Here is a 116,751-nt window from a genome sequence, read left to right on the forward strand (position 1 = left end):
CAGGATAATGTATTATCTACATTATATAAAACGTTTTTGCTAACGACAGGTACACTTTAAAGGTATGTATACAAGTGCAATTGTGAATTTCATATAACTAATCAACACATTTCTATCTATTATGTACAATGTTGTTTTCACTCATAAGACCTGGGTTTTCCTTTTTCTTTTTTTTTTTTTCTTTTTTTTTATGCAGAGTGACAAAAGCGAAGATAAAGGAGGATATATCTGCCATGCCTGTACACAACATCGAGTCGGCCCAATAACACAACTGATGATCTCTCCGGAGGTTTTGAAAACTAATAAACTTAAGCTAGAGAACATTGTTCTTCCCAGGCACTATGAAGGACTGCTGCAAGTTATTTAAGTAAATTACTGGTACTGGCAATCATATTCTCATCTATTCATCGGGCTTAAAGACATGTAATGAGATTTATCAAAACCTGTCCACAGGAAAGTTTACCCAGTTGCCCATAGCAACCAATCAGCTCGCTTCTTTGATTTTGCAGAGGCCTTGTTAAAAATAAAAGAAGCGATCTGATTGGTTGCTATGGGCAACTGGCAACTTTTCCTGTGGACAGGTTTTGATAAATCTCCGCCATGGTTTCTATATATACTTTTTAACATTGCTCTTTTTAATTGACGTAACGAAAGACTTTGTTGATGTCAAAGCAAAAATTATGTGGATGGCTAAAAATATTTCAATAAATGTGTTTGAAGATCATTTTATTGTTTACTTATAGAATTAATCTGCATCAAAAGTTGTGTAACTTTGTAATGTGTGTAATATAATAGTGATCCTAAGCTATAGCTCTGGTATAGTGAAGCACTATAATCACAATTCTGCAAGCTTAGAACTGAAATCTTCCATAATTCTGTGGGTTAAATTTCTATGCAAGGTTTGCTCTAGTGGTCTGCATTCTAGTTAGGACCAGCCTGTTTTACTGAAGTACCGAACGGGAGACTGAACTAGGTAAGAGGTACACAGCACCATTATATCATCCTTGCTGAGTACACCGCAACCAGAGGATCCCATTTGGAGAGTTGTGCACAGCACATTCAGAACATTTGCTCCACAGGCTGTGTACTGATGCATGATATCAGGAAATGATGGGAGTAATGTTGTAGGATCACATGTGTAAGTTACTGGCATAGTGACTGTACTTTAGCCAACGGACATTATTTACCTATATCTAAAGGGCTATCAGCTAGTTTCACCTAATGGCTTACTATTTAGACTTACTGCTGGATATACTGATTAGTGGATTAGAATGTGGACTTAATCAGACAGCCTTACCGACTGCTGTCTATTATATGTTAAGATCAAGGAAATGGCCCGCTCACATAACCTCTACGCACGGCTGTATGCTCCAGCACAGTAAACACCAGGTCAGATGGTTAACCAGTCGGTTACAGGGCCCTTGTGAACCCACCTGGTGAAATAAAATGTTAGTGAAATATAATAATAAACGATAGTATAGATAAAAATATAATAGAAAACACCAAAACAGATGGTAATAAAAATCTTCCATTTATTAGAATACGAGGAGAAAAGTCACCAGCAAGTGACAACAGCAGACATGAGAAAATGCACAGATCAAAGCATGGACATGTTTCAGGTTAATGACCCTTCATCTTAGATAGTAGAAATTTTACAAAACCTGTCCAGAGGAAAAGCTTCTTAGTTTCCCATACCAACCAATCATATCACTTCTTTCATTTTTCAGAGGCCTTTTCAAAAATGAAAGAAGCGATCTGATTGGTTGCTATTGGCAACTCAGCAACTTTCCCTCTGGACAGGTTTTGATAAATCTCCCCCTATTCCTCGTACTCTAATAAATGGAAGATTTGTATTATGCTGGCTGATTAATCTGTCCTGGTGTTTTCTATTATATGTTGGTGTATTCTATGTTGTTCTTATCTATATTATCTTTTATTATATTTCACTAACATTTTATTTCACCAGGTGGGTTCACAAGGGCTCTGTGACCGATTTGGTCATTTATTTATATATGTTCCTTGTTTTAACTATATTGTTATATTAAACATATAAACATATATTATGAATAATCATCGGTGCAGTCCAGATATTATTGGCTTTGAGCACCAACAATTCGTACTAGTTTATTTTGGTTCCATTTACACCTTGGGTATAGGTGTTTGGTTGGCTTGCCTAGTCGTGGTTGGTTGGTTAGTAAGGAACGAGCCTAACAATAGTTTTTCTGTCCAAGGCTGAATGTTGTATACTGTATCTTTATTTTTTCAACACATTTTTTACTGTCCTCAGTCCTCAGTGTCCCACCCACGACTGTGAGTGTGTAGTGGATATCTGGTAAAGATACTAGTAAAGCCAGTTACAAATCAATGTATTGTTCAATGTACAATATTAAAATATCTCTAAAGTTCTGCCTCCGCAGGGCCCTTGCGGTATAAAGGCTCACTTAAGAGAATATACTAACACAATTCTTCACAAATTATAAAAATGGTAATCTAATATATTACTGCGGTTCACCCCTGTATAAATCGTTACATATAAAAATCATGTACAAAACCTGCAAAGAAACTGAATAGAAAAAAAAAAAGGTATAATAATGTTTCCAAAAAATGAAGTCCAATGGGTCTTTTCAATGATTCCTTATGAATAAATAATATGTCCGGTTTTGAGTCTCTAAATAATGGATACAATATAGTTATTCCCCAGCAGACACTGTATCTTTTAGTTGTAAGTATATCTGTGTAAATATCCTGTTGGAGAGAAATTTTGGCACACTGTGCCACTCACCTCCCTTTGGTCAGATGGTCACAGGCTCTCGATGTATAACTCCCCGGGATGGTGACTTTGTCATAAAGTCACCAGTCATAAAGTCACCATCCCGGGGAGTTATACACTGAGAACTGATCTCTCTGTTTTTGCAATTTTGTAACCAGGTCTGGGCTGATGTAGATCTGTTTTGGAAGGGTTTACAACTTTTAAGAAAAATTCCCAATGATAAATTCTACATCTGCAAAGAGAGTTTTGACTATCTTGAGTGGCGCTTGGGGTACAGGTTGGCCACTATCGACGTGGTCTCCCTGTACACCCGAATACACCATCAAGATGGAGTTAAGGCAATCCAGACTTTCTTAGAAAGGGCTGGAAAGGACCAGGCTTGTATAAGCATTGCCTGTGAGGCTCTTACGTATGTATTGGAACACAATGCGTTTAAGTTTGGTTGCCACTGGTTTGCCCAAAGCACGGGCACGGCGATGGGCACGCCAGTGGCACCAACTTATTCTATTTTGTTTTTGGCCCTTTGGGAAGAAGAATTTATTTACTCCAATCAGAATCCATTTAAATCTTACATAAAACACTGGTCGAGATATATCGACAACTGCTTGATTGTCTGGGACGGCCCTGAAAATACATTTGATGACTTTGTGTCATATATTAATAACAACAATGTAAACATGCAATTTACATCTAATTTTTCTGATACCGAGTTGCAATTCCTGGATGTCACTCTTCTCATTTCTCCTCAATGTATTTCAGTTAAAGGATATAGGAAAAAAACAGCCACAAACTCCTTATTGCACTTTAATAGTTTCCATCCCGCGCATGTCTCAAAATCTTTACCTTAGTCAGTTTCTCCGCCTCTGCCGTAATAATACAGATTATTCTAATTTTACTCAACAGTCATGTGAATTGATGCAAAGACTGAGAGACAAAGGTTATACTGAACAATTGAGACAGGATGTGTTTTTCCGGGCAAGCTCTAAAAGTAGGGAAGAACTAATTTTCAAGCGTGGAAATGGCCAGAAAGGTAATTTGACCCGAGCAGTCTTCTCGTTTGAATATAGCCCGATGGCCAATACCATAAAAAAAAATGGCATATTGTACAAGCTGACACTGACCTACGAGCCCTCACAGCAGAACTACCATTAATTTAGTTCCGCAGAACCCGTAATCTTAGGGATGAACTAATAAAAAGTTGTATCCCCCAGAGTCTATCGAATTGGATCCAACAGAGTCTGCCGAAAGGGAATTTTAAATGTAAACACTGCTCTTTTTGTAAGCAGTTTATTGACTCTGGTTCTATCCAATTGGGTTGTATTAATCATGTTATATCTGAATTCATTACATGCCTATCAGATTTTGTTGTGTATGCAGTGATCTGCCCGTGCCGGCTATTTTACATTGGTAAAACCATCCGCCCTCTTCCATAGATTTCATGAACATCTAGCCTCGATTAGGACAGGAAAGGGTTGCCCTCGCCTTATCTCCCACATGAAAGAAACACATAATGGTAACAGTAACATGCTCAGATTTATTGGTCTCCAGAGGATAATGCATATAGATGGAGGTCTGGATCGACACACGAGACTCTTGCAGACAGAAGTAAAATGGATCATACAGACCGGAGCAACGGGTGCTCTAGGTCTGAATGATCGAAATGATCTATCTTCTTTTCTCTGACTGAGAGGTGAATAATATTCTGTCTACTTTGGTGATAGTAGTATATGTTTTACGTATCATTTCTATGTATCACTATGTGCAATATTTTCAATTTTGTATTGTGTTGTATATGTTAATGAATGTAATTTCAATCAGCTATTGTGATTGGCTAAGGGGAGTATTTAGACGGGCTCCGTCTACTCCCAGCATGCCTTGACAAAGCGTGTTCGCACGCGAAACCAGCGCTCATCGGCATTCTGGTCCTACTCCCATATTGACCTGCTATGCTGCAATAAAGAAGAACTTTTAACTGCAAAATGTACCCAGTGCCGTGGTTTCCTTTCTTCAACTGCAAGAGTTTTGACTGTCCATAGTGTTTTCTCTCAAAGCTGCTGTGGTCCGAAAGTCACACAATGCGCATATGACTTTTTTTTTTTTGTGCCAAATCACAGTAAAAAAAAGTCTAAATCCTTTTTATAAATTTCCCCCATTGTGTACAGTTTTGGGGACCTGTGCATAAAAAAGACTTAGTAGAGCTTGAGTGGGTTCAAAAACTGGTAACCAGAGTACTAAATGAAGCCAGTGGACAGCAGTACCCAGAAAGATTATCAAAAATAGGTTTATTTAGTTTAAATATGGCAACGGTGTTACGTCTAGAGGAAAGAAGACTTCTATACCAACATACAAGGGGATTCTTTTCTGTTAGGCCCCTTTCACACTAAAGGTATCATCCTGTATCATCCAGGTTTTTGCCCTGCGATTTTTGTGGCATAAAAACGCCAGAAAAACTGCCACAGTTTTTCCCTGCGTTTTGGCGTTTTTTTTCTGGCATTTTTACCTTTGTGTGGAATTTGCCATTCTTGGCCCCTTTTGCTTCTTTTTTTCCCAAAATAGTTGGGTACCAAAAAAAATAAAATAAAAAAAAGGATGCAGTATGTATGTAAAAATGTATTTAACTAAATGTTTATATTTTATAACAAAATTGTATAACATTTTTTTTATAAAGTGTGTGTGTGTGTGTGTGTTTGTGTTTAACTTTTATTTCTCTTTTTTTTTCACATTTTTTATTTAGTACTACTACTCCCAGCATGGGACAAGACTGTTCCATGATGGGAGTAGTAGTACATGTACTTTAGACATATCGCCCCGGGTGTCAGTAGGACACCCGATGCGATCGTCCCTAATATAACGGTGCTGTGGCTCTATACAGCGCTCACATCTCTGCTCTATTCACATCACTCATTCATATTTCTCACCCAGAGCTGTGATTGGCCGGATGGTTGCAGCCAATCACAGCTCTGAGGAAAAGATGAATGAATGAGTGGCTGGCCCGGAGTACAGTGCAGAGCAGGGATGCGAGCGATGTATACAGCCGCTCTGCATCTCTGCTATAGACAGGATGATCACAGAGGGTGTCAGTAGTGACACCCGCTGTGATGTGTCCTTTAGCAGGCACTACTACTCCCAACATGGAGCACACTCTGCTCCATGCTGGGAGCTGTAGTACCTGCATTAATAGACAGATCGCAGCGAGTGTACGGTAACTTCTGACACCCGCTGCGATCTGTCTATTAAGAGTCGTAGTACTTGTAGTTAAGGAAAGATCACTGCGGGTATCACTCCTGACACCCGCTGTGATGCTCCTGTATAATGTATGGATGCAGCGGCCGGCGCTCTCCTTTGGTCCCCTGCAGGCCGTATATATACACATTCTGATTTCTCACAGAGAGCTGTGATTGGCTGGAACCATCTGACCAATCACAGCTCTCTTCGGGAAATATGAATATGTGTGTATATATACGTCAGTGCAGGGGACCAGAGAAGAGTGTCCGCCGCATCTATACTTTATACAAGAGGATCGCAACAGGTGATCTGTCAATAAGTACAGGTAACTACTACTCCCATCATGGAACAGTGTGTTCCATGCTGGGAGTAGTAGTACTACCTAAAAAATTAAAAAAGTTAAAAACACACACACTACATTTTTATTATTGTCGGCTACATTTTTAGCGCTTTACCCGCTCACATAAACTGATCCCTGTTTAAAAATTAATAAACATTTCATAATAAAAAAAGATACATTTCGTTAGATACAATTTTTTCCATCACTACTGTATCTTTTTTTTTTTTTTTTATGGTAACCTACGAAATTTTTATAAAAAAAGGTATCTCCATAATTTTTTTGGATCACTAAAGTCCAAAAAAGAATAAAAAACGCCTGCAAAAATGCAAAATTTTAAACCAACATGGCGTTTTTCTTGGCATTTTTGCTCTCCCATAGACTTCTATGGGAGGAAAACGCCACGATTTCAGGGCAAAAAACGCCAAACTAGGTTTTTGCAGGGCGTTTTGAAAATCCAGCCTCTGAGCCCGAAATTGCTGAAAAACGCCAAAAGGATAAAAAAAAAAAAAGCCAAACTGAAAAACGCCAAGTGAATCTGGCATTTTTCAGTTTACCATTGACTTGCAGCTAACATCTGGACGTGGCGTTTTTTCACTGAAAAAAAACACTGTTCGGGAAAATTGGCGTTTTTGATGGCGCTTTTGCAAAAAAAAACCTAAGTGGAGTTCCAGCCTTATTACTCCCGGCAAAAAGTCCTGGAAACGGTCATCAAAAAATCCCATTCATGTCAATGGGATTTTCTGACCATCCTTTTGCATCAGGCATGTCCGTTTTTACTAATGTCAGTTATTATTGCCGGCAAAAAAGTGCATGCACTAACTTTTGGTCCGGCAAAAAAAAATTGTGAAAAACCGGACGTTAATATTTAACATTGAAGTCTATGGGAACCGGATGTTCAAAAAAAATATCAGTTATTGTCAGGTTATTTAACATCCGTTTTTTGTACTGAGCATGCTCAGTACAGCTTTACAAAAAAGGGATGTAACTGGTAATAAGGAATGATAACGGGTGAACATCAGCTTTTTAAGAAAAAAAACATTAAAAATAACGGATAATGGTCATCAGTTATCATCCATTATTAGCAGTTATTGCGTCCAGGTTTTTTTTCATCCGTTATTGTAAAATAACGGCAGTAAAAAAGCAGGATGATACCTGATAGTGTGAAAGGGACCTAAGAGGTTACATGTTTGCTTCACATAACAGGTTACATATTTGCTTCGCATACATCACAAGTAATACAGTATAAACCAGACTAACAACTGGAGAAAATTGTATTTAATTTTTTTTTTTTTCTAGATAAGCTTTAACAAAAACATAAATATGAATATAAAATGTAAGTTTTTTTCTGAATAAAAATAATTTGTAATAAAAATGTAAATGCAAGTGCAGCTTTTACTGTGTTCAGAACAACATTCAATCAGGTAGAAAAAGAAATCAGACAAAACAAGCATAACATATATTGTATGAGTTTATACAAATGCTACATAGTTACTCAGTACGGTTGAAAAAAGACAAATGTCCATTAAAGGGGTACACCGCTGCGCAGCATTTGGAACAAACTGTTCCGAATGCTGGAGCCGGCGCTTGGAGCTCATGACGTCATAGCCCCGCCCCCTCATGACATCACGCCCCTTCAATGCAAGTCTATGGGAGGGGGCGTGACGGCCGTCACGCCCCCTACCGTAGACTTGCATTGAGGGGGCGTGACGTCATGAGCTGCAGGGCTATGACTCACAAGCTCCCGCTGCTGGTTCCAAACGCTGAGCAGCGGAGTACCCCTTTAAGTTCAAATTGTTATGATTGATAAAGTGCATGCTTTTTAATAACAAGCTTATATCAGGTTCTCCCCATGCTTGAGCATCATCTTCAATGTGAACATTTGGAATGTTCTGCCAAATGTGTGTGTGCCCCCCGACATCTCCATCTGTATATACAGACACACGTCTGCCATTGACTCCCATTAAAAAGAAAGTCACACTTTTTCAATACAGTTTTTTTAAACAATTAGTTGAATATGCATAGTTACCAATGTTTACCAAGCAAACCTATGCTGAACATCATGGCTAGTGGAATTCAATGGGCACATTACATATTTACACTGAATCTAATGCTCAATGTACAGTGAGATTTTATATCAATTGTAATATTATTAAAAACAAGTCAATCTTCTGCACCTGCATACGCCTGTTTTCTACCTGACCAGCCATCCCTACATGGTGCTGTATATGGGAAAGACATATCAGGTTTGTCAGTTATTTTAGGCTTTCTTTTTCCAGTTATGCTTTCTTTATTTGCATACTTTGTGTGGGTACACCATGGAATTCTGGAAAATAGACGTCTTATATTTTGATGTAATTCGGAAAGCAGAAATCCTGCGGCAGAATGCCCGCCACAGAAATTCTACTGTCTAAATGAGACTGCGGAATCCCATTCAAATTAATTTGAAGTAAATTCTGTCTGAATTTCCATCGGAATTCTGCCAAATTCCACGCAGAAATTCCATCGTGTTACTATACCCTTAGGCCATGTTCACACGTCAGAATTTCTGCGCTTTGGAATTCTGCTGAATTAAACAGGATTCTGCTGCTCTGTGCACACGGCGGAATTTCTGCGCCAGATGTTTCTGGCATTGAATTTCCAATTTCCGTGTCCAGAGAGAAAATGAACCTGTCCATTCTTTCTGCGGACTCCGAACTGAATGCTTAGCCATCTATGAGATGCATATTCCTGTGCGGTACTAGCGCCGGTGCCTGCAGTCTGCGGAATGTCCGGACAGATTTACCGTGTGGACATTCCGATGTGTGAACATAGCCTTATAGTTGTGGACTAGTTGTGTTTTCTTGGACTATATGATTGATGGTCTGACCAAGGGGTACTCCGGTGAAAAACTATTTTTTTTTTTAAATCAACTCAGGTGAAAAACTTTTTTTTTTTTTTTAAATCAACTGGTGCCAGAACATTAAACAGATTTGAAAATTACTTCTGTTTTAAAAATCTTAACCCTTCAAGTACTTATCAGCTGCTGTATGCTCCACAAGAAGTTATTTTCTTTTTAAATTTCCTTTGTGTCTGACCACTGCTCTCTGCCGACACCTCTGTTTGTCTCAGGAACTGTTAAGAGCATGAGATGTTTGCTATGGGGATTTGTTCCTCCTCTGGACAGTTCCTGATACAGGCATCAGATATCATTAGAGAGCACTGTGGTCAGACTGAAAAGAAATTCAAAAAGAAAAGAACTTCCTGTGGCACATACAGCAGCTGATAAGTACTGGAAGGATTACGATTTTAAATAGAAGTAATTTACAAATCTTTTTAACGTTCTGGCACCAGTTTATTAAAAAATATATTTTTTTTCCCCCCACCAGAGTACCCCTTTAATTGCTAATTGTCGATCAATTGGAGCTGAACTGCATTTACCCAGTGCCACCACTCAGGACTTTCCAGCCATGTTCACTGTGTAGTCAAGGGTAACGAACAGTTGATCATTGGGGATCTGGATAAAGGCATCCAGCCAATCAGCAGTTAATGGCCTATCCTTTGACGAGAGAACACAAAGGAAGAATATTGTGTAAGGCTAATATCACATCTATACTAAGATTCTATGTCCTTCCAGTCCACACCTTAGAACATTTTTGTACACTTTCTTAATTGTACTCTGTCTTTTCAGTTGTTTTATATATGATAAGACAATTTTACAATATCCCTTATCTTTGTCTTTTGGGTGAAATTTTTTTTACCCTGTAACCCACATAGGGGGAGATTTATCAAAACCTGTGCAGAGGAAGAGTGGTGCAGTTGCCCATAGCAACCAATCAGATTGCTTCTTTCATTTTCCACAGGCCTCTAAAGAGGCCTGTGCAAAATGAAAGAAGCAATCTGATTGGTTGCTATGGGCAACTGCACCACTCTTCCTCTGCACAGGTTTTGATAAATCTCCCCCATAGTGATTAGGGTTATTTCAGGCCAGCATAAGATTTCCACTAGTTTTACTATAATCTACTGAATCTCCTATCTGTTAGACCTCGTCCATAACATTCAGCACAGATCTGCCTTCTGTAATTTGCCCCACTCCTAGTTTTGGTAGGAAATACAAAATACTAAACCAAAAAAGAAAACTGCTTTTTGAAAGTGGACGAAAGTGGCTCTCTATCTCTATAAAGCTCAATGGGGGAGATTTATCAAAACCTGCCCAGAGGAAAAGTTGCCCAGTTGCCCATAGCAACCAGCTTGCTTCTTTCATTTTTAACAAGGCCTCTGCAAAATGAAAGAAGTGATCTGATTGGTTGCTATGGGCAACTTTTCCTCTGGGCAGGTTTTTATAAATCTCCAATGTGTGTGTGTGTATATATATTTATGTTCCAGCATCACGTCCAAACCGTATGTAACATGAAATATTAACATGAAATTTGGCACATACTTTACTTATATGTCAACAACAAACATAGGATAGGTAATTTAACCCTTATTCACCCCCATTTGCTAGATTTGGGGTTTTTGTTTAAAGTCCCTTACAAGTCTATGGGAAATGTATGTTACTGGATAACTTCCAAACGGCTGGAGATATTTTGATAATACTTGGTCACATGTCCACTTTAAATATAGGATAGTTAATTCAACCCTTAACTACCCCCATTTGTGAGGCTCAGGGTTTTTGTTTAAACGGGAAATGTGTGTTTCGGCATAACTTCTGTACAGCAGGAGAAATTTCAATAATACCTGGTACACATATTACTTATATGTCAAATAAAAATATATAATAGTTAATTTAACCATTACCTACACACTTATATAAAAGATGGGTTTTTGTTTCAAGTCCTATGCAAGTATATGGGACTTCCAGAATGTGCCACTCCGGCTTGCAAGCCACACCCCATCTCACAAATGCATGCCCACTGTTTAAGCCACACCCCTTTTATTCTCTACCCTTTTTGTGCATCGGTCTGGCTTAAAATCACGCCCAGTCCCACAAAGCCACATCCCCTTCTATTTTCAGCTCACAATATCTTCATCACAAATCAGTCCCACCTGAGGACAGGATATGAGGATGGGATATGAAGTCGGGATAGGAGGACCGGATATGGGGACGGGCTATGAGGTCGAGATATGAGGACGAGATAGGAGGTCGGGATATGGGGACGGGCTATGAGGTCGAGATAGGAGATCGGGATATGAGGACGGATAAGAGGACGGGATATGGGGTTGGGATATGACAACAATATATGAGGATGGGATATGAAGTCAAAAGCTTCCTCCTTTGTTGATTTTCCTCCCCAACAAAGATTAAGCAGGAAAAACTGGGCAATGCCGGGTGCTCAGCTAGTGCAGAATAAAACATCTTCCAGAGACAGGTTGAGACTTTCTTCCCAAAGTCCAGATTTTCTTTATGGCCGTAATGTCTATAGCCATAACATACTGTCACTTAAAAAACAGTTAACATCACACATGTCTGTGTAAGACTGGGTTCCCATTATGATTTCCCCCATACGGGAGCGCATACGGCAGGGGAGAGCTAAAAATTTGCGCTCCCGTATGCCTTTCTATGCGCTCCCATATGTAATTAATTTCAATGAGCCGACCGCAGTGAAACGTTTGGTCGGCTCATTTTTGCCCCGTATGTGCTTTTACAACCGGACCTAAAACCGTGGACGACCACTGTTTTAGGTGTGGGGAAAAAGCGCATATGGGGCAAAAATGAGCCGACCGGACCGAACGTTTCACTGCGGTCGGCTCATTAAAATGAATTACATATGGAAATGCATAGAAAGGCATACGGGAGCGCAAGTTTTTAGCTCTCCCCTGCCGTATGCGCTCCCATATGGGGGAAAACGTAATGGGAACCCAGCCTAACAAGTCAAAATAAGTGATTTTTATTTTTCTATTTCTACAGCGCAAAATACAGCCTGAATTAAAAAAAAAAAAAAAATTCCAGGCTATAGCGTTTTCTTTGGCCAAAAAAACTGCTACAAAAAAAGTGTGTTAAATGTCTGAACAGGACCAAAAAATGTCCCAAAAGGATTTTTTTATTTATTTACTTTTGAACCTCTTAAAGGAGTACTCTAGTGCAGAGTATTCCTGCTCCGTCCTGCCCGGGCTGCAAAATTAATGAAAATGAGCCATCACTCACCTCCCTGGGTTCCCGCGGAGCACCACTACAGCTGATCGGTCCTCCGGTCCATCTCCTTCATACTTCCGGGTGCCGGCCGAGGCAGAAGATCACGGCGGCCGGCGATAGGCTGAGCGCCATGTGACGCTTCGTTATACCCGGAAGTATGAAGGAGATGGACCGGAGGACCGATCAGCTGTAGTGGCGCTCCGCGGGAACCCAGGGAGGTGAGTGATGGCTCATTTTCATTTATTTTGCAGCCCGGGGAGGACGGAGCAGGAATACTCTGCACTAGAGTACTCCTTTAAGTTTTAGCGCATATATATATATATATATATATATATATATATATAGCATGCACAATCCAAGAAGAGCAGAAAATAAGGAGGCACTCACGTTTTTGTTGGGATGACAGCAGACTGAAGAAATGCCCAGAAAGGGCGTGAAACATTTGTCACTACCTGTCTGCACTGCTCTGGCGTCCCACACCGATGATCGCACGCCGCACCTGAAATAAAGAAGTTTGCTGTCACCCCGACAAAAACGTGAGTGCCTCCTTATTTTCTGCTCTTCTTGGATTGTGCATTGTGTATTCGCTAAAAGGATTGAGCACCCAGGTCGGTATGGACGGCATTACCGCACTGCTCGCTGTATCACCAGCACATGGTTCCGTTATAGCTCATAGAACATAAGGGGATAGTAACAGCTGTGCCGGTGCTGTTTCTTCATTGTGAATATATATATATATATATATATATATATATATATATATATATATAGCTTTGGCAAAAAAAAAAAAAGCCATGTCTGACAGCACCTTCAGGCTAGGTTTCCACACAGGTTTTTTTCTGGCATTTTCAGGAATACTGCCACTGCAGCTTTTGAGACAGACTTTGACAGAACTGCAGTGGCAGGTTTCCACAAAAAAAAGAAGAAAAAACCTGTGTGGAAACCAAGCCTCATGGTCATTCAATGGGTTTAGGAATGGTAATTAAACATTATATATCATTTTTTTTTTGTTTTTTGTATTCAAGTTTTGCACATTGTATGTTATATAAAAGAATAGGTAGCTCAACAAACTGGTCCCACCAATCTTCTCAAATTTTTCCCAAAAATGGGGTATTATTGCCAGCTATAATATAATATGCTCACAGGAGTGACTGCAATCATACATGCTGCTTCCAAGGCACCCCTTGGAAAAAAAAAAAAAAGCGGGACACCCTTACCGAATAATTTTTTTTATATGTTGGCTATATATAGGACCCCCTGTAGGTAGGTAGCTTGGCCCTGGTTTCACCCCTTTTACAGGTGTAGAGGAGTACAGGGGTGAATAGGTGTAGAGAAATTACAGAGGGGTGTACATGGGTGTCAGTGAGGTGAACAGGAGTGACAGGGTGTATATGGGGGACAGAGGGGAAACAGATGGGATGCACATGGGTGTCAGAGGGGTGTACATGGGGGACAAAGGGGCATACAGGGGTAACAGGGGTGTAAAGGTATGACAGGGGTGACAAAGGGGTGTAGAGGGGTGACAGAGGGATTTACAGGGGTGTAGAGGGGTGACAGAAGGGAGGGAGTTCAGTACCTGAAGCTGAGTAGGCCTCTGTCAGAGCCGCCCCTGCTCCTTCCCTCCATCCCAATCATTCTGCTGAGGGACCAGGGAGATCCAGAGTCCAGTGCTGCTCCACAGGAGATGGAGGATACACGAGGATTGTGCTGCAGCATCACCCGTCCCCGCACTGCACACAGACTTCCCTCCTGCCTGGCCTGCACGCCTGTGACTCACAGGTGCGCAGGCCTGGACAGGAAAATAAAGAATATTTCCCATCAGAGTGTCCTGGCACCCAGGTTGGGAATCAACGCCTCAGTGTAATGTGTGCTGAACTCCTTGTGCAAGCAGGTGCAGCGGCCAGGGCCAATGCAGCCCTGGCCGCTGCGCCCCCTTGCAACAGCACACCTGAGGCGATCACCTCACCCGCCTCTTGGGAGCTACAGCCCTAGTGCCATATAAAAGGCTGGTACATAAAATGAAAAGGATTGGGCTGGGGGGAAATGTGTGCAAGTAACTGCGTGCGCATCTAGGAACAATGTCTGCTACTCTGCCACTGCGGGGGGGCGCACTGCTGGCACTCAGAATTTGGATCGACTAAGCGTACTCTGGAAGGGATCATGTCTCTCTATGACTTCAGAGGTAGCCAGATCTACTGACCAGATCTAACCGACTGTTTGCAACACCTGCAATGTGGGAATGAGTGCAAAAATTGTCTTAGGTATTTTTCTGGGACACCCGGTGCTGACTGATGATGTCACCCTTACAGGTGACAGAAACGCATTGGGAGGGCACTAGTTAAGAATACTGAGAACTGTCCCTTGGAGCTGGCACAGATGGTGCATGATGCTCAGGGACATGTAATTACTGTATTTCTTAGCAGTTATTTTGTATTTGCTTCCACGTAGTAGGGTGAACACCTGAGACCTATCTGGCGGTTTGCCCCATCTGGTCAATTAATACGTCACTATATTTTGCACTGTTATAGTTGATGTGGGCTTTAATTGCAGTGAAATAAAAGTGAAGTTTTTTAAGTAACTTTTGTCATGGGCATTCTTAGCCCTGTATTTTTCACTTTTGACCAATAGAAGACAACAAACTGTTACAAATCTGGATAGGTTGGAGGCTTAGGCAGTAGCAGATCAGGTTCAACACAGATAAATGTAAGGTTATGCACATGGGGAGGAAAAAGGAAAAATACTGGCTGGGAATCACTAAATGGGAAAATACTGGGGACGTCAGACATGGAAAAAGACTTAGGACAGTACATTTAACTGCACCAACCAGTGCCAGGCAGCTGCTGCCAAGGCAAATAAAATCATGGGGTGCATCAAAAGGGGCCTAGATGCCCATGACAAGGAAATAATTCTACCGCTGTACAAATCGCTAGTCAGACCACACATAGAATACTGTGTACAGTACTGGGCACCAGTGTACAAGAAAGATATAGTGGAGCTGGAGAGGGTTATTTAGTTCAGAATTAGGATAATTTAGTTTAGAAAAAAGACTGCTTAGGGGCGACCCAATAGCTACATTTAAATATATTGGGGACAGTACAAAGATCTCTCCCACTAGTTAACCCGATGCCTGTATCTAAAACATCTAAACCTGGGTCAATTTCTCTCCGTTGCAGAGAGAAATGCTTCATAACCCATCACACACGTCACTAAGCTTGCAGGATGTATGTTAGTACTGCCTTGGTTCAATATCCCACTGTTACACAGGCTTCAATCACTAGTGACCAACTTAATGAAACCTCTTTTTTTAAAGTTCCCTAACCCTAATATTAGTTCATTGTTGGGGTAGGACCAGCCCCTGCCTAAGCAGCTCAAAAAACACAATAAGGGTATGTTCACACATGCGTATTTCTGCTGTAGATTTGCTCCTGCAGATTTTGCTGCCCATTGACTTCAATGGGTAGCAAAATCGGCTACAGCAAATCTACAGCAGAAAATATGCATGTGTGAACGTACCCAAAGGGATCGTTCAAACAAGCGTATTTTGTTTCAAACTTGCAGTGGATTTCCAGCTGCGAGTTTGAAAGGGGCGGGCTCTCCACCTGCTGTAGCAGATTTTGAAACATAAACGAGCCCTAAGAAGGTAAGTTTGGATGTAAAAACCCCACAACAAATAGAACTAAGAGTACAGGGTATAGAAGATTCAAAGGGGAACAGACAGAACATCAAGAAGAGGGTTTGGTAAAAAAAAACTAAAAACTTTTGTCTGAAAATTAACAAAATAGATGCTTTTTAAATATTAAAGAAACAGAGAAATAACAAAATACAAATATGAAATAAAAGAAAAACAAGACATCTTCCATAGAAGTAAGGGCCTTTTTATATCAGGATGTTAAAGGTAGGTCCAGATTCAACCTGCAAGACCATAAGGGTCACCAACTCCAGGAATTAGAAAATATGGTCCTTGGAGATTTTAAGAAGATTTTGAGACTGAACTCAAAATATGAATGTAAACAAAAGAGAAGGTAAAGCTTTTTGACAACCTTCGAGATAACCAAAACGCTGTAAAATGGGCAGAATTTAGCAGTAGGAACATGTTCACACAATGGAATTTCTTGTCCATTCTTTCTGCGGACACTGCATGGAATGCATTAGCTGTCTATGCCAGCACCCGCAGTTTGCAGAATGTCTACATGGAGATTTTCCGTGGGGACATTCTGGCATGTAAACATAGCCTAACACTCCTGTTTTTGAAAGGAAAGGATCCTTACTTTTCAGCATTTTTCACCACACCTATTTAAAACTTTTGCACAGTACTGTATAATATATAGAGTGTGAGTGTGTTTACACCCCTCACATTTTTGTAAATATTTTATAATATCCTTTCATGTGACAACACTGAAGAAATAACACTGCTACAATTTAAAGTAGTGAGTACCCAGCCTGTATAACGATATTAAAAGGGGTACTTCGCTGTGAACATCTTATCCCCTATCCATTCGGTGCACCCTTGTCATTCGGTGCACGGAGCGAACTCCGCTCTGTGGCCGATGACTGGCAATGCTGACTGCCATGCCCCCTCCATTCACATCTATGGGAGGAGGCATGTTGGCTATGTACTAGCCGTCACGCCCCCGTCCCATAGACATGAATGGAGGTGGAGTGGCATGATGTCACTAACAAGGAAGCTGCAAGATGTCCCCTCAAAATTACTCATCACACAGCCATTAATGTCTAAACCTTGGCAACAAAAGTGAGTGCACCCCTAAGTTGAAGTGTACAAAATGGGCCCAGAGTGTCAATATTTTGTGTGGCCACCATTATTTTTTTAGCACTGCCTTAAGCCTCTTGGACATGGAGATCACCAGAGCTTTACAGGTTGCCACTGGAATCCTGTTCCACTCCTCCATGATGACATCACGGAGCTGGTGGATGTTAGAGACTTTGTGCCCTTCACCATCCTTTTGAGGATGCCACACAGATGCTCAGTAGGGTTTAGATCTTGTGACTTGCTTGGCCAGTCCATCACATTTACCCTCAGCTTCTTTAGAAAGGCAGTGGTTGTCTTGTAGATGTGTTTGGGGTTATGTTGAAATACTGCCCTGCAGCCCAGTCTCCGAGGGGAGGGGATCATGCTCTGCTTCAGTATGTCACAGTACATGTTGCCATTCATGGCAGTCTTGTCTTTGTACTCCTCACATTACATAGTTACATAGTTACATAGTTAGTACGGTCGAAAAAAGACATATGTCCATCAAGTTCAACCAGGGAATTAAGGGGCAGGGGTGTGGCGCGATATTGGGGAAAGGATGGGATTTTATATTTCTTCATAAGCATTAATGTTATTTTGTTCCAGGAATGTATCTAATCCTGTTTTAAAGCTGTTAATTTTTCCTGCTGTGACCAGTTCCTGAGGTAGACTGTTCCATAATTTCACAGTTCTCATGGTAAAGAAGGCGTGTCGCCCCTTGAGACTAAACTTTTTCTTCTCCAGACGGAGGGAGTGCCCCCTCATCCTTTGGGGGGGGGGGGGGTCTTCAGCAAACTGCTTGTCTTCAGCAAACTGTTTTTGGGTTTCCTGTGTTTCATCTTTATAAAAGGGCTTCTGTCTGGGACAACAGCCATGCAGACCAATTTGATGCAGCATATGGTGTGAAAACAGGCTGACCTCCACCCCTTCAACCTCTGCAGCAATACTTGCAGTACCAATACAGCTATTTCCTAAAGGCAACCTTTGGATATGACGTTGAGCATGTGTACCCGACCCCTTTGGTCAACCATGGTGAGGCCTGTTCTGAGAGGATCCTGTGAAACCGCTATATGGTCTTGTCCACCATGCTGCAGCTCAGTTTCAGGGTCTTAGCAATCTTCCTATAGCCAAGACCATCTGCATGTAGAGCAACAATTCTATTTTTCAGATCCTCAGAAAGTTCTTTGTGCCATGTTGAACTTTGAGTGACCAGTATTAGAGAGAGTGAGAATGATAACACCAAATTTAATACAACTGATCCCCATTCACACCTGAGACCTTGTAACACTAAAGAGTCACATGACATTGGGTAGGGGAAGTGGTTATTTGGACCCAATTTGGACATTTCCATTTAGGGATGTACTCACTTTTGTTGCCAAAGTTTAGCCATTGATGGCTGTGTGTTGAGGGTGTACTGGCACTTATGTGAGATATTGTATATAATTTTTTTTTCTTCTGACAACTCTCTAATTAGATTATGGATACTTTATAGTATTTTATCTATAATGTATTTATTGTTTTTATATAGCCTCTAACATTCTAATATTAAAAAAGAAATATAAATTGAGGAATATAAGATAAGCAATAAGTTACATATAAATGGCATAATAATAGATTGGCAGAGAAACAATTAACAAGCATGGATTTTATGACAAACAGTGGCTGAGGCCCTTTGCTTACTGTTTTTTTTTACTCGCGCATGCTCGCACATACTCCATTTTTAGTTTTAAGGCTTTTAAAAATTCAAAAGACATGTAGACCTTGTTGTATGCCTATCTTGCTCCATCTGCTCTTATACTGATAGGTAGTTGTATATGTTTTTAATATACCTGATTGCTTTATGTGAAATATTAGAAACAGGTTGCATAAATAATTCAAAATTAAGAAGAGGAATCTGGCTAGGTTTACCATGTCTCCAGGAGCTATAGAGGGAGGTTATGATTTTGTATATACATTTTGCCTGGAGCCTTGAGTTTTGATACTGGATGGCTACCACTGATATTGACGGGTATATAGAGGTGGTTGTATATGTTTCCTAAAATGCCTGATGATGGCTTTATGGGCTGAAACATGTTGCATGATCAGACGAACAATAAGGAAAGGACTCTCATTGCAGGATCTTCTTTTCAGCTCCTAGGCGACCCACATCTCTCATGGATTCCTAAGTTATTCTTGCTCTAGCCTTGTCCTGTCTATACAATACTGCTATTGTCCATCTCATTCCCTGGCCTGGAAGATTGTGAATGCCATCAGGACGTGCTGCAGTGGATCTTGCTATTCTACTACAGTGATCAGTAGAGTTGTGTCTATACTGGTAAAACTCTAGAAGTAAGTGCATATTTCTCACAATCCTGCTGGAAGACCATTGCAAACCCCACCACTATTGCACTAGGCTGCATCACTCTTGTTTTGTGTATTTTTTCTTAAATAAAAAAATTTAAAAAAAGGAAAAATCTTGAATTACAATTTCTCACTGTTTTATGTATTAGGCTCCTATGCAGACATACAGTATTTTATTCCACGTTTACAGAGTGAAACAAACACTGTTCTAGCTCAAGAGGAAGTAAAAGGCAACACAGTCTATAGGGAATGAATATAACACTATTCTCTGAAACAGTAGAGACACAAAACAGCCATATGTTTTTAATCGAAAATAGTTGCTTTTTTTATGCATTCTTGATTGCTTGCAAAAGAGACTATACCCTTTAAAGACATACAGAATTTACTTTACCTATGCCTTAACAGTTTCAATGCCTTAAGTTAATAATTTAGGTGCCAAAAAAATACCATCAGGAAAGCTTGTCATTTTTTGTAGGCATTTTAAAGGGGCAGATTTATCAAAACGAATGCAAAGTAAAAGTTGTCCAGTTGCCCATAGCAGCCAATCAGATCACTTCTTTCATTTTGCAGAGGCCTTGTTAAAAATGAAAGAAGCAAGTTAATTGGTTGCTATGGGCAACTGGGCAACTTTTCTTTTGGAGAGGTTTTGATAAATCTTCCCCTTCATGTTCTCAGAATGAACAGGTTTCTGTAGAAACATACATAAAAACATAGACTGTGTCGACAGATAAGAACCATTTGGCCCATCTAGTCTGCCCAATATTCTGAATCCTATCAATAGTCCCTGGCCCTATCTTATATGAAGGATAGCCTTATGTATATCCCATGCATGCTTAAACTCCTTCACTGTATTTGGAGCTACCACTTCTGTAGGAAGGCTATTCCATGCATCCACTACTCTCTCAGTAAAGTAATACTTCCCAATCAGAGTACTGGCTCTTTTGCATCCATATCCCATGTGGACGTTTCTGGGAGGGGTTAGAACTCTGTAATGTTATTATGGCTATTTATACTTGTTTGCTGTCACCACTGCACTGATGTCCACAGTTCTGACACTGGTGTGTTTATTCAGATATACAGTATATCATTTATCGTTTCTTATATGCATTGGGATGACCTGGAACTTAGTATTTTAGAGAAAAATTTCATTTGCCCATACACACTACCATCTACTGCTTGTTGCAGAGCTATACCTGTGGGTCAGAGGCTGATTCACATTTTCTGAGAAATACCGAATGGGCATGGCCAGCCCGAATGCCCTAATCTATGCAGTCACACATAGTCAAACAATATCTAGATTACATACTTAGACTTTTTTGGTTGTCTTCACCACAACACTATCTATAAAGTACCCGCACTTTGTGGACAGTATCAGGAATCAATATGACCACAAGTGATCTTGTTAATGTTCTGTGTGTCTGGAAAATCAGCATATTACAAAAATGTTTCTTCCTCCCCAGCGGGTGTGCCCGAACCAGGAAAGTTGTCCGTGGGATTAGTAGCCTGTACATACATCTGGATATCCTCAGGGTTTCGAGGGGGTGTTTGTTGTCTGCAACAAGAAACAAGTAATATGTTAGATATTATTGCATCACATTATGTGTAGTAGTTTGCTATGGAGACCCAAGCTTACAGGAATTAATTAACCTCTAACATACTTAAACTGGTTCTGTTAGCTCAATGTCTCATACTAAAGAAGTATCATGCCCAAAAACTTATTCCCTATCAGCAGCATATGGGAAAGTTTTAGATTGCGGGGTGTTTGACCTCTGGGACCCCCCTGTGATCTTCTGTACGGGGCCCCGGCTCTACCTGGGAACGGAGCATCACAACCCCTACACAAACCAGCACCCAAGCCACCCCGCGAAAATAGCCGGATGGCTCTCCCATAGAGATATATGCCCCATTCCTGGAGAGAGCTGGAGCCCCACGCAGGAGATCGCAGGGGGATCCCAGCGGTCGCACCCACCACGATCTAAAACGTTTTTGGACATGATATATCTTTTTAAGCTGCAGACTGTGTTGGATAGATCAACCTACAATCCAGCAACACTATGGCCTTCATTTACTAAGTTAAAACCAACCAGTTTTTGTGCACCAGGAAAATCCGACAAACTCGACATTGCACTATGAAAAGCTAAAAAAAAGGACATGGTCTGTAGCAAAGGGGGCATGGCTGGTACAAAAAGGGGTGTGGTTTCTCAACCTGACCTATTTACTATTGAATTCACAGAAAATCCTGTGGATAAATGGCTGGAAATTTCCACCTAGAAAAAGCTGGTCAGAAAATGTTCCCGACTTTTCCTCATAGTAAATAGAGAGGAATCCTGCAAGTCTGAAACAACATTTCCCACTAGTAAAAACCCTACACTCTTAGTAAATGAGGCCCAATATTTTAATCAAATAACAACACCTAACCTACAAAAGATTGACATTGCAATATTGTCAATATCAAACCTTTATTGAAAAATGGTACAAGACAAATGGTGACGGCCGTCAAGGCCCCTCCCATAGACCTGAATGGAGGGGGTGTAGCGAGACGTCATGTCTTCAGTCCCGGAAACACAGAGGTTTCTGAGACTAGAGCAGCAGCTCCACATAGAATACGGGGTCCTAGCGGCGCCCCCCCCCCACAATCAGACATCTTATCCGCAATCCTTTGGATAGGAGATAAGATGTCTTTGGCCGGAATACCCCTTTAAGGTCAGTGCCAAGGCATCTTCCTGGACACTCTTAGCCATGGATAAAAGATGATCTTTTAAGGCATCCAATTGCAACATACTACAACAGTTGTATGTTTAGTCATCTGTCCAACACTGCCTTAGCTTAATAGGTGAAACTGACCTAGCACACCTTATAAGAGTATGTCCACATGGGCATGTTACCCGCAGGTTTCCTGTGGCGTGTTTTCAATTACGGAATATCCAATTGAGGTCAAAGTAATCTGCTATAGATTTCAGTTAGTGGAGATTCCACTGTGCAAAATCTGCAGTGGGAAACTTGTGGGGAACACGCCCATGTGAGCGTACCCTTAAGGAGTCTGATTCATTAGAAACGAAACAAGTAGGTAAATGTTGTATACAAGAAAAATATTGGTATATCAATATGCAAACAAAAAGAAATACATAATAATGTATTACAATATATAATAAATAACTTAAAGGAAATCGGTCATCAATGTCACCTGCACTAACCTGTATATACAGACAGGTAGTGCAGGTGACACTGATGTCCGATTTCCTTTAAATGGGCACTGTCAGATACAAAAACTTTTGATATGTTGTAAAGCATGTATAACCAATAGGTTTTGCAATTGCTTTCATTAGAAAATTTTCAGTATTTCATACTGAAAAAGCCAGTCAAACAACTTCCCCCCTGCCTGCTTGGACACATACTAGTCCTGCTGTGTCCATGCATCATCACCTATGTCATGGACACACTTCCTTGATTAACAGCTGGGAGCGCAGGGCTCACAGCTGGAGGAAAAATCTTCTCACTGTCAGCTTGTGTCCCGCTACTGTCAGTGAGGACAAGCTGGGAGATGTAGTTTTGCTAATGCTAGGGGAGATGTGAGCAGACAGCATACAGAGGGAGGGGGCGGAGACCTGCACAATATAAGGTGCATACAGTGAGGCGCCATTTATAAAAGAAAAAAGAGCGCTAAAACCAAACTCAGTTCTGCCCACAAAGGGGCATTGCAGATAAAATAACATATCATTTTAGAATTGCATATCAAGATCTCTTTCCAAAAAAGACATATAAAACAATGCGGTTTAAAATTAATTAAAGAATGATATATAAAGTGTGTAGGTTTGTATAGTCTTTTAAGCGTTTATATATTACAGTGTAATAGCTCAAGAATCGGGGCTGGACTATGTATTGACCAAGACGAGGCTTGGAGTCGGATGTGTACGTCGTAAGTTGTACTGACACGCTTGTTCATTCACAAATTAGGGCGACCAATCAGCAAGAAGCTGCTCCTGACGTCACTAGTGCCAGCAGCCATTGGGAGGTGCTCCCGGCTGGCGAACGTGCGTCGTAATACTAGCTATTTTCTTTGTAGGTACGGCGATCAATCACTATGAAGTTCGGGGCAAGGCGACCAATCGGAATCACTTCCATAATGTCTGTAGAGAATAATGCGAACAGTGATGAAAATGTTGGCATATAGTCTCCTAAGTGGTGCGTAGTTCAAAAATATCCAGAGAAGGGTTGTTAAGCCGATCAAATTTACACCGGATTTTCAGGCTCTTTTCTGTGTAGAGCTCGTATGTATATGCAGCCAACCAAATCCACTCATGTCGTAGTGCGGCGTGGCGGGAGACGCTATGTTGTTGATAACTTTTTTTCACGTTAGATCGGTGGTTATTAAGTTTCGTACTGAGCATTTGCGTAGTCCTACCGACATATTGAGTGCCGCAGGTGCATTCCAATAGGTATATGACAAATTCAGTCTTGCATGTCATTAAGGTTTTGATTTTATATGTTTCACCTGTGGTCTTGGAGGTGAACACTTTGCAGCGATTTTTTATGCTAAGGCAGAATTTACAGTTTGCAGTGCCGCATCGGAAGGAACCTGTAATAGTATTGGTTGTTAGTGTAGATTTCTTTGTATTCCTTAGCTTACTCAGGGCCAACATATTCTTCAGAGATTTATTTCTTCTGAAGGTTATTTGTGGGCGTGTAGGTAAGATATCTTTTAGGAATGGATCTAAAAGTAGTACATTCCAATGTGATTGTAATATCTGTTTAATGCTCCTGTGGTCAGTAGAGTAGGTAGTTAAATTTTATTGCAGCTAGTATGAACTCCTGTTGTTCAATGGGCAACCAACAGATGTCCATTGAACAACAGGAGTTCATACTAGCTGCAATAAAATTCATACTGGAACATAATTTCTTCAAATTTAACGGGACTATTTACCAACAAAACTGTAGTACAGCGATGGGCTCGAGATTCGCACCCAGTCTAGCAAATCTTTTTATGGGGCCATTCGAGGAGAAATACATCTATGAGCACCCCCTTTTCCAACATTGCATAGTTTACAAGAGATAGATTGATGATATATTCATCGTGTGGGACAGCAATTCAACTGAGCTCACAGAATTCATCTCCTGCTTAAACCAGAATCCTTGCAATGTTCATTTCACTTACACACATTACGCAAATAATGCGGAATTTCTCGATGTAATTGTCTCACATGACAATCGGGGACACATCAAGACAAAAAGCCGTTTTTTTTAAAGCCGTGGACGGAAACAGTTATCTCAATTTCAAAAGCTACCATTCGGATAAGTGGACAAAGAACATTCCCTTCGGGCAATATAAAAGAATTCGCCGGAACTGTACAACGGACAAGGATTTCAGGGAACAAAGTAAAATCTTGGATAATAGGTTTAAGGAAAGGGCTATCCAAAATCTCTGATCAAGAATAGCAAGCTGCGAGCAAGTCGCCTGGACCAGAAAACCTGCCTTCAGCCTAAAGCCACCAATCCAACGAATATAACTGAAAATAAAACCTACTCATACAATTTTTTAACTACCTACTCTACTGATCACAGGAGCATTAAACAGATATTACAATCACATTGGAATGTACTACTTTTAGATCCATTCCTAAAAGATATCTTACCTACACGCCCACAAATAACCTTCAGAAGAAATCAATCTCTGAAGAATATGTTGGCCCAGAGTAAGCTAAGCAATACAAAGAAATTTACACTAACAACCGATACTATTACAGGTTCCTTCCGATGCGGCACTGCAAACTGTAAATGCTGCCTTAGCATAAAAAAATCGCTGCAAAGTGTTCACCTCCAAGACCACAGGTGAAACATATAAAATCAAAACCTTAATGACATGCAAGACTGAATTTGTCATATACCTATTTGAATGCATCTACGGCACTCCATATGTTGGTAGGACTACGCTAATGCTCAGTACGAGACTTAATAACCACCGTGAAAAAAGGTTATCAACAACATAGTGTCTCCCGCCATGCCGCACTACGACATGAATGCAAGTTTTCCGATTTTTCAGTAGTTCCTATTGAGCATATTCCTGTGACCAGCCATCGTCGCTACATGCAGCTATGTAGAAGGGAGAATATTAAATCCATTAGGTTTAAATGACTATATTGAGCATATTGAGATTTAATCTACCTAAGAGAGAATAAATATCCTCAACCCACAATTCCCTGAAGAACTCCGGCCAGTGATTGAATGTCACTTAAAAGAGCTGTGGTTTGATTGGGCTAAATAGCCTCTGAAGTATTGGACATGTACGTCGGTATTTTTTCATCAGCTGGCTGTAGCATTTTTCCATCTATGTATTTCCTTTTTATAAGGTTCAATCAAATCGATTCTGATTGGTCACCATATTGAGAGTGGCACAGTGATTGGTCGCCGGACTTACAAAATACCCAGCGGGAACTACTATTACTATATAAAACCATGTATTCTCCCATTAAAAAAGTGATACAGATACCGGCTTTCCACAGATTGGCCATTGGCCTGAACCAATGACATATACTTAGGATTTGATTGGCTGCGTATACATACGAGCTCTACACAGAAAAGAGCCTGAAAATCCGGCGTAAATATGATTGGCTTAACAACCCTTCTCTGGATATTTTTGAACTACGCACCACTTAGGAGACTATATGCCGACATTTCCATCACTGCTCGCGTTATTCTCTATAGACATTATAGAAGTGATTCCGATTGGTCGCCTTGCCCCGAACTTCATAGTGATTGGTCGCTGTACCTACAAAGAAAATAGCTACTATTGCGAAGCACATTCGCCCAGCCAAGAGCACCTCCTATTGGCTGCTGGCACCAGTGACATCAGGAGCGGCTTCTAGCTGATTGGTCGCCGAAATTTGTGAATGAACAAGCGTGTCAGTACGAGTTACGACGTATACATCCGACTCCAAGCCTCGTCTTGGTCAATACATAGTCCAGCCCCGATTCTTGAGCTATTACACTGTAATACATAAACTCTTAAAAGACTATACAAACCTACACACTTTATATATCATTCTTTAATGAATTTTAAACCGCATTGTTTTATATGTCTTTTCTGGAAATATTTTCAAGAGATCTTGATATGCAATTCTAACATTATATGTTATTTTATCTGCAACACCCCTTTTGGTTTTAGCGCTCTTTTTTCTTTTATAAATGGCGCCTCACTGTATGCACCTTATATTGTAATTTCTGCAATTGAGAAAGGGGGAACTTACCCTCGAAACGCGTTTTGCATGTCTACATCTCAGTTTATGTAACAATAAATGAGATTTTATTTATAAGACCGAACCTTCATTCCGATCTCCACAAGGCAGCGCCACCGCAGACCATTTCTTTTTTTGCATGTTTTGCACTATTCTCAAGATTTCTGCCGGCCTCATACCGAGCATCTGGCTGGACCCTGCAGGCTGCAGCCCGAGATCATCTGACCCCATATGGAGGGGTGATATGCACATATCAAGCCATACCCCAGGTGAGTACCACTAGCATTGGGGTTGTGGACCGAGACTATCCCACTGAATCACGCGAGGCGCTATCCTCTCCCTTTCTTTTTCTCCTCTCTACATTCCATCTGACCGAGGTATGTGCTTTATTCATCTTGCTATATGGAATCACCTGCATCTTACACTATGAATGTCACGATGCCGGCTGGCAGGTAGTGGATCCTCTGTGCCAGAGAGGGATTGGCGTGGACCGTGCTAGTGGATCGGTTCTAAGTCACTACTGGTTTTCACCAGAGCCCGCCGCAAAGCGGGATGGTCTTGCTGCGGCGGTAGTGACCAGGTCGTATCCACTAGCAACGGCTCAACCTCTCTGGCTGCTGAAGATAGGCGCGGTACAAGGGAGTAGACAGAAGCAAGGTCGGACGTAGCAGAAGGTCGGGGCAGGCAGCAAGGATCGTAGTCAGGGGCAACGGCAGGAGGTCTGGAACACAGGCTAGGAACACACAAGGAAACGCTTTCACTGGCACGATGGCAACAAGATCCGGCGAGGGAGTGAAGGGGAAGTGAGGTGATATAGGGAAGTGCACAGGTGTTAACACTAATTGGAACCACTGCGCCAATCAGCAGCGCAGTGGCCCTTTAAATCGCAAAGACCCGGCGCGCGCGCGCCCTAGGGAGCGGGGCCGCGCGCGCCGGGACAGGACTGACGGAGAGCGAGTCAGGTACGGGAGCCGGGGTGCGCATCGCGAGCGGGCGCTACCCGCATCGCGAATCGCATCCCGGCTGGAGGCGGTATCGCAGCGCCCCGGGTCAGTGGAACTGACCGGAGCGCTGCAGTGAGGAGAGTGTAGCGAGCGCTCCGGGGAGGAGCGGGGACCCGGAGCGCTCGGCGTAACAATGAATATGTGAACTATGAAGTTTATAGAATTAATTAGATAACATTGGAAGTATCTCTCGAGTTATTGGTGTCAGAAGATCATTTCCATATATTTCCTTGTGTCTGCTGATTATATGCCTTGATAATTGTGTTGGATTATACTGCTGAGGGGGTCCGTAGAGCCCGACTATCAAGGACTTTTTTTCTACTATTGTTCATTTAGTGTGCGCGAATAGTAACTACTGTGGATGATACAGACAGAAAAGAACTATTTAACTTTAACTGTAAAGCATACAGCAACTTATAAGTACTGGAAGGATTAAGATTTTTAATAGAAGTAATTTACAAATCTGTTTAACTTTCTGGCACCAGTGTATTTGAAAAAAAAAATGTTTTCCACTGGAGTACCCCTATAAATCCAAATTTAGTTTACAGATAATACATATAATAAGTCCACCTACCTTCTTCGATTGCAACATACAACAAGGACGATTACTACAACCAGGGAGATTATGGTCACCAAGGTGCCTGTTGCTAACAAAAAAGAAGCACATATTATGAACTGTTTTTATAGTTTATCCTCTAACGGGTATACAGAAAGATCTGCTTTTCCTACCTATTGTCACCGTTTCATGTTTCTGCCAAGTACTTGGTTCTGTAGCTGCAAAATAAGATACAACAATATAGTGGTTTCTGATACAAGTGAACTGTCATTACATATAAATAAGAACCTTTAGTAAAAATAAAAAATAAAAAGCATGAACTACTATCTATATTAATGAGATCTTTATACATACAATTGAGTAAGTTTGGGTATCACATATAAAAGGGTTCTAACAAAAAGTGTCATTGTTAATAGCAGCCAGTCCGATCACATATTAATATATATATATATATAAATTAGGGGTGTGAATCGCCAAGAATTTGGCGATTCGGTTCGAATCGCGATACCAGTGTGGCGATTCGATATATCGCGATATATCGCGATACCGTCTAGGTGACGATACATCGCGATATATCGCCCACCTGGGAGCATTCATAGATTCTTACATCCCTAATATATATACACACACATACATATACATACAGTGGGGATCAAAAGTTTGGGCACCCCAGGTAAAAATTTGTATTAGTGTGCATAAAGAAGCCAAGGAAAGATGTCCAAAAGGCATCACATTACAGATTAGACATTCTTACAATATGTCAGCAAAAGTTAGATTTTATTTCCATCATTTACACTTTCAAAATAACAGAAAACAAAAAAATGGCGTCTGCAAAAGTTTGGGCACCCTGCAGAATTTATAGCATGCACTGCCCCCTTTGCAAAGCTGAGACCTGCCAGTGTCATGGATTGTTCTCAATCATCATCTGGGAAGACCAGGTGAGGTCAATCTCAAAGTTTTAAATGCCCAGACTCATCTGACCTTGCCCCAACAATCAGCACCATGGTTTCTTCTAAGCAGTTGTCTAGAAATCTGAAACTGAAAATAGTTGATGCTCACAAAGCTGGAGAAGGCTATAAGAAGATAGCAAAACGTTTTCAGATGTCAATATCCTCTGTTCGGAATGTAATTAAGAAATGGCATTCATCAGGAACAGCGGAAGTTAAAGCAAGATCTGGAAGACCAAGAAAAATATCAGACAGAACAGCTCGCAGGATTGTGAGAAAAACAATTCAAAAACCCCGTTTGACTGCATAATCCCTCCAGAAAGATCTGGCAGACACTGGAGTTGTGGTACACTATTCCACTATAAAGAGATACTTGTACAAATATGGTCTTCATGGAAGAGTCATCAGAAGAAAACCTCTTCTACGTTCTCACCACAAAAATCAGCGTTTTAACTTTGCAAATGAACATATAGACAAGCCTGATGCATTTTGGAAAGAAGTTCTGTGGACCGATGACGTTAAAATTTAACTTTTTGGCTGGAATGAGCAAAAGTACGTTTGGAGAAGAAGGGAACAGAATTTAATGAAAAGAACTTCTGTCCAACTGTTAAGCATGGGGGTGGATCAATCATGCTTTGGGGTTGTATTGCAGCCAGTGGCACAGGGAACATCTCACGAGTAGAAGAAAAAATGGATTCAATAACATTTCAGCAAATTTTGGATGCTAACTTGATGCCATCTGTGAAAAAGGTGAAGTTAAAGAGAGGATGGCTTCTACAAATGGATAATGATCCTAAACACACCTCGAAATCCATGGGGATTACATCAAGAGGCGTAAACTGATGGTTTTGCCATGGCCTTCAAAATCTCCTGACCTCAACATAATTGAAAATCTATGGATAGACCTTAAAAGAGCAGTGCGTGACAGACAGCCCAGAAATCTCAAAGAACTGGAAGACTTTTGTAAGGAAGAATGGGCAAAGATACCTCAAACAAGAATTGAAAGACTCTTGGCTGGCTACAAAAAAGCGTTTACAAGCTGTGATACTTGCCAAAGGGGGCAGTACAAGATATTAACTCTGCAGGGTGCCCACACTTTTGCAGACACCATTTTTTTGTTTTCTGTTATTTTGAAAGTGTAAATGATGGAAATAAAATCTAACTTTTGTTGGCATATTATAAGAATGTCTAATCTGTAATTTGATGCCTTTTGGAGATTTTTCCATCTTTCCTTGGCTTCTTTATGCACCTTAATATAAATTTTTACCTTGGGTACCCAAACTTTTGATCCCCACTGTATATATTATGTAATGTAATTGCTATAAGCATTATGGACACTATTTGTTATAACAGGTTTTACGCATAAGGGTCTTTGGTTCTGGTTACATGCACACAAGGCCTTTTTTTCTTGAATTTATGTGTTTATTAGAGCATGCAGTGCTTTAGTAGTGTTTGTGGCATATGTTTTATCTATTTACTTTAAAGGGGTACTCCGATGGAAAATATTATTATTTTTAATCAACTGGTGCCAGAAAGGTAAACAGATTTGTAAATTACTTCTATTTAAATATCAGCTGCTGTATACTACAAAGGAAGTTCTTTTCTTTTTGAATTTATTTTCTGTCTGACCACAGTGCTCTCTGCTGAAACCTCTGTCCATGTCAGGAACTGTCCAGAGCAAGAGCAAATCCCCATAGCAAACCTCTCTTGCTCTGGACAGTTCCTGACACAGACAGAGGTGTCAGCAGAGAGCACTGTGGTCAGACAGAAAGGAAATTCCCAAAGAAAATAACTTTCTAAAATCAACCATAGTTACGGTAGTTATCAGCATACAGCAGCTTATAAATACTGGAAGGATTAAGATTTTTAAATAGAAGTAATTTACAAAACTGCTTAACTTTCTGGTACCAGTTGATTTAAAAAAAAAAATTGTTTTCCACCAGAGTACCCCTTTGAGGACGAAACAACAATGTCTTCATGTACATAGCAGATTGATATGAGATCTGACATTAGATGTATTTAGGCTTTTTTTTTTTAAAAGAATTAAAACACATAAAAAAAAAGACTAAATCTAAAACCAACAACATCACTACTGCTCCTACTGGTCATTGCATTGTACTGTACTAGTTTAATTTCAAGTTTGTTTGTTTTTTGCTGACTCTCATTATGTCTGTGGCATTTTCTTCATTGCTGACTGCATCGGATGGCTTTCATAGTATAAGTGGATGGGCCCAGCCAATCAGTCTTCTGACATGTTCTATTGCCATCTCAAAAACACTATAGACCTTTTACATGGGCAGATTATGGCCCATTACTTGCAGTCACTGACTGTATATTTTCATTTGCTTGTGCGGTCATTTACTTCCATTACTGTTTACTGCTGACAAATGATTTTTTGTGGCTATAGAAACAATGAATGTCTGACTGCTGAATCTTATATACATGACAGTAATAAAGAATAAACTTTCTTAGGAATGTTAGTTCAGCTGATCATCTCTTTATAAATAAGGGGGGGGAGATTTATCAGAACCTGTTGAAAAGTTGCTGAGTTGCCCATAGCAACCAATCAGATCGCTTCTTTTTTATTTTTCAAAAATGAAAAGTGATCTGATTGGTTGCTATGGGCAACTCCGCAACTTTTCCTCTGGACGGGTTTTTATAAATCTTCTGCGAGTTCTATATTTATGGGATATCATAACACTATAAGATAACTGCCGAATATCAAGAATAGTCAGTTATTGTTGGGCAAAATTGAGATTATTGAGCAATATTTTTAATTTGTCCTTTTATAAACTAACCTGAATAGTTTATATCTTGCACAGAAGTTATGAAATTAGTGACAGTGCTTTGTTTCACTGTTACAGTATAACCAGTATATTCCTCTTGTTCAGTTGTCGCCCTCCTAGTCTCTTTAGGTAATATAGTTTGTGTAGAAAACTGCAGTCCTGAAAAAATATTAATAGATTTATATTTACACGTGTCATACCTGAAGCTGAAGGGTTGTAGGATTAAAGCACATATATTTTTTAACTTATTAACCTTATCAATTCCTTATGTGGTGAGCTGGGATGTTGCAATAGTGTAGCAGGGTCTGGTGGTATTAACCCTGTGGGGTAAGGTGTTATTAACCCCTTATTATTCGTGACGCCAGTATGTGGTTCTTCCGTTATGGTAACTGATGTCAACCAACCAAATAACTGTCTTCAATAAAGGAATGTCCACAGCAGGAGTTATGCAAGAACTGGATTTTTTTACTTGTAATTCTTAAGAAACAGTCTTTACAGTTATGCCGTTTCTCTAGAGGCAACCGAAACACAGGATACCTCGCAGGCTTGCTGGGACTTGTAGTATTGAGAATATATATGCAGGCCACTGTGCTACTAATATTATTCTTGAGTTGAGTAGTAGTCACTAGAATTGTAGATAGAGCTTGATAGCTCACGTTTTGAAGTGGCGGCAGGTTCTTTAGGCATTTGCCTAGCTCAGATGAATTTAGATAGTACAGGTATTGTGCTTTCTTATGAATCCAGTAATCAAGAGAGCAAGTTTAGAGACTACAGCCCCTTATATACTAAGAAGGCTGGACTAAAATCTATTGGTTGCTAAGCCTGTGGTTCCTGTGCCCATGGAACTCTGGGTATGTCACATGACAGTGTTTCACATGACTAACCTCTATACATTTGTACAACCATTATGTATAATGAACAATATTTACACAATATATACAATGCATTTATATGCGACAATAGAAGATGAGCAAGGGGGTGAACCCTGCAGGAGAGCCCTATGGACTGCAGGGACTCTTCCTGAGGGGACTTAGGGAGTGTACAGGACCATGTCCTATACCAGGACACCACACTTAGGTAAGCCCACATGGGAAGGAATTGCTTCAGGTTTAGGTGATGATTTGTGCATGTAAAATCTGCACCAGAATACAGTACTAAGCAGATAGACAAAATTTCACAAATATTATTCACATGCTGTGGAAATTGACAAAATGTCAATTTTTGTTGAGGATTTTACCATCCATACAAGAAAACAGTCTGTGAAACATAGATTTTGTAGCTGATTTGTCTGTGGCATAAAGAATATATATTCAAGTTTATAGTGTCCCACAATAACACACGTTTTGTATTAAGTTTGTTTAACACTTTTTATTATTTTACAGGAGTCAGGCTCTCTCTCACAGCCCATCATCGGCAGGTCGTTTTGCCGAAGCGATGACAGACCCTGGGGTTGATCCCGCTCTCGTATTTCATCGGTCTTCCCTGCAATATTTTATCCAGGTCAACCAGGTCATTTTTATTTTCTATTTTTCCTTTCATTATTTCCATTTTTCATTTTCTTTTAATTTATCATTATGTTCTCTTATTCCTATTCTTTTTACTTGATATCCAGGAATGTCACTGTCCAACATTAATGTATTGGTCATTGTATATGTTTTATTTAACAAATAATCATGTTTGTTTTATTGATGCCATTCCATGTTTTATATACTACTCTTTTTCCTCCCTCCTTTTTCACCATGATGACATCACTTTTTTTGTGGTTACAGTATATAACCTGGACTTTGGAGCTATCTTGTCGTTTCTATTAGGCTACTGAGGAAAAGGCCCATGGCCTTGAAAAGTGTCTTGCTTGATTTATTATTCCATAACCACCATTATAAATGACTTTTGCTTCAACTTAATTTTGAAAGTGCTGTAAACCCCTAAATTTGGTACCACTCAACTACACGCGCTTACGTCTTACCCCTGACACGAGGATGCCACCGCAGACCATCTCACCATCCTTATCAACGATTACTATCACCATCATCCTGCTTTCCATAGGTCAGATGCAGATCCGTGCCAGCCTGTATATCATCTGCCGGCCTGTGCACCATCTGCTATAATGTTCATCTTACAGCCCATCCATCCAAGTGCAGCAAGCGCAGAGAACAGCGATCCCGACGTGTGCTCACAGGCTAATCACATCAGAACATTTTAGGACTAACAGTTAACGCGACCACAACCCAAAGGCCGGATGCAGCCCCGTGCCAACCTGTGAGCACAAAGTCATCTTTAAAGGGGTACTCCGCTGCCACAGCGTTCGAAACATTAAGTTCCGAATGCTGGGTGCGGGCTGCGGGGTTCGTGACATCACAGTCAGACCCCCTCAATGCAAGTCTGCCCCCCCAAATAATTATCAGCCCAGCGCTGTGCTGTCCCCATCAGGGTAAATACTCACATATCACCCGCAAGCACTGCCCTCCTCGTCCTCCTGTTTGTTGCGGCCACCGGCACTGACACTCTATACTGTGCGGTATTCCTATGCCCGGGCTGCAAAAAATAAACAAAATAAACTTTAACTCACCTTCCCCCATTGGTCCGGTACCGGCCTCACCTGCTTCCTGGGGACGGGAACGTCGGACAGCCGGCAGCCTATCACCGGCCGAGGTGAAACATCACTGCTGCCGGTGAAAGGTGACGGCTGTCCGACGTTCCCGTCCCCAGCGTAAGGCTGACGTGCGTTAAAGTTTATTTTGTTTACCTTTTGCAGCCCGGGCATAGGGATACTGCACAGTATAGAGTGTCAGCGCTGGCGGCCGCAACAAACAGGAGGACGAGGAGGGAAGCGCTTGCGGGTGATATGTGAGTATTTACCCCCATGGGGACAGCGCAGCACTGGGCTGATGATTCATTTGGGGGGGGGGAGGAGGAAATACCGTTACAAAAAAAACGTATTACACACATTTGGTCATACCGCCCAGCCCTAACCCCAAAATACCACTTCACCAGCATAAAACATATGCCACAGAGCAGTACAAAATACCTCTCCAGCAGTTGCAAATACTATCATGCAGAATCACTGGAAACAGTAGTGTCTCCATTCCCACCCCTCTTAAATGAGTAGCTGTACTGTCTCCATTACCACCCATCCCCCTTGCAGCAGTATTGTCCCATTACCCACCCTCCCCTACTGGCAGCAACACTGTCCCCATTACCCACCCCTCCTTCATTGCCAGCAATACTGCCCCCCACTGGCAGCTGCACTTTTCCCATTTGAACCCTTCCCCCCTGGCAGAACCAGTGCACCATGTCATCACAGGTCATTTACCATTTCTAATCTTGGGAACTGCCCTGATAATGTAGAGCTATTATTATCAGAGTGGTTTCTGCTATGGTATCCCTGCTGTGTGCAGTAACAGTTGAAACTGGAGCTCCTCCATGGATCTGGTTCACCGGGCTAAAGTCCTGGATCCCTGATAATCTTCTTATTTTAGCTTCCACGTTTGATATATGAAACATTGTTTATAAACAGAGTTATGCTTTAAATACATACATGCATACAAGGCCAAGACAGTTAACAAAAAAACCCAAAAAATTATATATATATATATATATATATATATATATATATATATATATATATAAAAATAAATAAATATATATACACACACACACACACTACATTCGTAACCACCAGTTGTTTCCAATCACTTGGGCATAGTATATTAACAACTAACCTGGAGAGCGTGTTCTTCCTGGAGCAGTGCTATCATTTGTAGTGGAAAGCCAGATCCCAGGTGTATGGGCAGGAAGTTGTGTTGTTTGTGTAACTTTTTCTTGTATAGTATGCGGTTTCTCATGGATCCTTACTGTTGGTGTAGATGACAGCATATTAAATGTTTCTACGGTTGTGGAAGATGAAGTAGAAACATGACTTGAACTTGATACTAGAGAAAATGTTTTGAATATGAAATGATCAGACATGTACATCCTGACATCAATCCTTATTAATTGTGTCTACACCAATAGAACATGGTAGCTGATGCTAGTGCATTCGATACCATGCTTCTTCAGGAAACGCCAACTTGCATCTGAAGTACTTTATATTATGAATCCAAAATGGCTATTAACCCCTTAATGACCCGGGGTTTTTCCGTTTTTGCATTTTCGTTTTTTCCTCCTTACCTTTAAAAAATTATAACTCTTTAAATCTTTCACCTAAAAATCCATAGGATGGCTTATTTTTTGCGCCACCAATTCTACTTTGTAATGACGTCAGTCATTTTACCCAAAAATCTACGGCAAAACGGAAAAAAAAATCAATGTGAGACAAAATTGAAAAAAAAAACGTAACTTTTGGGGGCTTCCGTTTCTGCACAGTACATTTTTCGGTAAAAATTATACCTTCTTTTTATTCTGTAGGTTATAACAGTTAAAATGATACCCTACTTATGTAGGTTTGATTTTGTCGTACTTCTGGAAAAAATCGAAACTACATGCAGGAAAATGTATACGTTTAAAATTGTCATCTTCTGACCCCTATAACTTTTTTATTTTTCCTCGTATGGGGCGGTATGAGGGCTAATTTTTTGCACCGTGATCTGAAGTTTTTAGCGGTACCATTTTTGCATTGATAGGACTTATTGACCAAAAATGCACTATTCTGGACTTTGGAATTTTTTTAAATTAATGATATATTGTTATAATTCGGACATTTCCGCACGCGGCGATGCCACGTATGTTTATTTTTAATTACACAGTTTTTTTTATGGGAAAAGGGGGGTGATTCAAACTTTTAATAGGGGAGGGGTTAAATGATCTTTATTCACTTTTTTTTCACTTTTTTTTTTGCTGTGTTATAGCTCCCATAGGGACCCATAACACTACTCACACTGATCTTTTACATTAATCACTGGTTTCTCATAAGAAACCAGTGATCGATGATTCTGCCGCTTTACTGCTCATGCCTGGATCTCAGGCACTGAGCAGTCATTCGGCGATCGGACAGCGAGGAGGCAGGTAGGGACCCTCCAGCTGTCCTGTAAGCTGTTCTGGATGCCGCGATTTCACCGCGGCTATCCCGAACAGCTCCCTGAGCTAACCGGCATGGTTTCACTTTAATTTTAGACGCGGCGTTCAACTTTGAATGCCACGTCTAAAGGGTTAATAGCGCGCGGCAGCGCAATCAATGCCGCGCGCTATTAGCCACGGGTCCCGCCCGTTGTTAGAGGCCGGGCCCGCGTTATAGATCGGGAGCGTACTCAGGGTGTACAGGTACGTCCTGGGTCCTTAACAGGTTAATGTAATGCTGTTCAATCAAACAAATACTAAGGGAGATATATATGAAGGTTTGCTTGTATACCAATTTTTCCTATAGCGTGCAGCTATACCCTAAATCTTTTCTTAGTGGCCAGCTGTCATTTCAATAATTTTATAAAAAAAAAAAAAAAAAAAAAGGCCAAATGGGCAGTGCAAGTATCACATAAAAATAAAATGTAATATTTGCAGGACATTTACAAGTAATGTGATGTCTCAAACATTTAGGTCAGGGGTGTCAAACTCAAATTCATCAGGGGCCGCATCAGCAGTTTGGTCACCCTCAAAGGGCCGGTTGTATCTGTAGGACCCCTCCCCCCACATGCTGTATATGCCGGCGTATAAGACGACTGGGTGTATAAGACGACCCCCAACTTTTACAGTTAAAATGTAGTTTGGGATATACTCGCCATATAAGACTACCCCTCCTACCGCAATGTACAGTACCTTGTAGTTCCCCCCACATTAGGTAGGCAGCATGTTCCCCCACATTAGTAGGCAGCATGTTCCCCCACATTAGGTTGGCAGTATAGTTCCCCCACATTAGGTAGGCAGTATAGTTCCCCCCCACATTAGGTAGGCAGGATGTTCCCCCACATTAGTTGGCAGCATGTTCCCCCACATTAGGTTGGCAGTATAGTTCCCCCCACATTAGGTAGGCAGCATGTTCCCCCACATTAGTAGGCAGCATGTTCCCCCACATTAAGTTGGCAGTATAGTTCCCCCCACATTAGGTAGGCAGTATAGTTCCCCCCCACATTAGGTAGGCAGTATAGTTCCCCCCCACATTAGGTAGGCAGGATGTTCCCCCACATTAGTTGGCAGCATGTTCCCCCACATTAGGTTGGCAGTATAGTTCCCCCCACATTAGGTTGGCAGTATAGTTCCCCCACATTAGGTTGGCAGTATAGTTCCACCCACATTAGGTTGGCAGTATAGTTCCCCCCCCACATTAGGTTGGCAGTATAGTTCCCCCCACATTAGGTAGGCAGTATAGTTCCCCCCACATTAGGTAGGCAGTATAGTTCCCCCACATTAGGTAGGCAGCATGTTCCCCCACATTAGTAGGCAGCATGTTCCCCCCACATTAGTAGGCAGCATAGTTCCCCCACATTAGGTTGGCAGTATAGTTCCCCCCACATTTGGTAGGCAGTATAGTTCCCCCCACATTAGGTAGGCAGTATAGTTCCCCTCACATTAGGTAGGCAGCATGTTCCCCCACATTAGTAGGCAGCATGTTCCCCCCACATTAGGTTGGCAGTATAGTTCCCCCACATTAGGTAGGCAGTATAGTTCCCCCCACATTAGGTAGGCAGTATAGTTCCCCCCCCATTAGGTAGGCAGCATGTTCCCCCACATTAGTTGGCAGCATGTTCCCCCACATTAGTTGGCAGTATAGTTCCCCCCACATTAGGTTGGCAGCACCCCCCCCCTCCCTCTCTCCCCACAGACATACAGCCTCCAGCCATATACAGTGTATGGCTGGAGGCTGTATGTCTGTGTGCTGCCCCCACTGTGATCCGGTCACCGCTCCTCACATACCAGGTCCCGGCCGGAGAGCGTCCTCCTGCGATGATCCTGCCGTCCTCCTGGTCCTCCCACGTCTCTATGGTTGTACGCACGGGACGTCACTGACGTCCCGTGCGTACAACCATAGAGGCGGAGGACCAGGCGGACCGAAGGAGGATCGCTAGAGGGCAGACGTTGGTGAAGGCTGGTGGCCGGCGGCGGCTACGCGGGCCACACGATTCGGCCCGCGGGCCTTGTGTTTGACACCCGTGATTTAGGTGCTTTTTCTGCCATTCGGAACAATTTTAAACCTCTTTTGCAACTCTTTTTATTTAAACTTTCTATATTTATCTATTTTCTTAATTAATGTTCATAATAGTGCTGGGTGGTATATCGGTTCATACGAATACAGAAATTTTTGTGCTGCACGATATGAATTTTTCCCATACCACAATACCGGTTGGGCCCCTCCCCATCGAGAATTAATTAATTATCAGCCCAGCGCTGCGCTGTCCACACATCGGGGAATTAATCACATGTGACCCGCGAGCGCTGTTCTGCCCCCCCCCAATTAATTATCAGCCCAGCGCTGCGCTGTCCCCATCGGGGTAAATACTCACATGTCACTCGCAAGCACTGCCTTCCTCGTCCTCCTGTTTGATGCGGGCCGCCGGCGCTGACACTCTATACTATACGCTGTATCCCTATGCCCGGGATGCAAAAGATAAACAAAATAAACTTTAACTCACCTTCCTACGTTCCCCCGTCGGTCCGGACCTGCTTCGAGGGTACGGGAATGTTGGAGAGCTGTCAGCCTATCACTGGCCGCAGCGATGTTCTGCCTCGGCCGGTGATAGGTTGAGTCCACTGTCATGTAAGAACCCGGCTTCTTAGATGACAGTGGGCTCAGCCTATCACCGGCGGAACATTGCTGCGGCCGGTGATAGGCTGCCTGCTCTCCAACGTTCTCGTCCCCAAGAAGAGCTTGAAGCCGATGTAGGAAGGTACGTTAAAGTTTATTTTGTTTATCTTTTGCAGCCCGGGTATAGGGATACAGCGTATAGTATAGAGTGTCAGCACCGGCGGCCCGCAACAAACAGAAGAACGAGGAGGGCAGCCCTTGCAGGTGACAATGTGAGTAGTACCCCAATGGGGACAGCGGAGCGCTGGGCTGATAATTAAAGAGGAGGGGGGAGAAGTAGAACAGCGCTCGCGGATCACGCATGATTTGGGGGGGGGGGAGAAATACCGTTATATACCGTGGAACCGCCATAAGTTAAAAAAATACCGTGATACACATATTTGGTCATACCGCCCAGCTTTAGTTCATAATAATTACAAATTCAATATTAAACCATATGTAAATAATTTTCCTATTTTCATGTGTATACAGTCTGAAAAGTCTGAAAACATCCCTACATACGCTATATTTACACTACAGGAAAGATCTAACAAAAAGAAAAAAAAAAGTTTTTGTTGTCCATAGCCACCAATTATATAGAAGTTTTCCATTTTTAAAGACCTTAATACCGCATGAAAGCTGCAATGTGATTGGTTGCTATGGGCAACCAAGACCTTTTTCTTCTTTTAGCTAGAGCTTTCATATAGTGTAAATATAGTCTAAAACTATGTAGGGATGTTTTCAGACTTTTTGTATTAGCTAATGTGGCTGTATGATAAAGAAATATTTCCCTGAATAAAGTTTTGGTTCTTACCTGGAAATTGTGTACTGCTTGGAGTGATAATAGGGATTGATGGGTCTCCTAAATTGATAAAAGGAAGCACAGCAAAAAAAAAAAAAAAGATGGAATCAGAGGTGACTGCTTTCATACAAATCATTCATACATCATTCAAATAAGAACTTAAGTATTTCCAATAGAGCCTCTGTCACCACTAACTTCATACACATTAAAGAAAAGAGTATAGAGGCCTCATGACAGATTATGTTGGAGAGAAGGATTGAGTATGTTAAATTTAATTGTCTAATCCTTATGGTCTCTGTGGGGATAAACTACCGGCAGAAGTGTCTGGCAGTGACTTAAGGGCCTTTTAGAGGGGCCTAGGCTGCCACAATTTTGATCACTGATCGTGAAATCCATGCCCTTCACAAGGCTCGATCATGATAATGATAATTTAAAGGGGTACTCTGGTGAAAAAATTTTTTTATTTTATTTTAACCCTTCTAGTACTTATCAGCTGCTGTATGCTCCACAGGAAGTTCTTTTCTTTTTCAATTTATTTTCTGTCTTACCACAGTGCTCTCTGCTGACACCTCTGTCTGTATCAGCAATTGTCAAGAGCAGGATAGGATTGCTGTGGGGATTTTCTCCTGTTCTGGACAGTTCCTGACATGGACAGAGGTGTCAGCAGAGAGCATTGTGGTAAGGCAGAAAAAAAAAATTCCTGTGGAGCATACATCAGCTGGAAGGATTAAGATTTTTAAATAAAAGTAATTTACAAATCTGTTTAACTTTTTGGCACCAGTTGATTTAAAAAAAAAATGTTTATCACTGGAGTACCCCTTTAAAAGGGCACACAAGAAAATCCAATCTACCAATGAATACGCATTTTTCCGTTTGTCAGCTGATCTGTGGCCTTTTTACATGGGCCTCAACCTCCCCTCTTCCCTTTGAAAATGCATGCTCAACTGAACAGAGCGTGTATGCATATGGGGGAATCTGGAGGAATAGCCGTCAGGTGTGGGCACCTTACATAAGTATGATACAAGACCTGCAATGGTTCTCTGTCTGTGTACAGTAGATTGGCATATGATTGTTAATCCAAGACAGTATTATTTATTGTTGACTGTAGGTTTTGTGCTGGGCAAATCTAGTTCAGACAATATATACATAAGCTAATTTGTTTATGATTATGAGCATTAGGTGCTGCAGCATCAAGCAGTCAATGGTTCTCCAGAAGCATAATACAATATTTCAAATATTCTCTGTAAAGAGTCTGTTTTGTTGATCTTTGAGTTATACTTACGAATGCAGGAAATGTTTCCATATTTCCAGACAGCTTTTTGAGTCTTGTTATCAAATTTGCAAATAGCAATATTTGATGTGCCAGCTTGACGCTTGTAGCCATCTTCACATTTATACCGCATGTGACTATACAGCCTGTAGGGTTTTGAAGACGGGTTTATCTCTGTGTTCTTCACTGTCTTGGGGTCACCGCAGACTAAGCAAAGAGTAACAAAAATAAGATATCTTTAAATGTACACACAGTAAGCGTAGGTATGTGCATGCAGTGAATTTTTCAACATACAGCTTTTGCTGCAGATTTGTGGTGGATTTTTCTCCTCTAACATTGAGAAAGATGAAATCGGAAGTGACAATTTGCTAACATGCTGTGGATGAGATTTTTAAAATCTGATCAACATGCATGGTACTATAATCCAGATTAGATTTTCCAATACGTGTGAATGTATCCTTAGGCTTCACTCACATCTGCAATACTTTAAGCGTTTATTTAGACGTACGGTATCCAGCGCATATTTGATGTGCTGTATTTGAAGATTCAGTATATTTGAAGATTCAGATTTTATGCAGCAGATTTCCAATGTAAAAGGTAAACTAATTGACTTAACACAGCATCAAATCTGCAACTTTAAATCCTGCGCATCAAATATGTGTGTTGGTGGCTCACGGTTGGAAATGATCCTGTTCGTGACTCAGGGTGGTTAGATGTATCACTTTGTGATGCCAGGGCACCATTAACCAACACAGTCCAAGGGTACAACAGCTTCTCCTGGGCCATGCGCAGGATAATAAATACACCAATGCCAGGTTAAGGATAACTGTCTCTTTACTTTGCTGGAGTTAGCTGAACTCAAACAATACAGATTTTGATTGCAGAGGGATGGGCAGAGTGGAACTTTGGGAGCCTGTCGCCTTGTTGGCAGTTGTAGTGGCTGTTGAATGACTTAACTTAACTTGACTGATTGAAGTAGAGATTTTCCCCAAGAGCTTTGTTTACCACCAGGCTTTGACAACTCACCTGAGTGCCGGTGTGCCTGTGGAATTCCATGGCTTTTCTTCTCCCAAGGCTTCTTCTCAGCTTGCTATCTGGAACACACTCTCCTCCTCCTCCTCCTTCTTGCTGCAGCTCATACCCTAACTGAACTCCAAATCACAACTGAACTTTACCCCCCCCCCCCCACCCTACACTACATTAATGGCTAGGTTTTGGTGTCTCCCTTTGGGTGTCAGGGTCACCTGGTTCCTCCACCACAATCCCTTAAAGGTACAGAGCATTAATTAACACATAACATGACACCACAATAAATCACATCACAACAGGTTAGACAACGGAGCAGTGGGCCCAACACATAGAAGAGAGAAGGGATGCCGGAAGCTATCTATAGCCCACAGGACAGCCTTTGTTGCTAGGATACCACATATGCACAAGATACTATACGTGTAAATACACCCTTAGGGTAGGGTCACACATACTGTATTATGCTGCGTATTTTGCTGCATATTTTCTGCAGCTAAATTTGCTGCTCATTGGCTTTAACAAAATATGACACGTGTGACACAACCCTTAGGATGTTATTCTGATACAATCAGATTAGACAACTAGTGTCCAACTGTCCTGACATTATGTCTAATAACAGACAACTAATTCAACAAACTATTGAAAGAACTTTGTTTTAATAATTTTAGTTTAAAAAATGTAAACTACCGTAATTGAAAGCCATATTATTGTAAATTACTTATATACTATTATATTGATCATTAAGTCATAACTAATATTCTGCAATTATATTACAAGTCGTTACACAACTAAAGGGGTTCTTCTACAATTACAATTTATCCCCTACTTTCTTTTCAATAATGACATGCAACAGAAAAAGTTAAATACAATTGTGCGTATACAATTTCTACAGACATGGTGGATATCTCAAAAATCCTCATAAGTCCGAAATGAAAGGGCCTTGTGCACAGCAGTTCATAAAGACTATGGGTGAAAGTTATCATTGTTGTCTTTAGAAAGTGAGTTTTAAAGTAATTTTTTGCTTTGGTTTTGCTTTACTTTGCATTTATTTTACTATTAAGGATACGTTCACACGCGAGCGGAAATCTCTGTGAGACCCATTTACACTGCGGAATTTCAGCTGCAGACAATTCTGCTGCTAAAATTGTTCTGTGCAAAGAAAAAAATATGTTCATTCTTTGCGCGGATTCCGCGAGCACTGCATAGCCATCAATGGTGATGGCTTAGTGCTCCGCTGCCCTAGCGCCGAAGGATTTTTCAGCGGCGGCCACCAGACGGAATCTCCGCTCGCAGAGTTCAGCAAGCGGAGATTCCGCAGTGTGAACACACCCTAAGGGGGGGGGGTTGTTAAATCTGGCGCACATAAGTAAAAAATCTAAATCACTTCAGAACACCATTTTGTATGATTCCTCCTCTGCTCGTCCACTTTTCTGCACATCATTTGTTAGACTTTTTAAAAGTGCCCTCCAAAGCATTTTTGTAAGCCAAGTCTGACCAGGTTTTGACTTGCAACATTATGGAGGGGTTTGCGATTTTTTTTATGCCTATGTGCGACATTTGCACTTCATGAATTCGCAACCACCGCAAAGTGAAAACTTAAACTTGTTTAGGTAAGGCTGTTTGCTACTTTATGAGTACCCACAAAAGTCACAAAAAAGTGCTTAGGCACATGGTGACATTTTAACCCCTTAAGGATCGGGGGGGTTTCCGTTTTTGCACTTTCGTTTTTTGCTCCTTGCCTTTAAAAAATCATAACTCTTTCAATTTTGCACCTAAAAATCCATATGATTGCTTATTTTTTGCGCCACCAATTCTACTTTGTAATGACGTCAGTCATTTTGCCCAAAAATTTACTGTGAAACGGAAAAAAAATCATTGTGAGACAAAATTGAAAATAAACGCTGTTTTGTAACTTTTGGGGGCTTCTGTTTCTACGTAGAAAATTTTTCAGTAAAAATGACACCTTATCTTTGTTCTATAGGTTCATACGATTAAAATGATACCCTACTTATATAAGTTTGATTTTGTCGTACTTCTGGAAAAAATCATAACTTCATGCAGGAAAATTAATAAGTTTAAAATTGTCATCTTCTGACCCCTATAACTTTTTTTTATTTTTCTGCGTATGGGGCGGTATGGGGGCTAATTTTTTGCGCCGTGATCTGAAATTTTTAACGGTACCATTTTTGCATTGATAGGACTTATTGATCTTTTTATTAATTTTTTCATGGTATAAAAAGTGACCAAAAATGCACTATTTTGGACTTTGGAATTTTTTTGCGCGTACGCCATTGACCGTGCGGTTTAATTAACGATATATTTTTATAATTCGGACATTTCCACACGCGGCGATACCATATATGTTTATTTTTATTTACACTGTGTTTTTTTTTTTTTTATGGGAAAAGGGGGGTGATTCAAACTTTTAATAGGGGAGGGGTTAAATGATCCTTATTCTCTTTTTTTTCCACTTTTTATTTGCAGTGTTATAGCTCTGATAGGGACCTATAACACTGCACACACTGATCTTTTACATTGATCACTGGTTTCTCATAGGAAACCAGTGATCGATGATTCTGCCACTTGACTGCTCATGCCTGGATCTCAGGCACTGAGCAGTCATTCGGCAATCGGACAGCGAGGAGGCAGGTAGGGACCCTCCGGCTGTCCTGTAAGCTGTTCGGGATGCCGCGATTTCGCAGCGGCTATCCCAAACAGCCCACTGAGCTAACCGGCACTTTTTACTTTCACTTTTAGCCGCGTGGCTCAGCTTTGAGTGGCGGGTCCCGGCTTCACTATGACGCCGGGCCCCGTTGTGATATGATGCAGGGTCACCGTGGGACCCCGCGTTATATCAAGGGAGCGGGACCAAGGACGTACTCATACGTCCTTGGTCCTTAAGAGGTTAAGCCGCCGGAGAAAGGGAAACAAAAAGCTCTTAAAGGGGTATTCCAGACAAAATCTTATATATATATATATATATATATATATATATATATATATATATATCAACTGGCTCCGGAAAGTTAAACAGATTTGTAAATTACTTCTATTAAAAAATCTTAATCCTTCCAATAGTTATTAGCTTCTGAAGTTTTCTGTCTAACTGCTCAATGATGATGTCACTTCCCGGGAGCTGTGCATGAGGGGAGAATATCCCCATAGGAACTGCACAGCTCCCGGGACGTGAGTCATCAGAGAGCAGTTAGACAGAAAACAACAACTCAACTTCAGAAGCTAATAACTATTGGAAGGATTAAGATTTTTTAATAGAAGTAATTTACAAATCTGTTTAACTTTCCAGAGCCAGTTGATATATAAAAAAAAGTTTTGGCCTGGAATACCCCTTTAATGCAACGATACATCTCCCCCTATGTGGCATTGCATGGTGGTCTTTTATGCCCCAACCATTACTACCTGTTAAAAAAATATTTTTAGCTAGATGCAGTTTCATATTGGAGGCATATACTGTACAGAAGATATTTTTTTATTTTTGTGTTTAATAAATTATTGAATGAGGGGTCTCAGTGGGGGTTTATTTCACAAAAGTTCTTTTTTTTTTTAAACCTTAAACCACAGTTTTATTTTATACTACTTATTCGTGGCTTAGTAGTAGAGTCATCTAACAACTGTGTCCATTACTAAGTTGGAGCTTAGTGAGTGTTGCTAGTGCTACCCCTCCCCCCTCTTTATTACCACAGTACCCACCGCCACATAGCTATTGGGAAGAGCCAGGTACCATCAGGCCCAAACCGTTAAAAATAACAGTCCAAGAATGAGCAGTAGCCGGGTGGTATTTTTAAGCAGCCAAAATTGTTGGTCTTGCTCCACTGGTAGTGACAGGCGGCAGCTTAGCTTGTACCTGGCTGGTTATTAAAAAACGAGAGGCATTTTTTCATAAACAAAAATTGTTTAAAAAAATGTATAGGACCTCCCTATTTTCCCAGGTAATCTTTTTACAGTAAGCTGGGGGATGTATGAAGCATAAGTATAATGTTACAAAGTTTGTATACTTAAACTTAATGATTTTTCTGCCATCCTGCTCTGCACATCCTCTTAAGCTCTGTCAGGTTGAATGGGGGCCTCTACAGAGATGATCTAGTGGGCTCTGTTTGGGCCTCTCAAAGACATTGGGGGAGATTTATCAAACTTGCAGAAGAAAAGTTGACCAGTTGCCCATAGCAACTAATCAGATTGCTTCTTTTATTTTTAAAAAGGCCTCTGAAAAATGAAAGAAGCAATCGGATTGGTTGCTATGGACAACTGGGCAACTTTTCCTCAGCACAGGTCTCGAGAAATCTCCCCCATTGTCCTATTGGAAGGTGAACCTTTCGCCCAGTCTAAGGCACAGAGCACTCTGGATCAGGTCTTCATTAAGAACATTTCTGTACGTTGCTCCATTTAGCTTTCTCTCAACCCTGACCAGTCTGCTTGTCCCAGCTGCCAAAAAAAAATAAACATGTTCAATCCCCTAACGGAATACGATTCCACATTGGAATGGAACTGGAACTTTCAAGACAGAATTGGAGCGTAATCCTTGTGCGGAATTGCGCAAGTAAATTCCCTGTCAATTCCTCAGTGTGAACATACCCTTAGTGTTAAAGCGTTATTGCCTCAACCCTAATTTTTCCTATTTTCCCCTACATGGTAAATAAATAATAAATGCAAATGGATTCAAGAATGCTGGATGTCATTGTTGCACGTAGACTTAAATGGGCACTCTCATTAAAACAAATTTTTGCTATTGCACTCCTTATGGTAAATGAAAAATATCTCTAATATACCTTGTTTAAAAAAAATGAAGTTTTCTATGTTTTATTTGTGCTTAAAAAAGCTCAAGAGCACATTTTCCCCAACTCATACACAGACTTTGGACCAAAGTCCAAACACAGGAAGTGCCGCCTGGAGTGCTGAGGGGGGGGGGGGGGGGTCCAACCAACAGCATATGGCAGTTATGTGTAAGGGAGCTATGATTGGATGAGGCTGGACACCCCCCCCCCCCCAGCACTCCAGGCGGCACTTCCTGTGTTTGGACTTTGGTCCAAAGTCTGTGTATGAGTTGGGGGAAAATGTGCTCTTGAGCTTTTTTAAGCACAAATAAAACATAGAAAACTTCATTTTTTTAAACAAAGTATATTAGAAATATTTTTCATTTACCATAAGGAAATAGCAAAAATTTGTTTTAAGGAGAGTGACCCTTTAAATCCTGTGTAGCTTGCTTTTTCACAGGTCATCTGATGAAAATCTATAGAGCTTTTGGTGACTGCAGCCATGCTCCTAGTGTGATCAAGCATTTAATACAATATGGACAACAGCACATGTACCTCATATCTATGCACTCCTTGAGAAACAGAGGACTTTTCTAGTTGCGTTGAATCAAATTGTAAATAATTTCAACCCAGAGAATAATAACTATTGGAACCATTCACACAGCTAGCTAAATTCCTAGAAATGCACAACAAATTAAAGAAAAACATTGCAAAGATGAAGGCTAATAATCACTTAAAAACATTTTTTTTAGAAGAATTTAAATAACTCAATCGAATAAAGTGTATTAATAGAGAAAGTGGGTTGAGATAAGGGTGAATCAGTTTTACACGTTAATCTTTATATTAAGCTCATTGAAAACATTCTACAGAATGAAATCACATATTACAAAAGCAGACTTTACTTTTTTCTTAGCCGAAACTGTCTACATTTTTACAGGAAGATGGGTAGATGTGTTACTCCAGCCCAGTGTTTCCCAACCTTTTTTGGGTCGGGACACACCTAGGATTTTTTTTTTCCTCGGGGCACCCCTACCGAGGTTGACGAGCAAAAAAGGAAAAAACAGTAAAAAACGCAATGCACTAAATCTATTTATAAGTGGGTATGTAGTTTAAAGTGCTGCTTTATACAGCAACTCACAAATGACGTCTTCTCTAATTTGCATTGTTGCCTTCTATTCTGCATCTGGTCCGGGCGTAGAGGAGTGTACATGGGTGGCAGAGGGTTGTAGAGGAGTGTACATGGGTGACAGAGGGATGTAGAAGAGTGTACAGGAGTGTACATGGGGGACAGAGGGGTGTAGAAAAGTCTACATGGGTGACAGAAGGGTATAGAGGAGTGTACATTGGTGACAGATGGGTGTATATGGGTGACAGAGGGGCAGGGGCGTACCTAGAGCATTTGGCACCCGGGGCGGACCCTTTGTTGGGCACCCCCTCCACCCGCACCTCCCCCTTTAATTACACCCCCATCCCTCCCCCCCTTTAATTACACCCCCTCCACCCAGGAGCAGACTGACATCACTCGGGGCCCTCGGACCAAAAAAAAGCAAGGGCCCTTGCTTGGCTCTGCAGCTCGTCAATCTTCTGCCACACTCCTATTCCATCCAAATACCACACACACAATAAACTAAAATTTATATATGTAAGAAACACTTTAACGTAGGTACATTTCCATGACCAATAATACTGGTATACAAGGAGTAAATATATACCACCACTCAATAACTGGATAATACCGCCATACTGTACTGAATAAAACCACCATACACAGACCACTACACTATAAAAGATCTGTATACAATATAAGTAATTATATACAGGACCATTTGGTGGTAGATATCAGCTGTATACAGGATGTGTATACCATATAAGTGATTACAGTTACATTTTGGGACTCACAATTACTTATTTTCTGATCAGCGGCGTCCTCTTTCCTTTTCTTCTCCGTCTGGATAAGACCGCCATGGGAATCTCTTAACATCTGCAGGACAAACATGTCAGACTCTGCATTTTTCCAGTGCTCTCCCCTCCTCTTCAATCTTTCCATCTATAGACCCACAAACTGTAATAATGCCCTCCTTGGTGTCTTGCACAGTAAAAGGGCATGTAGGTAGGTAGCCAGGTAACTAGGTAGGTAAATCAGGAAGCCAGATATGTAGGTAGGTGATATGTTAGATAGGTAGGGGGCTGGCTAGGTAGTTAGGCAGCCATGTATGAAGGTCAGGTATGTACATAGTTAGGTAGCTGGGTATGTAGGTAAGTAGTTAGGCATACAGGTATAACATTAGGTAGCCCTCCATTCCTTGTAGGTATAGGCAGCAGAGTTAACCCCTCCCCTTCCCTGTAGGTATAGGCAGCAGAGTTAACCCCCCTACCCCAAAGGTATAGGCAGCAGAGTTAGCCCCCCCACCCTTCCCCATAGGTATAGGCAGCAGAGCTAAACCCCCTTCCCAATAGGTATAGGAACAGAGTTAACCCCCCTTTCTCTTTAGGTATAGGCAGCAGAGTCCCCCCACCCCCACCCCATTTCCCCGTACGTATAGGCAAAATTACACCCCCCCTCCTCCTTTCCCCATAGGTAAAGGAGGAGTCCCCCCCTCTTCCCCATTGGTATAGGCAGAGTTACCACCCCCCCATCTTCCCCATTGGTATAGGCAGGGTTACACCCCCCCTCTTCCCCATAGGTATATGCAGAGTAACCCCCCTCCCCCCTCTTTCCCATAGGTATATGTAGTTACACCTCCCCCTCTTTCCCATAGGTATATGCAGTTACCCCCCTTCTTTCCCATAGGTATATGCAGTTACATCCCCCGCTCTTTCTCATAGGTATATGCAGTTACATCCCCCCTCTTTTCCATAGGTATATGCAGTTACATCCCCCCCTCTTTCCCATAGGTATATGCAGTTACACCCCCCCTCTTTCCCATAGGTATATGCAGAGTTACACCCCCTCTTCCCCATAGGTATATGCAGAGTAACCCCCCTCCCCCCTCGGTATATGCAGAGTAACCCCCCCTTTCCCCATAGGTATATGCAGAGTAAACCCCCCTCCCCGATAGGTATATGCAGAGTAACCCCCCTCTTCACCATAGGTATATGCAGAGTAACCCCCCCTCTTCCCCATAGGTATATGCAGAGTAACACCCGCCTCCCTCTCTTCCCCATAGGTATATGCAGAGTAACCCCCCTCCCCCCATAGGTATATGCAGAGTAACCCCCCCTCTTCCCCATAGGTATACGCAGAGTAACTTTCTCCCCTCTTCCCCATAGGTATATGCAGAGTAACCCCCCCTTCCCCATAGGTATATGCAGAGTAAATCCCCCCTCTCCCATAGGTATATGCAGAGTAACCCCCCCTCTTTCCCATAGGTATATGCAGAATAAACCCCCTCTTCCCCATAGGTATATGCAGAGTAACCCCCCCTCTTCCCCATAGGTATATGCAGAGTAACACCCCCCTCCCCCTCTTTCCCATAGGTATATGCAGAGTAACACCCCCCTCCCCCTCTTCCCCATAGGTATATGCAGAGTAACACCCCCTCCCCCTCTTCCCCATAGGTATATGCAGAGTAACCCCCCCTCTTCCCCATAGGTATATGCAGAGTAGCACCCCCCTCCCCCTCTTCCCCATAGGTATATGCAGAGTAACCCCCCTCCCCCCCTCTTCCCCATAGGTATATGCAGAGCAACCCCCCTCCCCCCTCTTTCCCATAGGTATATGCAGAGCAACCCCCCTCCCCCTCTTCCCCATAGGTATATGTAGAGTAACCCTCCCTCTTCCCCATAGGTATATGCAGAGTAACTCCCCCCCTCTTCCCCATAGGTATATGCAGAGTAAACCCCCCCTCCCCCTGCTCCCCATAGGTATATGCAAAGTAACCCCCCATCCCCCCTGTTACCCATAGGTATATGCAAAGTAACCCCCCATCCCCCCTGTTCCCCATAGGTATATGCAGAGTAACCCCCCTCCCCCCATAGGTATATGCAGAGTAACACCCCCCTCCCCCCTGTTCCCCATAGGTATATGCAGAGTACCCCCCTTCCCCCCTCTTCCCCATAGGTATATGCAGAGTAACACCCCCCCTCTTCCCCATAGGTATATGCAGAGTAACACCCCCCTCTTCCCCATAGGTATATGCAGAGTAACCCCCTCCCCCTCTTCCCCATAGGTATATGCAGAGTAACACCCCCCCCTCTTCCCCATAGGTATATGCAGAGTAACTCCCCTGCCCCATAAGTATGTGCAGAGTATCCCCCCCTCCCCCATAGGTATATGCAGAGTTGAAGATGCTCACCTGATATCCCACGCAGCAATCTTCTCAGCAGCAGGGGCCTGCGTCTTCTCCCCTCCACAGTACGGGCGCCGGGTGAGTGACGTCACCGGCGCCTGTACTGCGTGCTGCATGGGGGTGGAGGTCACATCTCCTCTGTGTAAGCTGCAGATGCGGCTCACACAGAGGGGACGACTTCTCCTGTATGTGCGTGTATCGCGCATACGGGAGAAGTCACCGCTGTCTGCTGGGGATCTGGGACGAGTGTCCCGGACCTCAGTAGCGACGGCGGCGAGTCAGTCTGCCCCTGGCACCCCCCTTGTGAGTGGCACCCGGGGCAGGCCGCACCCCCCGCCCCCCCCTTGGTACGTCACTGCAGAGGGGTATAGATGAGTGTACATGGGTGACAGAGGGGTGTAGGGAGGTGTACAAGAGTGACAGAGGGGTGTAGAAGAGTGAACATGGGTGACTGGGGCATAGGGGGTGACAGAGGGGTGACTAGGGGGTGGACATGGGTGACAAGGATGTGGTCAGAGGGGTGGACAATGGAGGGTGAACATGGGTGACAGGGATGGACAGGGGTGACAGAGGGTTGGATGGTGGGGTGGACATGGATGACAGGAGGATGGACATGGGAGACAGGGGGTCAGAGGGGTGGACAAGGGTGACAAGAGGGTAAAAGAGGGACAGGAGTAACAGAGAGGGATGGACTGGGGTGACAAAAGGACAGATGGGTGAACAGGAGGGTGGACATGGATGACAGGGTAAATATGAGTGACAGGGATGGACAGGGGAGTGGACGAGGCGGACATGGATGACAAGAGGGTGAACATGAGTGATGGGGGGGTAGAGGGTGGACCTGGGTGACGGTGGTGGTGGGGGGTTTGGACAGGGTTGAGAAGGGGCAACAGAGGGGTGGAAAGGGTACTGTACCTTAAGCAAGCCGGCCCGCGCAGGTTGCAGTTCCACGGCAGACATGGGAGTCCGTGCAGATGATGCTTGTTCCGCCTCTGGGCACCATTTTCGGCTCACTGCTCCGCAAGGAAGAGGGGAACGCAGGGGGACTCTGTGTGCGCAGTGCGCACGCAGGCTTCCCTTCCCCCCTGTGCCATCAGTCATAAGCAGGCATAAGCCGCGGCACCGAGGTTGGGAATCACTGCTCCAGCCCATGGCTGTAACATGTCTGAGTTATTTACAAGATACCTGGCATATTTTATTTCTTCTGCAAGAGGTTAAATGGCAGGAAAATTATTCCTGATTGTGCTTCAACATCAAGTCACTATATACATGTATACCACATGATTTATTTTACCAGCAATATTGGGAATGATGAAAAAATATTCTACTTAAAGGGGGCTCTAAACATCTTATCCCCTATCCAAAGGATAGGGGATAAGATGTTAGTTCGCGGGGGTCCCGCCACTGGGGACCCCTGCCATTCGGTGTACGGAGCGAACTCCGCTCTGTGCCTGATGACTGGCGATGCTAGCCACCACGCCCCCTCCATTCGCATCTATGGGAGGAGGCGTGAAGGCTATGTACTAGCCGTCACTTCCCCTCCCATATACATGAATGGAGAGGGCGTGGTGTGTAGAGATGAGCGAATCGAAGTTGACAAACCTGAATTAGTTACGAATTTCATGAAAAATTCGATTTGCAACTAATACGAATATCGCCGCGATTCTATCGCGCGAATCGCTTCATTAAACTCCATTTTACAGCGTTCCAGGCTATTGGAGACCTAAGATGGTGGATCCACATGTGAGTACATGGGGCAGGGGATTATGGGAGGGCGGGAAACAGCGGCGGGAATTAAGGTAGGCGGGCTGACCCTGAATCACATGTGAGATGCAGCCTATCAGTGTTCACTGACCCCTGTGATGTCACAGCCCCTATATAATCGGCGGCCATCCTGCCTCTCTTCATTTAATCTATGCACTCAGATAGAGAGGACTGGACTGTGTGTGTGTGAATAGCTCATACCACAGCGTTACACTGCAACTGCTAGTCACATCAGCATTAGGGAAAGACAGGGGTGCAGAGTGCTGTGCTGTTACACTGAGAAGGATCATTGATAGCTAAACCTCCTATTCACGTTATTGAGCATTGCAGCAGAGAGGGGCAGATAGCTGTCAGCTGCCTCATACAGATCTCCAAGCTGCCTGAACTTTCTGAAGCATCTTATCTCCTCATTGTTCAGCCCAATTCAGTTTATTTTTGTTTGCTCCACAAAACTTCTGCTGCTCAGAATTGTGTGACAGAGTGCAATTTAGGGTTTAATCCCTGGATTTTCTTTTTGTGGTGCTGCACTGTTGGGTCCTGCTGCTGTTCAGAAATACGTGATTGTTCAGTGGACTGTAGTGCATTTGCACCATTTTGCACCTGTTAATCTGTCAAGGGGCTACATACTGTGCAAGTCCAAACAATACTATTCACCGGCTGTTCTTTTTTTTTTTAAACAGTTTTTTCTGCGTATAGTTACGCATATATAACTGCCCTCATCAGTGCATACCGCATAGGTACATGTAAGTATTGTACCATTTAGTACCTCTTATCCCGTCAAGGTGCTCCATACCGTCAAAGTCCAAACAATAGTATCCACCGGCTGGTGTATTACAAAAATACAGAGTTTTTTCTGCTAATAGTTAGGCATATTACTGCCCTCATCAGTGCATACCGCATAGGTACATCCAAGTATTGTACCATTTAGTAGCTGTCAAGGTGCTCCAAACCGTCAAAGTCCAAACAATAGTATCCACCGGCTGGTGTATTACAAAAATACAGAGTTTTTTCTGCTAATAGTTAGGCATATTACTGCCCTCATCAGTGCATACCGCATAGGTACATCCAAGTATTGTACCATTTAGTACCTGTTAAGCTGTCAAGGTGCTCCAAACCGTCAAAGTCCAAACAATAGTATCCACCGGCTGGTGTATTACAAAAATACAGAGTTTTTCTGCTAATAGTTAGGCATATTACTGCCCTCATAAGTGCATACCGCATAGGTACATCCAAGTATTGTACCATTTAGTAGCTGTAAAGGTGCTCCAAACCGTCAAAGTCCAAACAATAGTATCCACCGGCTGGTGTTTTACAAAAATACAGAGTTTCTTCTGCTAATAGTTAGGCATATTACTTCCCTCATCAGTGCATACCGCATATATACATCCAAGTATTGTACCATTTAGTAGCTGTCAAGGTGCTCCCAACCGTCAGTCCAAACAATAGTATCCACCGGCTGGTTTATTACAAAAATACAGAGTTTTTTCTGTTAATAGTTAGGCATATTGCTGCCCTCATCAGTGCATACCGCATAGGTACATCCAAGTATTGTACCATCTAGTACCTGTTAATCTGTCAAGGGCCTACATACTGTTCAAGGACAGCCGTAAGTAATCACCTGCTGCTGTTCTAGACAAATACTGTGTAAAGAGTAGTGTAGCGTATTGTAATACCCTCATAAACGCACTAAGTATGTCAGGCAGAGAAGTGCCAGGACGTGCACAGAGGAATGGCAGAGGTCTAAATACTTCAGGCAGAGTTGGCAGCAGACTTGGGGCGAGTGGCAGCAGGAGTCGCAGCGAGAGGCCTTAGCTCCCGTTATCAGCCAGCGGTCGTGTCTCCACCAGCAACCCATCTGCCGTCGTCGATTGGTTAACACGCTCATCCACATCATCACAAGTGACATCTGACACCCCCAGTCAACAGTCGGTGGGTTCCTCAGACACAACCATCAGTTGGCATGGCCCGGGAGCAGTCCGTGTCCTCCCATTGCCTTTGTCCTATGCTGTTCCCTCTCCTAAAGAAGTATCTTATGCTGTGGGTTCAGCTCCACTATTTACTGAGGACGATCCAATAGAGGACAGTCAGCAGCTACTGGACAGCCAAGAAGGGGAGGAGACATGCGCCGCTTGCTCCGCTAGGCGGTGCAAGTGTTCAGGGTCCTGAAGCAGACACTGTTGGGGAACCTGAGGAGGACATCAGTGACGTGCACACAACTGCTGATGATGATGAAGCCGATCGCAATTGGGAGCCGGGTGCAGAAGGGGCTTCATCATCATCAGGAGAAGAGAGTGCCCGGGGGAGACCACCTGCTTCGCGGCAGCCTACCTTTCCGGGAGGTAGTGGAACAGGGGTTCCTGGGGACGGCGCCAGTAGCAGTCAACTAGTGCGGACTGCGGGTGGGAAAATCAGCTACTCGGCGGTGTGGAAGTTTTTCATAAGGCATCCGGAGGAGGTTCACGTAGCCACATGCAAGATCTGTCGGCAGAAGGTAAAGCGTGGCCAGGGTCCCAATGTCGGCACCACAGCCCTGCGTCAACACATGCTTCGCCACCATAAAGCGACCTGGGAGAACCGTGGCTCTGATGTAGTGGTTCAGCCTGCTGCATCACCCAGTGGCCATCCGCTCCCTCCTTCATGCAGCCAAGGCTCCACCACCTCAGCCGAAGGGAGCTGTGTGTCAAACCCTCCTTCTGTCGCTCCTGCTTCTACCGCTTTTAGTCAGCCATTCCGCCAACAATCCATCGGTGCAGCCATGTCCAAGAGACAACAGTATGCGCCCACTCATCCAACGGCGCAGAAGTTGAATGTGCTCTTGTCCAAGTTGCTGGTGTTGCAGTCCCTCCCTTTTCAAGTGGTGGACTCTGCACCTTTCAGAGAATTGATGGCTTGTACCGAGCCGAGGTGGAGAGTCCCAAGCCGTCATTTCTATGCGAAGAAGGCAGTACCAGCCCTGCATAAGTTTGTACAAGAGAAGGTGGGCCAGTCCTTGAGCCTGTCGGTGTGTTCAAAGTGCACGGCAGCGCCGACGTGTGGAGCTGTAACTACGGGCAGGGACAATACTTGTCTTTTACAGCTCACTGGGTAAATGTGATTCCTGCACAGCCACAACAGCAACTTGGATAGGTCACACCGCTTCCTCCTCCACGCTCTTGCTCCCAGGCAGTTGGTCCTGTTACAGTGTGCGACGCTGCCTCCTCATGCTCCACCGTGTCCTCGGCCTCCACTGCACGTCCAAATCTCGGTGGCCATTCATCGTACCATGTGTGTAAGGCACGGCAGTGTCAAGCTTGTTCTTCACATGGTTTGCCTTGGCGAACGGAGTCACACAGGGGAGGAACTGCTAAAGTTCATTCGTAAAGAAATCCGAGTATGGCTTACTCCACGAAATCTGGAAATGGGAACCATGGTGACAGACAACGGGAAGAACATCGTGTCCGCGCTGCGACAAGAAAGTGTGAAACATGCGCCCTGCATGGCACACGTGGTGAATCTGGTTGTCAAGCACTTCCTCAAGTCTTCACCCCATTTGCAAAACATCCTGAAAATGGCAAGGAAACTGTGCATGCACTTCAGCCACTCGTACACCACCAAGCACACCTTCCTTGAGCTGCAGCGTCAGAACGGTATCCCTCGACATAGTCTTATTTGTGACGTTGCCACACATTGGAATTCCACCCTCCATATGTTGGACAGACTATACGAACAAAGAAAAGCCATCACCGATTTCTTGATGATCCAAGCAGATAGGAGTACTCCCCTGTGTAACTTCAATGTGAACCAGTGGCAGCTCATATGTGACACCTGCCATTTGCTGAGGCCCTTTGAGGAAGCCACATTATTTGTGAGTCGCCTGGATTACGCCTTGAACGACGTAATTCCACTCCTACATTTCCTACAACAAATGATTGAAACCATGGCTGGTCATGGCAATGGTGACGTTGCGCCTACATCTCAAGGCTACATGAGCCCTGTGGGGTCTAAACTGGAGAAGGATGATGAGGGGCAGAGCGGAGCACAGTTTAGGTTGGATGAGATGGCCGGTGTTTCTAGTCTCCAGACAGGAGAGGAGGAGCAGGAGCAGCCAGAGGAGCTTGAGGGTTATGTGGAAGTTGAGACAGAGGACCCAGACACACCGTGGCAGTATGCAGTAGAGATGGAGGCAGGTAGTCCCTCCAAGTCACTGGCGCAAATGGCACGATGCATGCTCAGTTGCTTGCGTAGTGACCCCCGAATTGTCAAAATTCGTTAGCGGGATGACTTCTGGATCTCCACCTTATTAGACCCTCGCTACCGTCCCAAAATGGGGGCCTTTTTTACACCCACTGAGAGGGAGGACAAACTGACCTACTACAAAGACATTCTACGTAGTCAGTTGGCTGATGCCTATCGGCCACATGGTCCATGCCCTCGCAGGTCTGACTCGGGGGGCCCTCTGTGCTCATCTTCCACTGCCATGGCTGCTGGGGAGGGGTGGGAGGAGCAGTACCAGCTCAATCAGCAGCAGCCTGAGTCTACAGTCGCTGATGAGTAGCTTTCTTCACCCGCAAAGTGAAGCAACTCATCAGCAGCAGGTAGACATGGAGCAGGACCTGAACCAGCAGGTGGTGGCATACCTTGACATGGCCATGCCAACAACCATTGAAGATCCGCTGGACTTCTGGACAGCCAAACTTGATTCATGGCCACAACTAGCAGAGTTTGCCCTGGAAAAGCTGTCCTGCCTGGCCAGTAGTCTGCCATCAGAGCGGGTGTTTAGTGCCGTCGGGGCCATAGTCACCCCAAGGCGAACTCGTTTGTCCACCAAAAATGTGGAGAGACTGACGTTTGTCAAGATGAATCAGGCATGGATCAGCCAGGATTTCCAGCCACCAATGCCAGATGCCTCAGAGTAGATTGACCAAGCTGCTACACCAACATTTCCCAATTATGGTTGGTTATGAAACCCTCTTGGGTTATTAATTAGGGTTATGGAACCCTCTTTGGTACTGTGATTGCCTGCTCCTGGCTCATCCTGTGTCTTTCAGGAACTATTTCCCTCACTGATGCTTCTTACCTTGGGCCTTTAATTTTTGGATGTTTAGCAGTAGCTAAATATATGCTTAATGCAAATGTCAACATTGATCTTTAAATGTAAGGGGTTATGAAACCCTCTTGGGTACTGCGAATGCCTGCTCCATACTCATTCTGCCTTCTTTACCGTGAGGACTGTGAATTTATGGAACGGTCTACCTCAGGAACAGGTCACAGCAGGAACAATTAACAGCTTTAAAACAGGGTTAGATACATTCCTGGAACAAAATAACATTAATTCTTATGCAGATTTATAAAACTACATCCCTTTCCCTTATCCCCTTACACCCTTCACTTCAATTCCCTGGTTGGACTTGATGGACGTATGTCTTTTTTCAACCATACTAACTATGTAACTATGCTTAATGCAAATTTCAACATTGACTTTTAAATGTAAGGGGTTGGTTATGAAACCCTCTTGGGTACTGCGAATGACTGCTCCTGACTCATTCTGTGTCTTTCAGGAAATAATTGCCTCCCTGATGCCTCAGGCCTTGGGCCTTAAATTTTTGGAAGTTTAGCAGTAGTGTTGAGCGGCATAGGCCATATTCGAATTTGCGATATTTCGCGAATATATGGACGAATATTCATCATATATTCGCTAAATTCGCATATTCCTAATATTCGTGTTTATTTTCGCATATGCGAAAAATTCGCGTATGCGAAAATTAGCATATGCGGAAATTAGCATATACGAAAATTAGCATAGCCGAAAATTCGCATATGCGAATGTTCGCATATGCGAAAATTCGTACGCCAGTCTCACACAGTAGTATTAGAGCCTTCTTTACACCACACAAGCTGGAAGCAGAGAGGGATGATCACTGTGATGTGTACTGTGAAAAAAAAAAAAAAAAGAATATTCGTAATTACGAATATATAGTGCTATATTCGCGAATAAAATTCCATTTGCGAATATTCGCGAGCAACACTATTTAGCAGTAGCTAATACATGCTTAATGCTAATTTCAACAATGATCTTTAAATTCTTGGCGGCCTGCTAGGGCCTTCTCCTACCCCGCCGGGGCCGATCCGAGGACCTCACTAAACCATCCAATCGGTAGTAGAGACATGCGGTGTGTACAAAGGGCAGGGACATAATGAACCCGAGCTGATGACCGGTGCTTAGTTGTGATTCTTCTTTCCTGGCAAATAATTGCAATCCCTGATCCCTATCGCGAAGGGGGTTCAGCGGGTTACTCGCACCTGTCTGTGAAAGATAGAAACATACTGGTCCATTCAGTGTAGCGCGCGTGCAGCCCCGGACATCTGAGGGCATAACACACCTGTTATTGCTCGATCTCGCGAGTGATCGTGCAATGTAAGGGGTTATTAAAGCCTCTTGGGTACTGCTGATGCCTACTCCTGACTGCTCCTGTGTCTTTCAGGAAGTACTTGACTTCCTGATGCTTCTGGGCTTGGGCCTTTAATTTTAGGATTTTTGAAATACATACATACATGCTTAATTAAAATTTCAACATTTATGGTGCAATGTATGGGGTTATTAAACACTCTTGGGTAGTGGTTTTTTCAAATTTTCTGATAATTATCACAGTAATAAACTTGAATTTTCCACAATAATAACCATTACACCATTGAACGATTGTTGCGATTGATTTTTTAAGTAAATTTTTTTTTTTAATACGCAGAGGGATGAACTCTGCTTCTTTATTTCATAAAAAAATCTTTTATAGAAGAATGGCTTTTGGTGGTCCACCGTCCTGCATTATAGAGTCTTCTGGACTCTTGGCTATGCGCTTGTTCTTAAACAAAGGTACAAAAAACAAAAATGGCCGGTCAGGGCTATGGAGACGTTGTGCCTACATCTTACGGCCACATGAGCCCTGTGGTTGCTTGTGAGATTAGGTCCTTTGTACCCACACGGCTGGGTCCGGGACACAAATTTTGATTAAAATTTCAAATAAAAAAATCACACATTTCATTGGTCTCTTCATGCTGCAGCCAACTCCAGGCTGCGTCATTCTGGTAATAAATAGAGAGCACTCGCTGTCCTAAATTTTCGTTAAAATTTTTCTTAAAAAATGTTTGTCTTTGTTATTAGGGATTGTGAAGCTTTGGTGCGTACTCATGCATCAGCCAACTCCAGCCTGCGTCATTCAGGCAATATATGGTTTACTGATGGCGCTGCTGGGCCTGGGTCTGGGAATTTCAAATTTTCTCATAGGTAGCACCCGCTATCCATTAGTCTTCTTCATAAATTTCTACAATTGTTTTTTTTTTTTTTTTGAGGGATTGTGAAGCCCTAGTGTGTACTCATGCATCAGCCAACTCCAGGGTGTGTCATTCATGCAACATATAGGTAGCACTCGCTGACCTAAATATTCTTAAAATTATTTTACAAATGGTTGTTTTTTCTTTGAGATTCTGAAGCCCTGGTGTGTACTCAATGCTGTTTCCTGCTATACTCTGTCAGCGCGTTGGTCCTGCGACAGTGTGCTACTCCGTCTCCACATCCTCCTCTGTGTCTTAAGCCTCCACTGCCCGGACAAGTCCCAGTGGCCCTTCCATGTGTGCAGGTCACGGCGGTGTCACGCTGTTCTTCACATGGTTTGCCTTGGCGAGACAATGGCCGGTCAGGGCAATGGAGACGTTTCGCCTAAATCTCATGGCCACATGAGCCCTTTGGGGGCTTTTTGGATTTGGTCCTTCGTACCCACACGCTGGGGTCCGGGACACGCAAAGGTTGTTTTAAATTTCAAATAAAAAAATGATTGTGCTGCTGGGCCTGGGTCTGTTAATTTAAAATTTTCTCATGGGTAGCACCCGCTATCCAAAATCTTTTTCAAAAATTTCTAAAATTGTGGTGTTTTTTGGGGGGGATTGTGAAGCCCTGGTGTGAACTCGTGCATCAGCCAACTCCAGGCTGTGTCATTCAGGCAATATATGGGTTACTGATGCCGCTGTGGGGCCTGGATCTGGTAATTTCGAATTTTCTCATAGGTAGCACTCGCTATCCAAATCTTCGGTTTAAATTTCTTAATTCATCTTTTAATCTTAGGGATTGTGAAGGCCAAGTGCCTACTCATGCTGCTGGCAACTCCGGGCTGTGCCATTCATCCACTATATGGTCTCCTCATGCTGCCAACACCTCCATGCTGTGTCATTCAGCCACTATATGGTGTCCTCATGCTGACAACATGTCCATGCTGTGTCATTAAGCCACTATATGGTCTCCTCATGTTGACAACACCTCCATGCTGTGTCATTCAGCCACTATATGGTGTCCTCATGCTTCAACTTCATCCAAGCTGTGTCATTCAGCCACTATATGGTGTCCTCATGCTGCCAAAACCTCCACACTGTGCCATTTAGCCACTATATGGTGTCCTCATGCTGCCAACACCTCCATGCTGTGTCATTCAGTCACTATATGGTGTCCTCATGCTTCAGCCTCATCCAAGCTGTGTCATTCAGCCACTATATGGTGTCCTCATGCTGCCAACACCTCCACACTGTGCCATTCAGCCACTATATGGTGTTCTCATGCTGCCAACACCTCCATTCTGTGTCATTGAGCCACTATATGGTGTCCTCATGCTTCAGCCTCATCCAAGCTGTGTCATTCAGCCACTATATGGTGTCCTCATGCTGCCAACATGTCCACGCTATTTCATTCAGTCACTATATGGTCTCCTGACACTGATGCCACCACCAGGCTCTGTCATTGTGCTGCTGTGCGGCAGTGATTCTAAAAGCGATGCCGGTAATCTGCATGTTATTCTGAATAACAGTATTATTTCACTAACCCAGCACACTCCATATGCGTTTTAGAACACAGCAAAGTGTTCTATATCCCTATGGAGGCTGTATGTAGGCTAGAAATAGCCTTTTTTAATAAAGATTTGCCGCGAAAAATTCGGATTGAAACAAACTTCTCCGGAAAATTCGGCGAATCGGCCAAATCGAATTTTTGAAAAGTTCGCTCATCTCTAGTGGTGTGATGTCACGAACGCGGAAGCTGCAAGCTTCCCTGTTCCACATGCCACTGCTGCCGGCCCAGAGATTGCGGGGATCCCAAGCGCCTGGACACCCGCGATCTAACATCTTATCTCCTATCCTATGTATAGGGGACAAGGTGTTTAGAGCGGAGTACCCCTTTAAGTGTCCACTTTAACTGCATTATTTGCTTGCATCAGGTTTGTGCATCAATGGGAGCCACGTTCTCCCAATCATTTGCCATCTTGTTAGGAGGACAAATTAGTGTGTGATGTGTTACTGTACAGCGCTTTGCCCAAAACATCAATAGTAATAGCGTTGGTCTTTATTATAAACAGTCTTGGCATCAGGAGGAAATTATGCTTTTGGGTTTAAAGTTACCATAGTTAAGAGTGGTGACAATATTTTCACAACTACTTATAGGAATACAATTCTCAAAGTAGATTCTTGTCATTCCAGTCACACTGTTAGAATGTACCTGTCGGTAACAAAAACTTTTTATACAATGTAGATAATACCATTATATGTATATTAGTAATATACATTGATGAAAAAATTGGTATATATAATACAGGAAGTGAGGGCGGGACAAGCAGGGCTCTGTGCAGGCTCCTGGCTTGTCGATCATCCTGCAGTGTGAGCCAGGCCTGTCACAGAGCCTCACTGCACAGAGCCTTGCTTGTCCTCAGTGTACAGAGCCCTACTTTTCCTCAGTGCACAGAGCCCTGCTTGTCCTCAGTGCACAGAGTCCTGCTTGTCCTCAGTGCACAGAGCCCTGCTTTCCCTGCCCTCACTTCCTGTATTTGGTCTCATCAGGCAATAGCTGTGTCACGATTCGGCTGGCTGGAGGTGGATCCTCTGTGCCAGAGAGGGATTGGCGTGGACCGTGTCGGTGGACCGGTTCAAAGTTGCTACTGGTATTCACCAGAGCCCGCCGCAAAGCGGGATGGTCTTGCAGCGGTAGTAGCAACCAGGTCGTATCCACCGGCAACGGCTCAACCTCTCTGACTGCTGAGATAAGCGCGGTACAAGGGAGTAGACAAGAGCAAGGTCGGACGTAGCAGAAGGTCAGGGCAGGCAGCAAGGATCGTAGTCAGGGGCAACGGCAGGAGGTCTGGAACACAGGCTAGGAACACACAAGGAAACGCTTTCACTGGCACAATGGCAACAAGATCCGGCGAGGGAGTGCAGGGGAAGTGAGGTATAAGTAGGGAGTGCACAGGTGATGACACTGATTAGGCCTGCTGTGCCAATCAGTGGCGCAGTGGCCCTTTAAATTGCAGAGACCCGGCGCGCGCACGCCCTAAGGAGCGGGGCCGCGCGCGCCGGGACAACACAGACGGGGAACGGGTCAGGTACGGGAGCCGGGATGCGCATCGCGAGCGGGCGCATCCCGCGTCGCGAATCGCATCCCGGCTGGGAGTAATATCGCAGCGCACCCGGTCAGCAGGTCTGAACGGGGCACTGCGAATGAGAGGACGCTGCGAGCGCTCCGGGGAGGAGCAGAGACCCGGAGCGCTCGGCGTAACAGTACCCCCCCCTTGGGTCTCCCCCTCTTCTTGGAGCCTGAGAACCTGAGGATAAGACTTTTGTCTAGGATGTTGTCCTCAGGTTCCCAAGATCTCTCCTCTGGGCCACAATTCTCCCAGTCAACCAAGAAGAATCTTTTACCTCTGACTGTCTTGGATGCTAGAATCTCTTTCACCGAGAAGACGTCAGACGAACCGGAAACAGGAGTGGGAGAAACAACTTTGGGAGAGAAGCGGTTATGGATGAGTGGTTTAAGGAGAGAGACATGGAAGGCATTAGGAATACGGAGAGAAGGAGGAAGAAGGAGTTTGTAAGAGACAGGGTTGATCTGGCACAAGATTTTGAAAGGACCAAGATAGCGTGGTCCCAGTTTATAACTGGGGACACGAAAGCGGACATACTTAGCGGAGAGCCATACCTTGTCTCCGGGAGCAAAAATGGGGGGAGTTCTTTTTTTATCAGCAAATTTTTTCATCCGGGATGAAGCCTGTAAAAGAGAATTTTGGGTTTCTTTCCATATGGTGGAAAGATCTCGAGTCACTTCATCAACAGCGGGCAAACCAGAGGGCATGGGAGTGGGGAGGGGAGGAAGAGGGTGACGGCCATACACCACGAAAAATGGGGATTTAGCAGAAGATTCGGAGACTCTGAAGTTGTATGAGATTTCGGCCCAGTCATCTGCCCAGTCATCCTGGCGGGAGGAAACAAAATGTCATTAATAGTCACCCAGGACCTGATTAATTCTTTCTACTTGCCCATTGGATTGGGGAGGATAAGAAGAAGAGAAGTTTAATTTGATCTTGAGCTGCTTACAGAGGGCCCTCCAGAATTTAGACACAAATTGGACGCCTCTATCCGAGACGATATGCGTGGGCAAACCATGAAGGCGAAAAATGTGTATAAAAAATTGCTTTGCCAACTGAGGCGCTGAAGGAAGGCCAGGAAGAGGGATAAAATGTGCCATCTTGGAAAATCGATCAACGACCACCCAAACAACTGTGTTGCCACGGGATAAGGGCAGGTCCGTAATAAAGTCCATACCAATCTGTGACCAATGTTGTTCAGGAACAGGCAGAGGATGAAGGAGACCAGCAGACTTATGGCGAGGAGTCTTATCCCGGGCACAGGCAGTATAGGCCCGCACGAAATCAACAACATCAGTCTCCAGAGTAGGCCACCAATAAAATCGAGAGATGAGTTGAAAGGATTTTTTGATGCCCGCATGGCCTGCGAGGTGGGAGGAGTGTCCCCACTTGAGAATCCCAAGGCGCTGGCGTGGAGAAACGAAGGTCTTCCCTGGAGGAGTTTGTCTGATGGAAGCTGGAGAATTGGAGATCAGACAGTCCGGAGGAATGATGTGTTGCGGAGAGGCTTCCGCTTCAGAGGCATCTGAAGAACGAGAGAGGGCATCGGCCCAAATGTTCTTGTCAGCAGGGCGAAAATGGATTTCAAAGTTAAAACGGGCAAAGAACAACGACCACCTAGCCTGGCGAGGGTTCAGTCATTGGGCAGACTGGAAATAAGAGAGATTCTTGTGATCAGTGTATATAATAACTGGATATTTGGATCCCTCCAGCAGGTGCCTCCATTCCTCAAGCGCCAATTTTATGGCCAGTAGTTCTCGATCACCAATGGAGTAGTTTTTCTCCGCCGGAGAGAAGGTCCTAGAAAAAAAACCACAAGTAACAGCATGCCCGGGAGAATTTTTTTGTAGAAGAACCGCTCCAGCTCCCACTGAGGAGGCGTCTACCTCCAATATGAAGGGTTTAGATGGGTCAGGTCTGGAGAGTACGGGAGCAGAAGAAAAGGCAGACTTGAGATGTTTAAATGCGTCTTCCGCTTGAGGAAACCAGGACTTAGGATTGGCATTTTTCTTGGTTAGAGCCACGATAGGAGCCACAATAGTGAAAAAGTGTGGAATAAATTGTCTGTAATAATTGGCGAACCCCAAAAAACGTTGGATAGCACGGAGTCCGGAGGGGCGTGGCCAATCAAATACGGCAGATAGTTTATCTGGGTCCATTTGTAGTCCCTGGCCAGAGACTAAGTATCCTAGGAAAGGAAGAGACTGACATTCAAAGAGACCTTTTTCCATTTTGGCATAAAGTTGATTGTCCCGAAGTCTCTGAAGAACCATGCGGACATGCTGGCGGTGTTCTTCTAAGTTGGCAGAAAAAATCTGAATATCGTCCAGGTAAACCACAACACAGGTATATAGAAAATCACGAAAAATTTCATTAACAAAGTCTTGGAAGACGGCAGGGGCGTTGCACAGGCCAAAGGGCATGACCAGATACTCAAAGTGTCCATCTCTGGTGTTAAATGCAGTCTTCCATTCGTCCCCCTCCCTGATGCGGATGAGATTATAAGCACCTCTTAAGTCCAGCTTGGTAAAGATGTGGGCGCCTCGTAGGCGGTCAAAGAGTTCCGAGATAAGAGGTGAGGGGTAGCGTTTTTTTACCGTGATTTTATTAAGTCCACGGTAATCAATGCAAGGGCGTAGGGAGCCATCTTTTTTGGAGACAAAAAGAAATCCAGCTCCGGCAGGAGAGGAGGACTTGCGGATAAACCCCTTTTTTAAATTCTCCTGAATGTACTCCGACATGGCTTGGGTTTCCGGAGCAGACAGAGGATAGATTCTGCCCCGGGGTGGAGTAGTGCCCGGGAGGAGGTCAATAGGACAGTCATAAGGCCTGTGAGGGGGCAAAGTCTCAGCTTGTTTTTTGCAAAAAACATCAGCATAGTCCAAATGGGCCTTAGGAAGACCAGATACCGGGGGAACAACAGGGTCACGACTGTGAGTACTGGGAGCCGGTTTAAGACAGTCCTTGTGGCAAGAAGTACCCCAGTTCTTGATTTCCCCTGTGGTCCAATCAAGGGTTGGGGAATGGCGTTGAAGCCACGGTAATCCAAGAAGAATTTCTGAAGTGCAGTTAGAGAGGTCCAAAAATTCAATTTTTTCGTGATGGGGTCCGATGCACATTAGGAGAGGTTCCGTGCGGTAACGCACGGTACAGTCCAATCTTTCATTGTTAACAGAGTTGATGTAGAGGGGTCTGGCGAGACTGGTCACCGGGATGTTGAACCTGTTGATGAGAGAGGCCAAAATAAAATTTCCTGCAGATCCGGAATCCAAGAAGGCCATAGCAGAGAAGGAGAAGGTAGAAGAAGACATCCGCACAGGCACAGTAAGGCGTGGAGAAGCAGAGTTCACATCAAGAGCTGTCTCACCTTTGTGCGGAGTCAGCCTGCGTCTTTCCTGGCGAGGAGGACGGATAGGACAATCCTTCAAGAAATGTTCGGTACCGGCACAGTACAGGCAAAGGTTCTCCATGCGGCGTTGTGTCCTCTCTTGAGGTGTCAAGCGAGACCGGTCAACTTGCATAGCCTCCACGGCGGGAGGCACAGCAACGGATTGCAGAGGACCAGGGGAGAGAGGAGCCGGGGCGGGAAACCACCTCGTGCGAACAAAGTCCATATCCTGGCGGAGCTCCTGACGCCTTTCGGAAAAACGCATGTCAATGCGGGTAGCAAGATGAATAAGTTCATGCAGGTTAGCAGGAATTTCTCGTGCGGCCAGCACATCTTTAATGTTACTGGATAGGCCTTTTTTAAAGGTCGCGCAGAGGGCCACGTTATTCCAGGATAATTCGGAGGCAAGAGTACGGAATTGGATGGCGTACTCGCCAACAGAAGAATTACCCTGGACCAGGTTCAGCAGGGCAGTCTCGGCAGAAGAGGCTCGGGCAGGTTCCTCAAAGACACTTCGAATCTCCGTGAAGAAGGAGTGTACAGAGGCAGTGACAGGGTCATTGCGGTCCCAGAGCGGTGTGGCCCATGACAGGGCTTTCCCAGACAGAAGGCTGACTACGAAAGCCACCTTAGACCTTTCAGTTGGAAACTGGTCCGACATCATCTCCAAATGCAGGGAACATTGCGAAAGAAAACCACGGCAAAACTTAGAGTCCCCATCAAATTTATCTAGCAAGGATAATCGGAGGCTGGAAGCGGCCACTCGCTGCGGAGGAGGTGCAGGAGCTGGCGGAGGAGATGATTGCTGAAGCTGTGGTAGTAGCTGCTGTAGCATCACGGTCAGTTGAGACAGCTGGTGGCCTTTTTGCGACTGCTGGGCGACCACCGTGGTGAGGTCGGCGACAACAGGCAGCGGGACCTCAGCGGGATCCATGGCCGGATCTACTGTCACGATTCGGCTGGCTGGAGGTGGATCCTCTGTGCCAGAGAGGGATTGGCGTGGACCTTGTCGGTGGACCGGTTCTAAGTTGCTACTGGAATTCACCAGAGCCCGCCGCAAAGCGGGATGGTCTTGCAGCGGCGGTAGCAACCAGGTCGTATCCACCGGCAACGGCTCAACCTCTCTGACTGCTGAGATAAGCGCGGTACAAGGGAGTAGACAAGAGCAAGGTCGGACGTAGCAGAAGGTCAGGGCAGGCAGCAAAGATCGTAGTCAGGGGCAACGGCAGGAGGTCTGGAACACAGGCTAGGAACACACAAGGAAACGCTTTCACTGGCACAATGGCAACAAGATCCGGCGAGGGAGTGCAGGGGAAGTGAGGTATAAGTAGGGAGTGCACAGGTGATGACACTGATTAGGCCTGCTGCGCCAATCAGTGGCGCAGTGGCCCTTTAAATTGCAGAGACCCGGCGCGCGCGCGCCCTAAGGAGCGGGGCCGCGCGCGCCGGGACAACACAGACGGGGAACGGGTCAGGTACGGGAGCCGGGATGCGCATCTCAAGCGGGCGCATCCCGCGTCGCGAATCGCATCCCGGCTGGGAGTAATATCGCAGCGCACCCGGTCAGTAGGTCTGACCGGGGCGCTGCGAATGAGAGGACGCTGCGAGCGCTCCGGGGAGGAGCAGGGACCCGGAGCGCTCGGCGTAACAAGCTGTAGGGACAAAAATATACAAATTTTATAACCAATGTATAGTACAAATATACATATAATGGTTTTATGTACATTAGGTTTTTGTTAACGACAGGTGGACTTTAAGGGTAATTCTATACAATACTTGTGCAAAATAAAATTATTCCTTTAGGGTAGGGTCACCCGTAAGGGATCTGCCGATGACTGACCCTAGTGTGCCTCCTGCTGTGCCTGCTTGTACCAGAAATCTGCCACTACGAGCAGACACACAAGACCTGCGAGTTGCTGCGAGCATCCACAGTGTACTCCGACATCGTTGCTGCTCCGTCTTAGCTCAGGGAGCAGGGGGAGCGACCGTGATTTCTGTGCATACACTGCGCATATGCAGTGACTCGCAGGTCCTGTGTGTCTGCTTGTAGCTGTGGATTGCTGCTACGAGCAGGCACAGCAGGAGGCACACTAGAGTCAGTCATTGGTGGATCCACAGTATAAAATACGCTGCAGATCCATTACATGTGACCCTACCCTAATGGTACAGCATCTGCTGCATATTTTGTGCAGCTAATTTTGCTACCAATTAACTTCAATGGGTAGCAAAATCAGCTGCACATTAACGATTAATTGGATATCCTAATTGTATGCTAAAGCGAGCAACTAAAAGCATGCATAACAGACAACAATCTGATGCATTAAAAAATGTCATAAGAGGGATACTGGATTTTGTGCCAGACCCACTTTTGTTACAAGGTACAATGTATAATCTCATCTGATTACACAAATAATATACATTGATATTTAAAAGTACCTATGTAAAGTGTTTAAAGAATGTAATTTGTCTTAGGAATATCTGCTACTTTTGGTGTCCCGGTACCGTACATTGTACTGTACCTTGTGTGCTAAGTCCCCAAAGTCAGAGTTCCTGCATATCGGTAGGATCCTCCTAGTGGGATAACCCCTTGTCGCCTCTTCCTTCTTTAATTTTATGTGTTTGGTGTATATAATTTGTAAATAATTTATATATGTATAGTACTTCCAGGACCTTAGGTCACATGACCACTAAGCCTACTGTTAGGTTAAGCTTAAGGACCTTCCAGGTCACGTGAGTGGGTCACATGATGTACCACAATGCTTTGTGAAAAGACTGACAGTTGGTGGGAACCAATAAGCCTTGAGCCTGTCCCTTGCCATATAAGGGCGCTATTATTCAATCCTCGCTCTTGTATCCTGGATCTGAAAACGAGCAGACCTGCCAATACAGCTACAAGACAAATCTAGGCCTGAAGCCTGCTAACTTCAGCCGAATACAAAACCGTGAGTTCAACTAAACTCAATCCTAAATCTACGTGACTACTGAACCTAAAACCAAACCCTAAATTCAGTGGAACAGCGTAAAGAAAGCCTCAGAGCTTATCCCCTACAAGGTCCCAACCAATGGTGAGGAACTTAAAGTGCGGTCCTCTGTAAAGACTGTTACTACTGTTAACCTGCATAAAAGTTGCAGTAAAGTTATTTCCAGTTTACTAAACCTCCGGTTGTGGACAATCCTTTTATTCCTCCCTATCGTTCCTGGGACGGGTGGCGGTAGGATATATATATAGTGGAAGAACCCGCACCCTGGCATCACGACAGTTAAGCATTAATCCAACACCCTTTCATCACTGCACAGCTACACTCTTCCTACCCTACATCCCCACAAGCTCACCACAACTTAATCTAAGTTATCTATTAATCTAGGGGTTTGTCAACACCTTGGAGACCGCTCCATCTGTGTACACACTAAAGAATTACATAAGTGAGGTGACAATGCATTTGCTGTAAATATGAAGTTACTACCAAAGAGTTTATGGATACTGTTATTAATAAAAAAAAACATATTGTTAAAAGGTAAAAAATCTTAATCCTTCCAGTACTTATCAGCTGCTGTATGCTCCAGAGGAAGTTGTGTAGTTCTTTTCAGTCTGACCACAGTGCTCTCTGCTGACACCTCTGTTCGTGCCAGGAACTGTCCAGAGTAGGAGCAAATCCCCATAGAATCATCTCCTGCTCTGGACAGTTCCTGACACAGACAGAGGTGTCGGCAGAGAGCACTGTGGTCAGATTGAAAAGAACTTCTTAACCCTTCCAGTACTTATCAGCTGCTGTATGCTCCAGAGGAAGTTGTGATTTTTTAATAGAAGTTATTTACATACTCTGTTTAACTTTCTAGCACCAATTGATTTGAAAAAATAGTTTTCCACTGGAGTACCACTTTAAAGGGAAACTGACAGCCGGTTCACCCAGTTCGCACTAAATGTAATAGACCTAGTTTGTGCTAAACGCAATACACAGGATTATAGTGTGGGTAAACCTGATAAAATTGACGTGTTACTTACTACGATTGGTGGTTCCATGCCAGAGTTATATATTCCTGTTGCTAACATGCTAATGCCATCTTTTGTGCAATAGAGGCAGCTATCCGATCTTCCCCTGCATTCTTCCTCCATGCTCAGATCAGCCCTCTAACCTCTTCAATATGTATAAGTCTTCACTCTTATGTCCTAATGACGTGAGAGCCTATTACCATGTCAGTGCTCTGCTAAAAAAGCAGAGCCTAGGTGCCGCTCCCTCCTCCTCACTCTCAACTTCTAATGATGTCAGAGCCTATCACCACACTACACCTAACTTGTAGCAAGGATGCAGCATATATGCTCTGCTAGCATAGCAGAGCGGTCATGTGCATATATGTTCTCATTTCAATAGGACATGAGAGTAAAACTTTTCATATTTAAGAGGTGGAAGGGCTGATCTGAGTGTAGAGGAAAGAGGCAGGGAAGCTCGGAAAGTTGTCTCCCACCTCCATTCAGCAAAGAATGGCATTAGCATATAAGCAATGGGGACTATAAAACAGCACCACCGATCGGGTTTAGTTAGGCATCATTTTAATCTGGTTCATCTGCTCTCTAACTGTGAATTGGGTTTAGAGTGGGTGAACCGGCTGTAAATTTAGAATCTGTAATAGAATGCATGTTGTATATAGAGCTTCTTGCACAAGATGCAATTTACACTATGTGGGTTGCTCCCAAGTTAATAATAACGTAATAATAGAGAATGCAAGAACACATTTAGGATGCCAATAATTCCATGGCCATTAACCCCTCCAATAGCTCACGTAATTTTAATTCAGTGACTTGACAAGTTTTCAGTTTTATGGCATCGTCAATAGACCACGTAGAGGAAAGGCTTGAGATGTGTTTTGTTAAATAGGACAACACATCAGATATTAATACACTGTTATATGGTTTAAATTTTAAAACAGATCTTGTTTTACATTATTAAAAGTATTCTAGATTGCCTCCCAATAAAATTGTACTTGTTTTTACATAAATTTTGCATTATGTGTTATTATTTTTTTTTATTATTGTAATTTTTTTTATTATGTGTGTTGGAGGGTAGAGCCTTTGTAGGTTTAACCCCCTAAGGACCAAGCCCATTTTGGCCTTAAGGACCAGGTCAATTTTCGTTTTTGCAATTTCAATTTCCTCATCTCCTTCTAAAAACCATAACGCTTAAAATTTTGCTCCTACAGACTCATATGTTTTTTGTGTCACCAATTGTACTTTGTAATGACATTGCTTATTTTATTACAAAATCTGCGGCAAAACAAAAAAAAATATTTGTGGGGTGAAATAAAAAAAAACTGCCATTTTTTAACTTTTGGTGGGTTCCGTTTCTACGCAATACATTTTTTGGTAAAAATGACACCTTATCTTTATTCTGTAGGTCCATTCAAAATAAAAAAATTTAACTACATGCACCAAAATTAGTATGCTGAATATTGTCCACTTTTTTCTGTATAGTGGTCTGTAGTTTTTATTGGTACCATTTTAGTTTTGATGGGACGTTTTGGTTGCTTTTTATTAGTTTTTTTATGGTATATGAAAGGACCAAAAAGGCACAATTTTGGACTTTAATATTTTTTACGTGTATGCCATCAACCGTGCAATTTAATTAACACTATATTTTAATAGTTTGGACATTTATGCACACGGTGGTATCACATATGTTATATTTATTTTTGATAACATTATTTTATTTAAAAAATGGGAAAAGGGGATTCAAACTTTTATTAGGAAGGGGTTAATTCACTTTTATTAAAGGGGTACTCCAGTGAAAAGCTTTTTTTTTTTTAAATCAACTGGTGCCAGAAAGTTAAAACAGATTTGTAAATTATTTCTATTAAAAAAATCTTTACATTTTATACTTATTTTGTTAGTCCCCATAGGGGGCTATAGCATGCAATCTTGCTTTGATTGTGGCATCTAAAAGGTTAATGCCGGGCATCGGCCTGATCAGCAATCTCCGGCATTAACCGTGGGTCCTGGCTGCTGATAGCAACCGAGACCCACTGGGTATGAAGCGTGCTCAGTTCATGAGCACGCTTCAAACTGCGGTACTGGGACCAAGTTGTACAGGTACACCCTTGGTCCTTATGATGCAAGGGGGTACCTGTGCTGTGCGCCCTTCATCCTTAAGGGGTTAAATATCTTCCATCAGTATTGGAAAATAGGTTATGACTAAGGGCCATACAGGCCAGAAATTTGTCAATCCATTGCATATTTCAAGTCTATTACTCCTAATGTTGCTGTGATGTACCAACTTTATATTTTGTGCTAAATAAATCAGAAGATTTTATTGGATTTAAAAGTGCTGGATGTCATTGTTGCACAAATAAATGCAAATACATTGCAAGTTGTATATATAAGAACATTGTATATCCATTGCAATTGCAACATCATTTTTTATTTTTGAACTTTGATAGTTATGTGTTGGCTACCATTGGTGACATTTTAGATGCTTTGAATAAAAGTTAGTGTTTAGTGTTTTAGAGTTTCAGAGTTGTTTCAGTTACACGATAGCAGTTTCATCCAATACAAACATAAATTCCTTGCACTTTCATCTATCTACTGTATGCCACTGTTTTACTCCTATTACTTAAAGTGTACCTGCCTCTTAAAAAACTTTTGATATTTCGTAGAGGTATGTCAAAAGTTTTAATCAGTGAAGGTCTGAGTACTTAGACCTCCATTGATCAGAAGAATGAGCCGGGAGAAGTCTTCATGGCCATGCCCTCCTCTAATTGCTCTGTGTCACATAATCCAGACGTGCTCCATAGACTTACACTGAGAGAGTTAATCGCTCACATGACACAGAGCCAGGAGAGAAAGCGATGAGCGCAGAATTCTTCCGGGTGGTTCTATTGATCGGTGAAGATCTGAACACTCAGACCTTCACCGATTACAACTTAAGACACGTTAAAAGTTTTTTCCAAGTGACAAAACCAATTTTATATTGGAACTGGAAAATAATGTATTAGGTTTACATTACTTATACATAATTATTCAGTAAATGTGAAATGTGTAATAATCTACTTACCACTATTTTCTTTACGTTCTATCATGGTAGTGCATGACATTTAGAAAATACTGTAGCTCATCCTCAGCAGTTTCACCTGGTAAAGTATAAAGACAACTCTCAGCACATTGCTCAGAGTACATTTACATAGCTGAAATACAAATATCTATAATAGCCAAACAATTCAAACAAGTGTGACAACTCCATGCACTGATCAGATAGGACTTAAAGAAAAAGGAACCCTGGCATGACAAACAATCCTAAAAAACTTATTTAAAGTGACTTTCTTTTTCTTTTAACTGTAACCAAAAGTTTATAGCATACTGGATTTGTCCAAAACATGTCTTTATAGATTGGAATGTCCAACCTTGTATTTTTTTTTTCTTTTCAGTTGCAAGAATAGATCAGCATATCATTGTATATGAAGGGAAGGGGTGTAGAACTCCCCAGGTTTATCTTAGGTGAGAGAATCAATTAAAAGGGGCTGACCCTTGAGGCCATCTGGACATAAAAGAGAGGGGTGGTAGCGGCAGATTTTTTTTTATTTTTTATTTATTTTTGACCAAACCTCATCGCTTCCCCCCCCCCTTCCACATGACTCCTGCTGTACTTGCTAGTAAATTTGCTAAATTAATTGGTTATCCAGATGCAAGGAGTGGGACTTGGGGTGATCAGGCTCTGATGTAATGACCCTTTGATGTTTTTTAATGTGTTCTCAAGTATTCAGGCAGTCTAAAGAGTAAAAAAGAAAAAAACTTTTGACACATCAAAAGTTTTGGTCAGGGTCTCAGTGCTGACCCCCACTGATTGCTAGCTTAGTTTACTCCCAGGCTCAACTCTCGCAGGAGGTGGGCTTCATTATAGTCTAGGGAGCCATTCACCTCAAAAGTGACAGAATGAGCACTTTTTACCTTGGCATGAAAAAAGGTGGTGAGAGTAATGCAAGTTTTTTTTTTCTTTAATTATATTACAACACTCATCCCAAGAGAAAAGGCAAGGATGGATACAGCTGTATAATATATATATATATTCATCCTTTTCAGTATTTATTTATTTAATTTTTTTGCCTAGGATAGCATGAGCTATACATACAGTGATCCCTCAACTTACAATGGACTCAACATACAATATTTTCAACACACAATAGTCTTTTCTAGACCATTGTAACTTCAAACCATACTCAACATACAATGCTGCAGACAGTCCGGATATGTCAAATGTATCAATGGCTGGAAAAACTGACCAATCAGAGTGGGAGTTTCACCGGTAAAACACCTGTATTACTTAAGTGCATGCACTGACTTACTGTTAAGTAGCACCTTCCTCCAATACAGAGAGGTACTACATGTTCAGTACTACTCTTTACCTGTGCCAGGGTTAGCAGCTCCTTAGGATACCAGGTGAGTGTGTGGTGTCCCAGCACCAAAGGCTGTCCTGTGGGCATCCCTGCTGGCTATATGTTGGGCCCACTGCTCCATTGTCTAACCTGTAATAATGTTGACTTATTGCTGTGTCATGTTATGTGTTTTATGTTCTGTACCTTTAAGGGATTGTGGCAGAGGGACCAGGTGACCTTGGCACCCAATGGGAGACCCCCAAGCCTAGCCCTTAATGTAGTGTAGTGGGAGGAGGCTTTCAGTTGATAAAGAGAATTGAAGAGTGCAGTGAGGAGAAGGAGAGTGTGTTCCAGCTAGCAGAAGAAGAAAGTCTACTAAATTCCACAGCCACGCCAAATCTCAGGAAAAGACCCCGACACTCAGGTAAATTGTCACAGCCTGGCGGTAAGCAAAGCTCTTGGGGAAAATCTGTACTTCAGTCAGTCAGTCAGTCAAGTTTAACAGTGCCTTGGTGTCACAAAGTGATATATCTAACCACCCCAAGTCACAAACCAGATCATTTCCAACCATGAGCCACCACCACAAGTGTGGCTCCATTTAACTTTTTTAGGACACTGTGTGTACTGTACAGCTTCCAACAGCTCTTTCTTACTTTTCTTACAGTTATCCTTAGCCTGGCATCAGTGTATTTATTATTCCAAATAATTCGATAGAGGCGAAAAACGGAGCAACACACCTGGATAACTTGCTGGTGAAGATTTAATCTTGTTTCATAACTGGCAGGTTACAACATCCCGACACCCCTACACCAAGCAGAGCTGGAGCGGCAGGAGCTACACACCTGGACGACCGCGCTGTTTCACGCTATAAAGGCGTTTCCTCAGGTCCCTGGTGAACGTATTTATTATTCCGTGCCCTGCCCAGGAGACCTCCAACCGTGTAGGTTAAAGGTGCCGTGGCATCACAAAGTGATACATCTAACCACCCTTAGTGAAGAACCGGATAATTTCCAACCGTGAGCTACCACAACAAGTGTGGCTCAGTTTACATTTTTTGGGACACTGTGTGCACTGTACATATTCCAGCTGCTCATACTTTTATATGTAAGGACTTGCTCTATCTGTATTAGTTATCTATTTAATCCTCTTTTTTCCTATTTTGGATGACATTTTGGGGACCAATTACCAGATTTCTATATTTCTCAATATACCTCAAGATTTCAGATTTCAGATTTCTCAATATACAATGCTTTCAACATATAATGGTGCTCCTGATCATAATAACAAATGTAATTAATCAGTACTCTAAAAAGTGTAACTTGAGTGCTGTCATTTCTCAGCACACAGATGCTATTTCTGTGTAATTAGTGAATTAGTGAGTAAGCCTCAGGATCAGGATGTTTCTTAAAGCTATTGCTCCAGAGCATATGTTCATGTCTTTATTTCTCTGAACAGACAACATACCGTATGAATCCACTGCTGCTGTTCTTAAAGAGAAACAGCCCAATGATTTTCGTTTTTAGGGGATGCAAATTATTAAGCACTTCCTACTTTTGTTTTTACTAATTGGTGTAAGATATTTCAGTCCCATTGACATAAACACAATATAATGGCTCAGACCCATTTACCAGAATTGGAATATTTTCTGGGGATTCTATGTGACCTATCCAGAGGTCATTCCTCGGGGAGGGGTAGACTTTACTGTAAGAAACAGCTATCGTGTTATCTGTCTACCATTGTCCCATTTCACTGTACTGGACCATAAGGAGGACAATACTGGAAAGTGATATTTACAAAACAGGAATCCTCATCTAAATATTAGGACTATTGACCAGAATTAAAACTTCAAGATTTCAGAAATATTTTTTTAATAAAGATTGTGAAATTGAAAATGAGAAAAACATGACCAAAAATTCTTACTAAACATGTTTAAAGTGTTACTCTTTACTGATAGGCCTTCCTTTGTCTAAATTTTCCCCTCTCCAGTCCATCTTAAATGGGCAGTCATTAAAACTAATTTTTGCTACTGCACTCCTTATGGTAAAGAAAGAAAATCTTACTAATACACTTTGTGTACGTTTTCTATGTTTTATTTGTGTTTAAAAAACGCTGCCACTAGGTGTCTCCCTACTTGTCCAGAGCACATTTCCCCCTATCTCTTGCACAGACTGTGGACTTCTGCTGGCCTGGCAGAAGTCCAAAATCAGGAAATGCAGTCTGGAGTGCTTGGGGGGGGGGGGGGGGGATGTGCAGCCTTAGCCTTTCATAGCTCATCTCACACTGAACTGTTCTGGGCTGTGTGTAGCAGAGTGAGGGAGGAAGTTCTCTCCTATATGGCTTCAGATGATGTCATGCCTGCTGGGTAACGCCCCTTCCCAGTCTGTGAATCTAACTGAGACTGAGCAGAAAATACAAAGCAATATCAAGGTAGAAAACTAAAAAATAATAAAATAAAGGCAGGGGGAGGTTTATCATGATGGGGGCGGTGAACTGGAAGGATTATAAAATTTAACAAGATCATGACAGGTACTCTTTAAATGCCGCAGCCATCATCTCTCCTACCAGTCACTACACTGGTCACCCACAAGCTCTCCACAGTGCTGCACATCCCTACATCCTCTCCCTCATCTCTGTCTATCATCCTACACCTGTTCTCAGCTCTGCTAATGATCTAACATTAACATCTTCTATAATCCAAACTTCCTGTCTCCAAGACTTTTCTCATGCTACACAAGTTCTCTGAAATGCAATACCTCAAACCCAGGGGCGTAGCTAGAAACCACAGGGCCCCAATTCCAAAAATTTTCCTGGGCCCCCCTACTCCCTGATGACCTACTTCCCTAATCCCTGATGGCCTCTTACTTGGCCGCACAAAGACATCAGTGACTACAGCACTGATAGGACACAGTCAGAAGAATTAGATCCAGACATTTTAGAATAAGCAGCTCATTTTTATAATGGGGGTCCAACTGATGGGACACCCACCAATCACCTTGGTTCAAGTGGCTCTCCAGATGTTGCAAAGCTACATGTGGTGTCCCGATACCGTATTGCATCCAGTACCTAGTGTAGAGGTCCCCAAAGTCAGAGTAACTACGTTCAGGTAGGGTTCCTCAGGTGGGACAGCCCCTAGTCGCCTCTCCTTAATTCTAACTTTAAAGGGGTACTCCGCCCCTAGACATCTTATCCCCTATCCAAAGGATAGGGGATAAGATGTCAGATCGCCGTGGTCCCGCTGCTGGGGACCCTGGGGATCGCCGCTGCGGCACCCCGCTGTCATTGCTGCACAGAGCGAGTTCGCTCTGTGCGTAATGATGGGCGATACAGGGGGCGGAGCAGCGTGACACCATGGCTCCGCCCCTCATGACATCACGACCCGTCCCCTAAATGCAAGTCTATGGCAGGGGGCGCGACGACCGCCACGCCTCCTCCCATAGACTTGTATTGACGGGGGCGGACCGTGACATCACGAGGGGCAGAGCCGTGACGTAACTATGCTCCGGCCCCTGTATTGCCCATCATTACGTGCAGAGCGAACTCGCTCTGCGCAGTAATGATACCTGGGTGCCGCAGCGGCGATCCCCGGGGTCCCCAGCAGCGGGACCCTGGTGATCTGACATCTTATCCCCTATCCTTTGGATAGGGGATAAGATGTCTAGGGGAGGAGTACCCCTTTAATGTTCATAAATGTATATATTAGTAATTATATCTATAATTGTATAGAAATGTATAGTACTTACCTTGTTCAGCGTCGCAGGACCTTCGGTCGTGTGACCATGCTAGTAACCCCTATGGTATGTTGCAGGACCTGGGTCACGTGTTACCCAGAAATCTCTGTAATGGTGATTGACATCCATTTGGACCAATTAGCGGTAGTCCAGCCCCTGCCCATATAAGGGTGCTGCGTCCAATTATCGCTCTCTTGGGTTGCTGCTCTCGTGGATACCGGTCTAACAGGACGGTGTGCTACGCAACTTTCAAAGACACGCTAGGCCTCAAAACCTACGCCCTCAGCAGAACCAAAAATCGTGAGTCTTACTCTAATTCCTGCTAATACTAGCCTGACTACTGGACCGCAACTAATTCCCCTAAATCCAGTGGAACAGCGCAATAGACTAGAGACTCTTAAAGCTAAAGTCCCGACCATTGTCAATCTCCAAAAGGAAGCTGTTGTATTGATGAAAGACGGTTATGTTAATGAAGTGTACAGAAAATCTTCAGTAAAGTTAACGCTGTTTGCAGAAGCTTTCCGGTTGTGGGCAATCCATTATTACTCTCTACTTAAACTCAGTATCATCTACATCCCTATCGTTCCTGGGAAGGGCGGCGGTAGGAAAAGCTTTATTGAGGAGCCCTCACCCTGGCATCACGAATAGCAAGGGTTAATAAGCACCCTTTAATACCAGCACAGCTACACTCCCCATACCCTACACCCCCCAAGCTACCACATACAACTACTATCATGTCTAGAGAGCCTCAGGCATTATGAAAGTTGCCGTTTTATAACAGCTTGAGAGCCACAGATTGGGTCAGACAGAACACACAATGATATCTGTGACCTGAGTGATGTCTTCTCTTCTCTCTACTTTCTTCCAGCTACATCTTCTCTGCAGAGTGTGATGCCAGAACATCATTGGTTTCTTAATTTGTCAGCAGATCCTCATCCTCTGTATAAAGACATTAATCATTATAATTCTGCCAAATACTGTACCCCCTGAATATAATACTGCCACACACTGTACCCCTTGAATACAATACTGCCAGCCACTGTACCCCTGAATATAATACTGCCACACACTGTACCCCCTTAATATAATACTGACAACCACTGTACCCCCTGAATATAATACTGCCACACACTGTACCCCTTGAATATAATACTGCCACACACTACCCCCTGAATATAATACTGCCACACACTGTACCTGTCATGATACGGCTGGCAGGAGGTGGATCCTCTGTGCCAGAGAGGGATTGGCGTGGACCGTGCTAGTGGACCGGTTCTAAGTTACTACTGGTATTCACCAGAGCCCGCCGCAAAGCGGGATGGTCTTGCAGCGGCGGTAGTAACCAGGTCGTATCCACTAGCAACGGCTCAACCTCTCTGACTGCTGAAGATAGGCGCGGTACAAGGGAGTAGACAAGAGCAAGGTCGGACGTAGCAGAAGGTCGGGGCAGGCAGCAAGGATCGTAGTCAGGGGCAACGGCAGGAGGTCTGGAACACAGGCTAGGAACACACAAGGAAACGCTTTCACTGGCACAATGGCAACAAGATCCGGCGAGGGAGTGCAGGGGAAGTGAGGTATAAATAGGGAGTGCACAGGTGAACACACTGATTGAACCAACTGCGCCAATCAGCGGCGCAGTGGCCCTTTAAATCGCAGAGACCCGGCGCGCGCGCGCCCTAGGGAGCGGGGCCGCGCGCGCCGGGACAGGACTGACGGAGAGCGAGTCAGGTACGGGAGCCGGGGTGCGCATCGCGAGCGGGCGCCACCCGCATCGCGAATCGCATCCCGGCTGGGAGAGGAATCGCAGCGCACCCGGTCAGCAGATCTGACCGGGGCGCTGCAGTTGCGAGGATGTTGCGAGCGCTCCGGGGAGGAGCGGGGACCCGGAGCGCTCGGCGTAACAGTACCCCCCCCCCTTGGGTCTCCCCCTCTTCTTGGAGCCTGAGAACCTGAGGACCAGACTTTTGTCTAGGATGTTGTCCTCAGGTTCCCAGGATCTCTCTTCTGGACCACAGCCCTCCCAATCAACCAAAAAATTTTTTTTCCCTCTGACCGTCTTGGAGGCCAGTATCTCCTTCACGGAGAAGATGTCAGAAGAGCCGGAAACAGGAGTGGGAGAAACAAGTTTGGGAGAGAAACGGTTGATGATGAGAGGTTTAAGGAGAGAGACATGGAAGGCATTGGGAATACGGAGAGAAGGAGGAAGAAGGAGTTTGTAAGAGACAGGATTAATCTGGCACAAGACTTTGAAAGGACCAAGATAGCGTGGTCCCAGTTTGTAACTGGGGACACGAAAGCGGACATATTTAGCGGAGAGCCATACCTTGTCTCCGGGAGCAAAAATGGGGGGAGTTCTTCTTTTCTTATCGGCAAACCTTTTCATGCGAGATGAAGCCTGTAGAAGAGAATTTTGGGTCTCTTTCCATATGGTGGAAAGATCACGAGTCACTTCATCCACAGCGGGCAAACCAGAGGGCAAGGGAGTAGGGAGGGGGGGGAAGAGGGTGACGGCCGTACACCACGAAAAATGGGGATTTAGCACAAGATTCAGAGACTCTGAAGTTGTATGAGAATTCGGCCCATGGTAGAAGATCTGCCCAGTCATCCTGGCGGGAGGAAACAAAATGCCGTAAATAGTCACCCAGAACCTGATTAATTCTTTCAACTTGCCCATTGGATTGAGGATGATAAGCAGAAGAGAAGTTTAACCCCTTAAGGACCGGAGGTTTTTCCGTTTTTGCATTTTCGTTTTTTGCTCCTTGCCTTTAAAAAATCATAACTCTTTCAAATTTACACCTAAAAATCCATATGATGGCTTATTTTTTGCGCCACCAATTCTACTTTGTAATGACGTCAGTCATTTTGCCCACAAATCTATGGTGAAGCGGGAAAAAAAATCATTGTGCGACAAAATTGAAAAAAAAAAACGCTGTTTTGTAAATTTTGGGGGCTTCCGTTTCTACGTAGTACATTTTTCGGTAAAAATGACACCTGATATGTATTCTGTAGGTCCATACGATTAAAATGATACCCTACTTATATAGGTTTGATTTTGTCGGACTTTTGGAAAAAATCATAACTACATGCAGGAAAATTAATACGTTTAAAATTGTCATCTTCTGACCCCTATAACTTTTTTATTTTTCCGTGTATGGGGCGGTATGAGGGCTCATTTTTTGCGCCGTGATCTGAAGTTTTTAACGGTACCATTTTTGCATTGATAGGACTTATTGATCACTTTTTATTCATTTTTAAATGATATAAAAAGTGACCAAAAATGCACTATTTTGGACTTTGGAATTTTTTTGCGCGCACGCCATTGACCGAGCGGTTTAATTAATGATATATTTTTATAATTCGGACATTTCCGCACGCGGTGATACCACATATGTTTATTTTTATTTTTATTTACACTGTGTTTTTTTTTTATTGGAAAAGGGGGGTGATTCAAACTTTTAATAGGGGAGGAGTTAAATGATCTTTATTCACTTTTTTTTTTCACTTTTTTTTTGCAGTGTTATAGGTCCCATAGGGACCTATAACACTGCACACACTGATCTTCATCATTGATCACTGGTTTCTCATAAGAAACCAGTGATCAACGATTCTGCCGCATGACTGCTCATGCCTGGATCTCAGGCACTGAGCAGTCATTCGGCGATCGGACAGCGAGGAGGTAGGAAGGGGCCCTCCCGCTGTCCTGTCAGCTGTTCGGGATGCCGCGATTAGCCGCGGCTATCCCGAACAGCCCGACTGAGCTAGCCGGGAACTTTCACTTTCACTTTTAGCCGCGCGGCTCAGCTTTGAGCGCGCGGCTAAAGGGTTAATAGCGCGCGGCGCCGCGATCGGCGCTGCGCGCTATTAGAGGCGGGTCCCGGCTTCACTATGACGCCGGGCCCGCCATGATATGACGCGGGGTTACTGTGTAACCCCGCGTTATATCAGAAGAGCAGGACCAATGACGTACCGGTACGTCCTTGGTCCTTAAGGGGTTAATTTAATCTTGAGTTGTTTACAAAGGGCCCTCCAGAATTTTGACACGAATTGGACGCCTCTATCCGAGACGATCTGCGTGGGCAAACCGTGAAGACGAAAAATGTGTACAAAAAATTTTTTGCCAACTGAGGCGCTGAAGGAAGACCAGGAAGAGGTATAAAATGTGCCATCTTGGAAAATCGATCAACGACCACCCAAACAACAGTGTTGCCACGGGATGGGGGTAGGTCTGTAATAAAGTCCATACCAATCAGAGACCAAGGCTGTTCGGGGACAGGCAGAGGATGAAGGAGACCAGCAGGCTTCTGGCGAGGAGTCTTATCCCGGGCACAGACAGTACAGGCCCGCACAAAATCAACAACATCCGTCTCCAGAGTCGGCCACCAATAGAAACGAGAGATGAGTTGCAAGGACTTTTTGATGCCCGCATGGCCTGCGAGGTGGGAGGAGTGACCCCATTTGAGAATCCCGAGACGTTGGCGTGGAGAAACGAAGGTCTTCCCTGGAGGAGTTTGCCTGATGGAGGCTGGAGAAGTGGAAATCAGACAGTCAGGAGGAATGATGTGTTGCGGAGAGACCTCTACTTCCGAGGCATCCGAGAAACGAGAGAGAGCATCGGCCCTAATGTTCTTGTCGGCAGGGCGAAAATGAATTTCAAAGTTAAAACGGGCAAAGAACAACGACCACCTGGCCTGGCGAGGATTCAGCCGTTGGGCAGACTGGAGATAGGAGAGATTCTTGTGATCGGTGTAAATGATAACTGGAAATTTTGATCCCTCCAGAAGATGCCTCCATTCCTCAAGTGCCAATTTAATGGCCAGTAGTTCTCGATCCCCGATGGAGTAGTTCCTCTCCGCCGGAGAAAAGGTCCTAGAAAAAAAAACACAAGTAACAGCATGCCCGGAAGAATTTTTTTGTAGAAGGACCGCTCCAGCTCCCACTGAGGAGGCATCAACCTCCAATAGGAAGGGTTTAGATGGGTCAGGTCTGGAGAGCACGGGAGCAGAAGAAAAGGCAGACTTGAGCCGTTTAAATGCGTCTTCCGCTTGGGGAGACCAGGACTTGGGATTGGCATTCTTCTTGGTTAAAGCCACGATAGGAGCCACAATAGTGGAAAAATGTGGAATGAATTGTCTGTAATAATTGGCGAACCCCAAAAAACTTTGGATAGCACGGAGTCCGGAGGGGCGTGGCCAATCTAAGACGGCAGAGAGTTTATCTGGGTCCATTTGAAGTCCCTGGCCAGAGACCAAGTATCCTAGGAAAGGAAGAGATTGACATTCAAACAGACATTTCTCCATTTTGGCATAAAGTTGATTGTCTCGAAGTCTCTGAAGAACCATGCGGACATGCTGGCGGTGTTCTTCTAAGTTGGCAGAAAAAATCAGATACACAACAACACAGGAATATAAAAGATCACGGAAAATTTCATTAACAAAGTCTTGGAAGACGGCAGGGGCGTTGCACAGGCCAAAGGGCATGACCAGATACTCAAAGTGTCCATCTCTGGTGTTAAATGCGGTTTTCCATTCGTCCCCCTCCCTGATGCGGATGAGATTATAAGCACCTCTTAAGTCCAGTTTGGTAAAGATGTGGGCACCTTGAAGGCGATCAAAGAGTTCTGAGATAAGAGGTAGGGGGTAGCGGTTCTTTACCGTGATTTTATTAAGTCCGCGGTAGTCAATGCAAGGACGTAGGGAGCCATCTTTTTTGGACACAAAGAAAAATCCAGCTCCGGCAGGAGAGGAGGATTTGCGGATAAACCCCTTTTTTAAATTCTCCTGGATTTATTCAGACATAGCAAGAGTCTCTGGAGCGGACAGAGGATAAATTCTGCCCCGGGGTGGAGTAGTGCCCGGGAGGAGGTCAATAGGACAGTCATAAGGCCTGTGAGGAGGTAAAGTCTCAGCTTGCTTTTTGCAAAATACGTCAGCATAGTCCATATAAGCCTTAGGGAGACCGGTTACAGGGGGAACCACAGGGTCACGGCAGGGGGTACTGGGAACCGGTTTAAGACAGTCCTTGAAACAAGAAGTACCCCAGCTCTTGATCTCTCCTGTGGACCAATCAAGGGTTGGGGAGTGGCGTTGAAGCCACGGTAGTCCAAGGAGAATTTCGGAAGTGCAATTGGAGAGGACCAAAAACTCAATTTTTTTCGTGATGAGGTCCGATGCACATTAGGAGGGGTTCCGTGCGGTAACGCACGGTACAGTCCAATCTTTCATTGTTAACACAATTGATGTAGAGGGGTCTGGCGAGACTGGTCACCGGGATGTTGAACCTGTTGATGAGAGAGGCCAAAATAAAATTTCCTGCAGATCCGGAATCCAAGAAGGCCATAGTAGAGAAGGAGAAGGTAGAGGCAGATATCCGCACAGGCATAGTAAGGCGTGGAGAAGCAGAGTTGACATCAAGAACTGTCTCACCTTTGTGCGGAGTCAGCGTACGTCTTTCCAGGCGGGGAGGACGGATAGGACAATCCTTCAGGAAGTGTTCGGTACCGGCACAGTACAGGCAAAGATTCTCCATGCGGCGTCGTGTCCTCTCTTGAGGTGTCAAGCGAGACCGGTCAACTTGCATAGCCTCCACGGCGGGAGGCACAGGAACGGATTGCAGAGGACCAGAGGAGAGTGGAGCCGGGGAGAAAAAACGCCTCGTGCGAACAAAGTCCATATCCTGGCGGAGCTCCTGACGCCTTTCTGAAAAACGCATGTCAATGCGAGTGGCTAGATGAATGAGTTCATGCAGGTTAGCAGGAATTTCTCGTGCGGCCAGAACATCTTTAATGTTGCTGGATAGGCCTTTTTTAAAGGTCGTGCAGAGGGCCTCATTATTCCAAGATAATTCGGAAGCAAGAGTACGGAATTGGATGGCGTACTCGCCAACGGAAGAATTACCCTGGACCAGGTTCAGCAGGGCAGTCTCAGCAGAAGAGGCTCGGGCAGGTTCCTCAAAGACACTTCGAATTTCCGAGAAGAAGGAGTGTACAGAGGCAGTGACGGGGTCATTGCGGTCCCAGAGCGGTGTGGCCCATGACAGAGCTTTCCCAGACAGAAGGCTGACTACGAAAGCCACCTTAGACCTTTCAGTAGGAAACTGGTCCGACATCATCTCCAAGTGCAGGGAACATTGTGAAAGAAAGCCATGGCAAAACTTAGAGTCCCCATCAAATTTATCCGGCAAGGATAGTCGTAGGCCGGAAGCGGCCACTCGCTGCGGAGGAGGTGCAGGAGCTGGCGGAGGAGATGATTGCTGAAGCTGTGGTAGTAGTTGCTGTAGCATCACGGTCAGTTGAGACAGCTGGTGGCATTGTTGCGCTATCTGTTGCGACTGCTGGGCAACCACCGTGGTGAGGTCGGCGACAGCTGGCAGTGGAACTTCAGCGGGATCCATGGCCGGATCTACTGTCACGATACGGCTGGCAGGAGGTGGATCCTCTGTGCCAGAGAGGGATTGGCGTGGACCGTGCTAGTGGACCGGTTCTAAGTTACTACTGGTATTCACCAGAGCCCGCCGCAAAGCGGGATGGTCTTGCAGCGGCGGTAGTAACCAGGTCGTATCCACTAGCAACGGCTCAACCTCTCTGACTGCTGAAGATAGGCGCGGTACAAGGGAGTAGACAAGAGCAAGGTCGGACGTAGCAGAAGGTCGGGGCAGGCAGCAAGGATCGTAGTCAGGGGCAACGGCAGGAGGTCTGGAACACAGGCTAGGAACACACAAGGAAACGCTTTCACTGGCACAATGGCAACAAGATCCGGCGAGGGAGTGCAGGGGAAGTGAGGTATAAATAGGGAGTGCACAGGTGAACACACTGATTGAACCAACTGCGCCAATCAGCGGCGCAGTGGCCCTTTAAATCGCAGAGACCCGGCGCGCGCGCGCCCTAGGGAGCGGGGCCGCGCGCGCCGGGACAGGACCGACGGGGAGCGAGTCAGGTACGGGAGCCGGGGTGCGCATCGCGAGCGGGCGCCACCCGCATCGCGAATCGCATCCCGGCTGGGAGAGGAATCGCAGCGCACCCAGTCAGCAGATCTGACCGGGGCGCTGCAGTTGCGAGGATGTTGCGAGCGCTCCGGGGAGGAGCGGGGACCCGGAGCGCTCGGCGTAACAGTACCCCCTGAATATAATACTGCCAACCACTGTTCCCCTGAATACTGCCACACACTGTACCCCTTGAATATATTATTGCCACCCACTGTACCCCCTGAATATAATACTGCCATACACTCACCCCACCCATCCTTGGTCTCCTCACCCCTGCACTCCATATACCTCCCACCCCACCCTCAGTCTCCTCATTATCCCGTTATTCCCCCCCTGGGACTCCATCCTCGGTCTCCACATCATTCCATCATTCCATCCTTCCCCCAGCACCCCATCCTCAGACTCCTCATCATTACACCCACTCTGATCCTTCCCCCATTCCCATCCTCGTTCTGCTCATCATTGCAATTCTTCTCCCCGAACCCCGTTCCTCATTATTGCAATCACCCCCCACCCCCCGGACCCCATGCTCATTACTGCAATCGCCACCACTGCAACCCCCCACCCCACAGACCCCGTCCTCATTCCCCTTTTAATTACACCACCCCCACACCAAATCCGCGGTCTCCTCACCTTCCCAGAGATCCGCAGTGAGGCTGAGGAGGCTGCTGATACTGTTCCACTGCCGGGCATAGCTATCGCGAGAGTCACGTCAGGGTCTTGGAGTGACATGCGTGCCTATGCTGGGCACGTCTACTCCCATCAGCCCCAGGCCTGTCCGACCACCGCTTGCCATTTTAGGGGTAATAAAAAAAAAAAAAGAACTGCTGGAAGCAGTGGGCCCAGGCCATCATGCTGCGCCCCCGGGGGCCCAACCACTGCAACATATAAGTATAGTATAGGGCAGTGGCAGGGGAGCCCTGCGGGCCCCCGGGCTGTGGAGCCAGGTCGCGACCTTTGCGACCTCTATAGCTACGCCACTGCACAAACCCTCAGACTTATACCCAACATTCACAGTTTTAAATGTACTCTAAAGACACATTTTTTCATGCAGGCCTATAAAGCTCCCTAACTGGTCCCCCATACTATCATTTTACCCCCTTTTGAGACCTCTGGGTCTTGGAGACATCAAAAGTGCCATATTCAGTGTTCACCCCCTACACCCTCTGCACTTTAACTATTTGTACATTAGCTTGTGACTAGTTCACCCTACTTTTTGTAATCTACTCCATTTTGTTCAGCCCCATAGTCTGTAAGCTCTTATGAGCAGGACCCTCACTCCTCCTGTTTTAATATGTAGTGTGTAATATTGTACTGTCTGATACTTGTCTTCCTTTAAACTGCCAAAACTGTAAAGTGCTGCAGAATCTGTTGGTGCTATATAAATAATATTTATTATTATACAAACTTTTTGCATGTTGTCCAGACATGTCTAAAGTTTAGATTGCAATTTAAAAAAGGGGTTTAACTGGTTGTTAACCATGTATGGCGTGGGCTGGAGTCGGGAGCCATACACGGTTAACGGCACAAGGACGTGCTCCCAGCTGATTCTTGTAGCTGAGGGCTGGCGTTAATAGTCAACATGTTGCCGCGGGCGCAGGGCCGTTTGAAGGAATTTGGGGGCCCCAAGCAAAATGGACATGGAGCCCCAAGCAAAATGGACATGGAGCGATGTTCATGCACGTCACACTCTAGGCCCGGTGTCAGGATGTAGTATCGCTGGCCCTTGAATGCTGGGAGCGCGACGTGAGCGAACGTCGATACAAGGCCCCCACATTAGGTGCAGCACAGTTCCCCCCACGTTAGGTGCGGCACAGTTCCCCCCACATTATGTGCAGCAGAGTTCCCCCACATTAGGTGCAGCAGAGTTCCCTCACATTAGGTGCAGCAGAGTTCTCCCCACATTAGGCTAGCAGTGTTCCCGCACATTAGGTGCAGAATAGTCCCCCACATTATGTGCAGTATAGCTCCCCACATTAGGTGCAGTATAGCTCCCCAAATTAGGTGCAGTATAGTTCCCCACATTAGGTGGTGTATAGTTCACATTAGGTGCAGTATAGTCCCCCACATTAGGCAGTACAGTTCCCCACATTAAGCAGTACAGTTCCCCAGATTAGGTGCTGTACAGTTCCCCCACATTAGGTGCATTATAGTTCCCCAACATTAGGTGCAGTATAGTTCCCCACATTAGGTTGGCAGTATAGTTTACCCCACATTAGGTGCAGTATAGTTCCCACACATTAGGTGCAGTATAGTTCACATTAGGTGCAGTATAGTTCCCCACATTAGGTGCAGTATAGTTCATATTAGGTGCAGTATAGTTCTCCCCACATTAGGTCCAGTATAGTTCCCCACATTAGGTGCAGTATAGTTCTCCACATTAGGTGCAGTATAGTTCTCCACATTAGGTTGGCAGTATAGTTTACCCCACATTAGGTGCAGTATAGTTCCCCACATTAGGTGCAGTATAGTTCTCCCCACATTAGGCTATGGTTCCCCCACATTAGGTGCAGTAAAGTCCCCCACATTATGTGCAATATAGTTCTCCCTACATTAGGCTATAGTTCCCCCACATTAGGTGCAGTATAGTTCTCCCTACATTAGGCTATAGTTCCCCCACATTAGGTGCAGTATAGTCCCCCCACATTAGGTGCAGTATGCTTCATACACACACAACATACTGTACACATTGCATACTGTACATGCATGCTTCATACACACACAACATACTGTACACATTACATACTGTACATGCATGCTTCATACATACAACACACTGTACACATTACATACTGTACATGCATGCTTCATACACAACACACTGTACACATTACATACTGTACATGCATGCTTCAAACACATCATACATACTGTACACATTACATACTGTACATGCATGCTTCATACACACACAACATACTGTACACATTACATACTGTACATGCATGCTTCATACAAACACAACATACATACTGTACAAATTACATACTGTACATGCATGCTTCATACACACACAACATACTTACACATTACATACTGTACATGCATGCTTCACACACACACACACACACACACACACACACACACACTGTACACATTACTTACTGTACATGCATGCATCATACACACAACATACTGTACACATTACATACTGTACATGCATGCTTCATACACACACAGCATACTGTACACATTGCATACTGTACATGCATGCTTCATACACACACAACATACTGTACACATTACATGCTGTACATGCATGCTTCACACACACTGTACACATTACATACTGTACATGCATGCTTCATACACACACACACAACATACTGTACACATTACATACTGTACATGCATCATACACACACACACTGTACACATTACATACTGTACATGCATCATACACACACATACTGTACACATTACATACTGTACATGCATCATACACACACACACTGTAAACATTACATACTATACATGCATCATACACACACACACTGTACACATTATATACTGTACATGCATCACACACACGCATACTGTACACATTACATACTGTACATGCATCATAGACACACACACACACTGTACACATTACATACTATACATGCTTCATACACACACACACAACATACTGTACACATTACATACTATACATGCATCATACACACACAACATACTGTAGACATTACATACTATACATGCTTCTTACACACAGATAGAATAGATCAGTGTTTCCCAACCAGGATGCCTACAGAGGTTGCAAAACTACAACTCCCAGCATGCCCAGACAGCCTTTAGCATATGTATACGCCCATGGGAATTCCGGTCCCCGCCGCTAGCTGGTTGGGGACCGGACCAGGATGCCTGCTGAAATCATTCAGCAGGCATCCCGGCACATCGCCAAGGGGGGTCCTGAGAGCCCGCCATGTCGGTGATTGGAGAAAATTTTCTACTATTCCGGGCTGATCGGGTCTCTGGTGACCTGATCGCCCGGAAAATAGGGATGATCGGAGCTGTCAGTGACAGCCCAGATCATCCTGAGGGATAGGAGCGAGGTTGCAGTGCTGCAACCTCCTCCTATCCCCTGCCATTAGTTAGGAATGAGTGCTGACCAATGGCACTTGAAGACGGGGGGTTGCCATGGAAACCCCTGGATGTCGGGCAGAACGGGGGGAGAAGATGGCGGCCGGTACCTGTGGAGAAGATGCCGTGGGGACCGCTGACATCAGCGGAGATCAGCGGCGCTGGTAGGGAGGCGACGGCGTGGAGCATGAAGGGAGGTGGCCGTAAAGCGATCTTTACTGCTGCCTTACTAGTGGAAGCCAAACTGCAACTCCCAGCATGCCCAGACAGCCAAAGGCTGTCTGGGCCTGCTGGGAGTTGTAGTTTTGCAACATCTGGAGGGTCACAGTTTACAGACCACTGTTACAGTGGTGCCCAAACGGTAGCCCTCCAGATGTTGCAAAACTACAACTCTCAGCATGCCTAGACGGCCCAGGCATGCTGGGAGTTGTAGTTCTGTAACATCTGTCCCTTCAGATTTTGCAATTTTCATGAACATTTTGAAAATTGCTGCTATACTTTGAAGCCCTCTAATTTTTTCAAAAAGTAAAAACATGTCCATTTTATGATGCCAACATAAAGTGGACATATTGTATTTGTGAAGCACTATAAAATTAATTTGAAATATCAATTTTCCTTACACACAGAGAGTTTCAAAGTTAGAAAAATGCTAAATTTTCAAAATTTTCATGAAATTTTGTGATTTTTCACCAAGAAAGGATGCGAAAAATAAGTAACGACGAAAAATTACCACTAAAATTAAGTAAAATATGTCACGAAAAAACTGTCTCAGAATCAGTATAATTGGTAAAAGCATCTTAGAGTTATTAAAGGGGTATTCCAGGCCAAAACTTTTTTATATATATCAACTGGCTCCTGGAAAGTTAAACAGATTTGTGAATTACTTCTATTAAAAAATCTTAATCCTTCCAATAGTTATTAGCTTCTGAAGTTCAGTTGTTGTTTTTTGTCTAACTGCTCTCTGATGACTCACGTCCCGGGAGCTGTGCAGCTCCTATGGGGATATTCTCCCATCATGCACAGCTCTCGGGACGTGACATCATCATTGAGCAGTTAGACAGAAAACCTCAGAAGCTAATAACTATTGGAAGATTTTTTAATAGAAGTAATTTACAAATCTGTTTAACTTTTTGGAGCCAGTTGATATATATAAAAAAAGATTTTGTCTGGAATACTCCTTTAATGCTTAAAGTGACAGTGGTCAGAATTTCAAAAAATGGCTCCGTCCTTAAAGGGGTTGTGCGCTGCCCTGCAGTTCGGAGCTCCGCTCACAGCGTCCGGAAGTTCATTACTCCGAAAGCTGTGTGCAGGCTTCCGTGTTCGCGGCCGCCGGGCGTGACGTCTCGCCCGCCCCCTCGTGACGTCACGCCCGCCCGCCCCCTCTAGCAAAGTCTATGGGAAGGGGGCGTGACAGCGGTCACGAGGGGGCGGGCGAGACGTCACGAGGGGGCGGGCAAGACGTCACAAAGGGGCCGGGTGTGACGTCACGCCCGGTGGCTGCGAACACGGAAGCCCGCACACAGCGTTCGGAGTAATGAAGTTACGGACACTGTGAGCGGAGCTCCGAACTGCAGGGCAGCGCACAACCCCTTTAAGGTGAAAATGAGTTGCGTCCTTAAGGGGTTAAAGTATTTATGCCAGATTTGGACTACATTTCGTGGGACTATTTTAAATATTTCTACAAGCGTATGCCCCAGGTATATGCCTATTTGCATAAGTCTGCCTTTAACACTTATGTGTACATTTTTTTCATTAATAACTACAAACTATCATCTCTTTTGTTCAAAGATAATTCCAGCTGGACACTTTGCCAAATACTTAAAGTAAAATTATGTATGCAGCCTGCAAATCTAGCAGGCCCAGCAGGTCTAGCAAATCTAACAGGTCTGCAGTATTGCAATCTGTGTGGTGTGCATCTGTGCAAGTACTGGGAATTAGAAGATTTGTAGATTAATAATTAAATTTGTATATTTGTGCAAGCCATGGCATGAATAGTTGAACTAAAGACAAGGACATTTTATACAGTGCCTTATGAAAGTATTCACCCCTATGGAGTTTCCCTGTTTTGTGGCATTGCAGCCTGGAATTGAAACAGATTTTAATTTACTTTATTAGATGTATATGACAAACCTGACAAAATACCTGTACTTGTCAGATCACAGAAAGATAATAATGATTATATATGTTACTCACTAGGTCATGCAGAAACATGTCTTTTTTATGTGTTTAGCTTCTGTATTTGGTTTACAAATCCCTCTGTTCTGCTGCTCACTTATTCTAAAATCCACTGCTCTGGAAGGGGCGTGTTCCAGGCAACACTGAGCCTGCTCTTACTCACCATGCATTCATTTCCTCCCTGAGTCTGCTGTTCATGCAGACAGATAGACTGAGGCTGATAGACAGGACAGGAGTGAGCACAGAGGAGTGCTAGTTCTGCCCCCACTTACTGGACTTTGTCCCAGCCTGTGTTTCGACTGGGACAAAGATGAAGCTACAGACAGACAGGATTATGTTCTGGATGATATGGGGACCCGTAACGGTCTTTTTTTATAGGCCATGAAAGTTGTTGAAAGTATGTTTAAAGTAAAGGATTTTTTAAGTAAAATTAGAAATGTAAATGTTTTGCAAAGATGTAAAACAAATAAAAAGGATTAGATAATGACAGTCCCCATTTACATTGTTACAGTGGAATGACAAAATATATTCTTTAAAATATATTTTATATTTTAAAACTCTGCTTTGCAATGAAACCCCTATATATAAGGTTTGGTCCAACCAATTCACTTGAGAAGTCACAACATTAGTAAAATGCAGCCTTCCTTTGTGAAAAAAGTCACATGATGTCTGTAGAAATACACCTGTTCTGGAAAAATTTTTAAAAAATCTGTGTCCAGGTGTTCTAATTAGAGATGGGTGAATCAAAGCTGACAAAGTCGAATTTGTTCTGAATTTCATGAAAAGTTTGATTCTGAACGAATCAATTTCCTCGCGCTTGGTGGTAATGAATCGCTTTATTCACTACATTTTGTGTGGGCCGGGGGGGCTAAAATGGCAGCTACACATGTGAGGACATGGGGCAAGGAAGTCTGGGAAGGCCGTTAGGCAGGATGACCCTGAATCACATGGCGGCATGCAGCCTATCAGCAGCCAGCCAGCCCTGTGATGTCACAGCCCTATATATTCAGCAGCCATTGCTGAAGACGGGCATTTCCCGGACATTTTGCAGAGAGAGCAGAGACCGTGTGTGCGCACTAATCACCGTTACTGACAATACAGATCTTTACAGCAGGGAATCCATTCATCTCAAGCCCGCATTCGTTCTGACTAGAGAGAGAGCAGACACTGTGTGGTCACTAATCAACGTTACTGACAATACAGATCAGCACAGGGGAAATTCATTGCCCTCAAGCCCGCATCACTGCAGGCAGGCAGGCAGGGAGAGTTTACAAGTCGTTTCATAGTCTGCCAATTGAGATCATCACAGGAAGCACTCCCCATTCAAAGACTGCAAGCAACCATAGTGCAGGCATGGACAGTTCAGAAGTTGTTTCAGAGTCTGCCAATTGAGATCAGAACTGGGAGCAATCCCCATTCAAAGACTGCAAGCAACCATAGTGCGGGCAGGGACAGTTCAGAGAGATAAAGTACGCTTTTTTCTGTTGCAACCGTACTGGGGTGTATTACTGTAAAAAAAAAAAAAAAAAGTGAAAAATATATGCACTCTGCAGTTGTACGTTTTTTCTGGTTAAAGCTAATAGGGGACAGAAAGTGTAAAAGCACTAAAAGACTTACACACTAGATTGTTACGCTTATTTCTGGTGAAACCGCACTGGGGCGCATTACTCAAAAAACATGAAATATATACGCACTTCGCTGTTGTACGTGTTTTCTGTTTCAAGTGTATAGTGGCCTGTTAGTGTAAAAGCAGATATATACACACACATTGAGTGTTCCGCAAGTTTCTGTTGCAGCCGTATGGGAGCGTATTTCTCTATAAAAAATAAAATATAGATGCACTCTGCTGTTGAACATGTTTTCTGTTTTAAGCGTATAGTGGCCTGTTAGTGTAAAAGCAGGGAAATATATTTACACACACATTGAGTGTTCCGAAAGTTTCTGTTGTCTCGACCAGCAACCGTCATTGATTGGTTAACTCGGTCATCCACTTCATCCCAAGTGACATTCGACACCCCCAGTCAATAGTCGGTGGTATTGGTAGTGGTATAATTGGCAATATTTGTCCTTTTTATATTGTTTTTGTTCAGTATGGAGATAAAATAATTCACTGTATAGTGGTAGTATTTGCTCCTGGTATAGATCCAACAATGTTATATGATAACTATATAGGTTTATAACTTATTATTCCTTTGGGGAAAAGGAGGGACATATGTCCCTGATCTTTAAAAACCCTAGTAACGCAAAACTTAGCAAACATACAATACATTGCAATGCTGCCTTGAAAATTACACCATGCATGTCACGTTTTTTACTCATTGTTTGGAATCTCCCTGATGTCCCTTCTCTATAGTTGGGAAGCAGACTTATATGCAAAATCACATCCCTGTAAAAGCATAACTATACATAATTTAGCGGTTTTGAGTGAAAACAAAGGCTAACCAGAAATGTAATGATTACATTTCTCGTTTTGCTTTTATTTTATCATTTCTCATTGTACTTTTCATTTCCCACATCATTGTCACAATCTCTGGAACCTGGACCACCCCTTTCTGACATTGTGTAAGTCTGTAGGGGTACACCCCTAATTTCAAACACTTTTCCTCCTATGTGGAGCCAAAATGAAAAACTGGAATTCATTATCTTTTTAATAATTTTGCTCAACTCCCACCTAATCTATCAATCACAGTGAATGGCTCCCTCTCTCTCCAGTTGCCACTGCCTTGGGATCAATGTTTATTCCTCTCTGTACTTCAAACAGCACATCCAGACCCTTACCACCTCCTGCTGCCTTCACCTCTGTTTTCATGTCCCAGTCTCCCATCTCCCACTTGGACTACTGCTACATCCTTCTCTGTAGTCTTCCATCAAACACTCTTGCTTCCCCCAAATCCATCCTCAACTCTGCTGCCTGACTAATCCACCTCTCCTCTTGCTCATCCACTACCTCACCTTTCTACCAATTCCTTCACTGCCTACCCATTGCCCAACAAATTCAGGCTGTCAACAACCTGTCCCCTAATACATTTCTGAACTTATCTCCCCATACTGCCCTTTGTATAATCTCCAATCCTCTTAAGACCCCTGATTGTGCTCTACACTTGTCTGCGCCTCACTCAACTGTATTTATGTCAGATCCCACAATTTTTTTTATATGTTACTCAGTACCTAATCCTGACCATCATGTAAATCTAGTTTTTATGCCTCTATCACCTAGAGGGATACCGGGAATTTTCTCTGGTGGGCCGCCGGCCCTGGGGTCGCTTTGCAGGGATTACCGTACGGGCACCAGGCCCCTACATGAAAATAGGCCCAGCGGCCGTCACAGGCGGCCTGCATAGGCCACCCGGTACCCACGATACATATCTTAACAGAAGAAGAGGGCTGGCCCTACTTCTTACTTACGGCCCTGGGTTGTCAGTGTGGCTGCCTGGGAGAGGCGCTTTGAACTCCGGCATGGCGCACTGCTGCGTTCAGATGTGAGGTCACATCACCGTGGGGGTGACATGACCTCCGGTCTAAGCACAGCAGCCCACCATGTCTGAGTTCACTGTGCCACCCAGCAGTGCGCCCGCCGCCCTGCTCTCTCGTACAGGCCCTGCTTGTCCTCAGGTACAGATCCCTGCTTGTCCTCCATGTAAAGAGCCCTGCTTGTTGTCAGTGTACAGAGCCCTGCTTGTCCTCCATGTAAAGAGCCCTGCTTGTTGTCAGTGTACAGAGCCCTGCTTGTCCTCCATGTAAAGAGCCCTGCTTGTCCTCAATGTAAAGAGCCCTGCTTGTCCTCAATGTAAAGAGCCCTGCTTGTCCTCAATGTAAAGAGCCCTGCTTGTCCTCAATGTAAAGAGCCCTGCTTGTCCTCTGTGTACAGAGCCCTGCTTGTCCTCAGGTACAGAACCCTGCTTGTTGTCAGTGTACGGAGCCCTGCTTGTTGTCAGTGTACGGAGCCCTGCTTGTCCTCAGTGTAAAGAACCCTGCTTGTCCTCCATGTAAAGAGCCCTGCTTGTTGTCAGTGTACAGAGCCCTGCTTGTCCTCAGTGTACAGAGCCCTGTTTGTTGTCAGTGTAGAGCCCTGCTTGTCCTCAATGTACAGCGCCCTGCTTGTCCTCAGGTACGGAGCCCTGCTTGTTGTCAGTGTACGGAGTCCTGCTTGTTGTCAGTGTACGGAGCCCTGCTTGTTGTCAGTGTACGGAGCCCTGCTTGTTGTCAGTGTACGGAGCCCTGCTTGTTGTCAGTGTACGAAGCCCTGCTTGTCCTCAGTGTACAGCGCCCTGCTTGTCCTCAGGTACGGAGCCCTGCTTGTCCTCAGTGTACAGAGCCCTGCTTGTCCTCAGTGTACAGAGCCCTGCTTGTCCTCAGTGTACAGAGCCCTGCTTGTCCTCAGTGTACAGAGCCCTGCTTGTCCTCAGTGTACAGAGCCCTGTTTGTCCTCAGTGTACAGAGCCCTGCTTGTTGTCAGTGTACGGAGCCCTGCTTGTCTTCAGTGTACTGAACCCTGCTTGTCCTCAATGTAAAGAGCCCTGCTTGTCCTCAATGTAAAGAGACCCGCTTGTCTTCAGTGTACAGAGCCCTGCTTGTCCTCAGTGTACAGAGCACTGCTTGTCCTCAGTGTACAGAGCCCTGCTTGTCCTCAGTGTACAGAGCTCTGCTTGTCCTCAGTGTACAGAGCCCTGCTTGTTCTCAGTGTACAGAGCCCTGCTTGTCCTCAGTGACTGCACCTAATGTGGGGAGCTATACTGCACCTAATGTGGAGAACTATACTGCACCTAATGTGAGGAACTATACTGCACCTAATGTGAGGGACTATACTGCACCTAATGTGAGGGACTATACTGCACCTAGTGTGAGGGAACTATGCTGCACCTAGTGTGGGGGAACTATGCTGCGCCTAGTGTGGGGGAACTATGCTGCACCTCGTGTGAGGGAACTATGCTGCACCTAGTGTGGGGGAACTATGCTGCACCTAGTGTGGGGGAACTATGCTGCACCTAGTGTGGGGGAACTATACTGCATCTAGTGTGTGGGAACTATACTGCACCTAGTGTGGGGGAACTATACTGCACCTAGTGTGGGGGAACTATACTGCACCTAGTGTGGGGGGAACTACACTGCACCTAGTGTGGGGGAACTATGCTGCACCTAGTGTGGGGGAACTATGCTGCACCTAGTGTGGGGGAACTATGCTGTACCTAGTGTGGGGGAACTATGCTGCACCTAGTGTGGGGGAACTATGCTGCACCTAGTGTGGGGGAACTATGCTGCACCTAGTGTGGGGGAACTATGCTGCACCTAGTGTGGGGGAACTATGCTGCACCTAGTGTGGGGGAACTATGCTGCACCTAGTGTGGGGGAACTATGCTGCACCTAGTGTGGGGGAACTATACTGCACCTAGTGTGTGGGGGAACTATGCTGCACCTAGTGTGTGGGGGAACTATACTGCACCTAGTGTGGGGGAACTATACTGCACCTAGTGTGGGGGAACTATACTGCACCTAGTGTGGGGGAACTATGCTGCACCTAGTGTGGGGGAACTATGCTGCACCTAGTGTGGGGGAACTATGCTGTACCTAGTGTGGGGGAACTATACTGCACCTAGTGTGGGGGAACTATACTGTACCTAATGTTAGGGACTATACTGCACCTAATGTGGGGGAAATATACTGCACCTAATGTGGGGAAACTATACTATTTTTGCTCTTTATATATGTCTTATCTATAAATAAGGCACTCTTCAAATATGCTTTAAAATGCATGATTTTACTTTTTATGAACAAGAAAATGACGACGCGCTGGTATAATGACGCAACACTATGGGGCTGGTATGTAATTTTTTCCAGGGCTGGTTTTCACTCCCAGTCCGGCCCTGTCCATGAGTCATCTTTTGTCCATGATACTGCTGCAGGACTGGTTAGGGACCCCTAGTGGTGGGAATTGTCAGTAGCCGTTTTCTTTATTAAACATTCAACATTTTTCAAACAACCATATTACAAAAGGTCTTTAATTTTCATTAGTAACAACATATAAAAAGTTTTTGGATCTGACATTGGCCATTTAAGACTTTTTCCATACTTCACCATATATTGAAACTTGCTACTTCAACATATCCAGCTCTCCCCACCATCAAGACCTTCAAAAACAACCTGAAAACCTACTATTGTTATAATAAAAAACGCACCTGAAAACCCATCTCTTGAAGAAATCCTATGACCTAAAATAACCCTGATGCCAATGCCACTGCATAACACTGTGAAGGGCTGCTTGCCTAACTGATCACAGATCACCAGCTGTCTCCTTCACTTACTGTTTATATCCCCTACCCTTATAGATTGTAAGCTCTAGTGGGAAGATCCTTTTCTCACTCTAAATTAGTCTGTCAGTTTCTGTTTCATTTTCCTTGTGCTTGTGTTATGTATTTTAACCCTTATCATATATACAGCACACTATAAAAAATAAATAATAATTGTAGTATGAGGCAAGCTGGGACTGAATAACTGAGCACAGTGGTGCGAACAGTGCCAGAGTTAATGACCTACAGGGCCGGGAGAGGTGATGGTCCACTAGTGTCTTGGATGAGAGGAATTCACCAGAAATGGTTCAGGCCTAACACTGAGCACAGTCTGGGGACCTCCCCTACACAGCGATGATCAGCTTTAGCAACTCTGAACAGATCTAAGCCCTGGACAAGTAGCATTTATAACCTGAGCCCTCACCCCTATATCGTCATTACTTACTGTCCTGGCTACCATACTTTCTGCGCCTATGACTTAAAGATTTAGGTTACTCAGTAACAGCATCTCTTCCTTATCTATTAGTAGTACTTGGCTAAATCTGTGTCGCCAACACAGCCACTGCCTCACACGTGCCAAGGTTGCTGCCTACAGTTTAAAATTATTACTGGCAATAAAGTTTGCTAGTAAAAAAACATAATTACTGTCCTCCAGGCATTAATACCAGCCAGGCTGATTGCTTAGTGGCAATGCTATGTGTGTAGGCATCTGGTACATTTCGCTACATATTTTTGAACATAGTCTTTAGGTGAGACTGTACATTAGAGAGGGGTCAGGTGACCTCTACTGCAGGCAACTAGTTGCTTCTCTTTTCCATCTGGTTGTCTAGTAGCCAATGCTTTTCCCTTGTCTAAAATATGTGGAATAAAACAGGACTTCAGAGAGAAACCAGGATTTTCAGAGCTGACCATAGAGAAGTTATCGGAGCCCAGGTAAGAGAACGAGGTTTATTAGCAACGCGTTTCACCACGCTTGCGTGGCTTAATCAGGCTTGAAACGCGGTGAAACGCGTTGCTAATAAACCTCATTCTCTTACCTGGGCTCCGATACCTTTTCTATGGTCAGCGCCGAAAATCCTGGTTTCTCTCTGAAGTCCTGTTTTATTCCACATATTCCCCAGGAAGGCTGCAGACAACAGGATTGTGATCCTTAAAATCACATGCATTCAGCATAGTTGCGTATGTCCTCACACAACTCAGCCGGGTGAGCACGGATATTTTAGTTTTCCTCTTCCCCACCCTCGTGCTGGCTTTACTCCACAGGGAGCGCCTTTCCTCTTTTCTTGTCTAAAATAGAAAAGGTTAGTACAGTTATGACTATGAACAGCCACTGCCCTCAACAAAAGGGGGTGTAAGTTCTTTGAGTTGGCAGCAGGGACCAAACATGGAGCATTGGAGGGAAGCACATTCTGCAGTGTTGTTCGCCCATACCAGTTGTGTCCAAATCCCCGGCCAATACCTGGATAAAAATAGGGAGGATATTTATCACAGCCTGTGCAGAGGAAAAGTTGACCAGTTGCCCATAGTTACCAATCAGATCGCTTCTTTTATTTTTCAGAGGCCCTTTTTAAAAATAGAAGAAGCCATCTGATTGGTTGCTATGGGTAACTGCTCCACTTTTACTCTGCTCAGGTTTTGATAAATCTCGCCCATGTCCTTGTCAAAGGTTTGTTATCAAGCCGTGTATATTACAAAGAGAACCAATGCCAGACCAGAAAGCCAAGGTCCATAATAGCGCATCTGCCCCGACATGCCGAAAATGTATCTATCTTAAGTTTAGGCTGATTAGTTGGAATATAAAATCTGTGGATTGCCAGTGCTTTCACTATATGCCATTTAAATAAAAAAAAAATGTTCACTAGTAGAATTACTCTTGCAGTAGGAAATTATGTTTTGTGGCTTCTCTGTCACCCATCCACAGGCTGCAGCCAGACTATAGGGTACGGTAGATGAAGATGCGCACTATAGTGGTGGGCTTTGGTCTGCCTTTCTCTAACATAGATTACTACTTCAAACCAGAACTATTCCTTACAATATTAATGTGTCATTCTATAGATGGAAATTTTTAGATGAAGCAGTATTTTACGCTGCCTGTATTATGAGACCACTTCTGCAGTCATATTCCTTTCCTCATGGCTCAACATAACACAAAACAACATGATATTGTGATACTGTGCTGGGGGATGCCTATCCTATAATTGTGTACGTGTGGCCACCAAGTTGCTGTGTACTGCAGCTTACTGAGGAATCTGCTAGCTTGTGATATTGTATTGAATTTTTATCAAGAGAAATTTGTTTACTGTAGGGAATTGCACATTTGTATACAATTCCCTACAGTCAGGATTATATTTTATAGGTAGCTTCAAAGGATAGGTTCACACTGCTGAGATTCTAAGTGCGGCCAGCGACGATTGAATCAGTTGCTGTTAGGACTGTGCGTACATTGTTGCCCCTATAGATAACACTGTATTCCAGGCAGATTCTGTACAAAGAAGGACCGAGATCATTTATTTACCCGCAGAATTTCCGCCGTGGAAATTCCACAGTGTGCACTGGGCATCGGGATCTCATTGCCAGCAATGGGATTATGCTGCACTGGAATTTCCAGGTGTAATTTCTACACGGAATTATACTTGAAAATGCCGTAGTGTTAACCTAAACGAAGAGAAAATGTATAGTCTTCCAAAAACATTTTATGACTTGAAAAGTAACTACAATCACACTCAGGATACGTATGTCCTTAATTTCTATAGACTTACATGGGACTTCAGGCAAATCCTTATCCTGATCACTGTAGCAAGTCTCAAGCTATGAAGATGCAGGAGATTTACACAGCTATCCTGCTGCCAAAGCGTGATTGCAGTTATTCTTTTCAAATGTAGGAAAAAAAGCGCAAAAGTCTAAAAAAAATCCCACACCTATCCAAATCTTTCTGACTCTTCTCCTGCAAGCCATAAATAATAATGATATTTAATAATGGGCTGCAGCATTTGTAAATGGACACGCATACAGGAGAATTTCCTATTTGTTACAAAAAGGAAGCCCTTTGGATATTTCAGTTTAGTAATGAATGACATATACCTCTAACACTTCACTAACAATGCTTGTATAAACTGTTCCACCTAATAACAGTACAGTGACCCCTCGACCTACGATGGCCCCGACATACGATAATTTCTACATGCGATGGCCATCGCATGTTGAAGGCAGCATCAACATACAATGCTTTTTTATGTCGGGGCCATCGCATAAACGGCTATCCGGCAGCGCAGACTGCTTCAGCTGCCACCGGATAGCCATTTACGGTGCCCCGTGAGCTCCGGGGACGTCTCTTACCTGTCCTCGGGGCTCTGGCGCGTCCTCTTTGGGATCCCCTGCATCATCAGCGCTCTCCATCGATGTCATCATGTCGCTGCGCACACCGTCCAGTCATCCAATAGGAGCGGCGTGCGTAGCGACGTGATGGCAGCGACGCAGAGCGCGGATGGCGGGGAAGCAGAGGCCTTGAGGGAGCATCGGGGACACCCCGGGGACGTGGCGACAGCGATGGACGGCGACATCCCGGGCAGCGGTGACGAGCAGTGACGGTCCGGAGCGGCGGGGACAAGTGAGTACAACTTCCTCTAACAGTGGTCTACAACCTGCGGACCTCCAGATGTTGCAAAACTACAACACCCAGCATGCCCGGAAAGCCAACAGCTGTCCGGGCATGCTGGGTGTTGTAGTTTTGTAACATCTGGAGGTCCGCAGGTTGTAGACCACTGTCCTATACTTTACATTGCACGGATCCCTCAACATACGATGGTTTCAACAAACGATGGTCCGTTTGGAATGGATTACCATCGTATGTTGAGGGACCACTGTACTTAACATGGTAATACCATGGTAAATAGCGGAGCAGTACCAATGCCAGTAACCCGTACAGGCTGAAAATAACACAGCAGGTAGATTTTATTCTCAATTTGTTAGTGCATCTCTTACCTTGGCTAGTGTTATCGGAGACGGACGATTGGAGGACAGCCAACATCAGGAGCAAGGTACTGAGTGTTCTGATCAAGGCCATCAGACACAGCAACACACCTGGTTTGTAGCCTATGGCTTGCTGCAGAGGGCTCGCCACATGGTACTACACATCTACACACGTCGGCTTCCTTTACTTTCTGGAGGGAAGGCATGCTTGATTGTCTTGCAATCCATTAAGTCTGTAGCACAGCTTTCAATGCTTTCCTATTTGGGGTGGGGAACACATACTTTCACTTTCACTTAAAGCTGGCAGCTGTTTACAACATGGCTGTGCAGCATGTCACATGGGAGATACGCCTTTTTAGACATACTTGACTGATATAGCTTCATTCCAAAATTTGCATGGCTCTGAAGCGTTTAACCCCTTAAGGATGAAGCAAGTTTTGGCCTTAAAACCCCTTAAGGCAGTGTTTCCCAACTAGCTGGCATGCTATGGGTTGTAGTTTTGCAACAGCTGGAGGCACCCTGGTTAGAAAACACTGTCTTAAGGACTGGATTAACTAGGTCTGTATGTCACTTAATGACCAAGCCTGTTTCTTTTACATCTGGCATGTGTGATTGAATGACTTTTGGTATGTTTTGCAATTCAAATCATTCTGACATTTTTGCCTCAAGTAGTACTACAATGACATAACAAATGATGCGCGCTCAGGAGCTGAGGACCCTTGGCTAATGCCAGATATCACTGATCATTAAAGGGGTACTCTGATGCTCAGCGTTTGGAGCAAAATATTCGGAACACTTAGAGCCGGTGCGGGGGCCTCACCCCCTCACATAGACTTGCATTGAGGGGGCAGGCTGTGACTTCACAAGGGGGTGGGGGCGTGCGTCATGACCCACCCTCTCAATGCAAGTCTATGTGAGGGGGCGAGGCGGCCATCACGCCCCCTCTCATAGACTTGCATTGAGGGGGACGGGGCATGACATCACAAGGGGGCGGGGTGTGACATCACAAGGGGGTGTGGCCGTGATGTCATGAGCTCCCGATGCCAGCTCTAAGCATTTGGAAAATTTTGTTCTGAACGCTGAGCAGCAGAGTACCCCTTTAACTCTAAAATGTAAAAAATAACACTTCCAGGCTGCTCAGCGGTGTGGCTCGGGACCAGGCGGTGAAACTGCGGTGTCCCGATAAGCTCAGAGGACTGTAGGAGGGCCCTTACCTGCCTCCTCAATGTCCGATTGTTAATCCAAAGCTCCAGTCAGCCATGGCAGGCTGGAGCAATGGAGCACCATGTAATAGTCCTCTATGGGAACTATAAAATTGTGTAAAAAAAAAAAGTTTAAAAAAAAGTTATTAAAAGTGATTTAACCCCATCCCTAATAAAAGTTTGAATCATCCCCTTTTCCCATTAAAAATGTAAACAAAAATAAATGTAAATGTAATGTCCGAACTTTAAAAATGTAATGTTACTTTAACTGCATGGTCAATAGCGTACACATGACAAAAAATACCAAAGTCGAGACTTCCGGTTCCGGCGCGCGTATGAACGGTCGCACTTAGGAGAGCTCCGCGCCCGCCACCGCTATCAACTCTCCCTCACCGCTTCCATATCGCAGACACCGAGGGCAAAACTTGCGCCCCGGTGTCAGAATATATCAGCAGCACATGGAGAAGTTTCTCCGCCGGAGCGGAGACCCGGGACCTGACCCCCCAGCCTCCGGAGGCTCACAGCACATGGCGACCCTGAAAATGGCGGCGAGTCCTGAACAAGGCCAGAACTTACCACAAACTCAGGTCAGCGGGCAGACTGAGGGGCCGGTAGATATGGAGGAGCAGGCGTCCTTACCTGAACAGAGGGGAGCGGAGGGGGTCCCGTACACCGACATGGTTGCGGTTGTCGCCCGCATTCTCCTGCCGGAGATCAGAGCCTCAGTGGAGGCGGCCATATCCAGCACCGTGCAACAGTTGCAGAAGGAGGTCACAGCACATGCCTCACAGCTCACAGAGCTTGAGCAGAGAGTGAGCCGCTTGGAGGACGAGGTCGGTGCCAGTAATGCATCAGTAAGATCACTTACCAGATCTAATATTGCCCTTAAAGAGAAAGTTGAGGACTTAGAAAATCGCTCCAGGAGGAGCAACCTGCGGATTGTGGGACTACCTGAATCCATTATGCCCAATCAGTTGTCTCAACTCTGTGCCAGGGAACTACCAGAAGCTCTTGGGCTGCCGGGGCCCTGTATTGTTGAAAGGGCTCACAGAATTGGCCCTCCGCTGCATTTGTCTGGGCAGTCCCCTATGGAGGAATCGAAACCCCGCCAAGTCATTGTCAAATACCTTAATTATGCCGACAAAGAGGTGATTCTCCGTACCTTCAAGAAAGCGCAGTCTCCATTGCTGATCAGGGGTATCAAGGTACTCTTATTCGGGGACTATTCCATGGAGGTGGCGAAGCGGCGTAAAGCCTTTTCTGCGGTTTGCTCGTCCCTGGTACAACAACAAATTCGTTTTATTCTCCAGTATCCTGCGAAACTTAAGATATTTTTCCCCAATGGAAACTCGGAGACTTTCTCTTCGCCAGAAGCTGTTGCTGCGAAGCTGGCATCCCTAAAGCTGCAAGATGGCAGTCCACGCACCCAACAGAAGAGGCGCAGGACGGACAAGGAAAACAGTGTTCCTGATCCACCGACCTGATCTCCTTCATCGTTCTTTCATTTTGCTAAAAGTTTTTTTCCTCAGTGATGTACCATTGCATTGCTAGCTACTTAATGGTACATCAGGTTTATATTTTTATGGCTCTTGAAAGGAGAGACTGGCCCAGAAGGGAGTTAGTGGGGTCATGGGACTCTCTCTGTTCCAGTTCAACCTGTGGACGCTGGGAGTTATTATTCCACTTCTGTTTCACATATATACTGCCGTTATATGTTATTCATGTTGGGATAGGCCTCATATTCGCATCAAGGTTCTATTGTGTATATGGCGCTACTTAACATTTTGCAGTAGTCACTTTCATTATTGCAACCAGGAATGTTATACTATTATCTAACTGAATGCATCTCTAATGTATACAGTTGTCATGTTCTGATATGAGGTACCCCTGTTCGGGTTTATGTATGTGCCAGGTGGGGACCTGCTATCCCATATATCACCAAGGCGATTATATGTTTTTTTGCTCAGTTGGGTTAGTTGGTCTGTGGGGGGGGGGGGGGGGGGAGGGTACGGGTTCTATTACACCTGCATAAGGTGGTAGCGGGGGTGGGGAGGGAGAAGCGGGGAACTTCAGGTTCGGGAGCGGCTGTGGGATAGGGAGGGTTAGTGCGCCTCCATTGATACGCGGAAGAAGTGAAGTTCAGAGAGGGGTGGTAGCACTATGAAGAGGGCGGTGGGATTTGAGTGTACTATTGCGTTGTTACATAAATTTCTACTAGTTTTGTTTTATGTTTGTTTTCCGTCTGTTCGTCCCCTTGTGTCTCGTCTGCTGTGCTTTCCTTCTACCTTTCTCTCTCTGCTTCTACTGCTAGTCTCTCTCTCGGCCTCTGGGCATCTCTGCCCCGCCCGCTCCGCACGGTCAATATCTGATACCATATCACATGACAAATTGTACCCAGTATGAAATTGGTGTCCTGGAATGTAAAGGGACTTAGGTCCCCAGCGAAGCGCCGGATGATCCTGAAGCATCTTAAGAAGCTGGATGTTGATATAGCATTACTACAGGAAACGCATCTAGCTGAGAATGATTTCATCCGCATGAGACAAATGTGGGTGGGCGAGGTTATGGGGTTTCCCGCTGATAACGGGAAAGCCGGGGTCTTACTGCTTATCCATAAGAGGTTGCAGCATAGTACACAGTCACAGGAGGCGGACGAACAGGGACGTCTTCTTAGAGTTGTGATAGACACGCCTGCTGGTGTTCTGACTATTTACAATGTATATGGTCCTAATGCTTCTACTACGTCTTTCTTTTCCTCCCTTGAATCGCAACTGTTGCAGGATGACTCTCCCAACATCTTGGTTGGTGGGGATTTGAACACGGTGGTGTCCACGAGTGAAGATAGGAGGCGTACTCGCTGCCCACATCCTGATGGCGCCAGAGAGGTACACACATTGCGTGACATGATTGCTTCCACGGCCGTGACAGATGTCTGGAGATATTTTAACCCGATGGGCAGGGAATTCACACATTTTTCACATTCACAACAAGCATGGTCCCGTATAGATTACTTTTTAATATCACAGGGGTTGCTGGCTAGGGTAGACGACGTCAGTATAGAAGACATAGTGGTGTCGGATCATGCCCCAGTGTGTATGACATTATTGGAGGTCACTCCTAAGGGCTCAGATTTTTAATGCGCTTCCCGGGTTCCCTGGCGGCAGATACTGATTTTCGAGACAGTTTGAGGGGGTGGTGGATGGAGTATGCAGCGACCAATGCCGATTCGCTGGATCGGCCATCGCTATATTGGGATGCTGCCAAGGCGGTCATCAGGGGCAGAATCATAGCTTATGTGTCGGCAAGGAAGAAGAAATGCAGGGCAAGCTACGCAGAACACTCCCTTAGATTGCGAGCGGCTTACAATGAGTTTCTTCGGTCCCCCTCTCAGCTTAATAAGGACTCTTGGTTGGCAGCTAAACAGTCTTTTGAGGCTAGCATGGAGGCATGGGATATTCTTCATAGGAATCAGAAGACGGTGGACTTTTTTAGGTTTGGGAATAAGTCCGGGAAGATGTTAGCGAGATTGGCCAGGCCACATAGACAGGGCGAATATATAAAATCGCTGGTGGACGGAGAGGGACAGCACCAGACGGGACCCAAGGAGATAAATTCTGTCCTCCAGCGATTTTATGCGGACTTATACGCCAGGGAGGATACCGATAATGAGGGCGGACGTAGATTCTTGACAGGCTTACAGCTACCTACTTTGTCCCCTGAGGATAATGAAAAGATTAACTCGCCCATCACCCGGGAGGAGGTGGTTGCATGTATTCATAGTCTGAAAAGTGGCAAGGCCCCAGGACCCGATGGTTTTGGCAGTGAATTCTATAAGGCGTTGGTGGAGGACACTGCTGAACCTTTGACTTCCTTATTTAATGCTATTTTAGGGGGAGATCCCATTATTCCATCTAGCAATACTGCATATATAAAGGTCCTTTACAAGTCGGGCAAGCCCCCAGAGAACCCAGGCTCATACAGACCCATTTCTTTAATCAACCAAGACCTTAAACTGCTGGCAAAGATAATGGCGGACCGTCTGGCTGGGTTCTTGCCCTCCTTGTTAGGCCCACACCAAACTGGCTTTGTCAAGGGCCGTTCGGGGGTGGCAAATATCAGATCAGTCCTGGCTGCATTGGAGATTACACATAGGAAGGGATATTGTCCAGACCCGCCCGGTCTCCTTGCCATAGACGCCGAAAAGGCATTTGATAATGTCAGCTGGGCGTGGCTGGACAGTGTTCTTGATAAATTTGGGTTTAGTGGGCCATTCAGGACTTTCTTGTCTTCTTTATATGCAAACCCAAGGGCCCGAATCTACACACCAGGTTTTCTATCTGATAATGTCAGGTTAGAGAAGGGGACTCGACAGGGGTGCCCCTTGTCGCCCCTCTTGTTTGATTTGGCCCTGGAACCATTGGCAGTCTACCTCATGCAGTCCACAGTCTATACGGGTATCGGGGTAGGAGATCAAGAGATAAAATTAGCGTGCTTCGCTGATGATATGCTATTATTTATGGGGTCCCCCAACTCTCAGCTAGGGAAGGTCCTGGATCTTTTGCGCGAGTTTGGCCGATACTCTGGCTATAAGGTTAATGCGTCCAAATGCCAGTTATTGTATCTGGGAACGGGCGATCATAAATCCACGAGCGATTTGGGGGTGGAGGTGGCGCATAACTACATCACATACTTAGGAGTTAGGGTAGGTAATAATCCGTCTTCCCTATATAAACTAAATTATATGCCACTCTTTAGACGGATAGAGCAGGAACTAATTAGATGGCAGTCCCTGCCGCTGACCCTCTTCGGCAGAGCTCATCTCCTTAAGATGGTAAGCTTCGGGAGATTGCTCTATCCCCTACAAATGGTACCCCTGTTACTTAGACATGTTGACGTATCCAGGTTGCAGTCAGCCTTTACTAAATTTCTTTGGAGGGGGAAAAGACCGCGCATAGCTTTCAGAAAATTGTGCCTACCACTTCATGAAGGAGGTATCCAGTTGCCCGACCTGCGATTATACAATCTAGCGGCATTGTTACGTCACTCCAGAGACTGGCTGCTGGGTACCTCTTGGTTCTCTAACATGAGAATTGAACGGGCCTTGGCGGCCCCTTGGGATCTTAGCGCTCTGCTACATGTGCCATACACAGCCCTCCCGAACCCAATTAAGACAAATCTCCTCCTCAAAGACACTGTCGCGGCGTGGAAGGCGATCAGAAAAATATACGGCCTTCCCTACATTATGTCCAGCCTGTTGCCTCTCTGGGACTCACCTTCATTCCCTCAGGGTGTGGGCAAGGGCGCTTTTCAGGTATGGAGAACTAGAGGTATCTTGCTTGTGGACCAATTGTTTTCTGGAGATGGAGGAGGGGTGCTCACATGGGAGGACCTGAAACATAGTTTTAATCTCCCACATGGACATTACCTGCAGTATTTACAGGTGCGCTCCTATGTGACCAGCCTTCCCAGGAGTGAGGTATATGTATCCAGAGAAGCGGTTTTCCGTACTTTGCTGAATTTACACTCGGGCAGACTTTCTCTGTCAACATTGTACCTCGCACTCAAACAGGCCTCCTTACATGCTCTGGCCAATTCCTTGTTCACAGCATGGGAGGAGGAGCTCGGCATCACTGATGCACGACACAAATTATTGGCAGGCTTGATGCAAGTGAGGAAAGCTGTCATAAATGAGTCCTGGAGGGAGATGCATTTCCGCATTTTACATAGGGCCACATATGCCTTTAACCTTTCCTATAGTGATGCCCCTGCACATTATCTTAGAAGTTGCCCCAAATGTGGCCTGGCCAAGGCCTCTCTCCTGCATGCTCTTTGGGAGTGTTCATTTTTGACAACGTTGTGGGTAGATGTAAGGGCTTATATTGCGAGGGTCTGGGATGTGGATATTCCTCTCACCCCCTTGGCTATGATATTTCATTATGTGCCTCTTTCCTCCCAAGAAACCTCCGGGGGCCCGATAATGGCAATTAGAGGGGTTCACCTTATGTTATTGGCCACAGTGAAAAGTCTATTGAGACAATGGTTGCAGAAGGATCCTCCGACGCTTACGCAGGCAATTGAAATCATGAAAACCTTACTGTTTATTGATAGATTAGATACACTGAGAGATACGGAAAAGAGAGCAGGCAAATTTTTCAAAACTTGGCGATCATTCATGGAGGATGCATACGCACCCAGTGAGTTACCTGATCTGATGAAGGAGTTTGTAGACTCCTCATGGTATTGCAGAGCAAGCATCAGTGGCTCGCTGGGTGGTCTTAAAGTTACATAGTAGGTGGAGGGGCGGGGCGGACATGCTGAGAGATTTTTCTTCTTCTCTTCTATCTTTTCTTTTCTTCTTTATGTTCTTTTTCACTACTTCTTCTCTACCTATTTTCTCTAGGTAGCTGATCTGTGTTCACCATGGGATCTTATTTCTATCTTCTCCTGTGGTGTGTGTCTATAGTGTTGTTTGTTGTAGTCTAGATGGTACATGAGTTCTGCAGATCTCGGCTGGACTGAGTGGGGAGACTCTTGGGGTTGTTAGTTAGTTCGCGAAGCAGCGACTAATATCCTGCGTAGACACGATTTGCGGTGTTACTGTATTAGTACACGATAAGTTTGTCCCATGGGACTGGGGCGTTATGCTACTGCCTAGTTGGCGACACCAGCCTATCGTGCTCACGTATAGATACCGCTGGGCTTCGCATAACTCGAGGAAAATAACGCTTAGTTCCATGAGTCATGTATGTAGATACATCGTAGGATATAGTGACATGCATTTATATGTCTGACAATGTGTTACACGTAGTGTGTGACAGATACTGATGTGTTCCGATGTGTACTGCTCTGCTCTGCTCAGGGACTTTGATATATTGTTTGTACATTTTTCTGATGTTTCTATGAAAGCTTTAATAAAACATTGTTTAAAAAAAAAAAAAAAAATACCAAAGTCCAGAATTGGGTATTTTTGGTCACTTTGTATACCCTAAAAAAATTATAAAAAGTGATAAAAAAAAGGCCCATTAAAACAAAAATGGTACCGATAAAAACTACAGATCATGGTGCAAAAAAATGAGCCCTCACACATCCCTGTACATGGAAAAATTATAGGGGTCGGAATAGGATATTTTTAAACATGCTAATTTTCGTACAAAAAGTTATAATTTTTTTTAAATAAGTAAAACAAAATCAAATCTATATAAGTTGGTTATCACTTTAATCGTATGAACCTACAGAATAAACATAAGGTGTCATTTTTACTGAAAAGTGCACTGTGTGGAATTGAAAGCACCCAAAATTACAAAATGACGTTTTGTTTTTCAATTTTGCCTCACAAAAATGTTTTTTTGGGTTTAGCCATAGATCTTGTGGTGAAATGATTGATGTCATTACAAAATAAAATTGGTGGTGCAAAAAACAAGCCCTCATATTGGTCTGTAGGTGGAAAATTGAAAGTGTTATGATTTTTAGAAGGGGAAGAGATAAAAACGAAAGTGCAAAAATGAAAAAAATGGCCTGGTCCTCAAGGGTTAATCGCCATAACACTTTTATTTTTTTCATCTACACACCCATGTTAGGGATTATTTTTTGTAGTACCAATTGTACTTTGTAATGTCTTTGTTCATTTTTCTATAACATATGCTCCAAAATGTAAAAAATATATATTTGTGAGTTGAAACTGAAAAAAAAGCAATTTAGCATTTTTTTCCCCCCTTTTCTACGCCATTCACTGTGCAGTGAAACTAATGTGGTATCTTGATAGTTTGGGTTGGCATGATTAAAACATTACCCAATTTCTATAGTTTGCATCATGTTTTACTAATTTTTAAAATTCTAAACTTTTTAGAATTTTTTTTTTTTTAACGCCTTAAGGACCCAGCCAATTTTCACTGTAGGACTCGGACATTTTTTGAACATCTGACCACTGTCACTTTAAACATTAATAACTCCGGGACGCTTTTACCTTTCATTCTGATTCCAAGATTGTTTTTTCGTGACATATTCTACTTTATGATAGTGGTAAAATTTTTGTCGATACTTGCATCATTTCTTGGTGAAAAGTTACAAAATGTGATGAAAAAATAGAAAATTTAGCATTTTTTTTTTTACTTTGAAGCTCTCTGCTTATAAGGAAAATGAATATTCCAAATAAATTATATATTGATTCACATATACAATATGTCTATTTTATGTTTCCATCATAAAGTTGACATGTTTTTACTTTTGGAAGACATCAGAAGGCTTCAGAGTATAGCAGCAATTTTCCAATTTTTCACAAAATTTTCAAAATAGAAATTTTTCAGGGACCAGTTCTGTTTTGAAGTGGATTTGAAGGGCCTTCATATTAGAAATACCCCACAAATGACCCCATTATAAAAACTGCACCCCTATAAAAACTGCACTGAAGGAGAAAATTCAAAATCTTCATTTTTTACACTGGCATGTTCTTGTAGACCCAGATATAGAATTTTTACAAGGGGTAAAAGGAGAGGAATCTTCCTAAAATGTGTAACCCAATTTCTCTCGAGTAAGAAAATACCTCATATGTGTATGTAAAGTGTTCGGTGGGTGCACTAGAGGGCTTAGAAGGGAAGGAGCGACGGTGGGATTTTGGAGAGTGAGTTTTGCTGAAATGGTTTTTGGGGAGCATGTCCCATTTGGGAAGCCCCTATGGTGCCAGAACTGCAAAAAAAAAAAACCACATGGCATACTATTTTGGAAACTACACCCCTAAATGCACATAACAAGGGGTCCAGTGAGCCTAAACACCCCACAGGTGTTTGACGACTTTTCGTGAAAGTTGGATGTGTAAATGATTTTTTTTCCACTAAAATGCTAGTTTTCTCTCAAATTTAAAAATTTTACAAGGGGTAATAGGACAAAATGCCCCCCAAAATTTGAAACCCCATCTCTTCTGAGTATGGAAATACCCCATGTGTGGACGTCAAGTGCTCTGCTGGCGCACTACAATGCTCAGAAGAGAAGGAGTGCCATTGAGCTTTTAGGAAAAAAAATTGTTTGGAATGGAAGTCAGAGGCCATGTGCATTTACAAAGCCCCCTGTGGTGCCAGAACAGTGGACCCCCCCCACATGTGACCCTATTTTGGAAACTACACCCCTCACAGAATTTAATAAGGGGTGCAGTGATTATTTACACCCCACTGACATTTGACAGATCTTTGGAACAGTGGGCTGTGCAAATGAAAAATTACATTTTTCATTTTCACGGACCACTGTTCCAAAAATCTGTCAGACACCTGTGGGACGTAAATGCTCACTGTACCCCTTATTACATTAAGTGAGGGGTTTAGTTTCCAAAATGGGGTCACATATGGGGGGGGGGTTCCATTGTTCTGGCATTATTGGGGCTTTGTAAACACACATGGCCTTCAATTCTGGACAAATTTTCTCTTCAAAAGCCCAATGGCGCTCCTTCTCTTCTGAGCATTGTAGTGCACCCGCAGAGCACTTTACATCCACATATGGGGTATGTTCTTACTCAGAAGAAATTGGGTTACAAATTTTGGGGGGCTTTTTTCATATTTTCCCTTGTGAAAATGAAAAATTTAAGGTAACACCAGCATTTTAGGGAAAAAATTTTTTTTTCCTTCTTCCATCCAACTTTGAAGAATTTTCATTCAACACCTGTTGGGTGTTAAGGCTCACTATACCCCTTGTTACGTTCCGTGAGGGGTGTAGTTTCCAAAATGGGATCACATGTGGGCATTTATTTTTTTGCGTTTATGTCAGAACCACTGTAAAATCAGCCACCCCTGTGCAAATCACCAATTTAGGCCTCAAATGTACATGGTGCGCTCTCACTCCTGAGCCTTGTTGTGCGTCCGCAGAACATTTTACGCCCACATATGGGGTATTTCTGTACTCAGGAGAAATTGCGTTACAAATTTTGGGGGTCTTTTTTTACTTTTAACGCTTGTGAAAATAAAAAGTATGGGGCAACACCAGCATGTTAGGGTAACATTTTTATTTTTTTACACTAACAAGCTGGCGTAGCCCCCAACTTTTCCTTTTCATAAGGGGTAAAAGGAGAAAAAGCCCCCCAAAATTTGTAGTGCAATTTCTCCCGAGTACGGAAATACCCCATATGTGGCCCTAAACTGTTTCCTTGAAATACGACAGGGCTCCGAAGTGAGAGAACTCCATGCGCATTTGAGGAATAAATTAGGGATCGCATAGGGGTGGACAAAGGGCTGTTGCTAAATTCCTAGCATGCCTGGACAGTCAGTGGCTGCCTGGAAATGCTGGGAGTTGTTGTTTTGCAACAGCTGGAGGCTCCGTTTTGGAAACACTGCCATACAATACGTTTTTCATTTTTATTGGGGGGGGGGGGGGGGGACAGTGTAAGGGGTGTATATACAGTGGTCCCTCAACATACGATGGTAATTCGTTCCAAATGACCCATCGTTTCTCAAATCCATCGTATGTTGAGGGTTTCATGCAATGTAAAGTATAGGAAGTTATACTCACCTGTCCCCGCCGCTCCAGACCGCGTCTTCACCGCTCCCGATGCTGTCCCAGGGGCCCCCGATGCTGTCCCGCTGCTCCTGCGTCTTCTTCGGGATCCTCCAGCTTTTTCCGCATCTTCTCCGGTGTCCGGGCTTCGCTTTCTGGTGACGTTATTACTTTGCGGCGCCGGGATGGCGTGTGCAGCGACGTAATAACGATGCCGGAAAGCGAGGCCCGGACCTCGGCGAAGATGCAGAAAACGCCGGAGGATCGCGAAGTGGACCCGGAGCAGCGGGGATAGGTAAGTGAACCTGTCCAGGATGCTTAAACTGCTATCCGACAGCAGCTTAAGCATTTTGCGCTGTCGGATAGCAGTTAATGCGATGGCCCCAACATATAAAAGCATCGTATGTCGATGCTGACATCGACATGCGATGGCCTCTGAGAGGCCATCGTATGTCGATTTGATCATATGTCGGGGCCATCGCATGTCGGGGGGTTACTGTATAGTGTTTTACTCCTTATTATGTGTTAGTGTAGCGTAGTGTAGTGTTTTTAGGGTACATTCGCACTGGCGGGTTATGTTTAGTTTCCCGCTAGGAGTTTGCGCTGTGGCGAAAAATTTGCCGAAGCCCAAACTTTAAACAGGAAACTTACTGTAAACCTGCCTGTGTGAATGTACTCTGTACGTTCACATGGGGGGGGGGGGGGGGGGGGCAAACCTCCAGCTGTTTAAAAACTACAACTCCCAGCATGTACTGACAGACCGTGCATGCTGGGAGTTGTACTTTTGCAACAGCTGGAGGCACACTGGTTTGAAAATCTTCTGTTACCTAACTCAGTATTTTCCAACCAGTGTGCCTCCAGCTGTTGCAAAACTACAACTCCCAGCATGTACTGATCGCCGAAGAGCATGCTGGGAGATGTAGTTATGCAATAGCTGGAGGTACACAACTACAACTCCCAGCATGCCGAGACTGCTGTTTGGGCATGCTGGAATTTGCAG

The 116,751-nt window shown here is 44.2% G+C and overlaps 2 protein-coding genes across 12 annotated transcripts in view; one reads left to right on the forward strand and one right to left on the reverse strand.

The window, feature by feature from the left end:
• FBH1 (F-box DNA helicase 1) overlaps positions 1-418 on the forward strand; it is an 84,445-nt gene extending 84,027 nt beyond the window's left edge. For all 3 annotated transcript variants that reach the window (XM_056573221.1, XM_056573223.1, XM_056573222.1), the window contains one exon: positions 197-418. In XM_056573221.1, the coding sequence (XP_056429196.1) occupies positions 197-367 (171 nt within the window). In that variant the 3' untranslated portion in view covers positions 368-418. The remainder of the gene's footprint in view (positions 1-196) is intronic.
• An 18,207-nt stretch (positions 419-18,625) lies between these two features.
• IL15RA (interleukin 15 receptor subunit alpha) lies at positions 18,626-104,342 on the reverse strand. 9 transcript variants are annotated; one of them, XM_056569339.1, is made up of 9 exons: positions 104,089-104,342; positions 74,543-74,618; positions 41,852-42,046; positions 40,582-40,629; positions 35,779-35,988; positions 32,069-32,215; positions 28,497-28,541; positions 28,342-28,414; positions 18,626-21,086 (listed from the first exon to the last, which is right to left on the reverse strand). In XM_056569339.1, the coding sequence occupies exons 2-9, from the start codon at positions 74,580-74,582 to the stop codon at positions 20,969-20,971; spliced, it is 876 nt and encodes a 291-aa protein (XP_056425314.1). In that variant the 5' UTR covers positions 74,583-74,618; positions 104,089-104,342; the 3' UTR covers positions 18,626-20,968. The 9 variants fall into 9 exon arrangements, with proteins under 9 accessions (XP_056425314.1, XP_056425315.1, XP_056425317.1 ...); XM_056569340.1 differs by lacking the exon at positions 104,089-104,342 and adding an exon at positions 100,553-100,685; XM_056569342.1 differs by lacking the exon at positions 74,543-74,618 and having other exon boundaries at positions 35,779-35,910.
• Positions 104,343-116,751: the final 12,409 nt, after the last annotated feature.

The sequence above is a fragment of the Hyla sarda genome, chromosome 4 (assembly GCF_029499605.1).
Source record: "Hyla sarda isolate aHylSar1 chromosome 4, aHylSar1.hap1, whole genome shotgun sequence".
NCBI classification, from domain to species: Eukaryota; Metazoa; Chordata; class Amphibia; order Anura; family Hylidae; genus Hyla; species Hyla sarda.

Coding starts and splice junctions, on each gene's coding strand:
- IL15RA (XM_056569338.1), bottom strand. CDS start 104,170: ATGGCCTTGATCAGAACACTCAGTACCTTGCTCCTGATGTTGGCTGTC. Junction 40,630..41,851: donor TGGAAACATTTCCTGCATTC/GTAAGTATAACT, acceptor TTATCAATTTAG/GAGACCCATCAATCCCTATT. Junction 35,989..40,581: donor AAGCAGTACACAATTTCCAG/GTAAGAACCAAA, acceptor CATTTTCTCTAG/TATCAAGTTCAAGTCATGTT.